The 144,179-nt window shown below is 42.5% G+C and overlaps 1 protein-coding gene across 1 annotated transcript; it reads right to left on the bottom strand.

Annotated features, from left to right (window-relative positions):
* Positions 1–79,291: 79,291 nt before the first annotated feature.
* Positions 79,292–128,932, bottom strand: KATNAL1 (katanin catalytic subunit A1 like 1). Its single transcript, XM_054974269.1, has 11 exons — positions 128,805–128,932; positions 122,071–122,246; positions 112,908–113,068; positions 111,248–111,413; positions 107,931–108,058; positions 107,191–107,296; positions 97,811–97,969; positions 95,699–95,825; positions 88,984–89,118; positions 82,244–82,370; positions 79,292–79,564 (listed from the first exon to the last, which is right to left on the bottom strand). The coding sequence occupies exons 2-11, from the start codon at positions 122,230–122,232 to the stop codon at positions 79,366–79,368; spliced, it is 1,470 nt and encodes a 489-aa protein (XP_054830244.1). The 5' UTR covers positions 122,233–122,246; positions 128,805–128,932; the 3' UTR covers positions 79,292–79,365.
* Positions 128,933–144,179: the final 15,247 nt, after the last annotated feature.

Below are 144,179 nucleotides of genomic sequence, written 5' to 3'. Positions count from 1 at the left end.
AACAATTCCAATTGTGAAAGATAAGAAACAATTTGAAAAATGGCAGAGGAAGATATCAGAATTTGTCTGGGCAGGAAAGAAACCAAGAGTCAAGAGGAAAGTTCTTTGTGATGCTAAGGAAAGAGGAGGAATGCAGTTACCTGATCTAAGACTTTATCATGAAGCGATATGTTTGGTGTGGCTAAAAGAATGGGTGTCTTTGACCAATCATAAATTATTAACATTGGAAGGACATAATAAACTATTCGGATGGCATGCATATATGTGGTACGGGAAGCATAATATGGATGCAATGTTTCAGCACCACTACCTGAGAAGAAATCTACTGTCAACCTGGCTCAAGTACAAGAAATTTATAGAGCTAAAGAAACCATTTTGGATTGTTCCAGCTGAAGTAATCAACCCAAATACGGAATATCAGGGAAAGGAATGGCTTACCCTCAAAGAATTAACAGTATTAGAAAATGATGGGTTGAAACTTAAGCGAAATGAGAAGTTGCCATTTAAATATGGTTGGTTACAATATAGACAAATTAAAGATTTATTTGATTCAGAACATAGAAAGAATGGTTTTAGAATTAAAAATTCGAGTGTTGTTGGAAGTCAATAGAGAAAAGGGGGAGGGGAGGGGTGGGGTTATATATTTAGAAAGGATTAATTTGGATAAGTTGTATGTATTAACCAACTATTTTATATCACCTCATCCAATAAAATCTATTTTTTAAAAAAAGAAAAAAAGGAGTGTATCTACTTCAGCTGATACCCTAGTATACAATCCCTGTCCCTTACCAAGGTATCTCTTTGAGCTCTTTCTTATGTCTTATTTCTTAAGCTCTGTAACCAGAGTAAATCCAAATGTAACAATGGAAGAGAATGAGGAGCAAGATATGGATGCTGAAGAAAGCAGGACTGGAGCAGGATCAGGACTACAAGAATGATAATGACTAGGTGCAGGCATGAGATCCAGAGAAGTGTAAGGTCAGGCATCAGCCTGAACCAAGGGGAAGGCAAATGATGCTTTCCGTACATATTTTATATCAATCAGAGATCAGTTTTGGAAGACTGCCTTCCTTGGAATATGCAGAATAATAGTCACAGTATTATAATGTCATCTAAGTGCACGGGCAGGTTGGAACAGTGAAATCTGTACCATCGCAAGAGGGGGCTACTAGTTCAGGACCCAGGATTCCTGATTTAAAGTCAGGGAAAGCCTTGGTGTATTTTTAAAAATCGCTGTATGCACACTGGCTGTGTACAATGTTTAGAGCGTTATATAGGGGGAACAGGCTAGAGGGAGATTAAGGATGGACATGAAGAAGGCTAAGGAAATTATCAGATAGACCCCAAAACACAAAAAAAATATGTTCATATTGGTCAGCATGATTACAGTGTATTCAGTTACAACATGATGTCATATAAATGTGTAGTGAAACCAACAATGCAGGGAAGTGTTCTTTGTACCTCACCTAGAGATACCATATGTGGTGGGAGCTATGCTTTCCAAAGATCTTATTGAAGCATCATGTCACAAGTTTAGTCTTGTCAGAGACTTGCTTTTAATTAAGTTGAAAAAGAGACTTGTGTGTGTGTGTGAGAGAGAGAGAGAGAGAGCTCAGCGAGCACAAACAGGCCACTGTACAGTTAAACTGTCATACCAGGAAAGCTGGAATGAGCAATTCCTTTTCTGCTAATGACAATCCCAGCCTCATTGGAATTTAGATTTAGCTTAATGGGTGGGACAGATAACATCTCCTGCAGCTAACGAGCCTGGGGCTTTTGCATTTCGTAGGCAGAGATGAAAGAGCTACCATTAAAGTCCCATGTCTTCTTGATACCGAATTAAATAACTAGAAATGACAAAAAGGCACCAAAAATGGCAACTGCGTCAGCTTCTACCTTCTCTCCCCATAATATGTAGTAACGGAAACATGTATGTTGTACATTTGTTATATAGTTCTAGGGAGAGGCTGAGAACTAAACTCTGGTTGCCATTTTCAGTGGCAGCTCTGTGTTTTATCACATCTACTTCGGCGCTAGTTATCCCAGTGAAAGGAAAAGAAAATATTCTTTAACATATAGATACCTGGCAACAATTGGGTATCACCTCTCAAAGCACCTTACAAATGCTACAGTCGAACAATACACAATAAAATCAACAGTATCCATTAATAAAGTAGAACAAAAAAGCTATTCCATACAATACCATTAACAAAATGACTGAAGAACCAACTATTCTAATAATCAGGAGTACATGGGCCAGGCATCCTGAGGAGAAGGGTCCAGAGGGACGGATTCTGCATGCTTGTGCACATGGAGATGGTCCCTCAGCAGCAACCTGTGCCCATGAAATGCAAGAGGTCAGGGGACCTTCTGGACAAAAAGCTACTTGGCAGGAGGGGCTGCAGTGAGGAGGGGGGATCATGCAAAATACCCTCACAACTGCTGCCAGCACAGAGCTTTCTCGACTAACCTCACCCAATTCAATTCCTCCTCTTCAATGCATCCTCCCAGCCATGTTCACAGGACATTGCCTTGTCAGGGATCACAGAGGGCTGCAGAGGGAAGCTGTGCTCAGGATTCAGGGGATCCAACCCAATGTTCATAAGGTTGAACTTAGTTATCACATTTGCACTACATCTATCCTTTAAGCAACCTACAATAGCATGATAAGATAATCCAGTTTTATCTTCACAGCTGTCATGTAGCCTAGGTTACTGTGAGAGTGAAGGGCTTTCCCCAAACTGTTGAATAATTGCTGAGCCAGGATTTGAATCCTGCAATATTTTTTGTTAAAAAGCCATTAATGACCTTTCTAGTGAGCACTCAGTAGGCTGGATAATTTCAAAATCATGAAGCATTACCAGTTTAACAAAATAGTACAAAATATAAAAGAAAGACAACTGTTTTGTAAGCAGTTTAAACCTGACACCATTTTTAAGAGGTTGGTGACTCGTAACCAACTGCCTAAAACTGTACAATGAGCCTGCTTTTCTTATAATGCTACTACTAAGGAGACCCTGCTCCTGAGAGGCAAAGATCAGACCTCAGTGTTAGGGGTGCAAACCCCTGCCTAAGCAATCCCGTTCCCTGCCAACACTCAATGGACCAGAGGGAGAAAATAGAGGGGAGGGGAATGGCAACCAATGACACCATGACATTATTTCTGGCTGTGTAACTGGAAGTGATGTCACTGTGTCACTGGAAATTCTAGCATTTCCCCAAAACTCTATGATCCCTGGTCTCTCTGGGATTCATTTACACACTCTTCAGGACTTTTTTTCTTTGTTTGTTTGTTTCCTCTGGTATTGAGTATCTTTTGCCCTTAGTTTCAAAAGAACTCTACAAGGTACATTAGGTGAGGAGATAGTGACTGGGGCATTGGTCACCCAGTGATCTTAATTTATGTTAGAGTGACGAACTGGGAATGTGAATGTGGTTCTTCTAATATGACAATCTAACCACTGTAAATCTCTGGCTCTTATTGCAAACTGGTTAAAAAGAGGCTTTCTTCCTTGTATTGTGATAGTATTCACTGAATAAGTGGCACTTCTTCCAGCAGCATTTTCCACAAGTTAAATGGCCGTATGCAAGATGTTTATAAAAATAGCAATTGCATCTCTCAGATCTCGGCTAGGGCAGATTGCCCCTGGGGTTCTTTTGTGTCTTGTCAGATGTAATGGTCAGAGCATGCAAAGTGGCCAAGGGATGCATCCCTTGAACAGTGCTTTAATTTTAAAATATAATTTATCATATTTATTCTCTGACCATGGATACCCAGACTGAAACTAAATACATCTTAGTTGCAATCAAAACCAGATAGTAGCAAGAAAGAGATGTTGCAGACACGTGAGCAATTTTGTACCAGTCTTCCAGGAAACATCCTTGGCAGAAAAGACAATGGAAATCTAAGAAAGCAAGTCCTCCCCCTTGAGACTTTAAGGAGATACTCTGTGGAAACAATGAAAGGATTAATTAGCAGAGCAAGTGTTCTTTTACGTAAGCACTGACACAACAGGGGATTCTCTTAGATTTGTGGAAGTATAATCTGCCCAGAGAGTTGAACACAAGTGCATTGCTGGTAGCAATTTTGTGCACATGACATGAGCAGGGTTATGGATCATTAGAGGGACCAGATGGTAGCAAGCTCATTGGCAACCTCTAGTGTAAGGAAAAGGTCTTGAACCATCTGTTTACTACAGAGATTTCAACATTAGGTAGGGCTTCTCAACATTTGTGCTGGTGAGTCAAGAAACAAACAGCTGGAATTTTTCAAAAGGATGAAACTGAGGGCTGCTTCTGTGTCTATGTTTTCCACTCATGCAAATATCATTTAACAACGGCTGAAATGAAAGAGAGGCTAAGAAATTAGTAGGCGAAACTTTCTGACCTGAAGATTCAGCGGTGGTGAAAAGTACAATCTACTTGTTTATGCTCCTGGACCTTAATCGTGCTCTTTTGCTATAGACCAACACAGCTACCCACTTGAAACTTGTTTATGCCTGACATATACCTGCTAAAGGCACAGGACCCTGGCCAGGAAAAAGATGGCAATCCAAATAATGTGAAAACGTAGCACTGTGTACCCCTATTGAAAGTGATCCCCTAGTAATGCTGGTTGCCGACCAGGGCTGCATCTTGAACGTCTTGGCAGTTTAATAGATGCCTGCAACATCTTTTTTCAACAAACTGAGGTAGTTCTTAAGGTGTACAAATAAATATAATGACAACAGAAATTACCCCTAAAGCAAAACTAAAAGCCAATTCAAGGGTATTTTGTGACTGTGGAATGAATGCATTGCATTCATGCACCTTTCAGCATATGTTGAAGCATTTAGCACACAGCCAATTAATTTTCTATCATGCTTTTGATGTTTCCTCCAATTCTCTTCCCCTTGTATACAAAACAAGAGAGGAACTGTTTTAAGGGCCAGCCATTGGCTATTAGATAGATACTGACATTGTACCAGATTTTGAGGTGCCCATGTGATATTTGAACATCTCTCAATTTATCAGTTTTCTGCACAACTTTTGACCAGCTGAGCCTAACGCAGACATATAGTGGTGCCTGCCAAAATGTTAATACATGCACACATCACACTCTGTTCTTTGCAGTCCCAACAGGGGGTTATCAAGCACCTACCAGACACCAACACATGGCTAGTGAGTTGCATTTCGCTTGGTGTAGCGATACAGGCCTTGTTTGCTAGCTTAGGATGCATCTCATCAAAACATCAGATCTCACATCAACAATACCTGTAATATATAATTTACATATTAAAACCTAAGCCAGCCTAACATTCTGTTTTGAATTTCAAAGTTACTTCCAAACTATGGTTTGGATTTTTTTTTAAGTAGCTTGTCATGTTTATATGAAAAACAAAGTGCTTTTACTTGTGTGATTCATGCATGTCTCTGATAAACAAGACAATTATACACTTTCCCAGACACCAGTTTTGGAAGAGGAGTTAGTTTATGCTCCTTTCTAATGATGTCATCTTTAAAAAGTTAGAATCTCAAAGTTTAGATTCATCCTTCTGGAAGGTGTTGTGCTGATCTCACATAACCCCCCAGCCAGCAAAATTTGTATCTACCATCTTCTTTTTCTTGGCACATTTCTGTTTAGGGTGTGTGCAGAATTACCATGACACACAGAAACAAACCTGTCAACAGTTTCTGACTTACATTCGACACCAGGAGATAAAGGAGAAGGCCTCTGTTCTTGTGGCGCAACATTTCCCCTCACTAAAGGACTAGGTAGCCAACATTTAGAACTACCAGATGAGATAACAGGTGGCTCAATAGATTACCAAGTGTAAATAAAGTATTTATATATTATTTATTTATCTAGGGTTGACTCCAACCCATGAGAGGACCCTTCCCACACCCTCTTATACCTCGTGACAGGATAGAGGGGATATTTAGAGAATTTAATACCTAAAGTTGCCAACACTGGGTTTGGAAATTCCTGGAGATTTAGGGGTGGAGCCTGGGGAAAGTAGGGCTTAGTCTGGAGATCAGTTGCAATACTGGGAGATCTCCAGGCCCCACCTGGAGTTTGGCAACCCTATTAACACCAAACTTTCTCACCAGAATGAAACAGTACTCTTCCCTGTGAGAAATAAGTCCCCGTTGACTTGAGAAACCACCTGGAGTATACATTAGGTGGATCCTACGCTTATCCCATCATGCCACAGAGCCAAGCCTTGAAGGCAGGTGGGGTCTACCTAACTATCTGGACTGTATTTTCCAATCCAAGGATGTTGCAGCCAATCCAAATACCTCCACAATCCAAATACTTGCCACCATGGCCATTACTCACTGCTATTCCATCTGCACCAAAAGATGAATGAGTTTTATCAGCCCACAGTAAGAACATAAGAAGAGCCTGATGGATCAGACCAGAGGTCTGCACTCCAGCATACCGTTTCACACTAAGCGCAACCAGTGCCGGAGGGCCAGCAAACAGGGAATGGAAGCCATGGCCTTCCTCTATTGTTGTCTCCCAGCACTTGTGTTCACAGGGTTGCTGCCTCCATAGATGAAGACTCCCTTCAGTTAGCCACAATAGTCCTGGGCTGATAGGTCTCTAGGCATGCACATTTCTGCAGCTTTCCCAGCTTAATTACAAGGTGCACAGAGCCCTGATTCAGATAAGGACCACAGCTCAAGGGGAGCAGAGGTTAATCATTCCCCCAATGCCATTTTCCTAACCTGAAACAAGGCCCACGGCACCACTATTTATCCACAGGGAAACTTACATGCACTCCGGTCCAACCATTTATTGTTGAAGCTGTGGAGGCCCTGACATAAGGAATCGAAACCAAATAAGCTTCAATAAAACCAGTCTTGCCTTTTGGAGCCAAACAATACCCAGCTGCCTGCCCTTTCATCATGCTCTCCAACATAGCAGGATGTTATAGCATGCCTGCTTTTGAGTCACAAGAGTCTTTCAAGCATCCCTGGCGTAGCTTTAGTACAGCTGGGTTTTTTTGATACCTTAGTGATGCTGGATGCTGCTCGCTCCTTCTTGGCACACAGCATAGTACAGTTGTCCATAGCAACTAAACTGCAGTGGAGTGGTTTGTTTTGTAACTATATATGCATCTTAAAATTAAGGTTATTAATTCCAACAGGAAGAACATAGTCTAATTTGCAGTGGGCATGAATCATCTCATGCAGAGAGTCATGCTATCCATAAATGCAAACACACGGCAACAAGGGGGACTAAGTGATGGACAAGGTACCTGGGTTTAATGAAAGACCATAACAGTTCAACACACTTGTATAAGTAGGGTGAAAGCCAGGAAAATGAAAGACTAGGCAGCAAGAGCGTGCATAACTGATCCTAGAAAGTTCATAAATTCATATAGCAGTACAGCCTGTAATTTGAGATTATCTTATCAGGAGGATCATAGCCAGCCACTTCGTTTTCTCAGGCTAAGACTTCCTCAAAATTTGTTCATAAGTCAACATGATAGCAATCAAACAGATCTCCAAATCACATTTAAAACAAATTTGCCCTCTAAATTCTCTGGAAAATCTACTACTTAGGGTTGCTAACTCTGGGTTGGGAAATTCCTGGAGATTTGGGAGATAGAGCTTGTGGAGGGCAGGAGCTGGGCAAGGAAGTGAGCTCATCACCGTATAATGCCATAAACGTCACCCTCCAAAGCAGCCATTTTCTCCAGGTAAAGTGATCTTTGTCATCTGGAGATCATTTGCAATTCCAGATCTCCAGGCCACACCTGGAGGTTGACAATCCTACTACTGCAACAGATTTTTATATCAGATGTCTTCCATTTTCCATATCAGTATTTGACACCTAATAACATTTTACATTTCACTTTAATATTTAGATTGTACCTGCCATAAATACATAATAATATCAATTATTATGACACTATTGGATTGGGGGAGAGCATTAAATAATTTTTCCACAGGCATTCATCACTTAAATGAGTAAAAATCAAACAAATATAACTCCTTCCCCGTTAACCTATAAAGTAATTGGTGATGGAGAGTACCCTCAAATAATAGCTGACTTATGGCAACCCATAGCGGGCTCTTTTTCCAAAAGAACTCCTTAATAGGAACCCAGATACAAGCTAAGGGTGAGGACGCATCGTGCCTTCTATATACATACACGTCATACTCAGTTAATTAAACAGACAAATGGAAATTTAAAGGCACAGTAAACTCAGATAGGAGAACAATGTTCCATTACTGAGATTCATAGAAAACAGGACAAGTCTAACGTTTGATTCAATCCCTTGGGAGAATATTGATTAATTGGAGTTGTGAGTAATACTGTTTGAATAATCATTTTAATTAGGATTATACATAGCAAAGGATCATGTTGCAGGGAAACAACTGCTGTTTTTGAACGCTCTTGAAAAAGCTATTCCGAAACAGGAGAATAACTAGCACCCTGTTGAGTGTTTACAAGCGGCTATGGATTTAATCCCAACAAGAGACTTGGTTGTCTCCCCTTAGAATCTCCTGCCCGGGAGTTGTCCGTCATGTCGGAGTCTCCCTGGTGTGTGGATTTGCATCTGAAAAAGAATAAGCAAGAGCACTAGATTGTCTTAAGGATTTTACACATAAGAAAGCCTAAAGAAAGACTTACCTGAGGACTCCAAGTCTCCTATGTGGTGTTGTAAACACTTATAATTGAGTTGGGAAGTAGAGGTGTACTTCCAGGTAACATGATCTGATAGTGGAGCTATATTATGTTATTGTGTGCATTATTCATCAATGGATGTGAACTTTGTATGATTAATTCTTTATCTATTTATTGGGTTTATTGAAAATTGGGCACCTTGCACTTTACAGATTATTGAAATATGAATTGTTGAGAACCACATTGTTTGTTGCATGGTGCACTTTAATGGTTTAAAGCTGGGTACTTGTTTGCTACTGTCGCATGAAGTCTTTTGATCTCTCCTCCGTTGTGCACCCCTCTTTTGTTTCAATAGAATCAATAGAAAAAGTGAATAGATAAAGCATGAGGTCTTTTGATCTCTCCTCCGTTGTGTGTATTCTGCGGTGCCTCACTTTTGTTTCAATAGAATCAACAGAAAAAGTGAATAGATAATAGATTCATATTAAGCATCAGAAGTGAGAACTAGTTCTTAGGAGAGATATTCTGAATAGTTGCATAAGAAAAACATTCTAAGGGGAATAATATTTGGTGGAAAATAAGAATGTATGAGGCTGCTTCTTACCAATTCACATCCGGAGCAGCTTGGAGAAAAGGCTTTCTTTTGTTTTTAGAAAGCAATAGATGGAACAAGCTTCTGGTGACTAGAGGGTAGGAATTCAGGGTTATATTAAAGGCCCTCCCATATCCCCCCACCTGATAATTTCAGCACGAGTTCATCAGCCCTATTTCTGACTTTTCTGCCTGGTGGTAGCTTTCCAGGATCTCAGGCTCCCAAGATCCTTTTAGGTGGTCAAGCCAGATCACCCAAGATTTTCTGAACGTTGAGTATATGCTCTACTAATGAACAATGCCATTGTGGCAGCGAAGTTCCAGATCTATGACCATTCTCTCTTCCTCGATAGTTCATTAGTGGCTCACTAAATGGGTTTTGCTATAACCAATGAAATCAGTCTATGTACTAGGTAAACATGCCAAAGACTTAAAGGAAGACATCGATATGAATGACACTGCTAATATTACGAGATATAAGATAAGTATAATACACACTCTTAATATATTCTTTGGTTTTGCAACTTACCCTTCAATGTGTCCAATAGTTTGTAATCATAGACTCTACCAGGTCGTTTTCCTCTCTAGTGAGATTTCTTTGCCCCATCTCTAATAAAATCTGAAATGGTACCCCAGACTACTTTACCATGTTGTGCATAAACACAACTTTCCCCCAAACAGGTAGAAGGCATATACCTAGGCCACAGCCACTATTTTCAGGACAGAAGTTCTAAGTCTAAATTGAGGTGACTCACGAGGGCCATTTTCACACGTCTTACTGGCTCCGGTATGTTGCGCAAAGCTCCCGCAAGGACAGTGTCTTCCTGGTGTGATTTCACGCAAGAACCGGGAAATCGCGCTAGGAAGACTCTGTCCTTGCAGGAGCTTTGCACAAGGTACCAGAGCCAGTAAGACGTGTGAAAATGGTCTAGATCTTTATGGCATCACCCAAGGGTGGCATACAAACAATGAAAGGGGTTCTTAACTTCTTAGAGAAATCAAATGTGAGATTGTTGATCTGCTAACCAGTATATGTAACTTGTCACTAAAATCAGCCATTGGAGAGTAGCAAATGTCGCACTGATTTTTAAAGAGACTCAAAGATGAAGCAGGAAATTATAGGCCAATAATCGTAATATCTGTCACAAGTTAATTAGGACAGCAAGATCCAAGTCCAGTAGTACCTCAAATACCAACAATCTTCCACCATTCTAACACTGCCTTACAGGTCCGGATCGATGGGGGGGCAGTGGGGGTAGTCTGCCCCCAGCACTGCCAAAGAGAGGGCACCGGGCGCAGTTGCCAGCCCCGGGAGCGCACCTGGGGAAAGGCGAACGGCACGGGCAGCCTCCCAACCACCTGCGCTGCCGTTCGCCTTTCCCCAGGACAAGGGGTGCGCGGGCAAGCCGGCTGCCCCTTGTCCTGGGAAAAGGCAAAAGGCAGCGCGGGGGGCTGGGGGGCTGCCCGCGCCATTCATCTTTCCCCAGGACAAGGGGTGCACGGGCAAGCTGGCAGCTCCTTGTCCTGCAGGGCAGGTGAATGGCGCGGGCAGCCTCCAAGCCACTCACGCTGCTGCCAGCTCTGCGGCGCGCCGGGACAGCCGGCTTGCCGGGGGGGCACCCCAGCGTGATGACATCACAGGAGTGACATCATCACGTAGCACCAGGAGCGCGCGCTATGCGCACATAGAGCCTAACTACAGTTGCCCTGGGCACTGGCAACCGTAGATCCGGCCCTGCTGCCTTATATTTTTCAGTCCTAACCATGGCCCTAAAATTATGCTTGAAATGAAGTAAAACCTCAAGGGCCTGTAGGTCGTAACATTCTCTAAACTTCCTATGTTGATACTTATTTTTTTCCAAATATCTGCATTCATTATCAAACCAATTAGTATAAAAATCTAAGCTCTTACTTGATGGAGATCTTCTAGAAAAAAGGGCGACAGGAAGCAGAGAGCAGGAACAAATGGACAGCTCTTTCAATGGAGGAAAGTAAGTAGTGGGGTCCACCAAGGATCAGTATTGGGGCAGATGCTATTTAATTTGTTCATAAATGATCTGGAACTGGGGATGAACAGTGTAGTAACCAAGTGCACAGATGACACAAAACTATTCAAAAAATTTTTTAAACAAATGTTTATTTGCCTATTACATTTATGCCACTTTTCCATTAATTTAGAAAGCCCTAAGAAGATTATGAACTAAAAAAAAATCACGTAAACATAATGTAAACAAAATTACAAGTACTGACATTATCAACCAACACATTGCTGAAGCTATTGTAAAGGAAATGGGGTTTTTTTGCAACATTTTTGAAATTAAATTCTCAATAAAACATAACACTAAAATGCAGTAAAACATATAACAATAAAGGAATTATAAAAAACATATTGTAATTTTAAACAGCCAGGGTTTTCAAAAACGTAGATCTTTGTAAATAGTTCTAGGAGGGATTATATTGTTTCCCGAGAGATGCTGCAGAATTGGGTACCAGGTGGTATGAAATTTAGTGCTGTAGTCAGCATTATTAAGTTGTGTAATGCTGTCTGCTAACTTAGCCATCACGAAGTGATCCCAAACTTTTTTATACCACTGCTCTATGCCAGGAGCTTTAAGGTTTTTCCAAAACGCAGCTACCGTTAACTGAGCAGTTGCAACGAGGATGTTAATGGTCTCCATTTTATCTTTCCACAGTTGTATTTTTGACCAATATGTCAATAAGAATGATTCTGGGAGAAAAGGTAGATCAATTCCTGTGATATGTAAAATCAGGGAATGAATCTGACACCAGAAAGAAATGAATCTGATGCCAGAAATTATTCAAGATGATGAAAACCAAAGCTGACTGTGAAGAGCTCCAGAAGGTTCTCCACAAATTTGGTGAGTAGACAACAACGTGGCAAACAAAGTGCACTGTTGGTAAGTATAAGTTGATAAATACCAGAACAAACCCCACCCCCATCTTTAAGCACATGCTAATATGGCAGAACTTGCTGAGACTGACCTTTTTGTCAAGGCTCCCATATCAGCAGGAGTGGTATCCATGGCGGCCCCTGAGAATGTCTTGGCCTTTCTATATTGGATCTGAGGGCCAAACTAGATGAGAGAGCATCTCCGTGTCTGCCCCGGGGATAGGACACCATTTTGTAGCAGTGAGTTCCCACTGGGAACTCCTTTTACCAGGACCACTAAGTGTTCTACACCTGGTCAGGTGGTCTCGTCAGGAGTTGGTCGCTTGGCCAGCTGGCCTGCAAAGAGGCCTGGAGCTGGAACACAAGGCTTGCACAAGGTGCGCTGATTGATCCAGCACTGAAGCTCTGCCAGACCCCAGCCTAAATAGGTGACGACTGATCTGGCTCAGCTACAGCTGACAGCAGGTGTTGAGGCTTGGGAGGCCCTGCTCTGCTCTGGCCAGGGGCCTGCAAGGAATGGTTGCTATCAGAGTCCCGGCCTGAGTCTGCAGGGAGATGGCGTGCTACCAGCCATGCCCTTCATCTTCTCCGTGCTACTTCTGCATGGATCTTCTGCTACTGTTGCTCCCTCAGGGTGGGAGATGATCTGGAGGGACTACGGCCCTGGCTTGTGTCCTGCTTGGTGGGGCCCCAGGGGTGGTTTCTGAGTCAGGTGGCTGGGATGCATGTGCAGGGTCTGGTGGGGAGGTTTGGGTGCTGCTGGGGCATAGTCAGCTGGGGCCTCGCTTGCAGGCTCTGGCAGAGTGGTCTTTGGTGCATGGCCAGGTGGTGCCTCTGCAGCACCAGGCCCATCCTGGCCCTGCCGGACCTCAGTCTCTTCCTCTGATCCCTCCAGGTCTTTATCACTGGCCTGGTCAGAGGGCTGGTCAGAGGGGGGTCATGACACGTAATAACATCCCGTATGGCCAATTTTTGCGCCTCAAACGAAATTCGACTGATAGCACGGATTTTATGAGGGAAGCTAACAGACTGAGTAGGGCATTTTCCTTGAGAGGATATCCTAAACAGGTTATTACACAGGCTTTTTAACGAGCCAAATCTACCTCGAGACAGACACTCTTAAAAGTTGAAAGACCAGAGAGAGAGAGAGGAGCCCTGGAATTACATGGGCTTTGGATTTCTCTGCTTACTCCAGTGAGATTGTGAGTATAATAAGGGCAAATTGGCACATCCTGAGTGACATACATGGGCTCCACTGAGAGTGGGATACAGGCATACTATGAGCCTTAGGGACCATCTAGTACACTCAGACTATAGGAGACCATCGATCAGACAGGATCACTTACCTGTAGGACACTTCACATGTGGGCACTGTAATGTGTGTGAATTGAGTATCCCTTTAGGGTCCTTTAGGAATCCTAGAACTGGGAAAATGTTGCATTCTACGTATTACACCACCTGTGGATCGGTGAACGTGGTATATATAATCCAATGTCCTTGTCCTTTATATTATGTTGGAAGCACAACACAGGCTATTAGGCCTAGGAACCAGGAACACCTATCAAGGATCCGCACTAGACGGATGACAGCTCCTTTGGTAGAACATTTTCTTGTGCACCACAGGAATGAGCGTGAATTAAGGTTCTCAGTATTGGAGTCTTTTCAAAGAAATCTAAGTAAAAATACAAACTACTTGCTAAAAGCGGAGGCGTGGTGGATATACCGCATGGATTGCTTAACACCCAAGGGTCTAAATAATGAAATTGACTATGCAGCCTTTCTGTAAGGAGTATAGCCCTTTGGGTGTAAGTAATCATCAGGATGAGATCCCTACATTCGAGTTGAATACTCAGATAGTATAAATCAACCCCTTTTATTATTGCTGGCACCTGTGTTTGAATCAACACTGAATAACTCAAACAGAGTCCATCGGTCTTGTATTGTTTGTGAGTATGAACACCTGTTAATGTATAATCAAATTGTATTTATAATTAGAGTTGTATATATGTAACAGAGCCTTTACACCTATGTTTTTGCAGAAATAACTTTATGGTAAAGTGGCATTTGTTGGCTGTGAAGGAGCTGGGGCGAAACGAGCGGAACTGATTGCTGGCAGGCTCGTTGCCAACTTTGGGAGCGCTCCGACAATTGGGGAGTGACTCCAGCCACCTGCAGCCATTTGGTTGCCAACAGTGGGAGAGTCCTGGAGCAGTGGGAGTATCCCAGGCATTCGACTTGTGAATGTGGCTATAAAGCTTAGAAAAATCTTCGGGTGTTGTGGGCTCATTAACACTGAGAGCGAAGAATTGCTTTCCAACGTACATTTTTCACATATGGACTGAGCTCTAACATCTTTGAATTAGTTTTCTTCCTTGGATCTTGCAAAACAGATTGAGGACTATGAGTATAATATAATTGAAAGGGATTATGAGTGTATATTGTATACAATTGGTGATTCACTGGTGTATAACTGCATATTACAAATATATTGCTATTTTGTATATTAGTTGTATTGTATATTGCTAATGCAACACACCTGGTAGTGTGATAAGTAGGTTCTTGAGGGCTTTTCGTAGTCCAGTGTTGTGCAATCTCGGAACCCCTCCCTTTGTGCTGTATTGGAACGTTCAGGTGGGGCCTGGAGATCTCCCAGAATTACAACTGATCTCCAGATGACAGAGATCAGTTCCCTTAGAGAAAATGGCTGCTTTGGAGGGTGGTCTCTGTGGCATTATAATACTGCTGAGGTCCCTCCCCTCCCCAAACCCCACCCTTCCCAGGCTGGACCCCCAAATCTCCAGTAATTTCCCACCCTGGAGTTGGCAACCCTGCTCCCCATTTGCTTTCCCTTGGCCTTTCATCTGAGTGGGAGGAAATTGAGGGCTGATGCTTGCATGCTGCTCTCTGCTTCCAACAATTGTTGGAGGCATAAGAGCAGTGTGTAGGCACAACTCTCAGGCACCACCAATCCTGGAGGATGGCCAGAATTACTTTTTTTTTTTACAGTCAAGATTATTCTGTGTGCTCTTTCTGTTTGCAGAGATACCCTCTAGCTTCTCCCTAATCCATATTTAAGCAAACATTTAAAATTGAAACTGAAATTGGTTGCCAGGGAAACCACTGATTTTAAAACAGCAGGAAGTTTTTATCTATTTTGAACCTGCACCTGTGAGTTCCCCTTAACCAAGCACTCACATGCCATCAGTGTTTGTACTTTGTGACTAAAATTCAAATTTCAAAATTTTGACACAAGAAATGTTTATCAATTTTTTATTTTAACTTTATTCCAAATGGGGTGTGTGTGTGTGCGCGTGCGTGCATGCTGTCAAGTCACAATCGACTCATGGGTGTGACCTCAGCACGGAACGTTCAAGGCAAGTGAGAAGTAGCAGAGGTGATTTTCTGGGAAACCCTGCAGAGCCATTCTTTGGGGGGGGGGGATGCTGAGCTTTCGAGATCTGACAAGATCGGTCTATATGCCATGCCACCTTCCCTCTCTTACTTTAAATTAGTGATGGGCAAAATTTGATTCAGAAAGCCTCCCATTTACCTGGCTGGTGCAGGGATTTGTGTGTCCCCAGCCCCAATTTCCAGCCTCCAAGGAACTGAGGAGCAGGAGAAGAATGGCCTCCACATAGCGATGCTCAAGGCATTTCCCCTCATTTCTGTGATAAGACCAGAATGTTTCACGATTTGCCAACACAGTATTGAGAACCCTAGCTTTACAAATGTGAGTTATTCTCCCCTCACAAGAAAAACAGTTTGCTTTTTCCAAGTCCATTCTATAATTCAAAAACTCTGGTGTGCTTCTGGTGACATTACTAGGAGCACAAAGAGTCCTGAAAACTTGAAATCTCCTTAAACTCCCCTACAAAAATTTCAAAACTCACTCCATAACAGCCCCTTAACCTTGCCACCACCCTATTTCCTTCACTCCAAACTTATCTAGCTGCTGCAATAGCAGCAAATGGGAGGCCACTCTGTGAAGAGGCCTCCATTCTTTCTTGTCACCCAAAGCCCTGAAATAATAGCTTCCTACATGTTAGAGACTCTGGGAAATGTAGTTTAATAGGAAGTCTGACTACCCAACAGGGATATCATGTGCCCTGGAGTCTGCATGACCCTGGAATCTACATGTTTTTCTTGCAGTGCTGCTGAGCGTGCTCACAACAGTGTTCCCTGCACATGGAGCCCTGAAGCCTTTACTGAGTACTCAAGAATGCTGTCAAAGTTCATGTCCCATGGCTTATTGCTGCTAAGGCACCATAGTCTGATTAACATTCTGTGACAGAAAAGAATTTCCCAAGGAAATAATACTTGATTCGTAATGCATTATGAGATGGAGAAATTTGTATTCTAATGTTCAGCAACATCACAAGTTGTTTCTACAAATCACAATATTGCCTGGACATTGTCAGGCTAGCTATGTGATGTCTTAACTAGGAATGCTGGTAGAGGTGGGCACGAATCACAATACAAAGCAAAAAAAGCACGAACCAGGCCGATTAGTGGTTCGTGAAAACGTGGCTCATGGGACTGCGTTTTCCACAAACTCCACGACTTTTTTTACCCAGTTTGTGAGAGTTGTCAGCGGTTTGTAAAGCCAGACAGGCTGGCATCACTGATTGTGTGTGAAACTGACAGCCCTGTTCTCCAGTCGCTTGGATGGCAGGAGAACAGGGCGGTCAGTTTCACTCACCCCACACTGGATTCAGCCCATGGGTGAAGCTGACCGCCCCATTCTGCTGCTGACGGGGCTGTCAGCTTCACACACTCTGCAGGAGACAGCGTTTGTCTGTTTCAAACGCTTGGCGCCGGCTGCTGAAGCTGGCGCCGGGCGTTTGAAATTCCACGAACCACGAACTGATTTGTGAACTGGGAAAAGTTCATGGAAGTTTGTGGTTCCTGGTTCGTGAAAATGTGACGAACCACAAATCACATGGTTCGAGTTTTTTCAGTTCATGCCCTTGTCTAGATGCTGGACCATTTTTCAGCCCTGAAGGCTTGACTTGAAAATCCCTGTTCCAGTTTGTTTCTACATTCCAGAAATTGAACCTGTGAATCTTTGCACCATTTTCAGTGTCACTGCGTCATTTTAAAACCATAAAATGTACATGTTTCCCATCAAAATTTGTATGTCTACACTTAAAAATTGTGTGTGTGCATACATATACCATGCATGCATATAAATACCAAAATAGGAAATAAAGGGATTGAAACCATTCACAATGATACCATACTGAAACACAAAAAGAAATGCAAAGGGTGTATTTATCCATCCTAAATCTTAAAGGCTCATTCACACATTAGACTATATGCCACCAAAGTATGCTACTGGTGTTTACGTGATATACGTGTTTGCAAACACAACACCATCCATACTTTTATTTTCAAGTATATTCTTAAAATATCTAAGCTGTACACATTAAAAACAAGCAAATAATACATACTAAATACATACCATCCAACATTTCACAGATGAAAATTTAATTTTAATTTAATTTAATTAATTAAATTTAATTTATTACATTTGTATTCCGCCCTCCCCACTTTTGCAGCCTCAGGGTGGATAACAGAAATAGGTATGCTCCTCTTTTCACAACAAAAGCCATTGCCTTTTTGCACATTGCTGATTACTCTTCTCTGAAAGGGAACAGGGTTGTATTTTTAACATCCCTGAAAATTTTAGGCAGTTGTTTATTGTATGTATTATATACAGTTTTATTGCATTGTTCTCTTATTTTGTAATGTAGCTTTATTGCATTGTTTGTTACATATATTACACTGTTTTGTTGCATTTTCAAAACAGTGCAATCTATCTTGAGACTGAGCAAGAAAGACAGATTCAATTAATAAATAAATCTATACATTGTCTGCCTTTTTTGCATTGGATTGATTTAGATGGTAACCTATTCTACACTGGTATGATGGTAAACTAACCATAACAATTTACTTTAAAAAAAAAACTTAATATGTAATAGTGCAATCCCAAACAGAATCCTAACTTTCTCAAGCCTCCTATGGACTTCAATGGGTTAGCAGAGTGTAACTGTTTCATAAAAAAGCTGAAACTGAAACACATTCAGTAATCTAGACAAACAATAAACAGGGGACGTGGCATAAAATGATGGAAAATATGCAGTAGCATGACAGTTTGAGCCTATGTGTGAATTTACACGCATGTAGATTTTTTTATTTGATTTATCTCATATTTTTTATCTGATATTTATTTGATTTATCTGATATCTGATCTTCCCTCCCATCATAGAACACAAGGTGACGAAGACAGGATTCCCAACAGATCAAGGCACTGACCATACCCAGACAGGATAAAAATCCTGTCAAAAATTCCTCATGATGGACTTTGAGCCGATGAAATATGCAAAACAAAAGCCTAATGTGGAACCGGGGAGAAGTGGATTCGTAGGACTTGATCATGCAGAATCCCCCAGTGGCAAGTTTAGCCTGAGAACAATGTTGTTCACCTCCTAGTTTGTTTAAAGGTTATTCCTGGTATAAGTCACCAACTTTGGTTTTTTTATGCTTGTCACTTCTCATCCCCCATATTTTTTCTATATATAAAAAAGTCTACTATGATTGAATTAATCATTGCAATCATTCTTGCAGTCCTGCTGTTACCACAACATTGCCAGCCACCCAATTAGCAGTACTGTGTGTGTTCATGTCACTCAAGATACTTTTGGATCTAGCTTATTTGTAGTGAGTGGGGAAGAAAAACAACCACCGCCCCCACACTTCAGCTTGGTTTTGTCTTTACAGAGACTCAAATGTCCTATAGGTTTCTCTTCTAAGGAACAAACACATCTCATCTACATCTAGAGTCCCTTGTGTCTTCTGAAAGTGACAGGCTGATTACAAGTCTTCGGACAAAGGACTACCTTCAGTGTTTTAAGGAAATGAGAACTGCTGTAGCTAAAGGCAGATAATACATTCAATGGGGCTGAACCTGAAGGTTGATAGGACAATAGTGCACATGCACTTTTCTTTCATTCTCCTGTGTTTTTTGGTCGAACAGGGCTTGCAGATTTTAAAGCACTGAAATTATTGTTTTGAATGACAGCACAACAGGGTGATGATGTCATGTATTCCTTTTAACACTCTTAAGAACTATATTGTCTACAGCCTGAATGCCAGAGTAAGGGTAAAGACTGCGCTGTACCATTTTCAGTCATTCTGCTTGTAAATCTGCAGACAGGATATCTTTTATTTTTAGATTTTGTCCAGTGCCCAGCAATTTTAAGTGCTTTACATTAATAAATGCCCAATTCACAAGACAGGGGAAATTCTATTGTATGTCTCTAGCTAGACGTGTCTCCTGTACTACCCTCTTCAACTTTTGTGGAAAAACAGACATCACTGAGATGAGAAGTGGTTGAGTCAAACCTACTAACAATAGCAGGAAAAAGCATTCCAAAGAGTGCACAGAACAGGCATTACATAGAAGAAGCAACAGCTGCATTGCAGAAGCCTCTGGCTGAAGAAACCTATATTTGAGGTTGGAGGCAGGGAGAAAACAGGGTTAACATACCTGTAACTTATGTTCATCGAGTTCTTCTGTGCCGACACACATGGGTACTGCGCACGCGCAGGCCAGCCGCCGGAAGATTTTTTATCGCTTTCCCAGCTCCGAAGGGGCCGTTTGCCGCGCGCCTCAGCGACCGTTTCCCGCCCAAACGGTCACATGCTCCTCAGCGGCCAACGGCCCCTTCCCTCAGTTCTCCCTTGCCGCCGCTCATCCAACACACAGAGCCATAGCCCCGATAAGACTAGAGCCATAGCCCAGCCATAGTACAGCGATCCGTGTTGGAGTTCACAGCGGGGTAGGAGGGAGGGTTGTGTGTCGGCACAGAAGAACTCGATGAACATAAGTTACAGGTATGTTAACCCTGTTTTCATCTTCGTTCTTCTGTGCCTCCACACATGGGAGAGTACCAAGCTTCACACAATAAGGAAGGCGGGGTGAAATCCAACTCAATTTTATTATACACATACCCATATATTACAACAGAAAACATACCAACCCCACAACATCCAGCAAGTATAAATACATATCTATATATATATATATATACACCATATACAGCGACTTCACCTCCCCATTGGAGCATATTAACCAGCATACTCCTAGGGAAACAAGGAATGGAGGACAGCCCTTGCAACAGCTACATCCTCATTGGCATTTACATCCACAGCGTAATGCCGTACAAAGGTATCGGCGGACGACCAAGTTGCAGCCCTGCAAATATTAGCTAAAGGTATACCCTTGAGCAGTGCCGAAGATGTCGACTGGGACCGTGTAGAGTGAGCCCTGACACCCAAAGGACAGTCCACCTTAGCCGTGGCATAGGCCTTCACAATGGCTGTCACAATCCAACGCGACACCGTCTGTGCAGACGCCCTGCGGCCCTTGTCCTTCGCCCCGAAACACACAAAAAGGTAAGGACTGTTCCTGAACACTCTTGTTCTGTCCAAGTAAAAAGCCAAAGCTCTCCGCAGATCTAAACTGTGGAGGGCCTTTTCCCCCTTAGTAGAAGCTTCAGGGAAAAAAACAGGCAGAGAAATCTCTTGTGAAAGGTGGAAGGTTGACACCACCTTGGGCAGGAACGACAGACACGGTCGCAAGACCACCTTATTCGCATGAAAGCGAAGGAACGGGGGGTCTGCCCTAAGAGCAGCCAGTTCGCTGACCCGTCTGGCAGAAGTGATCGCCACGAGGAATGCCACCTTGTAGGAGAGCAAGTCCAGAGGGCACGTAGCCAAAGGCTCAAAAGGGGGCAACATAAACCTGGCCAGGACCAGGGAGAGAGACCACTGGGGCACAGGGGGTGACACAGGCGGGTAAAGATTAAGCATCCCCTTCAAAAACTGGCGAGACTTATGGTGAGAGAAAACCGTGCAGCCATCCACCCGATCATGGAACGCAGAGATGGCTGCAAGGTGCACCTTCAGAGATGCTACACTAAGGCCCTGGTCTTTCAGCTCGCAAAGATAATCCAAGACCATCCCCAAGGGGCTATCCAGAGGCGCCACCTTCCTAGAGGCAGCCCAAGCCTCAAACCTACTCCACTTCGCCTTGTAGGCACGCCGTGTGGAGGGCTTCCTAGCGTTCAGTAGGACCTTCCTGACGGGCTCAGAGAAAACTAGGGACGGGGCCGAATCCGCCAAGCGGTCAGGTGTAGTTTCCTGGGCTCGTGGTGAAAGAGCTCCCCGTGTAGGAGGAGATCCCTCCGGGGCGGAAGGGCCATGTAAGTTCGGCTGGACATCTCCAGCAGCTTCGGGAACCAGAGCTGCCGTGGCCAGAACGGAGCCACTAAGATGCAGTCCGTGTTGTCCCTTTCCACCTTGCACAGCACTCTGGGTATGAGAGGGACGGGCGGAAACATGTAATGTAGTCCCCGGGCCCAAGTAAATTGGAAGGCATCCCCAATAGAGAGGGGATCGCTCCCTGCCCGAGAACAAAAGACCTCGGCCTTGGTGTTTGACGACGTCGCAAACACGTCTATGCTTGGGCGACCCCACTTCCGAAAGATCGGCCCAGCGTACTTTGCGTTGAGCCCCCATTCGTGATTCAGCATGTGCACCCTGCTGAGAGCGTCCGCCTGCACATTGTCCGACCCAGCTACATGAATGGCGCGAAGCGTCACCCCATTCCTGATTGCCCATTCCCAAATGAGCGTGGCCTCCCTGCAGAGGATCATGGACACCGTGCCGCCCTGTTGGTTCAGGTAATACATAGCGGTAGTGTTGTCCGTCTGCACCAGCACCTGATGGTTCTGCAAGATTGCTGTGAACGACATAAGTGCAAAACGAACAGCCCTCAGTTCAAGCACATTAATATGGAGACTCTTTTCTCTCTCAGACCACACATCCTGAACACATAGCTCCCCACAGAAAGCCCCCCACCCCTGCAGAGAGGCGTCCGTGGTTACGGAGAACTCGGGATGATGGAAACCAAATGGGGTCCCTTTAAACAAATTAACATCCGACAACCACCAGTTCAGAGAGGATATAACGGCTCTGGGAACAGAGAATTTAGCAGTCGGAGGATGCTGTAAAGCATTGTATCTCCTCACAAACCAATTCTGGAGCGGGCGCATCCGCAGCCTCGCAAAAGGGACCACCGGAGTCGCAGCAGCCATATGCCCTAACAAGCATTGAATCATGCGCACTGGCTGATAGCGATTCCGTTTAAACAGGGTTACCAGTCTCTTCAAAGAACGTGCCCGCTCTGGAGGCAATAAAGCCTTGGCCTCCACTGAGTCGAACACTGCCCCAATATAAGGCACAACACGGCTAGGTGTCAGCTTAGATTTTTCAAAGTTAACCAGGAGGCCCAAGCGTTCGCAAGTGTCTAGCACCAATGCCACATCTTGCAGAAGCTTAGCCTCCGAGCTCGCTGTTATGAGCCAATCGTCGAGATAGGGATAGATGGTACAGCCCTGCTCTCGAAGAAAGGAAACCACAGGAGCCACGCACTTAGTAAACACACGTGGGGCTGTGGAAAGGCCGAAGGGGAGAACCTTGTAACGGAATACCCGCTGCTTGTAAACGAAACACAGAAATCTCCTGTGCTCCTCCAAGATCCCCACGTGGAAATACGCGTCCTTTAAATCCAGGACAGCGAACCAATCCCCCTTCCTCAAAAGGGCAATTACAGCAGGCAGTGTGATCATTCTAAACTTGGTGACCCTTAGAAAGGCATTTAGGCCCCTAAGATCCAAAATCGGACGTAGACCCCCATCCTTCTTAGGGACTAGGAAGAACCGGGAAAAGAAACCCCTCACAGACTCCACAAAGGGCACCTCTTCCACAGCACCCTTAGCCAAGAGGGACCGAATTTCATCCTCCAGCTCAACCAAGGTATTATTCACCGCACTCAGCGGTGAAGTACACATCGGCAGTTCAGTGAATTCCAGCCCGTACCCCTTATCAACAATCGTTAAGACCCATGAGTCAGATGTTATTGACTCCCATTCAGACAAAAAAGGACTGAGTCTGTCCGAAAAGTTCAGGGCTGCCGTAGGGCCGGGTCTTCAGAACTGCCTTCCAGCCCCTTGCGGATCTTTCTGCTGGGGTGGAGGTTGAGACGAGCGGGGCTTGAACGGCCTACGCCTCCTGCCCTGGTGTTGCGCTGGGGTATACTGGCGCTGCGAAGTAGGGTACTGCGGATAGTACGGACGGGGTTGGTATCTGCTGCGGTACTGGTAGGGATTATACCTCGACGAGTACCGAGACTTGAACGTGGACCTGTCCGCCGGAGTGACCCCCAGGGAGCGAGCTGTCTGCCGGTCCTCCTTCTTCTTCTTAAGCGCCTCGTCGGTGGTGGTAGAGAAAAGGGAGTCACCCTCGAAGGGCAGACGCTCAATCTTGGCCCTCACCTCCTGCGGGAGGGCAGTTGACCGCAACCACGAGTGTCTCCTCAGAAGCACCGCTGACGCCATACCCCGAGCCGCCGTGTCAGCTGCATGACTTCCAGCATTCATCTGTTGTTTTGATAATCGTACTGCCTCCGTCTGCAGCAACGACACCACCGCCTTCTTGTCAGCAGGGAGGTCAGTGACATAGTTGGCTAGCTTCTCCCATAGGTAGAGCTGATAGCCCGCCATAATTGTTTGATAGTTGGCTATCCGGAGGGCTAAAGCAGCGACTGAGTACTGACGCCTACCCAGTGCGTCCATTTTCTTCCCCTCCTTATCCGGTGGTACGGAGGAGGACCCCGACCTCTTGTGCTGAATCTCCTCGGCTATCAAGGATGATGGTGGAGGGTGCTTGATGAGAGACTGCCACGTCCCTTGTTTGATCTTATACATCTGTTCGATGCGTTTGGACGTGGCAGGCAGGTCAGATGGTGACTTCCAGACCTTGTCGATGATCTCCTCCAAGCCCTCCAACATAGGAAAACCTACTGTAGCCGGGTTCTCTCCATAGATTCTGCACAGCAGCTTGTCTTTCGTCTTCGGGACTACGGAAGACACGTCAATCTCCAAGGCCTTGGACATGCGGGCCATTTGGTCTGCATAAATCCGCAGGTCCTCGAAGGGAGAGCTGGTGGATGGGCCAACATTGTCGTCTGGGGATGGTTCAGAGAACGACTCAGAGCGGTAGCCGGACCCCACATCCTCGTCATCCTCATCAGACGGAAGAGCTGATACTTCATCTCCTGGGAAGGGTGGGGGCAACCACTCACGACGGCTAGACGACGACGGCCCCGGATCCGATGATCTGAAGCCAGGCGGAGCCCCTTTCCACTGGCACCGATAGGCCTCAGGTAGATCTGTAGCCTGTTGATGACGCGCAGCCACAGATCGTTCGGATCCGACTCGCTCGGATCCGACACTCCCCTCCGACCAGTACCGCTGGCTACGGGCAGACTGTGCAGGCGAAGGATCCTTGGTCGCCTCTCGGATCCGACGACGCGGAGCCGGGCTCGATTCCGGTGTTGGCGAACGCCGCCCACTCGACAGGACCACATAGGCCCCGGGATCCGGCACCTCTTCCTCAAGGAGGGGACGGTCAGGGGAGTCTAGGTGAGGTGATGGCGTAGGTGGAGACACCAGGACCACCTCCTCTGCAGGCCGGCGCCGAGGGGACCGAGAGCGATGTTTGGTCTTCTTAGCCTTCTTCTTCGGCACCGATTCGGAGGAAGCTTTTGGAACCGATGCCCTCTTGGTCGACGCCTTCCGTGCCGCCTCCGGTCCCGGGACTGCCACAGGCCTTTCGATCGACGCCGGGGCTGACCGTATCGGATCCGACTCGCCCGGTTCCGGCCTCGGAGTCGACCTCCCCGGTTCCGACCTCACCGACGCCGACTTGTGCGGGGACTTCGCAGACTTCGCCACCGAGCTTGCCCTCGATGCAGGCTTGTCCGCCGGGCGGGATGTAGCCACCGATTTTGAAGAGGCTACAGAGCCCGCTCGAGACCGGCTCCCGGCATGGGTGGAGGTTCGGCCAGCCTTCTCCGCGGCCCCAGGTTTCTCTGCCTCGGAGGGCCCAGGGGCGTCCAAGACCCGCTGCCACAGTGAAGCCTTGAGGCGGGCGGACCGCTCCTGCCTGGCTTTATGCGTAAAGCCCTGGCAGATCTTGCAAGTGGGGACTACATGTTCCTCCCCCAGACAAAGCAGGCAAAGGCTATGTCCATCCGTTTGGGCCATTTTTGCACGGCACTGGGCACAGTGCTTGAACAGGGCTGTAGAAGCCATTCCAGGGGGCAAACCAAAAGCGAAGTCACACAGTCCGGGTCAAATACCTCACCGAGATCAGTCCGTCCAAATCAGTAAGCAGAAGAGAAGTCAAATCCAGTCCAAGTCAGTCACGAGAAAGCAATCCAAAGCAATCCAAAGCACAAGAAAAAAGCACGGAGCTACAAGCGAACGTTCTCCTCAAGCGGCGGCAAGTAGAGAACTGAGGGAAGGGGCCGTTGGCCGCTGAGGAGCATGTGACCGTTTGGGCGGGAAACGGTCGCTGAGGCGCGCGGCAAACGGCCCCTTCGGAGCTGGGAAAGCGATAAAAAATCTTCCGGCGGCTGGCCTGCGCGTGCGCAGTACCCATGTGTGGAGGCACAGAAGAACGAAGATGAACATTTGGAACCACGTTTGCAGCAGTTTTCACAGCCCTCAGATATATGAAAGATCTGTAAGTTACTCTATAAAGGTAACCCAGTTCAGCTCACCCACAGCAAGCCACTACAGTACTGTTGCACAGCTGAAGCTTCCTCCTGTACTTACAGTGATGCTGTGTGTCAACGCCAATGTGACAGCTACTCACTCAGTCTGTTGAGAAAGTCATTATGCAACAAAAATGACAAATTATAAAAAAACCCTATTGCTCATCATAAACATATTAACCTTGAAGCTAGGGTTGCCAGATACTGGGGTCTTCCAAGTGGAAGGCAGGGGACATGACACCTACATTATGTGCTTTTTCTCACATGCATGCACGCTCCCAAGCCCATGTGATGATGTCACTGGTAGGAAGTGACATCATTGTGCACGCTGCAGCCACCCCGGGAATGCTACCGTGCTCCATGGGGGGCCACATCGGGCCCAATTCAGGCCAGTTTGGCCCAGGTTGGGCTGCTGCAGAGTGTGGGAGTACTCCCGCGCTCCACAGTGGCCCTATTCGAGCCGATTCGGGCCCAAATCAGGCTGGATTCAGGCAGATTCGGCTTGGGTTGGGCCACTGCAAAGCATGGAAGTCTTCCGTGCTCTGCAGTGGCCCAATCCAGGCCAATTCGGTGGCGCATGGGAGTGGTCCCACACTCCACAGCAGCCTGTTCCAGGCCAATTCAGGCCCAATCCAAGCTGTTTCGGGCCCAATCCAGATCAGATCAGGCCCATCGGAATGTGCTGCACCACCCGGGAGCACACCCCGGTAGGCCCATGCCTCCCCCACTGGCCAGGTAAGCAGGGTCAGGGATGAAGAATGGGAGTCGGGGTTCCCCCACCCCCACGGGTGACTGGCAACTCTACTTGTAGCACAAGTTAAACTTACTGGACTGTAAGGAAAATATCATGACACTGGCTGACATCTTGGTTTCATTTCTGAATGGATCAGACATCCAAAAATATCTTACATACTATAAGGGGCAGGGTGCCATCAAGTCCTTAGCTGCAAACAACCAATCCCTTGTGAATGGCTGAGCAGATTGGAAGGCTAGATCTACATCTTATTATGGGTGACACATGAATTCAGGACTCAGGCCTGCAGACATGAACCAGACTGTGACCACTTTCATTTTCTCCCCTGTATTATCAATGAGGAATAGCTTGAGAAAAGAGATGATTGGAATGTAGGATGTGGTGTGCTTGTCTGAGGACACAGCTGCCTGAGAGAATTATGACCAGGAACCTTAGCATAGTTTTATAGCTCTCAGGCCCCAGTGAGTTTGCAAGAAGACCTGAGATAAAAGGAAGAATGACGAGGCCTTGATTTCCTTATCAAGAAGTGTCAAAAGTAACACTATACAGGGACCTTGCAAGAGCCCTCCCAAGAGACAGAGGCAGATCCTAGCCCCAGGTAACGTAAGCCAATCCTAGGAGCAGAAAGGCTAAATCGAGAAAGAAAGGAGTATGAGATGCAGAACATCCCTTTGTTCAGGGTTGCCCTTATCGTTGGGACACTTGGCTCAAGATGGCTCAGTGCTTGCTCTACCATGGCAAGTGGGCTAGCCCTGAGAATCTTCTGTGCATGTGGGAGTAAAATCTAAGTCTGAGTAAAATCTAAGTCACTCTCTCTCTCTCTCTCTCTCTCTCTCTCTCTCTCTCTCTCTGTTTTTATTTCCCACCACTGTCCTCTGCAACTGTAGTTCAATAAGCTCCTTTCACTTTTATGACTGGATGTGTGTGGTGCTTTCGAGGTGTTGTCCCAGGCCAGCATTCCGCTGCCTCTCCTGACCTGATCAGCCCTGGTCTAGGAGGACCACTCAGGCTAGCCAAGTGCTCCCTTTGGTCGATAATAACCCAATCAACTTTCAGAGAGCTGATGGGACATTGGGGAATGTGTAGGCAGCTAACAGGGGAAATTTGACTCTGGGAGTGAGTAGAAAATTATTTTTTAAAAGTCTGCCTCAAGAGTAGAGTTGACTAGGTATATTAGAACTCCTGCATATGAGTGGATCTAATCTGGTTCAAGACAATCCTTCAGAATGTGGGAGACTGACTGGAATTTTTTTGTCAAGAGTGTGGGAGTATGACAGAAATTAATTGACTCAAGGGAATGTCCTTGAATGATTCCTGACTGAAAAGTTATCATTCAGTGGTTTCTGTGAACTATTGAGTTAAATTGTATGTAAAGCTTTCGGAGAGTGTAACCTGTGAGGAAGAAAATACCTCATCCCAGGCTGTACCATTACTTTGTTTTGTAATTTGTTCACCATGGGACAAGTTAAGCATTTGAACCATTCTAAAAAGAGAAACACCACTCTTGCTCTTTTTAAAAAAATTCTGCCTCAAGAGTCTCAGTGTTCTGAGAGAAAATTTAACTTACCTCACAACAGAGAACGCTTTATTGAATAAAGTTTATTCTATAGCCATAAAAATAAAGTAGAAAATGGCTGTTTTGTAAGATAGACTCTATGGCATTATACTCTGCTGAGGTCCCAGCTCCCCCACCCCCAAATTTCTAGCCATTTTCAAAGCAGCAGGAGGCAACCCTATTTCCACTTGCCCCCATTAACCCTCCCAACAGACCCGGTACTTCCTTTCACCAACCCAGTTCGGGAGATTTTCCAAACCTGAGAAGGGTCCAGGTCACACACACCCTTCCCATCTAATCCTCTTAGCAATGCAATCCTAGATGTGCAGCCAAGTTGAGATGTAAAAACCAGGCAGAGTTTTTTAAAAATTGTATTTAACAGAAAAGTGCAAATAGTTGTCAATAAATGGTTGTTGTGGATTTTGTCAATGAACTCCACTTTTTAAACAGTGAACAGTTGGCCTACATTTTGGACATTAAAAAAATCCCCTTGACCGAATGGAGTAAAGGCAAGTCAGATAAGATAAATCATACATTCTTAAGAAGTCAGTTACCTTGAACTGGTCCCTAGTTCATCTATTTTTCTGATGGTCCAGACAGACCTTGGATCAAGCCAACAAACCAACAATCCCTGCAAGACAGTGTACTTTTACCATGCACAACACCAATATAAGTGACAATCCTTGATAAGCAAATCCAGGGAATGCATACAGAGCTCAGGTGGTTCCCACCATCTCACTTGAAATTGGTTTCCATTTTCTCTCCACAATGCAAAAGGGCCATTCCAAGCCTTGAATCTCCCATGGGAACTTTAGCCATGAAAAGGACTAATTCTTCCTCCTCCTCTTCATAGAGAGAAATTCTCCATGAAGCACATGACCCCTATTAGATGCCAAAAGAGGTCACCACCACAAACACTGAGGAAGGCTGCCTAACAGAAGAAAGGCTACAGAGGGCCAGAAAAGCTGGCAAAACAAAAACTTTTTAGGAACCCATGCTTAATGAGTCCATCATAATTACAGATGTCCCTTATACTTCCTTATTCTACTTCCAGACTGCTTTATGTGCCTGGTGCACACCCAGACTGAACAGCCTTATATTGAACTTTACTTACCGAGCAATCCCAAAGCACAGTTACTGAAAAGTAAATCCCATAGAGCTCAGTGGAGCTTACTCTGCAGTAAGCATGTTTAGGATTGCAATCTCTCTCATTCTTAAGTGAATGAGGAATTCCATCCAGAGCAGTGAAGCCAATATACTGTGTTTATCCAACATATCCATTACTTTTCTTTTCCTATTATACCTTTCTGCCTCAGACTTTGTAAGCAGCAAGCAAGTTAGTGCAAAAGTGATGGCAGTTTGTGATAAGTTCAGTATTAACCAGTTCAACACCACATGACATCACTGGAAAATGGGACTGTAAAGTTATCCATAGAGACCCAGATTTGCATTAACCTAAGGTTACAAGCACCAGCTTGGGCTGTTCCTGGGGATTGGTGTCTGGGGAGACAATGGGGAGATTGCTGCCACTGACGGGCAACTGGGAAGCCTACAGTCCACCCTCCAAAGCAGCCATTTTCTCCAGGAGAACTGTTCTCTGTAGTCTGGAGATCAGTTGTAAATCCTGGAGACCTCTAGATCTCCAGACCCCAAAGCCCATTAATGTTCTTGGAATATTTTGGAGATGGGATGCCTTTGTTCTGTTCTGCTTAATTCTCCTATGCTGAATTCCCAAAAGGAGGAAAAGTCATGACAGCTTTTGCTCTCCTCCCACTCTATTGCTCTGGCCCTTTCAAACTTATATACAGTTTGTACTTGGTACAGGGGTATCAATGCAATCCTAAATCAGAGTTACTTCAGTTTAAGCTCATTGCCTTCAGGGTTGTGTGATCAATGTTAGAAAAGAACCTCCTGAACCTAAGCAAGTATGCTTTCTGACCTTAATAAGATTTGCTTCCAGTTAAATATTAAGATCCTAGCCCAAGCAATATTTAAAATGTGTATTCCAGATAAGCTTGATATTTTCTTTATAAATGTTACCTAATGCTTGCTGTTGTGGCAAAATTGTATCTGCCAGAAAGCTGTTGTTATGGGGGGGGGGGGGATGAGGGCACTATACTGCTGTAATGAAAACTCTAGATATCCAAACAGCTGTTAGGCACCCAACAAAACTTCCTTTTGTAACGCCATCTGGTTGTTTGCAACTGAACTCCATCAATAAATGTTTTCTTCTGACCATTGCAGGAAGAAGGACATTTTATGTCCCTATTTGTGGGTTCAATTAAATAAAATAGAAATTTAACTGAAATAATTAGACACTTGTGTTTTGAAATGTAGTTAATTAAAGCAAAAAGATTTAGAAACGGGGAAAGATGGTGGAGAAATCCACATCTGGCTTTCTGACTAGAGATGTCAAAAGATCTTGCAGATCTACCTGCTCTTCCTGTCAGGTATTTGGCTTCTTTATGTCACCACCATGGTGGCCATTTCATCAGTCATTCCCTAATGCATCATCTCACATTAGCACTCTCATGGTGCCAGTTGTATGAATACATGAAGCTACCCAAGAGTCAGATGAATAATCTATCAAGGTTAGTATGGTCTAATCCAACTGCAGCAGTTCTTCAGGGTCTCTAGTAAAGGTCTTACATGCCACCTATTACCTTTTCACTGGAGATAACGGAGGCTGAGCTTACGGCCTTCTGCATGCCAAGCAGATTCTCTACCATTGAGCCACATCTCCTGTTTCCTTTCTGCCTTTACCTATTGTGTCACAGCATGGAACAAATCAAGTCCTTGTTTTAAGGCACATAAATCAGAACGTCACCGTTCACATACCATTATCACTTTACTCTTGTGGCCCTCTCAGCACAAGACATGGGACAAGGACTGCTTGTAGTTCTTAAAATGAGAATGCCCCATAAAATATAGAATGGCTGGAAACAGCTGCCACAGGGAAAGCACCTATGCAGGATCTCAAAAGCAGGATGAGTCCGAATAGGAAAAAAAATCACACAACATTAGCAAATCCTACTAAGGATATGAAATAAACATATGCTTGAATTAAGTGTAAACAAGCTCTTTAAATGTTTGGATATTTGTACTTCAGATTAATAGGGATGCATCAATGGCTGATTGGCTGTAAAATGATGAGTACTTTAGTTTATAATGTGCACTTGGGGATTTTATATATGCTTTCTTTGCCAGAAAGATCATTTCATTTCACGAGCAATATGCACTACTTTGATTTTAGGTGGTTGTGGTTACTCTTTCTCCAATGGTTTACCAATTTTTAAAAAATCTCGTAAAGGAGGAATTGGATATAATCTTACGGGGAAATGAAAATAATCAAAAAAAGAAGCAAAAACTATTTTTTTCTATAAAAATCCAATTTTACACTATTCTTAGAACACAAAAAAGTTTTAAATAGAATTGTCATGGTGCCCTTTTAATGCTAGAGTAGCTTTAAGAACCATGTAATACGTGAGCAATGAAACAATTTGACAGAGAAAGGTTTATTAAAAGCTGACTACCTTTTATTTTGTACTAAAAGAGAATAAAATCAGATGAGAATGCAAGAGAAGAAACCATAGTTCATGAATATACATTAGCCTTGAAATATTCATGGATGACTATATAATGTAATGGCTGTATGAATGAGATTATTATAATTCTCTTGTACATATGAATTAAAAAATTTAAATTAAGTAAAACAACCATCTAATAGTTCAAAGATTTTCTCTTGTTCAAACAAGTACCAAAGTTTTTTATTATCAGAAAAATTCAGATGGTCAAGAGTGCCATTGAAAGGACACCATCCATTACCTGTGAATTTCAACTTATCATTTAATTAAAGGTCTGTGCAATAAATCAGAGGTTGAAATGAGCTGAAAAACAGGCAAAGAGCTCTTGAATATATGATGCTGCCTTCTATTGAATCAAACCGTTTGCTCTTTTAGCCCAATGCTGTCTATTGACTAGAGATGGGCACAATCCAAAAAAAATTAACGATCAAGGTGATCGTGGATTGGCACCGGCGATGATCTCGATTTAACGACCCGCACTGAGCATCTCCCATTCCCGATCCGTGGATTGTGGAGGCAAAAGCGGAGGGGCGCCCCGCTGTTCCCAGCAATACAGGAACGGTGGGTGATGCTGGCGTCATCTGTGTTTGTGTTTGGCCATCTGTGTTTGGCCGTCAGAGCTGCCTATCAGGGTTTGCAGGATGAGATTGGAGTGTCCATGGCTACAGAACACCCCCTTCCCCCTCCCTCCCCTGGGTGTCTTCTCCCAACTGGTGACTGCTTTGCTGCTCCATTGTTGGAAGGAAGCCCTGCTGATCAAGGAAAGCTGGGCTTCCATTCGGGTTTCCAGGGCGACAGAAGGAGGGCAAACAGAGCTCAGGCCTTCCCCTGGCTCTGTTGCCAGGGGAATAGATTGCTGGCGCCTGAGTGTCTGGATCCCTGATCTGAGCCCGATCGCCCCGATCCAGGCCCCTCCTGATCGCTGGTCGTGGACGATAACCATCCGCCGGGTCATGATCGCGCGATCGCCATTATCGTGGGGGGGTTTTCTATCGTAATGCGGATTGTGCCCATCTCTACTATTGACAGCCAATATGTTATTCACAGCCAGTGTGGTATAGTGATCACAGCAGACTAGGGTGTGGAAAACCCAGGTTCAAATCCCAACTCTGCCATAGAAGCTTGCTGGGGGAACTTGAACTAGTCACATACTCATAGCTCACCTGATCTCACAGGATTGTTGTGAGAATAAAACAGTAGAAGAGGATGATATACACCACTTTGGATCCCCATTGGGAAGAAAGGTGTGGTTTAATGAACTAACTAACTAAATATTCTTACCAACAGTGGCTATCCTAGCCTGCTTGCAGATATCTAAGTAGAGACATGGGTCTAACATGGAGTCTTACTCAGCCAAAGTATGGTTTCTAACCTTGATCTATTTGTTCTTTAACAGACTTGCCTTGCTTTTATCCAGACACTCTTTTTAACAGTGTGTTGTTATCAATATATCTAATTTCATCGTGGCCAAATCTGTGGCTACTTAAATCCAGAGACTGGAGCCATGAACAGACAAGACAAATCTTTCTACAGACCTGGAAAACACCCCAGGTTTGCAGAAAATCTGAAATCTTAAAAAAAAAATACATGGAGGGACCCCAAAATAAGAGAACTACTTGAAGCTTTAAGAAATAAATGACATAAGTGGCTATTTCATGACATCCATAAGTTTTGCCAGCCTTCCAGGTAAAGTTTCTGTCAGTAAAAGGCAGGGGAAGGGGGCTGGACACTTTCTAGGGCTGCTTTGGCCTTTGAGGGAAGACAGGTTGAAACCAGGCCCATCAGCAACCACAGGGAAACTTGTTACCACTTAGTTTGCATGACTCACCTGGGTCCAGCTGCTTGCTATTGTTCAATAATAGCCACCTGATGAAAATCAGCATGGTGTAGGGATTATTTTGGACTAGGATCTGAGATACCCAGGTTCAAATCTCTACTCTGCTCTGGAAGTTTACTGGGTAACTTTGAGTTAATCACACACTCTCAGCCTAACCTACCTCACAAGATCTTTTTGAGGATAAAATGGAGGAGAAGAGAATGATATAAGTTGCTTTCCCCACTGTGGAGAAAGGTGGGATATAAAATAAATAAATAATAATTATAGCTGAAGCTGGGAGGGCAGATAAAAAGTAGGCAGGTAGTTGTGTAGAGAGATAGACACAGGGAAACATAAGAATATGGGGGTTCACAGAAGACTGAAAAGAGGAAACACTGTGTGAAGGGAATTGCCAACCTCCAGGTTACATCTGGAGATCTCTCCAAATTCAACTGATCTCCAGACTACAGATATCAGTTTCCCTAGAGAAAATGACTACTTTGGAGAGTGGACTCTATGGCATTATACCCACTGAGGACCTTCCAACTCCCACCCTCCCCAAGCTCCACCCCCAACCTGAAGTAGGCAATTCTCAGTACTTCCCACAAGTCCTTGCAGGTTTCCCCCCAGAAATATTGTGCAACTCTCCCAGGGAGGCTGCCAGGGAGAGAGCAGGAGAGAAAGCTGAAGATAGGGGAGCAAATAAAGGTAGAGGGGCTCGTGGGTGAGGAGAACAAAGGAGGGAAATAGAGGGGCTATGGGAGTTTCCAGGGGAGGAAAAGCTGAAATAGTGGGGGAGAGGAAATTAGATGCCCCCTGCAAGTCATTGGAGCCCTTATTTTGTGTGTATGTATATACGTATATATATTATTTTTAAAAGTTGATTTTTAATTTCTTTTATTTGTTTGCTGCTGTGAGAGTCCTACCTGAGAAGAAACTTAGCATACAAATGTTTTAAATAAAATAAACAAATAAAGGATTGTGAAAACAATGGTAAATAGTTTTTCTTACTAGATAAAATTCACAGTTCTGTGGAGAAACTCAGGGACCTAACTCATAGATGGAAGTTCACTTATTTGTATCAACAAGATTATTATAACAGGGGATAACATCACTGGAACACCTGCTCACAATTTCTTTGTCTTGATGAGTGTGATTTTCATAAACCAGATCTAAGAGAAACTCTGCATTTCACATCTGCTTTGAAATCCACCAAATGATACCCAACCTCTGCCTTTCAGCCACTTATTTTCACCTTTTTATCAGCTGCAATACCAAGTTGTTACACACGTGGTTTCAGACTTCCTCCTTAACTACTTGTCACTCAATTCGTTGTGCAGACAGGAAAGCTTTTAAGGACTGAATAAATCTCTCTTCGCCTACTCTAAGCAGGATGACTAATGATAGTCCCACTGGATTGGTATGTCACTGACAATAATCTGCCAGTAGCCCAGGCATGCAGGAGCAGCCAGTAGGAACTGAATCCTCACTGCCAGGCTGTCATCAAGCTGGCGATTATACAGGAGACCTAGCTATTCTTTGCTGGCTTCTCTGAGCTGTTTTATAACAGCAGGAAGGGCTATTTATAAATTTATGAGCGATAACCACCAGAGTTGGCCTCTCCCCCCCCCTCTCCAAATCTAATCTAAAATAAATCACAGCTCCTTTCTTTCATAGAGGGTAAGCCCTTGGTAGCCAATGATGCTTAAAGAGAGAGCTGATATTGAACTTCCAGTGGTGCTGACAAACAAAAAACCAAGAGGAGGAAACAGGATCTCTGCAATAAGCCCTTCATCAGATCCGTTCTCTGTTTTGAAGCGAATGTTCATCTTCAACCCCTTCCTACGCTGTACTTTGCTGAACTTCCAGCACTGCAGACAGCTGCATATCTGACAGAACTGCTGGCTCATTCAGTCAAACAGCTCCCTAAAGCAAAAAGGATTTCTACGCAGGAGGCTTTCATCTTGCTAAATTTTAAATAAGGTGGTTATTTGGTGAAAGAAGGAGGGGAGACTCTGCTCAGCTGTCCAAATGAAAGAAAAGCACGGGGAGTATGAGGTTTCTTTTCACCCATTAGAGCTCTATAATACAATTGGAGACACCCAAATTTTGTTTTCTTTATTGGGGAAGATCACTCTGACACAGTTTAAGGAATGTTGCCATAGGCATGAGTCTTCAGAACAAAACTATATATTCCAACCTTCTTTGCTTTATTTTTGTGATATCACCATTACAAGCAAATTGTTAGATCAAGATAGGTAGCCATGTTAGTCTGTCTGTAGCAGTAGAAAAGAGCAAGAGTCCAGTAACATCTATAAGACTAACAAAATTTGTGGTAGGGTATGAGCTTTCACGAGCCACAGCTCCCTTCTTCTGAAGAAGGAAGCTGTGGCTCATGGAAGCTCATACCCTACCACAAGTTTTGTTAGTCTTATAGATGTTACTGAGAATATTGTTAGTGTACAAAGATGCCTTCTTACTGGAACATGAAGTATGATTACAAAGGATATAATTTTCTAGCTTAATTGACTGTTTACTAAAATGTATGATGTCATCACAGCTATCAAAGAGATAGACACAAGGACTGAAAGCAGATACTCTCTTCACCACGTTATTGATATCATAAACCTCAATCCCATCTCATAAGTAATCCACCTTGACTGTCTTTACTACAATACTAATTTTCTGTCCCTCCCTCAAAGAGTCAGCCTTAGTATCGATTAAACAGAAGTGTTAGGTTCCCAAATGAAAGAGTACTCTCATGTTAATGTAAGACTGGATTGAGATGACGCTGTAAACATAATACCCACATCAGGGAAAAAATTCATGCACTACGTTGTGATGATTTTAAGTGTGTGTGTGTGTCTTTAAATGCTTGATGTGGTACAGATGAAGAGTGTGGGTGAAAGAGAGGGATGAGTGAGTGAGATGATTGGCTGATGACTGAGAGTGTGGGTGGAGTGAACTGCAGTTTTAGTTACTGAACAGAGAACGAACATTCCGTCTGGGCAGAGCAGGCAATCTGTGTGGAAGCTTGAAGGGAATGTTTTTTGTAAAATTAAAAGGGTTTTTTTAAATCCCAGAGTATCTGTCATTCCTATATATCCCATTCCTATCCTCAGGGCCACATAGTTCCATGAAGGAGCCTGACGCTTGGGCACATTATTAAAGGGGAAATTTAAATGAACTAATTTGGAATATAATTCCTGGTGGCAGCAATCTACCCTGAGGGTGTAAGAAGAGGGTTAAAGAAAAAATCTAACTGAAGAAGAAAGGGGATGTAACATACATGGTGTTCAGTTTTATCTTCATTTAATTAACATACTTATCACCCTACCTTTCTCACTATTAACCGTGGTCTGAAAGTCATGATTTTGATACTAACACATTTTCAAAGCCCCTTTCCAATGTTCATCCTCACATTCCCATGTAGAGGAGACTAGGATCATGTATGCTGGTCTCTAGCATCCATCATCCACACATTCGGCCAGCTAAATTGCAGGAAACACTATTGTGTGTACAAGTATATAGGCATAGGAACCTTGATTTAATTGGGTTCAAAAGAGGGTCCAATTCAGTGGAGTCACTTACCATTACACGTATAATAGTATGTGCAAAGGTGATTGCTGCTGATATTCAGATGAATAGCAGATATGTATGTCTGGTCCGCCCACTCCCTTGATGTGCATTCAGTAAGCTTATGCCAATTTATTTATTTACTTGATTTCTACCTTTCTCCACAGCAGGGAACCAAGGGACTTACATTGTTCTCTCCTCTTCCATTTTATCCTCACAACAACCCTGTGAGGTATGTTAGGCTGAAAATGTGTGACTGTCTCAAAGTCACCTAGTAATGGGGTTGCCAACCTCCAGATGGTCACTGGAGATCTCCCAGAATTATAACTGATCTCCAGGCTATAAAGATTAGGTTTCCCACTGTTTTGGAAGGTGGATTGTACACCATTAAACACCAATGAGGTCTCTCCCTTTCCCAAATTCCACCCTCCCCAGGCTCCTCACTCAAAACCTCCAGGAATTTCCCAGCCCACAGCTGGCAACCCTACCTAGCAAGCTTCCATAGCAGAATGGAAATTCAAACCCGGGTTGACCATATCCTAGTCTGATACTCTAGCCACTATACCACACTGGCCCTCATTTTCAGGGAAATCAACTTACTGTACACCTCATATCATTTCATTTATTAGAACTATACCTTGAGTCTGGTGAGAAAAGCAGGCTGTAAATTGCTGTAAAATAAAATAAATTTTGTACATAGCTCATAAGACAAAGAGTTACCTAGTTATAATATTTTTATCCTGAATGCTCAGCCAAAAGCTTACAAGGCAAATTATATCATGTAAAAGGAATCCAATAAAATAAAGACAAATGGAAAGTGAAAAGGCATAGCAAAAACAAAAAAAAACCCTCAAAATTTTGTGGAGTAGGGGGTGTTATTTGGTTTTCGATTGCTTTTTGTATGTTTTAAATTGGGGTTTGGAAGCCACATTGAGCCATGGGGAAAGGCATGGTATAAATAGATCAAGATAAAGCTAACAACAGGAAGCAATAAATACCAGAACAGGCATAAAAACCAAGTGGGGCAGATAATACTAAGTCAGCCACTCACCAACCATCCACAATAACCCTCGAAAATAAGTGTTTCACTTGGCACTTAAAATTCAGCTGGCTATTATGCCAGGTTAACAGATGTGGGAGGGAATTCCAGAGACATGTATGCACAACAGAAAATCCCAGTGTCTTGTCATCACCCCCCTCCCAGAATGAGGGCACTCAGAGTCAAATCACACATTAGAAAGTCTATGTGGTGGAGATGTGGCTAATAAGGACTTCAGATTAGATCTGCACCCAGATTTCCTTGCTGGGAATTTAATTCACAGGCATGCATGGTCCAATCTGAATCAGGGACACAGCATGTGGGGAGAGGGGAATTAAGGCTTCCCCATACACACTATGATCCCAACCTGAAACAGCCACTGTGAATACTTAAAGTGCAGAGTATATGTAGATTTTCACAACAGTCAAATAGTGACTTCCTATGGCCATTTCAGGTTGGGAAAATGGCATACCTTCAGTTAACTTCTGGCATTCTGAAAGGACTTTCTATTCTGAACTCTGGCTAGTTTTACCTGGTTCCTCAACCAGACATTTTGCTAAAAGATTCTCTGTGTGGTTTTCTAGTGTGTTTTTTTATCAGAATTACTTGCACATTTATGATTGGTCATGCAGGCCACCTCTCCCTCACCCCAGTAAGCATCCCATCTCTCTGATTATTTCCCTGCAAACCAGATTATACTTAGATGTTAGCCCCTTTGGCTAACTATGACACTGAGGCCACGGAACTAAGAGATCCTGATTAGCCTGAATGAAGCAACTCCTGCCCTCAACAACTGTATGCGTGCTCAGCTATAGCCATGAAGGGCACCCTGGGCAGGAGCCATGTTTTCTGGTCATCTCCATGCCTTCTCAGGCCATATGCTGCCTGAGATTGCGGGAGAGAGAAAGAGAGAGAGAGACCAAGCTTGGTATCAAATTGAGACATTAAGATCAGGCAGTGGGAACGGAAAAACTGACTCAGACAGGAAGGTAACCAAGCTCCCCTGGGGCCTGGATGCTCCCTTGACAATAGTTCCATTCTTTCACTTCCTGACAATCATCATAATTCAGGCCATGTTTAAAGATCAAAGTTTGCTGGGCAATCATTTTCCAGAACCATCAAAGAATCCGTTTTACAATGCAGAGTCCTGAGCTAATTAATCCTAAAGAAAGCTAGGACATCCGCCATCTCCTGGCCCTTATTACGTCAATCAAGTCTCTATCCAACTGGCTTGAGTTGGCCACCTGTCAGGTAAACTAGTCATGTCCATTCCCTCCCCCTTCCACTCCCCTAAAATTTAAGCCTTCCAATCAGATTCAAAGTTTCTAGCCTGGAACCAATCTCATCACAGCAGAGAAACTGTCTTCTTCTCAATGCCACTAGAGGTGCATAAAAGCCTCCTCTCAAGCCCCCAAACTTTTGCAGCTGGTTCCTGGATTCTACCTGCTATTCCAACCTCTCAGTTGGCTTGCCCTTGCTGAAATCACTTGGTCTCCTTCGGGCTTTCCAAGGACTGTAAGAGACTTCCAGCGCACTAGATCCTTCCTTCTTCCTCCTGATTTCAGTACAGACTAGGACAGATATATCTGTCCCCATCTTTCACCCATCGCCCCTTATTTTCCACTTCACAATGCACCACACAGAGAGCTGGCATTCTGCTTCTCTCTGCTAGTTAGAAAGTCCAGACACTCACTTCTCTTCTCTTCCCCATTTCCCCCCACATTTTCATGGTAACTGAAATTTGTTGATGTTTTCTGGGTATTGTTTGGAAATGTGCTAGTTGCTTGTGCTTTGTTTTGATACTTGCTAGTAGGATAAGCCCTCCAACAAACTCCATATTCCTTTTTAAACCTTTAAAATGTCTCTGTTGTCCATCTCCTGCTGAATCATGCTCCTCGCAACTACTCACAGCCACCTCAATAGGTAGCGATCCCTGTTCTCACTCCCTGCAAAACAAGTAAGCTAACTCCCCATGTAGGTCTGAATATGCAAGGTCACATTTGCAGGGTTGTGGTAACATACTCAAGGAGTAAAGCAAGTTAATGAAGTCTCTGTTTTAATAACGTTGATACTTCATTCTGAAGACAGAGGCAATGTTGGTTGAGAAGACTACAGTTCTGAATGATGTGGTGCTCCCCATTTTTGATAGGGTCCAAGTTGAGAGCCTAGGGGTGATCCAGTTTTAATAGTGGAGAAGCAAGCTAATGCAAAAGAGACATTCTACCAACTCCAGTTAGTTAGGTAGAAGGCCCCTATCGTGGTACAACTGGTCTGGCCATGTAGATTCATGCTATGGTTACTTTTATTGGGTTTTAGTTAAGGCATGTTAACTAAAACTGCACGCTGAAAGCATCTCATCCCAGTTAGAGAACCAATAACTGTTTATTTATCTAAAGAAATATATTTACATAAGTTTAGTGGAGAGAAAGTACTAATAACTGATCTAACTAGCTAGGATGGCTTTAGATTGAAAGTACGCCATCTCTCTCAGGAGGAGACACCATGCTGCCTCTCCTGGTGCATGCAGGGAAGAAGAGAGAGAGGAGGAGGAGAGAAAGGAAGGAAGTTCCCCTGGCAGGAAGGAGACTGATAACTGTCTATCTATCTAACTGACTCTATGGTTGTTGCCTTCCTTCTCTGTTGGCAGTCCTAAAGGCCTAAACAAGAGATATCACCGGTCCCTTCTTCTAACAACTTTGAGGCTAGGCTACTGTAAGGCTCTCTCTGTGGCTGTGCCCTTAAAGACAATTCAGAAGCTTCAGTTAAGTATAGAATACCACAGCCCAACTACTATTGGGCTGTAAGTGGAATCTACGTATCACACCCTTCTGCAGACTCTCCATGGGTTACCCATCAGTTACTGGGTTCAATTCAAGGAAGGTCCTAGCTATCACTCTTAAAGGAATTCATCCCATGTATTGTCGAAGGCTTTCACGGCCGGAGAACGATGGTTGTTGTGGGTTTTCCGGGCTGTATTGCCGTGGTCTTGGCATTGTAGTTCCTGACGTTTCACTGTGACACTGAGAGATCTCTGTCTTTTGGTGCTACACCTCTGAAGATGCCAGCCACAGCTGCTGGCGAAACGTCAGGAACTACAATGCCAAGACCACGGCAATACAGCCCGGAAAACCCACAACAACCATCGAATTCATCCCACCTTCCTGCAGGAACTCCTGCTATGTTCTGCTGCAACAGCTCCACTTATCTGAACAAAACCTTCTAAAGGTGCCACTTTGCAAACAGGTAAGGATGGCCACTGCTTACTCATATGCGTTCTCTCTGTAGTGGCTCCTATAGTATGGAATGGTTTGCTTGAAGCTGTTAGGAAGGCCTCCATGCTTCTGTTGTTTCACAAAATGCACAAAACAGAATTGTTTGGCAAAACGTTCTTGTAGAGGGAGCAAAGCTGTCATGTAGTAGATCAGCTCAGGAGGTGACTATTATTAAGGATAAAGGTTTCCCTAAATTGATGGTCTCACTGCCTTAAACTGATATGTTTGTTTGCTCTGTCCTTTCTCTCTCTCCCCTCCCCCCAGTTCTACAATGCCAGCCCAACCGCATTGCCAGCCGATCCTCATTGTTTTGTTCTACTAGGAACCTTTGCTGTTAGATTCAAATATTGTCATTATATCTTGTAATTCACTTACTGATTGACTGATGTTATCATATTGTTATAATTCACTTACTGACTGAAAAGTTTTTATCATACTTGTAATCCAACTTGAGTTCTAGTGGGAAAAGTAGATTATAAATGATAATGATGATAACAATCCTGTACAGAGTTACACCATTCTAAGCTCATTGAATTCAGTCAACTAAGAATAGTGTATCTCTGTTTAGGACTGTGCTGCCAGTCACCAAAGAAACATATTGTTCACCTTCTAATTCTCACATTAATTTTTAATACTTTGAAACTGAATCTTCTCGCCACTCTCACAAATATCTCTTCTGTGCAAAGTGGATCTCTTTATAAGTGCTCATATAGGGCTAATATCTAAGGATGTTAATTAATTTGGGGAACCATCGAGTTTCCAGCAATTCCTAGAGCTATGTGATGCAACTTCTGGGATTGCCATGGAAGTGATGTCACACGACACATGACTTAGATATTTTTATTTTTCTCTCACAGCTGCTTAATATGGCAGCAGGCAACAGGGATTGCCAGCAGAGGGTCTGCTCAGGAAATCTGGCAACCCTAGCACACATTGGTCTTATAAGTTGGAAGAGAGAGAGAGGAAGGAAGAGAAGGAAGCAGCCAGAAGTGTTACCCAAATGGAAGGTCTCTTTACAGGGTGGAAGAATTAGCATACAAGGAGAGGCAGCAAAAGGTAAGTAACTAAGTGAGATCTCCATTTATGTATACAAGGTCTGTCCCTTCTAGAGAACTAATAACAAAGCAGATGTTAACTCAAAAGGGGTTTTATTGAAAACAGTAGAGATGAATTGCACACAAAACACACAAAGAGCTAACTGGAAAGCAGTGAGGAAAACCGGATAGAGTTTGAGGGATTGGGTGATAGTTACCAGTCCTGACGAGGGCATCCATGAGAGAGAGAGAGAGAGAGAGAGAGAGAGAGAGAGAGAGAGAGCATTGAGCAACCAACGCATCAATGCAGGAAGAGCTCAGATGGGAGTCTGAGGGTAGATGCTGGATCCGAAGGCATGCACACAACTATGGCGGAGAGGTAGTCCAATTATACCGTGGAATGTACCTTGGGGCAAGATTACGTCTTCTGCCCCCCAAACAGTAACTTAATGGTCATCTCCTGGGTGAGACAAAGAACTGGAAGGCTGTCTCTGGGGAGAAAACAACAACCAAGGACTGCAGTCCTAGGAGACCTATAAAATACAAGTTAACTATAATATAATTTTGTTTTAATTTTGTTTTAATTTGTAAAGTGCAAGGTGCAAGTGCAATTAACATCTATTAACAATTCAATACATATACATTCATACAATTAGTACCCCAAAACACATTTTCTCAATCAACCAATGCGTCCAAATCATAGTTCATATCACCAAACAAAGTCCTTTTTCTTTTCTATTAATCTCTTTCTTTATTCCTTTTTGTAGGCAGAAGACCATCGGTGGAGAACAAAGGCTGCATCCGACAGGGAGCAATGGTCCGGGAGAGTTGGCAATGGGTGCACTAGCAACTAAAACATCCTGTTTCACACTGCTTCTTCACAAGCCACGTTCAGAGAGCGCACCTGTTGCCAACTCTCCTGGACCGTTGCTCCCCGTCGGATGCAGCCTTTGTTCTCCACCAACGGTCATCTGCCTACAAAAAGGAATAAAGAAAGAGATTAATAGAAAAGAAAAAGGACTTTGGTGATATGAACTGTGATTTGGACTCATTGGTCGATTGAAAAAACGTGTTTGGGGGTACTAATTGTATGAATGTATATGTATTGAATTGTTAATAGATGTTAACTGCACTTGCACTTTATAATTTTTTTAAAAAATTATTAAAACAAAATTGTATTATAGTTAACTTGTATTTTATAGGTCTCCTAGGACTGCGGTCCTTGGTTGTTGTTTTCTGCCAGGGACCTCCCCTCTTTGTGGCTTGTATCTCTGAGGAGAGACAATAAAACTGGGAAGGTCTGATTAAGCCTTCCTGGATGAAACTAAAGTTATCAATGATGACTGATGACCCATGATGGATGGGTGGGTAAAGTTATCAGAGCCCTGAATTGTCTGAAATGGGAGAATGGTTAATGGAAGATCAGCAGGGTGTGTTAAGGTGATTAATTCAGGAACTCAGGGATGATCCTATTGTCTTAGGATCTTTGAACATCTCTGGGGCATGGGGTCTGAAAGCTGGTCTTACCTGGCATCTCACATGCTAGTAATTTTCCATCTCCCAGCCAGAATCTGGCTTCCATTTTCTGCCTGGCTAGGCAGTGTTTCCATGTTTAAAACACATACAGAGAGGGGCTTCTGATATTGCCCTATCCATAAGCCTTCTTAATATCGTGAGGGCAAGTCTGACTGCTAACAGAAGGAAGAACGTTCCTCAAAACACCATTCTAAGTAAACAACAAAGAGACAGCAGAAGAACAGAAGAGAGGAAGGATACAGAGGAATCTGACCTGTTCATTTTAGCAGTTCTACTGCCCACTTTGATTGTTGTTGTTCTTGGTGCAAACATACGTTGTATAGTCCACTTCCAAAACACACAAAAGAGACTTTCCAATCCCAGCTTCCTGACAAGTATATCTGTGTAAAACCCATGTTTGTCACAATCATCTACATTTTTAGATGTATACTAGTAACATCATAGTCTGCACCTAAAAATATGTTTTATGTAAAGTGACTCTTGGTACCAGGTGTCCCTGGATTCCAAAGAGGATGAAAAACTTAAGTAGACATTTTGTTTTCACGTTATTCTAATAAATTCTACCACTATTCATTTCAAGGTAAAATAATTCATTATACCATATTCTTTCCTCACCATCCACGTTTTCTAGTCTTCTTATTTTTAGGCATCTGCTGATTAGTATGGTATTTTTTTCTCTTAAATTAGTATGGTATGTTTTCTCTTAATTTAAGAGAAAATTCCCAAGAGCACGTTCATGTGCTCTTGGGAATTGATTAACTATTACAAAACATAACTGAGTACTGGAAAGCAACTATTCACCAAGAAAAGGCAATGCTTCTGAGAGAAATTTCATTGGCTGTTCTGTGTCTCTAGTGTTCACAGGGCATGAAAAGCCCCTGGGCCAGCCTCAGGTAAAATGCCAGCAAAGATACTGATGTATATGGAGTTAATTGCTCTGGTTCAACAACACTAAAAATAAAACCTGGGGGAAATACCTCAGCAAACGCTACAGCTCAAGAGAATGCCAAGTCAGCAAAAAAGGGACAAAATCGAATAAATGAGAAAGCAAAGCCAATTTGCTTAGCTGTTCTAAACAGCCATCTTTAATTCATAGCCTCTAGTGTTTAAATAGAGATGATTAAAATTAAATTGACACAAATATAGATGGAGTATTGGGGGAAAGTTCCTGACAGCCCAATCTTCTCAAGACCCTCCCACAGAAAGAATAAGAGCAACATTGGGTGAGACAATTATTTTAAAATAACATTTATTTATTAGATTTTATCTTGGCTTTTCTCCAGGACATTCAGACCTCATTTTAGCTCACAATAGCCCAATTAACTATAGTAAGCTGAGAGACAATTACTTGCTGAAGGCTACCCAGAAAACTTCCAAGTGATTTGAATGCACGTATCCCACTTATTTGTCCATTGGCTCTTATTATGGGAATATGTCATAATATAGGGTTGCCAAACCAGCAGAAGACTGGGAAGCAGAGACACAATAGGGGGAAGGTGGTAGCCATTGGGCAACAGTGTGACATCTAGGGCTGGAAGCAGTGGTGGGAGAAAAAGAAAAGAAAAATAAGGTCTCATCTACTTACTGGAAGTTCTTGCCATAGAGACCTGCCAATTCCTAGAGCTACCTGGAGGTAACAAAGGGTAGCTCTAGAAAACATTCTTTGGTAAAGCTGGATGTTCTTAGCATAGTTTTTGTATAGTTCTAGGAATAACCAGAACTCTGTGATAAGAACTTTCTGTAAGTAGATGAGGCTTTATTTTTCTTTTTAATTTTTCTCCTGGGACTCTTCCCCCACCACGACCCTGCAAGATACTGCCTGGCAACCCTAGCAACATCACTTTGGGGAAAACTGGAATGGATATCATGCATCTTTAGAAACTGGTGGAAAACTCTGTGGTTTTGCAGTAGAGTTTTGGCCAATTCCTAGGGAAGTGTGACATTTCCAGATTTTCCAGGAAGTGATGTCACTCAGTTGTCTGATGGCCTTTTTTTTTCCCTCAGTGCTACTCAGATCCTAATGCCAATCTCTGTATTAGAAGAATTACAAGTTCTTTAACATCCTGTTAAAAAAAAAGATGGGTAAATATAAAGCTGAGAAAAGAACAAACCTACCGTGTTCTTGAGTATAGGTTACTTGTAGGGGGGCAGGTGATCCTGTGCTCCCACCCTCCACCCCCACCCCTGCTTACCTGGCCAGCGAGGGAGGTACGGGCCTCACTGGGCCTGAAATGGCCAGGATCAGACTGCTGCTGAGCGGGGGAGCATTCCCCCACATGGCAGCGGCCCAATCTGGGCCATTTCAGGCCTGATTTGGCCCAATTCGGGCCCCAAAAGGCCAGGATTGGGCCACTGCTGGGCAGGGGAGTAGTCTCTCACATGGCAGCAGCCCATTCCATACCAATCCGGGCCATTTCAGGCCTGATCCAGGCTGTTTATGGCCTGATTCAGGCCCAAATCTGCCCCCTTGTGGAGCACAGGAGCGCTCCCAGGGTTCCATGGCCTGCTTGATGACGTCAGTTCCTGGAAGTGACATCATTGTGCAGGCCCGGGGGTGCGCACGCTCAAAGTGCACACACAAAGCAGACACCGACAAGGTAGGTGCCAGTCCCCCACCTCCCGCTGGGAGTGCAAGGAGACCTGGCAACCCTAGTTACTTGCTAGGACAGATATGAACATCAGTGCTTTCTTAGCTGTCTCTGCTTTCCAAACTCATCCAGCAAACTCTTTTAGTGGTAAGATTCAAGCCAACAGTCCGAAGGTTGTCAGCTTTTAGCTAGGCCTCTGATGGGAGCTGTGTAATGACCAATATTTGTAATAAGTTTATTTATGACAAATCTAGGACCACCACAGTTAGCACATAAAATATATGGTTCCCAACACTGCCTTAGGAAATGCCAGATATGGGGGATGGTATATAGGAAGGATGGCACTTCTAGGTGATGTTACTTCTAGGTTTTAGAATAGATAGTTATCCTAATGTAGGGTGCTGCAACAAAGACTGCATCTGGTCAATAAGGTACTGGAAATGCAGCTTCTCATCAGAAGTCGGAGAGCTAAGGAAGGAGTTATAGTTGCAGCCAGAGTTGCTTACAGTAAAGCCTAAGTCAGTGAAGCTAATCCTCCATTTTCTTTTAATGAACCCTCAAAACATTAGGCTATTTCCCATAGTCTCTATGGTTTTTACCACAGAGGATATGGAAAATTACTAGCGCACCACTATTTTTTTTCTCTCACTTCTCAATTCCTTGGGGGCAGGAAACTGGGCCCTATGGAGCTGGTATATGGAAATATGGAATTCCACCTCTTGTGTGTTACATGAAAAATATTCTAACTCTGTAATCACAGTAAATAAAAGTTTGTAGTGAACTGTACTGGCATAGCTGCCATTCTAAGTCACCCTTCCATCAATTATAGCAACTCATCTAAAATGAACAACAAATGGGCTTTAAATGAGTCTAGGGTAAATATGTATATTTAGAAGGTCTTTAAAAAGATTTTAGAAGATAATTAGCAATAAGATTAAAAGACATTAGTGGATATGAGTTGGTACTAGACCCTATGTGGGCATAATTTGGTTTCTTTAAGAAGGTGGTAAAAATAAATGAACTTCAGGTGTATACTGGGAATCAATTAACAGCAGCTCATGTATTAGCTGCTAAAGTTTGGAAAAAACATGAACTTGCTTCAGCTATAGAACATTTCCTCTTCTTACACTGAAACTTTAATTGATACACTACACTAGCGATGTTTCTGAAAGAACTTACAAGAAAAATATCACCTATTATAGAAAGGTCAGAAATATTAACTAGGCCTCTGCCTCTCTCTCTGGATGTATAGCATCCTTTTGTCATTTATTGCAATGCAACTAATATTCAAAAAGCTTAAGGCAACCTTTTTGATTATTATAGAAATTTCAGAGGTTTTTTTACAGTAAGCTTTAAAATAGAAAGTAAATAAATATATTCTCATCATGCTGGGCAAATCCCAGGACTTTAATCACAGAAATAAGCAATCGTTTTGATTTTGGGCCTTTTAATATATTATGCTTCTTAAAACATAATAAATAAAACACATGAGACAAATTACATGAGGACACTGCAGTGAAGGGAGACACAATGTTAGCTGGAAAGCCAAGTTCTAAAAGACAGATCAGAAGGCTTTGTCAATTTCCCCAATTGCTCCTCAGAGGTTTTGTTAATTTCCTCTTTGCCTCCTCAAGGCTCTGTCAGTTGCACCTCCCCTTCTGGGAGGCAAGGATGAAATTAACAAACTCTATGAGGAGCAATCTCTCTGGTTCTATACAGAGGGGAAGCTGACAAAGCCTTTCAATCTGTCTTTTAGAACTCAGCTTCCCAGCTAATATTGCGTCTCCCTTCACTTGAGCATCCTCATGTAATCTGTCTTGTGTGTTTTAGCTCTTAGATGTATACATAGGGTTGCCAGCCTCCCTCTAGCTCCCATTGCCCACCACCGCTGCTGTGGCCAGCAAGAGGAAATTTTTTAAATTGCTGTTGGTAATGGCCTAATGTAAGTTCTGGGTTTTTCCTGGAAATGAACTCATACCATCACTAATAATGCCCCCTTTTGTCCGCACTCCTTGTTCCCTGGTGTATATACCTAATATATTTTAAGTGTTGACTTAAAAATGTGAATCTGTATATGTGAGTATCATACATGTATGCCTGTTGGGGAGCAAGAATTAACTGAGGGTCCCAGCTGAGTTTATACTTGGTGACCAGGCCAACCTGGATTTGCTGCCATGTAATGTGTCAAATGGCCTTTTGCCACCTCATTTTCATGAAGCAGCAATCAGTTTGAAAAAAACTCTCCTATAAAAAACTCCAAAGTTATCAAACATCATGTAGACCCTTTAAAGCTAGCATTTTGTCTAACTGGATACATTTGAAGATTTTCACATGGAGGACTCTTTCCTGTACAATCTTACTGTGAGGCCCCGCCCTGCCCCCGACCGCGCCCTCCTCGCGCTCTGCCATCCCTTCCTTCGCCTCCAGGGGGAGGGGTGAGTTCCCTCTGCCTCAGACTGGGCTGGGACCGTGGCTGCTCCAGCGGCCTCTGTCTCCAGCCAGCTGTCTCCGAGAACTTCTCCTTCCCTCTCTCTGTGCCACCTCTCAGTCAGCTACTCCTCCTCGGCGTCATCGGGACCTCCCCCTTTATAGCAGCTCTCCTCCCCGCCCCTGGACCCGTCACCAATCCCTGTGCGTGCCACCTCCACCCTCTGCTCTCCCTCGGTTTCCCCCCCCCGTTCCCTTTGGTCACCGTGCCCGTCCATCATCCTCCCTCCTCCCTTCTTCCTTGTCTCGCCAGCTGTCTCCCCTTCCCCGCTGATAGCCCACCGGCGCTGACCGTGTGCCAACCCCTGCCCGTGGCTCACACCGGCGAGCCCTCCCAGGAGCCGTCCAGCCAGTCAGGGGATGGCGTAGCTGGCTCTCCGTCCCGCCCCCTCGCCCCGCTGCCGGCCAGGCCCGCCCCTGCGCCCCCGCCCTGGGCGGCGCAGACGGCCGCGTCGGCGTTTCCCGGGCCGCGGCCCTTCCCCTCGTCGGAGCGGCTTCCCTTGGCGCGGCGGCCATCTGCGCCAGCCCGTGCGGCTCCGTTGGCGGGTGGCGGCGGCACGGGTGAGGGCCGGCGTGCGCGCCCAGTCCGGGGCAGGAGGAGCCTGCTCCGGACACTTACTATCAAGAAAATGAGATAGTAGAGTCATTATGTTCAGATTTTAGCACCTCCAAAAATGCATATGCAAAAATACAGCCCTGAGGGAATCGGTGGGATTCTGATTTGGCTAATCTCATAAGACACAATACACAAGTTTACTGCCTTATTAATAACACATTTTAACAACTAATAACTGTTTATCAAAGTAACAGGTTGGGAGAATTTTAATCACATATATGATAACTATGATTAATTATATCTATCACTCACAGTTGGGTGCATATAAAATTTATCCAATTAAGTATTTATTTCAGTTTTAAACATTCCACAAAACCTAAGCAGTAGCTGCCCTCAACCATTTAATAGGGAATTAGACCTTGGATTATTTGTTTGTTTACACTTTTCAGTAACTGTGAGCAATTCAGTAGACCAGGGCAATAAAAAACCCTGCATTTCCCTGAAAATTACAACTAGCTGTTTCAACAAATTGCAGTTGTCCCATACAATCATCATCTATTAGAAAGAAATTAAAAGGAAATAAATAAGGAAAACATACCATTCCGATGATGAAATAATCTCTGTTTTAAATTATTTCTTTTTGAGCTGTACTATGAAGGAAGGGCCTTAATCTTTTCATTCTGGTTCACCCAGATGGTGTCAAGACCTCCTTTGAAGCTTCAAAATACTGAGTTCTTCCTTTGTCAAATGCAGGGTTGTGATAATGACCTACAAGATGATAGAGGTGCAGAGGGCTTTTCGTAAGAATTACTCTAATGTAGTTTGCAGACTACAAACATAATCCTGTAATTGAATCTGGGCATGTAATTTGCACAGACGGCCAGTAGGGTTTTTTTTTAAAAAAAAGCAAGGCAACAAGGGCCTTTTGGACACCAATCTCACATCAATAAGCACTCATTGTTGTTGACCCAGACATAAAGGGGCTGCAATAAAAAAAGAAAGCATTGCTTTCCCCAGCTTTACCGGCAAACCTCAAGAGTCAAGTGCTACAGAACTTAAATGAGGAGGTAGATCAGAAACCAGTTTATAAGAAGAGCCTGTCAGATCAACTAGTAGTCCATCTACTGTTTCATACAGTGGCCAACTAGTTCCCCTGAAAAGCCAAACAAATAGGGCATAGCGCTATGCTAAGGCCCTTCCCTGCTGCTGCTTCCTACCCCACACTGGTATTCAGAGGTCTGCAGTGTGTATGGAGGATCCCTTCACTCACTCACCATGTCTAGTAGCTATTAATGGACATCTCTCCTCCATGAGTCTGTCTAGCCTCCTTTTAAAGCTATCTGTCCAGGCCTTTTTTTCAGCTGGAACGCGGGGGAACGGAGTTCCAGCACCTCTTGAAAATGGTAACATGGCTGGTGGCCCTGCCCCCTGATCTCCAGACACAGGGGAGTTTAGAGCGGAGGGCAATCTAAACTCCCCTCTGTCTGAAGATCAGAGGGTGGGGCCACCGGCCATTTGACCATTTTCACCAAGCGTGATTTAAACTTTAAAAAACTCCCTCCTTGTTCCAGCTGACCCAAAGTGATGTCATTGTGCAGTCCTGTGTTCCACCACTGAGTTCCACCACCTCTTTTCCCAGAAAAAAAGCCTTGTATCTATCTATGCTTGTGGCCATCTCTATCTAGCCTGGCAGTGAACTCCACAGTTCAATTACTCAATGAGTGAAGAAATATTTCCTTTTGTCTGTCCTGAACCTATTTGCTAACAATTTCATTGGGAGCCCCCGAGTTCTAATATTATGGGAGAAGGAGAAAAAGCTCCCTCTAGTCATGTTCTCCACTCCATCATGTATCCACTTCGCTGTCTTTTTCCTGAACTGAAAAGTTCCAGACTCTTCAGCCTTTCCTCATAAGAAAGGTGCTCAAACCACCTAAGTATCTTGGTTACCCTCCTTTGTACATTTTCCAGCTCTGCAATGTCCAACAAGCTGGAAGGCAGAGGAGGCTACTGGCATGGTAGCTGGGAGTTTGCCAAAGCAGTCCATGATGCTACTTGCCTGAAATGTCAGGTGATGCTAGGCCAATCTGGCACAACTAAGTGGTATAAAGACTCACTAACTGCTGGCTTCCCTTAGTCTGAGCAACTGTTTGGTGAAGTGGTCATATGGGGCTCTTCTTGCACATTCAGCTACTGAGGTTGTAGCCTCATAAGTGTTGAAACTGTTAAATTTGATGAGCAAGAGTTGTCTTAAGCATGAACTTACTGGCACCTTTTCTTTAAAAAAACTACTGGGAATTTACACCTTCTCCTCCAGTGATCAAGAAGATTTGTTCTTCAACAGCACAGTTACAAAAGATCTGAGCTACAACATAACTAATGTGCTGTAGCTTATTTCTCACCATAACATCTAATTCTGCCATTAAAGGAACCATTAATTTTGAGTAAAGATTAGGGTAAATGCAAGATGCTGCTTGCTTCCTAATATCTTGGGTACTGAACTGAAATCTCTTTCAGACGTTGGTCTACTCTTGTCTCAAATATTTAAGTACTGTTCTTTAGACTTGTAAGAATACACGAAGCCAATGCCACTATCTCCCATTCAGCAAGAGGTCAGTCATCTTGACTCAAAAGTAAGACCCACTGATTCAATGAGACTTACTCATCTAATAAATTTCAGATTTAGAGTTTGCTTGGCTTAAGAAGATGGACAGGTCTGGTGGGCCTCACACTTTTACTACAGCAGCAGGCAGGGCAGGGCTTGCCTCTGTGTTTTTTTGTCATGATCTTATGACTCTGACACAAAAGCAGAAAGTAAAAGAACAGCAGCAGAAATAAAAGGTATTGTAGCAACATCAGTATCAACCCACGGACTCCTTGCCAACTCCACTGCCACCCATCCCGTTTATAAACCCAGGCACTGATTTATTTATGGATACAATTCATCTCACTTTTCAGGCAACAGTTTCTTCCCCAATAATTCCCATAAATTAAAATCTAGTGCACATTGCTGTTGGTGTGAACTGTACATAAATGAAAGCAGTCACAGGCACTGCCCTAAGGCTTACAAACCAAAAGCTGGGAGAACGATACTTCAAGATGATGAAAGAAGGTGAGGGGATAGAAACTCTCAGGTAGGCCCTGACCTGAATGAGAAACAGACATCTATTAGTTAGATACCTTGAGCAAAAAGTCATGTTGGGCAATCAGGTACCATGGGAAGGCATCCAGTTGATGAAACAAATAAAGCAGAAAAGTATATTCTCCTTGGGCAATAAAACTTTGTACAAAAACAGGTCAGAGATATTCTCCCCACAGATTTTCCATATACCACATTAACATTACATTGACTGAGATACCATCTTGTCTCTGTCTTGCAGAATAAGAGATACTACAGAAGATTCTTGACTGGGGAATGCTATCCAAAGTTTTACAACAGTTTTATTCCCCTACTTCACACTCATAGAGAGAAAAACACCATAAAAACATCATATAAAAAAGGAGTTATAGCTGAATAACAACACAAATATTTAATTTACAAAGCAGTGCTTGTTTGATCCTGGGCATAGCATACAGAAGGCTCTAGTCTTGACCTCTCTCGCCTCCAGACTTTATCACTGCCATCCACTTGATCCCTGATTAAAGGATCACACCAGAAATCTCTGGGTGTAATTCTGCAGTGTTGAAACAATTCGAGGCTGATAATACTATAATAGATGGGTAATTCGGCTGAATCCCTCTAAGGTGACCGTGGCAGCTTTTAAAAGGGATATATGCTGTTTCCTAAACAACAAACAATTGGACAGTCTTACATAACCAGAACAGTAGAGGGCAGCTTCACCATGTTTAAACCCAGAGAATAATTGTTTATAGAATATCAGCTGTTTGCACACTATTTCACACGGATCCAGAAACCTCTTAAAGCGGACTAGCTTTTGTTAAGGCTCCTTAGTCCTATGAGGGTCGGTGGGAATAAACAGATCCAATACTACCAATATGAAATACTCCATTAATGTACATACTGAGTGAATAAAATATAATATGGCTGTCACACAGGAATCACTTTTTTAAAATTAAATTTTCAAATTCCCTTTTATAATTAGTCAACTTAGCCAAAAGGTGCACAGATCAAATCTTCTTTATACCAGTCCATAATTAATATTGGGAGGGCTGGGGTGGGGGTGTTGTTGTTTGTGACCTGTATTTGAGCCACAGTACTCAAAATTGTAATTAATTCTGTATTATCAGCACCAGCGCAATTTTCCAAAAAAAACCGTAAGAATGCTTTAGGTTCCAAAGGTAAAAGTTAGATTTAAAGAGATTTTAGAGAAACTGCATTTTATTTATCAATCAGTATTTTTTGATTCTATACATTATATATTTTTTACTTATTTTAATTTTTTATAGTTAAAATTCCCATCCCTATTCATTTTTTATTTTACTTCATTTATACCCTGCCTTTTCCCCCCAATGGAGACCCAAAGCAGCTTACATCATTCTCCTCTCCCCCATTTTTTCCTCACAACAACCCTGTGAGGTAGAGATTAGGCAGAGAGTATATGACTGGCCCAAGGTCACCCAGCAAGCTTCCATGGCAGACCAGCGTAATTTCAGAAGAGTGTAACCATATTAAGCCTGTTGCAGCAAAAATAAACAGGCGTTTGAATGCACCTTAAAGGCTAAGATTTTATTCCAGCATAAGCTTCCATGCCCTGAAGATGCACTGGTGAAGTGGGCTTTAGTCCTCAAAATCTTATACTGGAATAAAATCTTTCACAGCATATTTCCCTGTTACATTTCAAAGCATATTTTACAGAGATAGGCAATCCCCACCATATTGCCAGAGGCTGACAGCCATTAATGAAACGTTTTTTTGATCAATACCATGAAGGGTTTCCTGCTCTGCAGTTATGTGCTACCTGCTGTGGTAGTTAGCACCTAATTGGCTTATTCAGACATCAAACTCTGCCAACCAACCCTCTCAAAAACAAAACCAGGAGCAAACACAGCATCTCACCTCTCTCAAGAAATCCCTCGTTTTCTTCAACAGCAGAGGCAGAGCAGCATGGCTGAAATTTAGGAAAAAAATTCTACAAGTTAAACTATTAAGCAAATTTATTCTGTAGACGGTTTAACAAATTATAGTTCAACGCCACTTTATTTGATATGACATTCAAATTGAATTTTAAAAAGGTCTTTTTAATCAATAAGGTTTTAATAAACATGGCTTTAAATTTTTAAAGTGCTTTTTGTTTTTAAACCCTTCTGTTTTATCACCTTCATTTTAAATAACAACAAGAAACCTCCTTGTGAGTTACAATTTAATTAAAGCCGCTTGGGGGAAGGACTGTTAATCCTTCATGAAACTCTAGACAGCATCACTGCAATCCGGAAAAAAAATAGCTGCTTATTGAAGCAGGTATCTCAGTAGGTATCACTTGCTGGATTACTAACCGCAGGTATAAATTAATTGCATTTCCAAATATAGATCCTGACTCTCCACAACGCTTTCAATGGGATGTGCACTTCTTTCTATGTTCTGGTGCAGCCTTCAGGTGCAAACATCTGCAGATGCTCAAGGAAGTATCACCCCTTTAAGACAGCAGCCTCTTTGTTCATTTTTGTTTCTGTATAGAGCAACAAAGTAATGCACACTTTTCAGGGAAGCTGCTGCATTGTGTGGAGCAAATTGTGAGTCAGCCCAGCCATCTGCAGAAGAAGTCGGGGAAGCAGTTTGTGAAGCCTGATTGCAACAGTTACAGCTAACTGATTTGCTAATATGTACTAGACCAAAAAAGGAAAAATCTATCTAGTAACTTCTTGTTACTGGGTAGCCTAGGCAAGCCTGATTTTATCAGCTCAAGGAAACTAAGCAGAGTTCAGCCTTGGTTAGTAATTGGATGGAAGTCCTGTAAAGGAGACCAGAGTTGCAGAACCAGGCAATGGCAAACCACTTCTGTTAGTCTTGTATCATGAAAGCCCCATCAGGGGTTGGTGTAAGTCAGTTATGACTTGATGGTACTTACCCCTACTACCACCACTCCCTGTTAGAAAGTGCTACTGTTTTAAGGTAGGGGAAAACACATTTTCACATGTTGAGCCATTCAAATAATCCCTGCAAATTGTTATCTTTTAGTTAAAATGCAATCATGCATTTAAAGAAGTGAACCTTGACATTATGCTATTTTTATTATTTTCTCATTTTATATATTTTTTTAAAAAACTCAGACAGTGCTAGGGAAAGAGTTTGAAAACTGCATTTGAGCAGAATTCTGCATGTCTTTCTGACAAGAGGTAGATATAGGGACTGGATAATGCCTGTATCAGCAATGTAGCCCTGGTTTAAGGTTGCCAGCCTCCAAGGGGAGCCTGGCCTTCTCCTGAAATTACAGCTGATCTGCATATTACATAAATCAATTCTTATGGGAGAAATGGAGGAGAGCGGATTCTATGGCATTGTGTCTTTGCCCATCCCAGGCACTGTCTCCAAATCTCCAGAAATTTCTAAAGCTAGAGTTGGCAAACCTACCTTGACTACCTGTTTGCATCTGAGCATCTGAGCCCAGTTCCAGACTCTCTGCAACAGGTTATGAAACCTTATACACAGTTTAGGTTTGGCATACCTGAGATAGCACCTTCTCCCATGTGTTTATTCCTGAAAAGCTGTTCTGTACCTTAAGCAGATAAGCTTGCAGAAGTCTGATTTGGGCATATTATGGACAAGCATTAAAAATAACAACCAAGTTCCTGCATGTAATGAACAAATACATCAGGGGGAAAGGTTTAGCAAAGCCTAGGGAGTATAAATTTGTCACATGAAGGAAACTTTTTACATGGGAAATGATTCAAAAAGATGTCCCCACCTGCTGTGCCTGCGATCTGAAGTAGCACAATCCATTTCCTTCTCAATCCACCTATAGAACAACTTCCAGATCTGAAGAGAACACCCCATTCCCCATTTCAATTTTGGCCAGATCAAATCTGCTAGGGTGGTGAGCAAAATCTTCAGTGCCATTGCAGTCATACTACATATGGCTATATAGTTATCTTGCCCTTCTTCTACAGAGCTCAAGAGGGAGGAGGAGATCCCCTTCTCCTTCATTTTAGACTCACAACAACTTGTGTAGGCTAGGCTAAGAGAGAGGGATTGGCCCAAGGTCATCCAGTCAGTTTCCTAGCTGGAGTGAGGATTTGCACCCTGTTCTCTCCAGCCCTAGTCCAACGCTATGTTAAACTGACTTTTTCCCTTTTTTCCCAAGGAAAGTTCGCTTGGGCTGGGAATTACTGAATAGAATGGGATTTACTTCTGAGTAACCTTCCTTAAGATTGCTCCCATGGATGCCTCCCTGATACGTTTTCACTAGGATTACCAACTTTCTGTTAAAAAAAAAAAAGCATCTCCTTTAACAAAGGCTTTATAGGATGTTATTTGTCAGGTGATGTTATTCACCTCCGTGCCATGAAAAGCTGTAGCTGCCCATTTCCATACACTAAGCCTCTGTGAAAGGAGAAGAACACTTTATAATCCAGGTGGTTGGCAATTCTACTTGCCAGTAGAATGCTCTCTTATTCAAAGGGCTTGATGTTTAATTTTACGGCTGGTTTTATTTGATTGTCTGCTATCTGTTCTAGTTTTGTATCAGGCCTTTCATTTTAATTGCTTCTTATGATTGACTGGTGCTAGGATGGCCAACTTCAGGTTGGAAAATTCTTGGGAGATTTGGGGATGGAGCCTGGGGACAGTGGGGCTCGGGGTAGGAAGGAAGGAACCTCAGAGAGCCCATCCTCCAAAACAGCCATTTTCTCCAAGGGAACTGATCGCTGTCATCTGGAGATGTTGGAGTCTGGGAGATCTTCTGTCTCCACCTGGAGGTTGGCAACTCTAAGTGATGTGATTCTGTTTGATGATTCTGTTAGGAAGCCTGAAAAGATCGTGGTAGTGTGAGGAAAAGAAATGCTCCCACCAATATCTAATATCCCACTCCTCCAAGAACACCGTTAAGTTTCTAAGGGCTTGAGCAGTTGTTTCTCCCCTCTGTTTTCCTACCCCCATTTAACTGACTTAGAGGGCAATGAGCATGCTCAATACTAATCAGGCCATTTCTTCTTCCTTTTTCACATTGACAGGCTAGTATTTGTCTGCATAGCTGGGAAGTTCCCAGAGTATGCAGAAACCCCTATTTTGTCTGTGGGTGGCACCATTACACTGCCTTACTGATAGGCCTATTTATCAATATTGGTATCAGTAGGAAAGATGTGGATTATAATATTGTAATGTAGAATTAATTGTTTGAGGATACAACTTTAATGTCACCTTAAATGTCTTTGGGCATAGAAGCTATTCATAAATCTTCTTTTTAAACCAAAAGGGAGAGGGAAGTATGTCTGGACTCATGGGCATCCTGACCCACTTCTGTGTCAATATGGCCCAGTACAGAGTGGCCATGTTAAATTAGTGTTTCATGTCAACCTTGAATCTCCAATGCATATACTTGATTCCTACACCTTCGTCCTGCTAAGCTCTAATACAAGAAATTCAAAATTGGCTGAACCAAAAGATGACAACTCTATTCTAAAATTAAGATTTAAGAGAGGAAACAATACCACTGAGGGACAGCTGTGGGGGAGTTTTTGAAATGTTTCAGGTTTTGAACCACTCTTGCGTAAATAACTCAAAACAATTCAGGTGGTCTGAGAAGCCTATCTAGGAAAATCATCAGTTTACACGAAAGGGCTACTTGACAGATGTGCTGATGAGAAACTCTGCATTGTCAACTCATGCAACTCATGCCCTGTTTTTGCCAGTTGCTGTCTCCTTTCCACAGTAAAATATCTTGAATTGTCATGACAACCCAAGAGGAAAAGCAAATGCCAGAAACTAGGATAGAGAAGAAAATGTACAGGGTGGGGAGAGGAAAATGAGAGGAAAATGTATGGGGGAAGGAAGAATTTCCAGTTGTGAGTTTTTCAAGAGGTTCAGTTTTACCCAGTAATGGAGGAAAGTGGGGTGGTGCAGGGCTCGGTACTTTTCAATATTTTTATCAATGATCTGGATGAAGGAGTGGAAGGGCTGCTCATTAAATTTGCTGATGATACCAAATTGGGAGGAGTAGCAAACACCCAAGAAGATAGAATTAAAATTCAACAAGACCTGAATACTCTGGAAAAATGGGCAGCTGTGAATAGGATGCAATACAACAGAGACAAGTGCACAGTATTACATCTGGGCCACAAAAATGGGAAGCACAAATACTGGATGGGGGACACACTTCTGGGCAGTAGTATATGTGAAAGAGATCTTGGGGTAAGAGTGGACTGTAAACTAAATATGAGCAGTCAGTGTGATGCAGTGGCAAAAAAAGGCCAATTCAATCCTGGATTGTATCAGAGGGACCATAGCGTTGAAATCGCAGGAGGTCATAGCCCCTCTCTATACTGCCTTGGTCAGGCCGCACCTGGAGTATTGTGTGCAGTTCTGGATGCCTCACTACAAAAAGGACGTGGCCAAAATCGAGAGGGTGCAGAGGAGAGCGACGAGGATGATCAGGGGTCAGGAGACTGAGCCCTACGAGGAAAGGCTGAGGGCCTTGGGAATGTTTAGTTTGGAGAAGAGGAGATTGAGGGGGGACATGATTGCTCTCTTTAAGTATTTGAAAGGCTGTCATTTGGAGGAGGGCAGGGAGCTGTTCCAGTTGGCAGCAGAGGGTCGGACCCGAAACAATGGGCTTAAATTACATGCACAAAGGTACCAGCTGGATATTAGGAAGAACTTTTTCATGGTCAGAGTCATTCAAAAGTGGAATCAGCTGCCTAGGGAGGTGGTGAGCTCCCCTTCACTGACAGTTTTCAGGAAGACGCTGGATGAATATTTGTCAGAGATGCTTTAGGCTGATCCTGCACTGGGCAGGGGGTTGGACTACATGGTCTGTATGGCCCCTTCCAATTCTATGATTCTATGAAAGTACTCTGGTTGAATTTCTGTTGACCGTGCAGTTGTTACAGGAACCTAGCAGCCTTCGTGATTATTTAGGGATACTATCCATATTATATAAGGTGCACACCAAGACGTTTGCAATAACCCTATAGCCTAGATCAGCAACTAATTCTAACATGAGCCCATCTTTTGCATTCTGTGAGGGCTGAAGAACTAGCAGTATCGGCTTTGCCTGCTGCCTCCCTTCAGTCCCCCTAGCTCCACCCGCAAAATGACATAAGAACATTAGGCACCGGGTAAGTATCTGTGGTGAAGAAATTCCCCAGTCAGCATACTACCACACAGAAGGCAGTATCTTTGAGTAGCCCCCCAGCTTATTTATCAAAGCAAGGGTATCTGAAACTGACCCTCCACAGAAGACTACTTCATAGACTGATTGATATTGGAGCAAGCAGATTTTTAATGTACCTTGAACTCATGCTATTGGCAACCAATATTATTTTGATATTGGTAAGATGTCAGCATACTATCATTACAGTGACTGATACCCATTAGTAATTGCGTTATTGCATTTTACAACTACACTTTTCAAACCATTTTCAATGGCAGACCCATGTAAAGTGCATTGAAGTAGTTTAATCTAGATGTTATCAGAGCACCTCTGTAAGACTCCTTACAACTGAGAGAAGAAGACATAAAGGCATTAACTTTTATCTCCACTGATGGAGACCACTGAACTGGAATCATCACACTATTTTGAGTAAGCAGAATGTCATGCTCTAAAACTAAGGATGGAACAAGGCTCCTCTTTAAGGTAAGGGCAAAGGTCACTGCCATAAAATGCTTCTACTCACCCCAGGAACCAAGTTTGAGGAAACAAGAAAATACACACAGAAAAATACTAAATACCAGAGGTCACTAAGAAATTGTGTCATCTATTTTTATGTCATCTATTTTTGAATTTTTCACATTTTGAGTCACTCCCTGTGACACAGCTAATCTGGCCACCTGGATCCATACGACTGAGACTTGATGACAATTGTAATGCAATCTACATAGGTCTCCTCTCTAAATTAACTTGGGAGACTCCAGTTGGTACAGAACACTGCAGCTCAGCTATTCTTAGGAGGACCATGAATATTACTCCCATTCTGCAGTCACTCCATAGGCGACCTATCATTTAACAGGCTCAGTTCAAGGTATTGGCTATCACATACACAGCTGTGCAGGGCCTTGGTCCAGCATATCTGACTACCTTTCTCCCTATGTTCCACAACAGCAGCTTTGCTTATTGAACAAGGCCTTCTGCCAGTGCCATCTTGCACATGGGCAAACTCAACAGCTGCCTGTACATGTGCTTCTCTCTGGTGGCCCTCACTTCATGGAACAGCCTACCTGAAGAGGTCAGAAAAGCTCCCACTCTCCTGGCTTTCCGCAGACTATGCAAAACTGAATTATTCAAGAGGGCTTTTTTACTCAGATAGGAGGGCTGTAATATGTGGAAGCTGTCTCAAAGAATTGCCTCAGTTAAAAGATAGGGAGTGGCTATAGACTTTACTACTGCTGCTGTAAGTATGATAGACAGTATACGTTACTGTATACTGTATAAATATGATCCTGCTAGCTAGATCCTGTGTTGTTTAATATGTCAATCTTAGAATCACTTGCGCTCTGTTTCAGCATTTCTTCTAATCTGTACTGGATTTTTAGTTTTAAATCTTTACAAATTTGCAGTTACATATCCTATTATATGTATATTGAAATGTCTTTGAAATTGACTGTACTGACCAACACTGTGAGATCCACCTTGACTCAGTGAGAAAGGTGGACTATAACGTAAATAAATAATGTTTATATGTAATTCATGACTATTTTTTTCTTCTTTTTCTTTGTGGCTTCTAGGTATTAAGTACTCTTCTGTGGGTGGGTGTTTTCAGAGGTGTTTTTCCACCTTTTTTTTCTCTTTTCCTTTGGCTTGGAATTCTTGGACCAAAAAAATAGTCGATTAAACTGGCTCCTCTTAAAGAAATACATGTAAATTGATGTGATCCAAGCATGAATAACCATGGCTAGATCCTGTCTCAAGGAAAGGCTACAGCTCAAATTGTCCAGATAATGCTGGGCAAAGGTGCTGCCTGCCACAGTGGAGAGCTGAGCCTTTGTCTCAGCATATCATCATCATCAATATATCTAATTCTTAACATGGCAAAATCTGTGGATTCTTAAATTTGCCACAAACCATGAACAGTAAAAACTGATGTTTTCTATAAACCTGACAAAAGCCCAAGTTCTGCAGAAAAATGAGAAATCTACAAAAATAAAAATTAAGTCCCCCAAATGTAATAGAAGCAGTGCCTGTAGCTTTAGGAAACAAATGCCCTCAATGGCCATTGCCAGGCAACCACACATTATTGTCAGCCTTCAAGCTGTGATTTCTTTCCGTTTCGGGGAGGGGGAGAGGGAAGGAGCAGGGTCCTTTCCAGAACTGTTTTGGCCTTTGACGGACAACTTGTCAAGGCCAGATGGACTAGCAACCGCCAGATGCTACTCTTCCATACCAGCTACCCCACAAAAGCTAGTGTGGTGTACTGGTTAGAGTTGGCTGTACAAGACCTAGGTCTGAATCTCTACTCTGTCGTAGAAGCTCACTGGGTGATCTTAGGCCAGTTACACATTCTCAGCCTAATTTAGCTCATGGAGTTGTTATGAAGATACAGTGGAGAAGAGGAGAATTATGTAAACTGCTTTGAGTCCCCTTTGTGAAGAGAGCTTGGTATAAATTAAATATAGCTGAAGATGGGAGCAGATAAAAGCAAGGTGGATGGGTAGGAAGGAGTGAAGGAAGCAGGGAAAGGTGACGATGGGGGGGGGGGTTGTCAGGAGGAAGGAAAGAGGAAATATATGGTTTGGGACCAACTACCTAAAGGACCACCTAATAATAGGAGTGCTAGCTCAAGGCTGGGAAATTCCAGGAGATTTGGTGGTGTGTGTGTGTGTGGAGGGGGGGGGTGTTGAGACTGAAGAGCTGTAATTCCAGATCTCCAGTGACCTTGTGGAGGCTGGCAACTCGACTTGTGAACATGCCCAACCACTGTGGTCGTTTTCATAGATCCTGCTTTGGGTACCCCTGTCTTCCAAGATTAAAGTGGCAACCTGACAGAGGGCCTTCTCAGTAGTGGCACCAAAACTCTGGCACTCTCTCCCCAAGAAGATTTGTTTGTGCTCTTATGTTTTTGTTTTCTGCCAGCACTCAGTTCATTTGGCATTCCTCAGTGATCCCTCCCTCATGAATGTTTTAACTATTGTATCTATCTTTTGTATATATTTTTAAGTTCTGGTTTTGAATTGTTTAAATGATGTATTTATGTGTTGTTTTTAATGGGTATTAATGGTATTTTAATTTCTGTTTTTAAAAATTATAGCCACTTTGGTGGTCCTGTAGGAGCAGAAAAGTGGAGTTTAAAATTCTGTAAAATAAAAGTGTGGGGAAGGATAAAGGGGGAAATGAAGTGACCCACAAGTCTTTGCAGTTTCCATACTGTACAACTGGGCCTGGCCTGGTGGCCAGTACTGTGCAACTGAGCCACAGTTTTCCTGGGCTGAGGCTGCCAGGGGACAGAAGGAGGGAAAACTGAAGATGGAGGGCAGATAAAGGTAGGCTGGCTGATGGGTGGGAAGGAGAGAAGGCGGCAGGAATAGAGACTATGGAGGCTTTCAGGGAATGGAAAGAAGAAAAACTGGGGGAGCGGAAAATGAGATGCCTCTGCAAGTCCTTGTGGGTCCTCCACTTACACTGAATAATTTCCCTAAATTATAAATATAATGATGACGACTCCCATATTGCACAGTAGGGTGGCCAGTTTCCAGGTGGTGCCTGGAGATCTTCTGGAATTACAACTGACAGAGATCAGTTCCTCTGAAGAAAATGACTACTTTAGAGGGTGGATTCTATGGCATTATAACCTGCTGAGATCCCTCACCTACTCAAACTCCTGCTCTTCCTAGGCTCCACTCCCAAAATCTCCAGGAATTTCCCAAGCAGTTGGCAACTGTATTGCACAAAGTGGGATACAACCTAAAGATTGTGGCTACCTTGTGATTTTATAGCAGATACAAGATTCAAACCAAGGACTTTAGCTTCATGCTTCCCAAATTTTGTACATGCAATTGAGAACCTTTTGTAACACCCTATTACTCATACCAAGGATCACTGGCAGAGCCAATCACCTGGCAGCTTCCATTTACGCAGATTGCTAGAGACTGAGCTTCCCCTTTTGTATTTTGTATCCATTCTGCAATCGCTTGCTTTCCATAAATGTAAAAGGCAGGATTGTGTCCATTCTTTAAAATCAGTCTTTAAAAACTCCAAATATAATACAGTAGGTTATCAATTGTTCAAAATACAGCTGATCAGCTACAGTGCATGAAATTACAGGCTGTGCACTGCATTAGTGTCTTCCCACATACACAGTGACACTAGGTGAACGACTCTGCTCCCCACTCTGATTTAATAATCCCTAGAGGCTCAGGAGAGAGCCAGTTCCTGAAGACAGACAACTCTAGAAACAGCACTCTAAAGATGTTAACAGGATCCCAAACAGCAAAGATATTTTTTAATTTTAAAAAATCCAGTAAAGTCATTATTAAATTCACCAAAGGCATAGTTTTCTGTATTTAAATTAACAAGGGAATCAAATCACCCAATTGCCAGTACATAAAAGTCTGTGGGTGGGACAAGATGATGGCATATGGTGCTTTCCCTCAAACTCTCCAGCTCCTTCCTTCATTGTATGATTAGCAATCATATCAACAGACTCTGATACAATCCTCATATTAAAAGCACACAGGTTGAAAGAGGGAAAGAATCCGCAAAAATATGCACAAAAACTGCCGGATCCCTTTCATTATTAACAACGAGGAAGATACTATGTATTCAAGTTCAAATACTTCTCCTGTGATGTATTATTAGAGGAGATACTTGGTTTCTCAGTTCCTGGTTGCTTTCCTATTACCATTTCTAAACATCTCCATCTGAAAGAGATGTTTTTGCTGTTTAGCTTTCTCTGAAGGTATGTCTAAGTCCTGGCAGGGCCACCCCGTAATCCAGGTACTATAGTGTTCCCACATGTATGATGACATTAGCAAAAACTGAGCCACCCAGAGACAAGATGGGCCTCTACCCTGGTATGCAGAAAATATGACTTTGTAGAGTAACCAAAAGAATAAAAAAGAACTTTTGAAATCCATGCTGTTGAGGACTGAAAACACTTCTCTGGGGATGCAATGTTGAGGATGGTTGCCAGTTGGACGGGGAAAAGGAAAACCAGCTTCTCAAAACCCTGAGAGCGGAGAGAATTCTGAATGGGCATGTTTTGGGCAGGAATGGTGTAGGATTTCCAGACTGTCCTGTGTGTCTCCTGTGATTCCTTCTGTGCTCCCCAATGCGGTGGCCTGTGCCAATGAGTAGGACAGTGATGAAAGATCATCCACAGATGATGTGGGGATTTCGGCAGACTCACAAAACGTTCTAAGTATGCAGAAAAGTGTGTTTTAAAATATTCAAAAAGTCCCTCCAAACCCTTCCAAATGACTCAAGCTTCAGAAACCGTTCAAAACACTGGGGAAGGGGGTGCAGAATGGCAATTGGAAGACAGGTGAAAGTGACTGTTGGGACAAAAACAGGGGGAGGGGGCAGAAAAAAACAGGTAACTGAAAGGTTAAAAAGAAGAAACCTTGTGTGTAGAAATATCAAGTTTGAAATCTAAAAAAGCAAAAAAAAAATCCAAAATCTTTAATTAATTTTTAACATTAAAATCCATGTGCTAAAACCCATCAGTTTTGGATACATATATAGGTATCTGGTATAATTTTTTAAAAAAATAATTACATCTATACATGTGGGGATGTCACATGTTCAGGAGTCTTTCCTATGACCAGGTACAATTGTTTGTGGCATAAAATACATATATGCCAAACTAAATGCATTTCAGCCATAAGGCCTTCCTCAGTGGTTATTTTTTTTGTATACTACACACCAATGTATTTCTTAAAATTACAGCATGCCTGACAGGAACACTAAACAACACCAACAAGATACAAGAAAGATTTATTTTCGGAATGGGTAAATTCCCATTTTTATCAGTCTAATCAATTAGGACTATTAGAAATTGATTTTCAAATAGTAGTTATTAATGGTCCACATTTCTTTAAAGTCAGGTAATGAAAAATATTAGCCAAATGGTGTACAGAGCCACCCACAGGAATCCAAATATTTGCCAAAGGTATGCTTTTAGATTCCAGTAGGTGGCTCTAAACACCATTGGGCTAATATTTTTCATGACTTGACTTGAAAGAAATGTGGACCATTAATAAGTAAGCTGCCCTAAGGCTTTTCACCTTAAGCACCTCACAGACCGGTGATATTAAAGTGGAAGAAGGCAAAATTATGTATGTTGCCATTAGCTTCTTGGAGAAGGACAGATTAAAAAATCAAATCATTGCACATAACTGCAGAAATAGAAATTCTGTGAGGGGGGAAATTGCTAACAGTTTTGCCTGAATTGAAGAAAAAGTTGTAACAATAGCAGGTTTGTAGGATAAATGGAATGAAATGAGAAAGAATAATATTTTTAAAGCATATTCTCGTATCACCCCAAAGTGTTGCAACAAATAAAGCCAATTCACTGACAGAGAGGAGAAACAATAATTCACTTTAGTTGATTTGATCAAGCAAATTTTCATATGCTGAAAGTTACATAATACACTGGTACAATAGAAAGGTTCACTGTGGAAAATGTTTGCAAAATCTTTTAGAGTTAAGTAGAGAATATTCACCGACATAAGAAATGTATTTTTTGGTATCTGTGGCAATCAGTTTAAAAATTCCACCTGGATATGACTATATACTGTTCTCAGATATAGAGAACAGTGTCATAACATGCCAGATCTATAACCTGAGGAAAGTTGGTGTTACCATAATCAATATTTAACATTAAGAATGTTGTATTTAATTAATAGTTTTAAAGGAGGAGAAGGTAACAACAAAAAAGGTGCACAATAGGTAAACCTTGAGGTTGTTCATGGATACCCACTGCTAAAGTAGGTGGCTCATGCCAATCATTAAATTAATAAAACCAAGCCCCCCACTGACAATATGGGGTTTTCTACATACCCACTGGGCTCTAGAGATATGCAAAAAATGAGACTTAAAAGAAAAAGAAAAAAAACGCTCTAAACATCCCAGGGAGGAATGAACGTTCTCTTAAAGGCATGGGCTATTGAGAACAGCAGTGCCAAAGGAATCAGCCTGCCCAAGCCCCTGAGAATTTAGAGATCCTGGAGAAGAGAAGTCTTTTTGTTCATCATTTGTAAAAACAAGGAAACAAGCACAAATCATTAGGTGATTTGTTTCCTTTCACTATATTTCTGTTTCAGGAAATGCTTCACCTGCTGAATTCCTACACGTCATACAACTGTGCCATGCAGAAGATGACGAAGACTGGCAATTCTAGATAGCTTGAACATCTAGATGCACAGAGGTAGTACTGAGCATTAAAAAAAAACCCTGCTGTTAAACTGTATCCAAGGATATGATGTCAACATTAGTTGGCATCTCTGTTAAATTACAAGACCGGGTTTACCACTGTGTCCTTCATTTTGCTACCACTGTTTGTTCAGGTTGCTATGGTAGAGACTGCTTCTGCTGACTGCCTAAGCAAGCTAGAGACTTGCTTAGACAGTTCATAGCTTCTCCTGACATATCAGAAACACAGCTGATGTTGTCTAATTATCTAGCCAACAAACCACAAATTATCTGCCTACTCCTACCTGTCTATTATGTTTTCATCCCACTCTTCCTCCAAGGAGCTCAGGGTGGCTAACCTCGCTCTCCCATCCTTAGTTTTATTGTTATTTAATATGTCTCGCAGTTATATATTTTTAAAAGGTTAATTTATAAGGATGACTGCATTGCCAGTAAAAAGCACTTCCTGGTTCTGGCACTGTGCTCTAACATTTCATTGTTTCCTTGGAGATCGAGGAAAAGTTAGAAGTTGGGATCTGGGACACTTGCTGTCACACATAACTCATATGAGGTGAGTTTACTTACCTTCAAATCACTCCATTGTGAGGATGGGTTTCTGGATTCCCTTCTGTGTCTTTTTTACCTGTGGAAATGGCTGGGGGGGGGGGTTGACCCTTTGGCAAAGAGGCTTCCTCAGAAGCCATTTATGCTGGTGAAAACATTGCAGGGGGGAAGTCAGAAGCTCCTCCACACACAGCTTTGGAGTCCAACAGAGCATTTTTAAAGTGAGTAAGCCCATTTCATACAGGTTGTTATGAAATAAGTAAGGGGCCCATGAAATATCACTGTCTCAGTGAATACCAGACATCTGGCAACCCTATTTACGACAATAAAACAACCAAGCAACCAGACAATAAAAACAAATCATACAAACATAAAACATATCAATTATAAAATCCGTGTCAATAACATAATTAAATCAAACAATGAATAAAAAATGCCAATAAAAACAGCCACTAAAAGCAAGCAGTTCATAAAAGTTTGTTTAGTGTGGTTTTTATGGTATGTTGCCTTGACTACCTTGGTGGAGAAAGTCAAGTTAAAAAACAAATAAACAAAACAAACAAACAAACAAGCCATGGGACAAAAGCACATTAAATGAAGCAGTCTCAAATGATATTAATAAAACAGTTCTCAGGCTGGGAGCAGTCCATAAAACAGCTTAATACCCCTGGCACTGTCTTTGGAGGTTTTTAGGAAGTGCGGTAATGCTGTTTTATTTGTAACGGCTTTTTATAGAATTTTCATAGCAAAGCGGGATTGATGGAGTTTTATTGCATTCTGTCTATTTTTAATCTTGGGATAGCAAGGCACGTGGAACAACAGAAAGTCAGGGTATAAATATTCAAAAAGTAAACTGAACTCCTTCAGGGGCCAAAAATCGCATCATTTCAGTATTAAGTTTCAGTATAAGAGTTCTAAGAGGTTGTGCCAAGGCTACATTTGTATGGCCTTTCTTAGTCTGTGAATGGTGGCAGAGGAGACAGCCTTACCCATCAGTCAAAACCAGTGGGACTGTAAACTATGGCTTAGCCTATTGCCCCTAGATCTTTTATGTCATCGCCACATGCTTCCATCTTGGAATGTATTCATCTAAGCTATGCAGATACAACAACAGAATCTTTGTGCACTTAAAAGACAATTTAAATGGATTGTGATGTCAGCTATCGTGAGCCTCCTTCCCCAGATGTCAGCTATTGTGAACATCTTTCCCCAGATCCATTTTGCATCATGGGGAAAGAGATGGGGGTGTACATGTGTGTGAAAGAAAGGCGTACATGTTGCTATAACTTAGTTTGCTATTCTTACTTACGTAGTTCCTACTGCTTAAGGGACAAGCCACACTTCCCCAAAATGGGTTCTGACACTGTGTCGTAAACACCAACTTAAGCTCCGGTTGTGTATGTAGTTCGGCAGAGTGTGTATAGCATATTCTAATCATGACATTAGCTGAAAATGAATTATAATGTCAAGTATGAGCACATGACCTATATTTGTGGCTAGCAATTCTGAATCAATAAGGGACCTTATGGATCACAGCTGTGGGTCTTTTCTTTAAGCTCTCTATAGCTGATGCCCCATGTCGTAACCCAGTATTCATCGACGGACTTCCTGTGCAGTCCCACATTTCTGTGTTACTCAGGGCAGAAGAAGGGTAAAAGGGCGACCCCTCAAAACTTAGCTAGGTGGGTGGTTCAGGCCACTGTAGAATGTTATGAGACTACTAACCTACCTTGTCTGTTGGGAGTTCATGCTCATTCCACCAGGTCCCAGGCATCGTCAGCCACTCTTCTGAAAGGTGTGTTGCTCCAAGACATCTGCAGGGCAGCGACAGGGGCTTCAGCTGACATGTTTGTCAAGCATTATGTGTTGGATATCCTGGATAGAAGGGAGACGGCAGTTGGGACAGCAGTTCTGCAGTCGATCTTCCTATAACTACTCTTCATTGCTTCCACCCAGGTATTTAAGCTTTGTAATCTCCCATGTGGGACTGCACAGGAAGACGGTCGATGAAAAACAGTGTTTTACTTACCTCTAACTGTTGATCATCGAGGTCTTCCGTGCAAGCACACATGCCCTCCCTTCTTCCCCACTAACACTCTTGGTACTTGCCTTATAGCACGGCGGCGAAAGAGGACTGAGGGTATGTCGGGGGTACCCTGCCTCTTAGACACTGTTTTTTGGCGGGAAGAACAGCCGCGCATGCGCACAGAGAGTCAGGGACACCCCCTAGTGGTATTGAGCTAAAAATCTCCAAAATCAGCAGGCCTGTGCATGCGCAGTCCCATGTGTGCCTGTACAGAAGACCTAGATGAACAGTTACAGGTAAGTAAAACACTGTTTTTTTCTGGCTAGCACCCATGTAAGCACTGCATTATTGTTTTTTATATGGATCACATGCAAAGTGTTGTCAGCCAAGTCCTTTGGTTCATTCACTCAGCTTTTGTTATATTTATAAACCTTTCATGGAGTTGCTATGGTTTCTATTACATGCATCCCATTTGGTGTTCTGCTTATTTCCTCTCACCTTCACCGTTGCAATGACTTCCCCTTCACTAAGATCTTACACGCAATAATCTCTTCAATTATAAACTGTGTCACAGACAATACAGCACACCTTCAGCTAAACAAAGTGATACATCCCCTTCGAGCCAATACGTATAAGAAACATCTGTGATGAGATATATAAAGCCCAGTAATTTCAAACAAGTTGATATCATGAATGAACACATTGACCTATTGACTTAGATGAGCAAAAAGCGAAAGAAATAGCAGCTATGACATCCTCTGATGCAAAGACATTTTACTGGTCTTTAGTCATGCTTGAATACTTTTGTTTGTTTTTTTTACGTTGTCAGGGAAACATTGTGAATTCTGTTTTGTGACATGCACAAAAATTTCAGCTCAATACTGTGCTTAACACTTCACTCACTATAGCCTTGGGGAAGTCATTAGGATGGAGCCTACCAGCTTTTCTACTGATGGAAGCAGGAGGGGTTCCTTTTAACCATTGAAAAGATTACACCAGGGATTATGAGTCCCACATGGACAAAACACATGCAAACAGGGCTATGGTGAGGAGGGAATTTTATAAGATTGCCATCACTTGTACCTGAAATTTTCTGCCAGGGCACCTACTTGATGCCATCCTCTCTAACTCCCTTCAAGTTCACTTTGGGCACACCACCACCTCACAGGTGGTTTTGTTGTGGGGATAATAATAACATGCTTTGTAAACCGCTCTGAGTGGATGTTAAGTCATCCTGAAGGACGGTATATAAATCGAATGTTATTGTTGTTATTATAACTCATTTCCTAGCTCTCCTGAATGCCGATGCACATATAACTGAAAGGAAAGCTTATTTCCCTCCCTGTTTAAACTTTACTTCCAGCTCCTTCCATTCAAGTCTCCCATAATAAATTTAGATTGCAGATTCCTTGGGGCAGGAAGCTATCCTCTTCTGTACTGTAAAAGACAATCTACACATTGGTAATACAACAAGAACAAAAATTGTTGAAAATGAGAACGTTAAGATCTTGTGGGATTTCAAAATCCAAACAGATAAGACGTTGGAACATAACACCCTGGATATTACTGTGGCTGAAAGTAAGAATGGCAAACTGATCAGTGTGGCAATCCCAGGTGACAGTCAAATTGAGGGGGGAAGATTGAAAGGATAACAAAATATCAAGATCTAAGACTGGAGGTTCAGTGTGTCTTGGAGAAACATACAAAAAGACTAAACATCAAAGTGATATCGGCATAGACAGGATAACAACTGAGCAGTTGCAAACAGCTGCACTGCTTGGAACATGCCACATGTTCAGTGACTTCTAGATTCTTGGATAAAATCTGAATAAGTGAGGGACCAAAAATTCTAGCCCAAACATCTGATGGATTGTAATAGCATATGATGATGATACAACCACCTTAACTGGAAGAACTTGAATACCCTATAAAGCATCCTAATTCCTGATAAAATTTATTCTGAGAAGTCTAATTTTTCCTCTCTTAGTATAGGAACTATTTTAATATCCTTTCAGATGCAGCTGAAGTATCCAATATTACATCTGTGGGCATATGGCTGAAGTTCAAACAAAAATTATCAATAAGCTTAAAAATATTATTTGGGTGCCTGTAAAGTACAGAAACTGCTGCTGCCATGAATCATACAAGTCTGTCCAAAGCAGCAGTGGTTCTCAAAGGCAGTTCTTTGTCCCGTGGGAGCCCTTACATTCCTTGATGGCTGCAAAGCTAGAGCCCACTAGCCTCACAAAGCGAAACAGCAAGACGCATTCTCTCTCTCTCTCTCTCTCTCTCTCTCTCTCTCTCTCTCTCTCAAAACTGAAACTGTTGTGCTCCTCATATGTTTCCAGAGCATCACATCCAACTCAGCCACAGCAGGAGTTCAACAGAATCCCAAAATCTCTATGCAGAACAAAGAGTACCACATAAAAGAAACATGAGTCATCATTAGGACATTTATTATTTCTTCCATTCAAAGAAGAGCTGCCATTTGTTGAAAACACAATGTACTATTCAGAACCTTGACCCAAGATGGCTTATATGTAAAAATAAAATAAAATAGCAACAAGAAAAGAATCCAAGACAAAACTATTGTAAACACCACCTGTGCAGCTGGCCACATATCATGGGATTCTGTCATCCATGCAGATTACTAGTCCTTGGTCTACTTCTTGGACTAGTAAAAATCCTATGTGGCTTGTAGATGTCAAGAATGCAGAAGCAGCTGCTTGATACTTCAAAAAATCCAGCCTGGAAGTACTCTACATGAGAGCTTTACTGAGAGATAAAATATTTTAAGTGGTAGGCTCCCAGAACAAAAGGAAACAACTACTGGTCAAACAATTCACTGACGAGATAGATATATTTAATTTAAACATAACAACTGGTACTCCTGGGATTAATTCACTAATTCAAGTGGAAATATTAACTTGGATTTGGCAATCCACACAATTTTTCTGGAACTGAATCTAAAAACAGGTAACTCTAATCATGGATTTTTCACTAGAAAAATAATTTGGACAACCTGTTCCACACCCTCCATGCGCACTCACATAATCACTTCAAAAAATGAATTGTGCACCAGGACTGTGAGCGCCCAACCACTATTGGGACAACCCTTTCATGTACACTGGATATTAGAGTCTGTTGAAATTACCATATTAGAAAATTGCTGAAATGTGTAGAAACACACAAAATGTCAGCAAGCTCTAGATATATGAAATGGTGAGGGAAAGAGGGTTAAGTTACCTGTAACTGTTGTCTATAGAGTGGTCTTCTATGCAGGCACACATGGGAACTGCTTACATACAGGCCAACCGCGGGTGTTCCAAAATTCCTAGAGGCACGAGATGCTTGCCTACCCTTTTCACGTGCTTTTCTCCCAGGCACGGCTGTAGAAGGCAGAGCAAGCAGTTCCTTCTCTCAGTTCTCTAAGCTTCCAGTGTAGAAGGAAGGTAACAAAAAAAAGCACACAACAGGGAAGGAGTGAGGGATGTGTGCCTGCACAGAAGACCACTCGATGAACAACAATCACAGGTTAAATGCAACCTAGTTCTCATCATTGAGTCTTCTATGCAGTTCTACATGGGAGATTAGCGAGCTAACTTACTTAGGTGGGCAAGAAGCTCTTTAAAGGAAGAGACTCTTCAGGACAGCCTTGCCCATAGTTGTGCCCCTTTTGGAGTCTAAGTCAATGGCATAATGCTTGACAAATGTGGATGGCACAGACCAGATAGCTGCCTTATACAGTTCCACTAAAGGGTTGCCCAAGTTGAAAGCTGACTAGACGGACTGAGCCCTTGTAGAATGTGCTCTTACGTGCAGTGGCCTCAGTTGTTTAGACTGATTATAGCAATCCTTAATGAGTTAAATTATCCAATTTGCAATGTTCTGTGCGGTGACTTCCTGACCCTTTTTGGGCCCTTTAAATGAGACAAAGAGATTAGGGTCCTTTCAGAAAGGAATTGTCCTGTCCAAATAGAAGCACAAAACACATTTACCATCAAGGGTGGGAAAAAATCTCTTTGTGACAGTCATCAGTGTAGGAAAAAATACCAGTAAAATAATGTCCTGATTTAAATGAAAAGCGGAGACAACCTTTGGCAGAAAGGGGAGGCTCGGACGAAGGATTCCCTTATTTGCAAACATGTTAATGAAAGGAGGGTCGGGGGGGGGGGGTCATGTCTCAGGGCTATATCCTCGGCCTAGCCAAGATTATAGCCACCAGAAAGGCTGTTTTAGCTTTTAGAACCTTAAGAGCTTTTAGAACCTTAAGGAAGCAGGTAGCTAGGGGCTCGAAAGTTTATGCATGAGTGAAGTGAGAACCACTGGTGAATCGGCCTAGATGCTGGAGGACACGTTTGCTAAACCTCTGAGGAAGGACTGGCTGGGCAAAGAGAGATTTCCCGTTTTTTTTCATCATGGAAGGCCGAAATGGCCACTAGGTGCACCTTAACAAAGAAATTAGCCAAACCTTGATCTTTTAGCTGGACTGAACAGTGCAAAACAGATGGTAATGAAGCCAAGACCGGGTTCAAGTTCTTGCCTGTGGCCCAAAGAGAAAACCTTTTCCATTTGGCTAGAGAGGATTTCCTGGTGGATGGTTTTCTAGCTTCCAACAGGAACTTCTGGACTGGGGAGAAGTTCAGTCCAGGGGGGAATATGAAACAGGCTGTCAGTTTCAGAGAGCCCAGGTCGTGGTGGAGAACCACATCATCCTGTAGCAGGTGTGGTTTTAGGAGAAAATGGTAGATTTTGCCTTGCACCATTTGGAATACAGCAGCAAACCAGGATTTCCTTGGTCAGCAAGGGGCTATTATGATCGCCGAGAAACCTTTGCTCATCATCTTGCTGAGTGTCAATGTCATAAGAGGAAGAGCAGGGGATGCATACAGAAGGTGCCCAACAAAGGGATCCATCTCCGAGACAGGCCTTCCCCTTCCCTGCCCATGAACAATACTGAGCACATCTGTTGTGGTCTGTGGCAAACAGATCTATGGTAGGATACCCCCACGTTGCAAAAACAGGATGGAAGAAGACCATACCGATGGACCATTCATAATTCTGGGATTTGGACCGACTTAGTGCATCTGCCAGAACATTGTCCTTGCCGCTAGCTGTATGGCAAAGAGAGTGACTCGATGCGGGATCCCATTCCCGTATCAGCGAGGATTCCTGGGAGAGAGCCAGGGAAGCTGTACCCCTTGTCAATTCAAGTAATGCATGGCAGTAGTATTGTCTGTGCATATCTGAACATTCTTGCTTTCCACTAGGCAAACCAGAGCCTTCATAGCATACCTGTCCCCACAAATATCACCTTTTGCTGGAGGACCACAGATGACTTCTCCACATGAACTCTCAGGCACAGCTGGCGTAGCACTACAAGAACCAGCTTCACTCTTCTGAACAAGGTCATCTGCAGGTGCCACCCGGCACACTGGCAAAATCAACAGCAGCCTATACACAGGCTTTCTCTGTGGTAGCCCCTACCCTGTGGAATGGCCTGCCTGAGGAGGTCAGGAGAGCCCCCACTCTCCTGGCTTTCTGCAAACTGAATTATTCAAAAAGGCTTTTTACTTAGAGATAGGAGGGCTGTATTATAGGGAGGGGATCTCAGATGATCCGCTAATGAGTTAGAAACCATAGACTTCACCACTATGTTGTATTGGATTCTTGCTAATGCTATGTCTTTGTGAACTTGTATCTATTTACCCTATGGCATTATTTATGGAAATGTTCTTAATACTGACTGTACTAATCTCACACTGCGTAATCCTCCTTGAGTCTCAGTGAGAAAGATAGACTATAAATAACATAATAAAAACAGAACCAGAACCATGTGACAAGGACTCTTTGGTCTGGCCCACTAGAAACCAATCATCGAGATAGGGAAAAATAATATACCCTTTCTCCCTGATGTGGCTAACTACTATTGCCATAACTTTCATAAAAATACAGGAGGCAGAGGAGAGGCTGAAAAAATGAACCTTGTACTGGTAGTTCTTGGAGCCACATTGAAAGCGAAGGAACTTTCGGTAATGAACATGTATTGGAACATGAAAATGTGCCTTTTAAATCGACAGTAACAAACCAAATTTGAGTTCTTAACAGGGATAAAACATCTTTTAACAACAAAAATCTGAACTTTTTGAAAACTATACACTTGTTTAAGGAATGGAGGTCTAAAATTGGGCATGAACCTCCTGACTTACTGGGGAAATACCCCTTTGGTGCAACCAGATGGAACAGATTCTATGGCCTATTTTTGCAGCGAACACTGCATTTCCTCTAAAAGTAAGGTGGGAGGAGGTGGAGGGTTGTATAGAAGGGGATTGTTGGGCGGAGTTGTCTTGAACTCCAGGCAGTAGCCTTGGCCGACTATGGACAATACCCAATCCTCCTGAGTGATCGACTCCCAAGCCTGTAGAGGAAGTGAGTGGTTGACTGACATGGCCCCAGAAGGCATGGTGACAAAAACCTTGTTTATTGGATCCAGACTCAGGAAACCAGAAACTTCCTTTGATTTGGTTCAGAAGTATTTCCTCCAGGGTTGAACAGAGGCAGAGGAAGAAGGCTGTTGAGAACCTCTGGGCAATGTGTGCATTGGTTGGGGATGGAACTGATTGTATTTACAATTGTAAAGAGCATATGACCTTGGGGGAAATCTCTGCCTAAAAGGATTTGGGTAGAGAGATGTGATACCCAATGTCCTTGCTGTCATGTTACCATCTTTAATCTTTTTGAGTGCCTTGTCCGTGGTGAATGACAGTTGGTCTGTACCTTCAGAAGGAAGGCCTTCTACCCTCATCATGTAATGAGGGGTTCTGAGCCACACATGCCTATGTATCACAGTTGCAGAAATTATACCTCTCAAAGAACAATCTCCAGAGCAAAAGCAATGTCTGGCGGTATTAATTTTTGCTTCTCATCTGGGATTAGGCTCGTACCTAAACCTATCTTTTCCCATAAGAAAAGCTGGTAGCAGGTCATAATGGCCTCATAATTACCAATTATAAAGGTTAAGGCTGCAGAAGCATAAACCTTTTCTACCCAGCATATTTAGTTTCCTGCCATCTTTATTGATCAAAGCCAAATAGCCCATGCTTTTTTAAAATCCCTTGCCTTGGAGGGTCTTGGTAACAATAGAATTGGCAGGAGGGTGAGTAAACAAGAAACCTGGCCCTTCTTGTTTCGTTTTATACATATTGTGCAGCTTCTTTGACATTGCTGGAGTCAAGGCCGGTCTGGACCACAAGTCTTTGGTTTCATCAAGCATGCCTTGCATTATCAGAAACGCCACCAGTGCAGCTGCTTCTGAATGTAGGACTTAAAGACCAGATCCGATAAGGTAAGAGCAGAACAGGTCATCGCAATGTCCAGAGATCTCACCATCTGGACTGTTCAGTGTAGAAATGGAGAGCCACAGAAGAATTCTCAGTAAGGAATTCTGGTAGAAATGTTTCTGATGCAAAATCTGATCCGACATTAGAGTCGTCATCAGACTGAGTACCACGGTTCAACGTTGATTCTGGAACCATGTTGTCCTCTGGAACCAGGGCCAGAACCAATGAAGATTTAGTTTTGCCTGTTGGTTCTGTGTGAACTGAAACATAAGGGCCCTCATCATGGAAGGAATGAGGGGGCAAGTACATGCCCGGCGAATCTTCAAACCCATAAGCATAGTAATGGTACAGGGAGCCACATGTAGAATAATGGAACTGATGGTGAGGAGCCAGTTCCATGTGATTGTCATTCTCTGATGGAACCGAGGAACCCTTCTGTCTTTCTCCTGGCCGTATTGGTGACAGCAGCAATGAAGAAATAGCTGTAGGTGGTTCTATTATTTCCAGACTCTCACCCTCTGAAAGGGATGGAACCGAAGTGGAATGCCTTCTGAGGGTTGGAGATGGAGTTCTTGGAACCCTAGGCAGACTCGATGCAATTGAAGTATTTAGAGCTGAAGAAGAGTCCCCCCCCCCCTCTTTTGCAACTTAGAAGTCAATGTTTTATCAATATGCTTTGCTTCAAATTGGGCTTAGCCTTTTTGTGGACAGCTCTGACTGTCACCAAGGTTGAACCAACGAAGGTACAGCTGGAACTGACTGGTCCTTCTGGGCGGTGCTACAGCCCAAACATGCTGGAAGAACCAAGGAGGCCCGTTCTGGGTGCTGTGGTCCTTTATCTGTGGTGTTAGTATCAGAGTCAGTAGCAGCCTTCAGGGCTGACTCCCAAAGAGCCGCTTTAAGTCATAATGCATTTTCATGGCACACTTTGGGTGTAAACTGATTACAAATTGCACACTGCAAGTTGTCATGGCCCTCGCCCAGACAAAGAAGGCATTTGTCATGTCTGCTGGGCCATCTTTGTCCCACTTCTTGAATTGGGACTTCGAAGCCATAGAATCAAAGGACTGAAGTCGCATCTGCCATAATTGGAACCAAGGAACAGCGAGAAGACACATCCTTCTTAAGCAGCAACTCACCCTGCCTTTTATAGCTCCACCTGGGAGAAAATCATGCAGAAAGGCTAAACGAGCATCTTGCAACTCTAGATTTGGAACATCTGCAGCTGGCCTGTGCATGCATAGTTCCCATGTGGGACTGCACAGAAGACACGGCGATGAGCTGAGTATTCTAGGATGCCCAAAATGATAGTGCTAAATTTTCAAGGTTAGATTTCATTGTGTTATACTTCAGTATCTCATACTGTTACAAAGGTGCAAAAGGAAAAGGTAATCTAAAAGCAAAAGATTGTTGGACACTCAGTGCAAGATCTGCACCAGTTTAATTTAGCACAGGCAGGTTAAGCCACGGTAATCTCAATTGTGAACCAGACTCAAACTACCCAAAAGCTTATATGCTCATCTTCCCTCTTGCTTTAATAGTGTAACAAGGGAGAAATCAAAGGGTGGCACTATGTTTAGTAAAGGCAATGTATTTAACATCAGTATAAAATGGACATGAGAGTAAAGTCAGCCCTGAGATTTTTGCATCATTACCTGCTTTCACATTCTACACAGAAATAATGATGGTTACAGTTAAACCTGAGCTGGCTGCAGTAAACATATAAAATTTAAGAGGGAAAGAAAAATCTCTAAACACTTGGGAACAGAATGCATCAAAGAGGTGCAATCAGTCACAGCAACGTACATGAGTATATTGCACATGACACTCCCTTTTACAGTATGTGTTTAATTGTGTTCCAGCAAATACCAGTGTAGCCATGGCAACATGACTGGAGAGTAAAGCGAACTTCAGTATTTTTATCTTGTATCACACCAAAGACCTCTCTAATGGAGTATGAAATGCAGAATAAAAACTTATGTTCCACATACAAGCAGAATGAAATCCAGCTATACATACAATATGTCCAAGCATCACAGGCATATAGCACAAGGAGGCTGATAGCTTTTACTTGCATAATCTCATATCTGGTTGGCAGATAACAGCCATGAAAGATTAGCATGTGAAAATCAGGACACTGGTATTTAGTGCAGGCAGCTACAAATGCAGAGGGTTTTCATTGTTACGTTTACAGTATTTAGTATACATCCATAAAATACCATGATCTCAATGTATAACCATTTTATTTTGTTCCCTTTAAAGTGCAAAAAAAAGTTTAAAGGGGGGATCTTGTCCATAGGTAAAACTCAAGATTTCTATGACTTTTTATCATTCTAAAATGGGAAAGCTACAATCCACTGGGAAGAGATATCCTAAATATTAAGCAGATCCAAATTCTGACATCCACTTATCATATTTCTCCAAGTCAGCAGCCGAAACAGACTTAGAGATTTTCTTCAGAGCCAGGTCAAAGTCCCCCTTGGTAACAGGCATCTGAAGTTCTTCTTTAGATAGTGCACGAATCTCTTCAGGGCTTAAACCGTTAATACGTCGCCTCATAGCCATCAAAGAGGCATCCCTGGAAACAAAGGAAAATGCACAGGAACTAATTACAACAGTGTAGGCTGGGAACCATTAAGATTTTGATTACACTGTACGTTGCAGCCCCCTAGCAGGAGACCATGAAGCATTTCCTCTTAGCTGCCTTCCTGTCCCCCTTGGAAACTCTGACTTCTAATATCCCCAACATTAATATAACGTAAAGGATACAATGCAGTTGAATCACACTAAAGCATCTAGTAAATGTGCAGAGATAATTAAACCTATAAAACCAATCTCTCCCTCCCTACATACAACCCTTTTACAATAATTTAAGGAGATGCTTTGTCGTTCAACTCATACAAAAGAATGCTGCTCAGCCGCTACAGCTCCTTCAGACCCTCTAAATCGCTCTTCCTCTAGGCTAAGAAAGGAGGTCCCAGGTGGCCTTAAAATCCAATGCAATAGGCAGCAACGGATATGAAGTTAAGAAGGTGCAGAAGCTTGCTTCTCTCAGCTTACTGTATCCTTTTCTGCAGAGCTGCTATAGCTGTGTTATGAATTGTGTCAAAGAGGTTATACTGAAAAGCCCCTACTGGACATACAAATCAGAACAAAGAAACTTCAATATCAAATTTGCCTGTATCCTGTTTCTAGAGAACATTCATATGGCTTGGGGATATTTCCTCCACCTTGAGTCTACTGCCCCCAACAACCTCCTAACCTGGTCCTCAAACACACACAAACCTGGTCCCCCGAGTTATGCCTGCAAAATGGCAGGTTTGGTTGCTCAGATCATTTTGAAGGACCTGCTCCATGTATCTATGAAACAGGAGCTTAAAAGCACGAGTACTCAGAAGATGAAATTTCTTCTCTGGGAAGATTTTACCAAGTCCTATCAAGTTTTATGAGGCAGGACAAGACTATTCTCTTCTGTGTGAATTTTGATAAGATAGAGGGCAGCTGGTTTTGCCACTTTGAGCTTAAGCCTTCTGGTCAAGATTTAATAGTTCTGGAAAGAAATGTACAGGATGATTTTTACCACACTAAGGGAAAAAAGAGTGCTGTTTTTCACTTGATCTTTACCAAGGCACAGTTCGTATGTCAAACAAACAAATCAGATTAAGATGAGTAGCTGTCTGTCTGTAGCAGTAGAAAAGAACAAGAGTCCAGTAACACCTATAAGACTAACAACATTTGTAGCAGGGTTTGAGCTTTTGTGAATCACAGCTCACTTCTTCAGATACCAGATCTAAACACATCAGAGATTGATTGTAATGGGTACTAACCTGGTTAACTGTTGGGCTCCCACATGTCCTCCCTCCCATGATTGATACTGAAGACAGAAGGAACCCTAGTTAGTGGGAAAGAAACCATATGTGTGCGTGTGCCAGTCGCAGCTGACTCATGGTGACACCAGAGGGTTTTTCAAAGCAAGAGACTTCAGAAGTGATTTGTCATTGCCTGCCTCTGTGTAGCAACCCTGACCTTTCTTGGTGGTCTCCCATCCAAATACTGAACAGGGCTGATACTACTTCCCTTCCAAGATCATTATCTGCAGGTTATTAAAGTGCCCACATTTGAACATCACAAGTAATTGTAGTTAGTTACTTCCATTTTAATCTCTACATGCCCATGTGAGGAGGCAGAAGGGCACGTGCAAGCCCAACAGTTAACTAGGTTATGCATAACACAAACTCTGGTTTGTTTATGACATTTAAACTGAACCCGAGAAGGTGAGAAGCAAACTAATTTATTAATATCTTCTCAATTATATTCCTAGTATTACAACTGATCCATTATTTGGGGGGTTTTAGGCTGTCAGTTTCAGAAGTTCTATGTGAGTTACAATAAGTTGCAATGCATGCATACTTCATTACTTATTTGTTTCATAAATCATTTTCCAGACTGTTGCAGAGTAGGGATGTGCACTTTGGGTTTCTGATTCGAGTTTTTAACTCGAATCGGGCCTGATTTGGATTCGGGATTCCCAAATCAGCCCCAGCACTGCTGAATCGATTCAGGAATCCCCAAGTAAAGCTTTCTGAAGCTAGAAAAGTGCTGCTTGCTTTCAAGCAACACTTCTCTTGCCATACAAGAAAAGTATTGCTTTCAAATGCCCCGCCACTTTTAAATGCCCTGCAGATGGGACAGGGAGGAGGGAACCCCCTCCTCCTCCTCCCATCTGGTGAAAAAAGCAGCAGGGCATTTGAAAGCAACACTTGAAAGCAACACTTTTCTTGCCACACAAGAATAGCGGGGGGGGGGGAGATCGTGTGTGTGTTCCAGCAATAATCCAGAGCAGAATTGTCTAATTCCCTTCATTTTTAGCACTGCAGCACCCATGACTATCCTCATGTTGGTGGCCACTTTTGAGACTCCTAGCTTCATTTTCTGATGAATTATGCCTGCTAAAGATGAACAGGTGGGTGGAAAGACAAATGCTTTTGTTGTTATAGGTGCCTCCCCTTTTCCTAGGCTCAGATGGCCTCAACAGCTCTCCATAATATCTTTTTTGCAACTTCATCAGAAAGCAAGTAGGTAGAAGTGCCCCTAACCCTTTCTGGACTGCTACTGAAAGTAAGCATGGAGTTCCCTGAAAACAGACCATCTGAAAGCCACTGACCTAAGGCAGAAAATTCATTAATTTTCTCTAATAAGTTTAATTTACCTAGTAGTTCAACTATTTTTATGGCAGGAAATATAGCAGATAGGATACCTGCAAACATTCGTGATGTCAGCACCAGAATAGCCTTCAATCTTCTCGGCGATTTCTTCCAGGTTAATGTCAGGGTCCAGTTCTACTTCCCGAAGATTAATCTTAAGCAACTCTGCTCTGCCTTTTGCTGCAATAAGTAAGATTTGGTTAAAGCAAATCTTATGCAATCTTTGCAAATGTAAAATACTTTTGCAAATATAAAATCTTTGCAAATGTAAAATATTTATACAATGTTTAACATTCTAATTGGGTTTTATAGGGAAAAATACTAAACAAAAGCCTTCAAGCAATTTTGTTGAAAACAACTGTTAAATTCCAGAAACCAGTACCATCTTAAACATCAAAAAAACCATGTTTACGTTAAAAAAATGCAAGCCTATCCTTAAAAAAAAATCCTGTGTTACACTGTATTTGCCTACCTTCTCCCCTAAGCAGAGAGGTTCCATTGGCAGATTCTGGTTTCCTTTGGATTAAACAGTCCCAGAAATCAGCAGAGGCATCCTAAACAAGGTTAACCCTTGTAAGTCAATAGTCTGAGGGCCAAACTACACGAGACACTCAACACATGTCGGGTTCTTGCAAGTTTACCTGAGTAGTGTAATCAGCAGCAGGACAGGAGGGAAAGAGTCAGTGACGGGAGCCTGAAGCTGCCAGGTGGTTAGCAGTGGCGGAAGGCTCTCTTTGGGCTCTCCTAGCTGAATTTTTCCCTCCGAACCTTATGGCTTTGCTGCTGCTGCTGCTCTGCAAAAATCCACTCTGCTCCGGTTTTCCTCCGGGAGTTCAGGGGCAGGGGCATGTCAGAACAGCAGCAGGACTAGAAGGATGGAAAGCAAAGAGTCAACGAGGGGAGCCCAAAGCTGCCAGTCGGCTAACAGTGGTGGAAGGAGCTGCTGAGGCTCTTGCCACTGCCACCATCACTAGACTCAAGCATCCTTCTCACAGCTCCTTCTGCCATTGCCAGCTGCCTGGCATCTCTGGACTCCCCTCGCGGACTCTCCCTCCCGTCCTGCTGCCAACTATACTACCCAGGTAAACTTGCAAGAACCCGACATATGCTAGGCATCTTGTGTAGTTTAGCCCTCAGAAAGGTTAAAGTTCCTAAATAACATTTGCTTTATTTACAAGTAAAATTCAAATACAGACAAAGATGTACTCCTATGAAGTGTGACATCTGCTTACTTCTTGACTGATCCTTAAGGAAGGATTTCCCCTCCTCCACCCTCCAACCAAGGTGCGTCATTTTCAGCCAAGTGAACAGATGAAGCTACCTTCTTTTGAGTCATGCCCATCTAGTTCAGTAGTTTGTAATTTGACTGGCAGTGCGTCTTCCCTAGGATCTGACAGACATCTTCCCTAGTTCTGGTGACTGAAACACTTTTGCAGAGCCAAATTAAATGTGATGGTGAACCATTACCATTTTAAAGTGTTCATAAAATTCAGTGAGGGGTCAATCCTGATTGGATCCATAGTGCAAAGCTTTTCCCCACCGTTTAAAGTACCAAAACAGCTGCAGTGTGTGGGCATGCCCCCTGCAGCTGTTTCAGAAAAAGGTGGGAGGAGAACTCCATGTTGCAGGTCTGATCAGGATCGGGTCCTTGTGGCATTTTAAAAACACTTTAAAATGGTGATTGTGTGGCAACCATACTTTTGCCATCATGTTTAGTTTGGCTTACAGACTCCGCTTTCTGCATGCAAAGTTTCTGTTCTTAAATTTTTTTAAAAAGAGATTATTCCTCCTGCAGCAAAGGTGTATCTTGTTTCAAGGGTGGTTCTGCCCTATTTCCATTCCCTAGAGACAAGATAGGTTTCTAAGCCTAAATGAATGACTGAGGAATCTCTTAAAACTGCTAAAGACAGATGAGAAGCAAAAGTGACTGAAATAGAGTCAAAATTCTAAATGCAGCAGAGACAAAGAAATCTATTATAATAACCAGTACAAAGAAACAGAAGACAACAACAGAAAAGGAAGAACAAGAGATCTGTTCCACAAGATCCAGGAAATCAAAGGGAAATTAAAGCCATGGCTTGGGATGCTGAAAGATCAACACAGAAATACAGTATCTGCTTAGGACAGACTAAACGAAAGATGGAAACAATGCACTGAAGAACTATACAAAAGAGATGGAAGGATGACAGATGTATTTGAAGAAGAATCTTTTGACAAACAACCAAAAATCTTAGAAAGTGAAGTAAAAGCTGTACTCAAAGCAATTGGGAGAAACAAAGCACCTGGAGTAGATGGAATACCAATAGAGCTATTTCAAGCTACAGAAACTAAGTCCATCAAAAACTTAACAAGAATCAGTCAACAAATACAGAAAACAAAACAATGGCCCACACACTGGAAATGCTCAGTCTACATTCCAATTCCAAAAAAAGTGGATGCCAAAGAGTACAGCAACTATCAGACTATTGCGTTAATTTCCCATGCAAGCAAAGTGATGCTCAAAATTCTACAGCAAAGAATCTTACCATATATGGAATGAGAAATGCCAGATGTTCAAGCTGGATTCAGAAACGAAAGAGGCACCAGAGATCACATTGCAAATTTACAATGGCTAATGGAATATACCCAGGAATTTCAGAAGAAAATCACCCTATGTTTTACAGATTACAGCAAAGCTTTTGTCTATGTGGCTCATGAAAAGCTACAGAGAGTATTAAAAGAAATGGGGGGGTGCCACAACATCTGATTGTTTTGATGCACAATCTTTGGGCAAGAGGCTACTGTTAGGACAGAATATGGGGAAACAGAATGGTTTCCAATTGGCAAAGGTGTCAGACAAGGAAGCTTATTATCGCCCTACCTGTTCAACCTCTATGCAGAGCGTATTGTAAAGGAAAGCTGGATTAGATCTAGAAGAAGGTGGAATGAAAATTGGTAGAAAGAACATTAATGATTTGAGAGATGCAGATGACACTATATTACTGGAAGAAAATAGAGAAGATTTGAAACAAGTACTGATGAAGGTAAAAGAAGTAAGTGCCAAAGCAGGATTACAGCTGAACATCGAGAAGACAAAAAGTAATGACTACTGAGGAATTACACAATTTTAAAGTTGACAATGAGGAAATTGAAATGGTTCAATTGGACTGTACGTTATATGAGGATGCAGTTTTTATTGGGTTTTATTGTTTTAAATGTATTATACACATTGATTTATGCTTCTTGTAATCAGCCCTGAGACCGCTTGCAGGGAGGGTGGGCTAAAAGTTGAATCAAATAAAATAATAATAAATAAATTCTATTCCTTGGCTCAATCATCAACCAAAAGGGAGACTGCGACCAAGAAATCAGAAGAAGACTGAGACTTGGAAGAGCAGCTGTGAGGGAATTAGAAAAGATCCTTAAAGATAAAGATGTCTCTCTGGGAACCAAGATCAAGAAAATCCAAACTATGGTATTCCCCATTACTATGTATGGATATGAAAGTTGGACAATGAAGAAAGCTGATAGGAAGAAAATTAATTCATTTACAATGTGGTGCTCAAGGAGAGTTTTTTGGATACCATGGATGGCCAAAAAGACAAATGTGGGTTCTAGATCAAATCAAGCCTGAATTCTCCCTAGAAGCTAAAATGACAAAACTGAGGCTATCATATTTTAGTCACATCATGAGAAGACAACATTCTCTGTAAAGTCAATAATGTTAGGAAAAGCAGAAGGCAGTAGGAAAGAAGGAAGACCTAAAATGAGATGGCTTGACTCAGTAAAAAAAGCCACGTCCTCCAGTTTGCAGTATCTGAGCAAGTCTGTTAATGATAGGACATTCTGGAGGTCTTTCATGTAATTAATTTGAAATTTCACAGATGTAACTTAAAAAAAAAAAAAGAGTGTGGCTCCAAAGTGAGCTCACTGCTTGAGGTACGTAATCTGTGCAGAGGTTTCGCTGCTTTACCTTCTGTTCAGGGAAGAGTTCTGCATAATTTGGAAACTTTTCTGCCATTAGAAACAGAGCTCATTAATAGTTCCATCTTGCCTGTATTGTATCTCTGCTAGATCAACAGAGCAGATGCCTTCCTCTAAATACTAATTTAAGTAGAAATCAGCAGAAAGTGACATAACATCAGAGAGCGTTTTCACATGAGAATTAAAGCAGTTCTCACATTGATTGATTTGTAACACAAATACTCAACCTACATTAACCAGAATGCTCATTTGCACCACATCTGCCATCTTCCACCTTCTCTTTCATGTTAAATAAGCAGACACTCCCTACACATCCTGGCTACGAAAATCTTGTAAAGACCACATAAATGAGCCCTTGATGTCGATCATAAATCAGTCAAAAGGTACTTTCCCTCAGCCTCTCAAAGAGGTGGTCATCCACTCACTACTTTAAATATCATCAGATAAAAAAGAGGTAGTCAAGTATCACCAGTTTCTAATCTGCCCTGTCTCGGCAAAGTGGTTGAGAGAGCAGTAGGTGACCAACTCCAGGCCTTTTTGAACAACTCTTGTGCTCTGGGCTCTTTTCAGTCTGATTTTAGGCCAGGCTATGGGATAGAGGCAGCTGTGGTGGCTCTAGTTAATGACCTCTGCCTGAATGTAGACAAAGGCCAAGCTTCATTGTTGCTCCTCCTGGATCACCCCAGGCCCACTGGCTACCTATCAGTCACCGGCCTCAATTCAAAGTAATTGCTATTACAATCAAAGCCCTTCATGGCCTAGGCCCCTCATACCTGGGCAACCACCTCTCTCCCTATGTTCCACCATAGCAGCTTCGCTCGTCTGAACATGGCCTTCCACAGATACCATCCTGCAGTTGGACTAAATAAAAAGTCGCCTGTACATGCACTTTCTCAGTGGTATCCCCACCTTATGGAACAGCCTCCCTGAAGAGCTCCTGGCTTTCTGCAAACTATGCAAAACTGAATTACTCCGGAGGGCTTTCTGCCCAGATTATAGGGCTGTGTCACAAGAAATAGCTCAAAGAGATACCTTAGTAAGGGACAAGGACTATAGACTAGGCTACTGGGTACTGTTTGCTGATGTAGATACACTCCTGTTGGGTAGTTGCACATTGCTAAAGATGCCATGTTAATTAATTACACTTTAATTCAGAAATGTTTCATGCTAGTTTTCAAATGTTCTGCTACCATATTCTACTGTATCTGTTTTCACTGAATGTCTTAACTGTTAATCATATTGTAATCTGCTCAGTTAATGGCTGTTTCCACACTACTCACCTTCATCCGCAACGGGGTGCAACGTCGCGAAAAAAACACAAAAGATAGTGTCTTCTCACACAAGTTTTGCACGACATCTTCTGCGCAAGTTTTGCGCTATCTTCTGCGTTTTTTTCACAACATTGCAGCCCGTTCCAGATGAAGGTGAGTAGTGTGGAAACGGCCCAAGTCCTAGCTATTGATTATATTGTATTCATTTGCAGTGTGTAATCCTCCTTGGATCTCTGTAAGAAAGGTGGACTATAGATGGATGGATGGATTTTAAAACCAGTATGACAGAGATGTAAAGGCAATTTTAACCTCACCTGAGAAAACGCTCTACATCAGCCATAAACTCAAGCTTTCCCATATAAGAGACTAAAATGATACATAGTTTAAAACAGGGCTGCCACTGAAAATGGGATGCCTATGATTACACCCCCTGAAAATATCACACAAGCCTCCCCATCCTCCCCACTCAGCAATCACAAAATAACAACAACAACAGCACTTATATACTGCTCTTCTAGACAGATTAGTGCCCCACCCAGAGCAGTGAACAAGTTAGTGTTATTATTATCCCTACAATACAGCTGGGGAGCTGGGGCTGAGAGGAGTGGCTTACCCAAGGCCACCTACTTGGCTCATGGCAGTAGTGGGATCCGAACCAGTAGAGTGCTGATTCACAGCCAAACCACTTAACCACTGTGCAGAACGGGGTTAGAGAACCTCTGACTGTAATGTAATCATGACAACAAGTGATACTAAACATAAAAGGGAGACTTGATTTGGGGATGTCATTAACAGCAGCAGCCCCACATTGCACAAAATATGCCATTCTGACCCCTCAATTCACAAGTTGCCAAAGACAGGCTATACAAAACTTTGAAAGGCCCTTTCCTCCATAAAGCTTAACCACAGCTACTATCACTTTGCATATGTATTTTGTTATCAAGAAATTTCATGCAGGAAAATAAGCCCCACCCATTCCCCATTTTAAGAGGGCTGCTGCTATGCAACCCTAAAATTATAAAGAATCATTAAAAACACATACAACCAGCGGCTGAGGAAAGCCATGTATGCTGAGGTGCCATAAGGCAGAGCAATAATCAGCAGGCTATGATCCGAACGGCTGGAATTCTAGCCATAAAGGCTAGATTTACAACTTGACAAGCCTGAAAACGAAAATTCGTGGATCCGCTTTTCTGCACTGGTCAGCAAGGGCACAGAAATGGATTGGCAATATTTCTTGAAGACATCCAGAGGCTGCCTCTGATGCTGCCTCTGACTCAAGCATATTGCCTGTTAAACATTCAAATAATTTCAAGCGTATTATAACAAACTCAGGTTCTATACTGAAGATCCTCTTTATTGGGCCTGCTGTGAAATAATTGCAGCTAGTTCGTTCTGCAACCCCAAGCATTTTTTTAGAACAGACAAGTTATTAACCTCTGAACATGCAGTATTTGTTACAGAAATGTCAGTGCATTCTTTAACAATCCCCTAGGGAAGCTTTAAATAACAAATGTAAGAAAAACACATTCAGAAGAAAGCAGTTACAGCAGTCCCACCTGTGGGCAATGGTATATAAATCCTTTTCTCCAGCCTCCTTCTCAAAGCTTCGTCAATGTCCCAGGGAAAATTGGTGGCAGCCAACACCATCACCATTCTGGAAGGGTCATCGTTCTCAAGAGCTCCACCTACTCCTATATAAACAAAGACTACAGGTGTATAGCAAGGCACTTCTGTTTTGTTTGCTTTTAAGTATATACTTTACATATGATTAAAAGGGTATTTAAACCATGTTGCCTTGTCTTGTTGTGTGAAGGAGAAGCATAATCTTCACTAGATAGAGTATCAAAGCTTTGCAGCGGGGAGAGGAAGCAGACAAGACAAACACAAGGGCCATCACCAAGTACGTGCTTGCAAAATGACTAGCTATTTATCAAAGGGGGGGTGGGTAGAACCAAACAGAGCATTTATTTTACGCAGAAGAGACCAGAAGTTCCCATGTCCATGCCTCCAGGCATTCCCCTTTTGTAGCTATCAGGGAAGATTTAAGGATCAAATTACACATGATGCTTAATATCATCATGGCTCCTCTCAGCTTGTAAAGTAATCTTAAAAAGCAGCTCTCTCTGGTGTGTGTTTGGATGTGCGTATAGGTGTAAAGAATGTATTGGAGCTGTCACAATGAGAAAAATGTTGTTTAACCCTTCCCATATACTGTTTCTCTAATACTTTTTAGGCCTAAAAGAGAAGGAAAAGATACAATAAAGGTTAATCTAACTTTTTACCTTTCTGGAATTAAAGGCAGCCTAGGAAATGAGGACACTTTCAACTGGAGAAAAGGAGTGTGTGTGGAATAGGGAGGTATTTAAAAGTGCCCTTCCTCAGCAATGAACACCTGCAATTAAGCTCTCTCTCCACTGTGTAAGGATTGGCTGCTGCGCCTCTAATGAACTGGCACTAAATCAACATCAAATAATTTTAGTGTCAGAAAGGGCAGTGACAGCACAGAGTCAATTCAGGAGGCCAGAAACTTGTGTACATCAGACTTGTGTAACGGTGTTGCACTTACCTGTAACTGTTGTTCGTTGAGTGTTCTCTGTGCAGACACACATTGGGACTGCGCCTGCGCAGGCCTGCTCCGGAAAGAGATTTTTCTAGCTCTAGAGCTCCTGAGGGGGCGGATCCGCTAGTCTGCGCATGCGTGGCGTTTCCCGCCCAATTGCATCAAGATGCGGATCGCCCCCTTGTACCTCAGTTCTCCTAAGCCGCCCGAGGACTACCCAATTAAATTACTACGAGACTGGTCTTTTACCTCCTCATCTCTCTCATCATCCTCATATATCCTTTTGTTTTCTTTCACTTCCCTTTTTTTTTTTTGTCCTCACAGCGGGGAAGGAGGGAGGGAATGTGTGTCTGCACAGAGAGAACACTCGACAAACAACAGTTACAGGTAAGTGCAACTCTGTTTTCGTCTTTGTTTTTCTGCGCAGTACCACATTGGGAGTATAGCAAGCTACTCACCAATGGGGGCGGATGTGAGGAGAATCACGAGAATAATGATTGTAGTACTGCTGTCCCCACAGATGCCTCTGCTCTGCAGTTCGTATCAACCGCATAATGCTTGATGAAGGTGTCATATGATGACCACGTGGCTGCCTGGCAGATGTCACAGAGGGATGTGCTATGGAGGACGGCTGCAGAGGAGGATTGAGCTCTTGTAGAATGTGCTTGTACCGATTTCGGACATGGAGTTCCTGTCTGGAAATAACAGCGTTTAATAGCTGCCACTATCCATCTAGAAATGGATTGATTGGAAGCTGGACAACCCTTACGTGCACCCACGTCACAAACAAACAGTGATCTGGAACGCCTGAATGCCCTTGTCCTGTTTAGGTAATATAATAAAGCCCGTTTTACATCTAGAGTGTGTAGGGTCCTTTCTGATTCAGTGGTTGGATCTGGGAAGAAAACCGGTAGGGACAAACGTTGGCCTAGGTGGAATTTTGAGACCACCTTTAGGAGAAAAAGGAGACTTGGATGGAGAACAACCTTTTGTGCAAAAAATTCTAGGAAAGGCGGATCAAACCGTAGGGCACCCAATTCCCCTGCTCTCCTGAGAGAGGTGATGGCCACCAAAAATGCAACTTTCCAGGACAACAAGGCTAACGTGCACTGGGATAAAGGTTCAAATGGAGGCAGCATGAGTTGGGCTAGCACCAAGGACAGGCTCCATTGGGGAACTGGGGTGGGCCGTGGTGGGAAAGTGCGGAGGACCCACTTCAGGAACTGCTTAGCTGCCCAATGTGAAAAAAGGGTTTTACCATCTACAGACTCGTGGAAGGCAGAGATTGCTGCAAGGTGCACCTTGATAGATGCCGCTGACAGCCCCTTATGTAATAAGGAGAGAAGGTAATCAAAGACCAAAGAAATGAGGCAGGCAAATGGGGACTGATCCTTCCCTGCTGCCCAGTTAGAAAATTTATTCCACTTGATCTCATATGACTCTCTGGTGGAAGGTTGCCTAGTATTGAGGAGGATCTGTGCCACCTTACTCAAAAAAGAGAATGTTAGGGGTTCAGAAGCCAAGCCAACAGGTTGAGAGCGGCTGGGTTGTGATGCAGCACATTGCCCCCTGGAGAGTAAAACTGGGACATGCAGGAGTAGGCGGGAGTGACCCCTGACCATCTCCATAGGAGTGGGAACCAGTCCCTGCATGGCCAACAGGGTGCAATGAGGATGCAGTGTGTGTGCTAATACCTGCGGTAAAAAGGGGGATTGGTGGGAAGGCATAAAAAAAGCCCCTTGTCCCATGGGATTTAGAATGCATCTCCAATCGACCTGGGGTCTGTGCCCGCCTGGGAGCAAAAATGTCTGGCCTTGGCGTTGTCCACAGTGGCGAAGAGGTTGATGTCTGGGTGACCCCCTTCTGCAAAAATTGGTCTGAGGTAAATGGCCCATATTGACCACTCGTGGTGTGGACTGTAGATTCTGCTTAGAGTATCTGCCCTCACGTTCGATGACCCTGCTGTGTATTGCCTGGGGAAACGTGTTGTTTTCAATGGCCCATAGCCAAAGTTGTGTAGCCTCTGCGCAGAGGGTCAGAGAGGCAGTTCCCCCTTGTTTGTTTACATAGTAGAGCGGTGGTGTTGTCCGTCTGAATCAGGATTCTCTTGTTTCGCACGATTCCTGCAAAACAAGTGAGTACCTTATGGCCCTTAACTCCAAAATGTTAATGTGTAAACCAGTTTCAAATTGTGACCATGTTCCCTGGGCGGAAGATTCACCTAAATGACCGCCCCCCCCCCAGCCTGTAAGGGAGGCGTCTGTAGTGATTGTGAGTTCAGGAGAGTGGATCCTGATGGGGGTACCCAAACTCAGGTTGGTCTCATCACACCACCAACTTAGACACCTCAGAACAGCCTGTGGAATTGAAAAACACTTAGACTGGGAGTTCCTAACAGGGTTGAACCTTCTGATAAACCAATTTTGAAGGGGCCCCATAAAGAGATGCGCAAAGGGAACAACAGCTGTAGTAGCAGCCATAAGTCCCAACAGCTTCTGGATTGACCTGGCAGATTGGAACTGCTTGCTTAGGAAGTGGCTCACCATGGAACGAAGGGCTATTATTCTGGCCCTGGGAAGGAAGGTTCTACCCGCCCCGGCATCCAGGATAGCCCCGATAAATTGAACCGTCTGTGAAGGTTGTAATGAAGACTTCTTCCAATTGATCAACAACCCCATCCTCGATAGGGTAAGCACTGTGGTCTGAATGTCCTCCAAGAGTTGTTCTCTGGAGTGTGCCATGAGTAACCAATCATCCAGGTATGGATACATGTTACAATTCCTGGACCTGAGAAAAGCTACCACCACAGCCATACACTTAGTAAAAACACGTGGAACTGAGGAGAGCCCAAAGGGTAAGGCAGTGTATTGGAAAGTCTCCCCAGCGTAGGTGAAACGCAGGTATCATCTGTGGCTCTGCTGTATGTCTATGTGAAAGTAGGTATCTTTCAGGTCCAGGACAGTGAACTAGGAACCAACCGTGAGATATTGAATGACACCAGCTGTTAACATACGAAACTTTTCAACTTTAATAAAGGTATTAAGCCTACATAAATCAAGGATCGGTCTTGCACCACCATCCTTCTTATCAACTGTAAGATAACTAGAATAAAACCCCAAGCTGGAGTGGTCAGAAGGCACTCGCTGAATGGCCCCTTTACCTAGCAGCTCAGAAATGGCTGCATGCATCAGTTGAGATGGGGCTGTAGTACATCTCCCAATGGGGGAAAAGAAGGGTTTTTTGAACAAAGTGTAAACAGTATCCATATTTAACAATGTCTAACACCCAAGAATCGTTCATAATCCTCTCCCATTCAGAAGTGAATAGAGTTAGCTGATCCAGAAAGAAACTCTGCTGGGTTAAGGAACAGCCGGTCAGTCAGAAAACAGATTTTTGGTTTTGAGTCTGCTTCGGAGACTGAGACTGGTTCTGCTTGGATCTCGGCATGCTGGATCTCTGCCCAGAACCACGTTGATAAGAGGTGAAGCCCTTATGGCCTGAATAGGGGTGATAATGTTGGTAGGAATACCTTGAGCCTCTCTGGTAGTATGGTTACCTTCCCTGGCTCCGATATTTGTGTTGTTGTTGGTTATACTGTTGAGGGGTAATGACCCCCAACAATCTTGCGGTTTGGCGGTTGGCTTTCATTTGGTTGAGGGGCTCATCCATCTTTACCGAGAAAAGGGATGAACCCTTGAAGGGGAAGTCCTCTACCTTACTGTGCTTGTCCGGGGTCAAGGCGGTAGAGCGCAGCCAAGAATATCTGCGCAGCATGATGGCAGATGCCATAGCCCTAGCCACAGTGTCTGCTTCATGCTCTGCAGCCGTCATCTGTTGCTTTGCCAAGCGGATGGCCTCACTCTGCATCACCCTGACAAGGGCCTTCTTATCCTCAAGGAGGGATGCCTCAAAGGTGGCCAGTCTTTCCCAGAGAAAGAGGTTATATGATCCCATAATCGCCTGGTAGTTTGAGATCCTGAAATTTAAGGCTGCCGAGGAATAGACTTTTCTTCCTAGGGAATCTAGCTTTCTTCCTTCCCTATCAGCCGGTGACGAATGGGAATCATATCTATTCTTTGGTTGTACTTCCTCTGTAATCAAGGAGGATGGCTTGGGATGGTCAAAAAGGAACTCACAGTCCTGTAGTCGTGGCTTGTAGTGGTTCACCCACAGCGAAGGATCCAATGCCAATTCCGACACCCTGTCGGAGTATGCGATGGAACCAATCTCCTCCTCAGAGTCTAGGTGTGACTCAGGGTGTGGAGAAAGGTGGTGGGATGAGGTGGAAGGTGCCACAGAAGGAGGTCTATTACTCAGAGCAGTTAAAGCACCTGGATGCATAAACAGTGCTGATTGATGCCATGCCAACATTTCGTGCCAATTCTGTGTCGGGGCTGCATACGGCCACATCGGAACTGACAGGTTCAGAGTGTGAGGCACTGCGGTAGTCCAGGAAACTGGTGTGAAAAGCTGGGCCGCCAGAGGCACCTGTGGAACTGTCTGCACCGGCATGGGTAGAATAGCCAAGGAGCCCGGAACCGATTGCAAGAGGTTCAGTTCCATGAGCGTGGCGAGGTGTCGGCCCTCCCCCTCATCCCTGAAGAGCCCCTCTTGGTCTTGATGGGGTTCAGGTGTGTGTACCGGAGAAGAGGTAGGCGGCGGACACAGAATCTCCTCCTCAATAACGAGAGAGATAGCAGAAGAGGCAGCAGAACAACACTTCTCTTTATCAGAAGAGGTGGAAGAAGATCTCTTAAGATGCTTCGTCTTCATCTTAGCCTTCTTAGGGGCCAGTTCTGAAGCTGCACGCTCCAATCCTGCCAGAATCAGGGAAGGTTGCTTTGCTGAACCCAAATGTCTTATTGGTTCCGACTTGGTTCCATGAGGCCTCAGAGTCGAAAACGGCAATGGAACCGACGAATCCCGCAGTGTGTCTTGGGGTTCCGTACTTGGCTTAGGGACATTGGAACCAGCTAGTGGATCAGGCTCAGCGGATGACTCTGCTGCTGGTCTGTTGGATCCCAATAACACCATCTTCCACAAGGCCGCCTTTAGACGATAAGCACGGTCGTTGCACGCCTTGGGAGTAAAACGCTGGCAGTGTCGACAAGCCAGGATGTTGTGGGTCTCACCCAAACAAAGCAAACATAGGTCATTTTCATCAGTGTGTGGCATCCACGTCCTGCACTGAGCACACTTCTTAAATAGGGCCTTTTGAGACACTGCCACCATAATAGCGTATGGGAAAAAACTCACCGAATGTCAAAAATACTGAACAAACTATATAAACAACAACAACTGCTAACTAATTAACAACTATGAACTAACTACTAACTACTCTAAGGAGAAAAAAAAACGCCAAAGGTGAGGTGGTCGGGAGCTGGCTAGTGAACAACCTCTCTCTCAGGCGGCAAAAAAGGAACTGAGGGATGAGGGGGTGATGCGCATCTCGACGCAATTGGGCGGGAAACGCTACGCATGCACAGACTAGCGGATCCGCCCCCTCAGGAGCTCTAGAGCTAGAAAAATCTCTCTCCGGAGCAGGCCTGCACAGGCGCAGTCCCAATGTGGGGCTGCACAAAAACACGAAGACGAACTGATCATTATAACCTGAGAAAGGTTCAGACACAAATTATTCAGTGGGAAATCTAACATCAATTTACAAAACTGAAAGCAATGCTAATTTGCAGGTATTGAACAATACTACTTACCATCCATCTGAACAAGCAGCTCAGACTTAACTCTGCGGCTTGCTTCATGTTCATCAGAGGTGCCTCTGCGGCTGCAGATAGAGTCTATTTCATCAATGAAAATGGTTGTGGGTGCATAAAATCTGGCCTTGAACAAGGACAAAAATTATTTTCATGAAAGGTGAATTCATGAGTTACAATCACATGCAGGATCCTTGGCCAAACATGATGTGCTGCCTTGCGACAACCTTTTATCAGCACTAGCTACATATCTATTTTCTAGACCAAACTAGTTGTGACAATAATTTGGGGAATTTACCATTTTTAACTGAGTCAAAAATGACATATCAAATTAAAGCACAAAACAGAGAGACATACAAGAAAATATGTCTATAATTCAGCTCACACATCAGTGCCATTGTTCAAAAGAAAAACAGACAAGAAACAAAACACTGCATTATCCATCCAGAGCAAGATAACATTTTGGCCCCACAAATCACTGTCTTAATTTCAGTCTTACCTGTAAAATGGGTAGAAGTAATCTACTTTATGGGACTGATGTGAAGATTAGCAAAGTAAGATGTATCAACCATACTACAAATATAAAACTGTTTCTACAGAAGAGGAATAGAGAATTAAGCTCTTTTCATCAGTCTTCCTAGCCAACTATCCCACCCCTACACTATGCCAATTGTCAGCCAGTCTGCAGAAGAGACGGAGAAAGATATTTATATTTTGCATTTGTGTTTATTAACTGCCTTGAGTTTTTCTTTTGAAAAAGAAAGGGGAAATATAAAGACAATCAAGTAACCACAAAGAGAGGAAAACCAGCAGAGGTAAAGCTTGGGGAGAGAACCCAGTAGAAATGAACAAAAATCAGAAGACACTATGATCAATGCATTTCAAAGCCTTGACTCTAAGGCTGCGTCCATACAGCAAGGACTCTCTGTTTTCTGGCCACTGCTGCCATAAATAAAAAGGCATTCACATTGACAGCACAGCATCCACAAACAAGTTTTATGTGCATTTTTTCACTATCATCTGCTGTTTTCCCTGCATTTTCTATACTGTGCCACTATAGGACATTATTATGCCCCCTGCTCCATTGTTAATTGCTAGACAGATCACCACAATTGACTAGTTCCTCTGAATGCCCACTGTTGAAGGGAGGACAATAGCACGGATGTGGGTGAAACCTTCAAAAGCACATACCTTCCTATCCACACAACAAACATGCTTTGACTGCAATCTTTCTGAAAAGATTATATCAAACCACATTTGGGAAAGTTCAGAGCAAAGCAGAGAAAAACCCAGGAATGTGAATGCTCAAAAAAAAAAAAACCTCGCTCACGTTTGAATGCCAAACTGGTACAAAACCTCTGCATGGAAACAACATGAGAAATGCAGACATCCAATAAAACAGAGAAAGCTTCCTAGAGTTCCCCCAAAGACAAACTGGTTATACTCAGAAACCTGCCATGTTGAACACAACTACAGTTCTTTCTATAACCTGAAGGAATCACAGGTACTGTATAGGAAAATATAGTTGATTGGAATGGCACAACATGACCAACTAGAAATGCTGAAAAGCTTCAGCCCAGAAAAGGGGAAAGGAAACAACAACAGCCTGTATCCAGCCATGCCATTCTGAATACTTAAGAGCACTTAAGAGGGGCAAAATCAAAAAGAGTCCAGTAGCACCTTTAAGACTAACCAATTTTATTGTAGCATAAGCTTTCGAGAATCACAGTTCTCTTTGTCAGACTAACATGGCTAACTCCTCTGGATCTATGACCATTAAGAGGGGCAGTATCTGCCAATTTCTCCTTCTAGTGCACACCCCCACCTTACCCTCTATGCTGTCCCTGAGGATCCAATGACCCCAGAAACAAAATTCCCTTGGAAAAGGCATCGTTGGTGGCAATGCAGAAATTGGTGGAAATCATTGCCCACCCTTCCGTAAACTCAAAACTTAAATTTTCAAAACTGTGTGGTTAGATACAGGCCAATTGTTCCAGACATCTACACTACCCCCAGAGATTGTTCAAACTAATTTACTTCCAAGACAATGACCTGCAAGAGTTCTGGTGCCTTTTTATGAGCCTGTGATACTGAAGCATAAGGGAGACTTACCATTTCAAATAACAAGCGGACTAGCTTTTCAGATTCGCCTCGGTACTTAGAAGTCAGAGTCGAGGAGGAGATGTTGAAGAAAGTTGTTCCACATTCTGTAGCAACAGCTTTGGCTAGCATGGTTTTACCAGTTCCTGGAGGACCAACCATCAGCACTCCCTAAAATTAAATGTAGGCAATTGAATAAACAAAAGCAGGCCTCATATAAGCAGTCTAGTCAAACTAAAGGGATCAAGCAAAAGAGAAGCCTAGGTTGTGGATTTTACTGTTCAAAGCCATTGCGCTATATGCAAGGGGCCAAGAGCACTTTTGTTCCATAATGAAGGCCCTCATTCATTCCATTAGGACACAGCTAACTGCTGCTGGAAGAGAAAGGAATTGGTGAAACCCCTAGTTCTACACTCTTGGACTTACTTCTGAAGGAATATTTAATCTGCCTATCATCACAGCAATGTCTGCCTCCTGATCTCCATGTTTCAGTTGCTACTTGACAAAATTTCTTGCATTAAAATAAATGAAAGATTGTGTTCCCTAACTAACCTGCCACAAAACAGTTCCAATTTAGATGCTCTTTCTACAATACAAATTACAGCCTTTTCCAATGACTGTGCAGTGTGAACTGGTTGCCTGAAAACCACTCAGATTCTGCCTTCCAGAACATGGCTCATGTGCACTGCCCACTATGCACTGGGGAAAACAGTATTTGCCCCATTATGGCAAAACCTAAATTCTATGGACCGAAGCAAAAGCTCACATAACATTTTCCTACATACATAAATTTCATGCAGATCACCTCTTAGTATGTACTGAATGTGCAAAAATTAAGATCTCGCAAAGTACAAATGGAATAAAAAATGCTTCAAATGAGATATTTCTTAAAATGGACCTTCTGTTCTAAAAGAACAGCAAGCTTCCGAGTTCTACAAAAACTCTTCTTTAGAAAAGAAGCTCCTTGGAAGTCAGTTGGTTGAATAACAAAAGCAGCAACTGAAATCCTTTCAGTCTCTCTTTAGAAGCAATAGAGCTTTGTCCCTTTCACTATCTGATAGGAACCTCTGAGATTTCAGGGATCCATTTAAAGGCAGGTCCTAAGCTGCTTCACCTTCCTGAAGAAAATATTTACACAGAGACAACATGGAAGCAAATATCCTGACTTTTTATTGGGGGAGGAGGAGGAGGATCTGATTTAGATTGGAGCAGCAAAACTTCATGAGGGTGTGTTTAACGTTTTCTCCACCCACACTGTTTTCCTGAAACTGATATTAGGCCTATACAGTAAGGAAGGAGAAATGCACACACAAACACACAGAGGGGCTAACATATCTTCAAGAAATTTACACTAGGAAATGGCAAACAATGGCGGCTATTAAATTTTAAAAAGAAAGTTGAGACAGCTCTTGGTGTTAAGAACCTGAAGAGTGAACACAAGAAGCTGTCATATATTGAATCAGACCATTAGTCTACCAAGGCCAATATTGTTTATGATGACTGGCAGTGGCTCTCCAGGTTGTCTCAGGTAGAGTCATGCCAATTACTACCTGATCCTTTTAACGGGAAAAGCTGGGCACTGAACTTATAGCCTTTTGTATGCCAAGCAGATGCTCTACCATTAAGTCATGGCCCCCAAGAGGCTAGATCCTAAAAGCTGCATATAAAGAAACTTCATATTTTACAGAGCCACATTTGAAAATAGTCTCCCTTACTACCCCATTGTCCCACCATCACTGCTTTCCCTCTTCCAAACCCCCAGTCAGCCTGGAACAAGAATTCTACCTCTAAAGTCTTCTCAGAATATCCATACTCTAGCTATCTACAGATAATGGCCGTCATCACACGGGCCCTTATTTCGTCAGTTTTGCACTAGAAATCGTTTCTTTTGTTATCGTTATTAGAACGGATTCGCCCATCTTTTGACGACTGCTTGCGCTTCCAGTCAGTCACATTAAAAGGGAAACGCGCAATTTGACGGTCAGTCAAAGTGCTTCCGGAAACAGAGCCATAAAAATCCCACCCCCTTTTTAAAAAAAATTTTTTCGCATATTTGCGTTATATCACTCTTCTATTATAATGTTGTGCTGGGCCAACCCAAAAGCCAACCGTGATAGGTAGCAGAGGTTTCCCACCCATGGCAGAATAGCGCTATAGCGTTATAGCGCTATAAGGCTGACTTTTTTTTAAAAAATTACTTTGAGGCTTAATTGCGGATCACACTGGGGCTTGTGGGAGTGTAGGGCAGGAGAATCAGAGTTAGGTGAGACAGATGATCAGGGAGAGTGAGCGTTTTGGTGTTGCAAAGCGTTCATAGTCGATCCAGGGCGTTCACATGGAAGTGGATAAAGACGACATAAAGAGTCACAAAGCATGAATTGGGGAGAATGGCGAAATCGCAAGAGAGCCGGAATAAGGTGAGAATTCAGAGGGAGATGGCGCTAGTTTGGCGCTAAATTTATGGCCGTGTGACGACGGCCAATGTTTCCATCTTCTGGCCACTTGCCCTCTTCTCTCTTTCCCAGTATCTGCCTGGGATACTGGGAAGGAGGAATTATAAGGAGTTGGAAAAAGGACAGCTCAGTTCACAAGTTTCATGTAGTTCTCCTCATTCTCAGAATGTTGAAATGCCGACCAGTTCAAGAACCACACAAAGCTCATGAATCACATCTGGTCATCCACCCTCTGAAACTGCAAGACTCATATACTGTTTGCAAAGGACAGAACTAAATTTAAAATCTCTCTTCCAGGAGCACATTTGCCATCTTATTCTCTCATCAAGGATTCTGCTGTTACTGCGTTTCTTTCATTCTACTGCAAACACAAGATCAGATTACATGCTAACAAGAGCTTTCTGAAGACACACTGTATTTTCAGGGTAATCAAATTAGCTGAAATTAGAACTGCTCATCACAATGGACTTTATGCAATTAATATCTTACATAAAGTGCCACTGCAATAAAATAACCAGTTAAAAGCTATCTACACTGCAAATTAAGTTTTGCCTATTCCTTGGGGGGGAAATTACTTTACAAGAATGACACAGGAAAGACTTATAAAACCAAATCAACCGAAAATGCAATTATTCAAAAATTGTGTTCTCCCTCAATTCTTTGTGCATAATGGACTCACTGTGCCTACATTTTCCATTAACTCTTACTACCTCAATAGCTATTTAAGGACTTTTTGGAATGCAGGACCCAAAGTATATATATGGGTAATTAAATCACATTTGTTCATATCCTTACCCCACAGCTAGTATTTAAACGGCACTTTTAATGCTACTAAGGTTCTCTGAAAAATCAAAGGTAGAAGCTACAGAAGAAAAATGGATTCATCTTCTGCAAGAAAATTACAGTTATAGTGATGAAGTCTATCTGATAGTGGGCTCTGACCTGCAAGAGTTTGTTTTAAAAAAAAAACCCTGTTCAAGAGTCACAAGACACCTTGCTGGTTTCACTGGAAAGTCTGACAGGGCTACCTTTCAAGAATTTGCCCACAACCACAGTAAGGCACTGCAAGAATTTACATGGCGGCTAAAATATCAGATGTGATAAAGCATTTTACTTTCTAAGTGAAAACTGTACAAGAACACAGATGCTATGTTAAGCCAGCACTCCTACAGACGTCTAGGGTCTCATGCCACCCCAGATAATAGAAAAAGGGGCAGCTAAAAGCCCACCACCACCACCTCACTTTCATACCCAGAGAAGAGATGGTAAAAGGCCAAGAAGAAGCAGCAGCTTAATCAGATTCAGAGGAAATAATTGCCAAAATTTGTTAAAATGCAAAATGAGGTTTCCAGGTACCCATTGCAAGAAAGCTCATCCTAAAAGCAAACAATCCTAACTTGTTAAGATCACTTCAGAGTCCAGCCACAAGAAATGGTCAGTGTTTGTGACTGCAAAAAGGATAAATATTACAGAAGACATAAAGGGATTTTCTTAAGCCAAATGTTTAACACATCCAAGAGAGCAACCTATCTCCTTCCTGATTAATTTTAAGGGCAAAAACTCATCTCCTGAGCCATAACACGCTGGTAGGCAAATATTCAATCATTGTTTTTGAGTTGATCAGAGTATCAGCATAAACTTTTCCCCAAACAAATACAGGCAAAGGAAATAAGTTTCTTGGATCCTGAAATTAGCAAATAAAACAATTTAATTTCGCTCCATTATCACAGGACAACTCCCCACCCCAGATAGAAAATTAAATACATAAGACATGTGATTCAGCCATACATTTCAGGTTAGGTTTTTCCATGTAACCTACCTCCACCAGTAAGAAGACAGGACTTGCTCTTCAGAACTGATAACCATGATCTAACTCAGGGGGTTCCCAACATGGTGCCCGCTAGCATGTTTCTTGGTGCCTGCTAAGTGTTTTTAGAAAGTAGCCATAGCCAAGTGGGGCTTTTTGAGTTTCTGATGTTTATGGTATAATGCTGAGAGTGGCTTTATGTAAGGTACTTTACCTGTGCAAATAGCAGAGAGATATTCTAAAACACACTGGGATTTCCTTCAAACTAAACACAATAGTTCAGCACAGCTAAAATGCTTAATGTACCTGACTGGAGCTTCTACTGAAGTCATCAATTCTTTCCAATTTGAATTTATTTTTATAATTCGGGCAGAAGCTGATAATAACAAACTTCGGTAACTTTTCAAAAATCTTTTATGTTCTCATCAAAATCTGGCCAGAATCTCTTTCTTACTGTACACATCACATATGCAATGAGCTCACACCAGTCTAGCAGCACCAACTATCATTGTTAGAAGAAATATTGCAGGCTGAAAACATCTGGGCTAGAGATGGGCACGAAACGGAAAAAAAACAAACTGTACAGTTCATGGTTTGTCGCATTTCACAAACCACGACCCATGGACTTTCACAAACCTGCTGCGGTTTGCGAACCGGTTCGTTTGGTTCATGAAAACGTCACATCAAGGTCAGCAAATTGTCACTTCCAGGTCAGCAGAAGGTCTGCAGGAAGTCCATCCCCTGTTGCCTAGGAAACTGATTGGTGCCAAGCTGTCAGCAATGACGAACCAAAAAACAAACCAAATGAACCAGCCTAAAGTTCATGGCAGTTCGTCAGAAATTGGCTCTGATGAATCGCCAGTTCACGAACCACGAACCAGCCTGGTTCGTCACAAACTTTGGTTTGTATTTCGGTTCGTGCCCATCTTTAGTCTGGGCTCATAAGAGAAGAGTTTACCTAAAGTGGAGAAGTCAGGAGAAAGAGTTTTCCCCCTTTCCTTTTGCATAAGTATGTAAGATGCCTACAAAATGAAGACAGATTCTGCCTGATGAGGGTTTCATGACTAGCTCAATATGTATGCTTCTTTTGTGTGTAAACAAGAAAATATTTTTAAACAATGTGCTAATTTTAAAAGGCATCACATTAAACAGAGCTTCTGTCTGAAATGCTGAAGAGCTACTATAAGGTTATGCATAACCTCATTCCTTGACATTTTGTGGTTGACTCCACCTCCCATAGCACCCATTTTCTAGCTGTGACCATTATCTTTCTTTAGAATTCCAAATGTGCCTGCAGGCTCAAAAATGTCAGGGAGCCCTGATTTAACTTCTCCCTCTTTCCCTCACTATGGTCTATAATCTCCATATGCTTTCTCCCTATTGCTCTGGCACTGCACCTAGTTCCTGCCATGGAGCCTTCCAGACACCCCTCTCCAGATCCCCTGGTTCTCTGGCTCATGTCAACCCCACCTTTTCGTCCAGTTCTCCAGCACTACACTTGCTCTGTTCCCCAGGCTTTCTCCTTGCATTCTCTCTCTCTCTCTCTCTCTCTCTCTGCCTTCCCTATCTCATGCTCTTCAAGTCATGTTCTCATCCACACAACTCTCTAGGGAGCAACCACGACAGAGACAGAATTGTCTCAAAATCATTAAAGATTTTAGTAATGATGTATTGTCGAAGGCTTTCACGGCCGGAGAACGATGGTTGTTGGGGGTTTTCCGGGCTGTCTTGCCGTGGTCTTGGCATTGTAGTTCCTGACGTTTCGCCAGCAGCTGTGGCTGGCATCTTCAGAGGTGTAGCACCAAAAGACAGAGATCTCTCAGTGATTGTCAGGAACTACAATGCCAAGACCACGGCAAGACAGCCCGGAAAACCCCCAACAACCATCGATTTTAGTAATGGTTGAATTAGCACTTACCCAAATAGTTATTTGTATTTTATTTTGACTTGCCAAGAGCTTTGATTGCCAACTGACTTCTAAATTTTCCTTTCTGTCTTGCATTAAATATATCCTTTTGTGGTTAATAAAAGTCAACACTTTTAAAACAATGATCTCGTTACAGTATGGGAAAATATCGTATTAATGTATAGGCTGTGTATACATCCCAGCAAGCTCAGAGTCAGGAGTGCATGTGTGCTTCCCCAGGGTCTCAGGGTACCACTAACCTGTACCCTACTCCATTCCACACCACTGCAACTGGCCTAATTTTTCAGAGATAAGCAGCTTCAGAAAATGAATTTGTGAGACATCTCATCACCACAAGAACTATTAATTCCAAAGTAGATGGCTGGTTAACATGCTTTGCACCAAAGGTGTCCTTTCTCCTTGGCTGTCAAATCTACAGTCGTCCATTCACAGCCTCAATTGCACTACAGGGGGCAGACATTTTGATGGAATCACAGCAGGATTATTTCTTGCTGTTGTTAAGAATCACTAGTTGAACAGTGGGAAGCACAACTACAGCATGGCCCTTCTTGGCTCAAAGAATACTTCAAAGGGAACCAAACAGGCAACTCTCTGATGTCCTGGAAGTGATAGCTCCAAACTCAAGCCTGTGCTTGCCTGTAGCAGAACGTTTCTTTTTTTATACACAGCACCTACTTTGGAAATAAAAGCAGCTATCTTGAGAATTGTTCTTAGGAGAGACTGAACATACCATCATGCAACTGGCTGGTTTCTATTGTTATCTTCAATAGCCAGGACCAAACGCTGCCTTATTTCTTCTGTTCCAAGAACAATGAAATATAACTCTGTCATCCCTGCAGCACAATCAGGAGTCAAGAGTAGTATCAACTCATAATATTGTTGTCTTCTCCACTTTAAGGCTTATGAGAATGCATTCCATTTTACAGCTCCATGAGATCCTATCTGGTCCTATGATCACGTCACCAACATCTCAAGATCAATACAATAAAAAGACAGCAAAGGTACTGTAACAACAGAGTGCAATTTCCACATTTTTCTCTATGTCTTGATCTATCAGAGGCACAAGAACAGCCTAAATTCCACACCAGTGCTAAAAATTAGACTGGCAGAGGCCTCAAAAAGTGTGCTTTCTGGACACACTTTAAATCTACACCCAAGGCTGGTTATGTACACATGCTGGATCCAATCAATGGCCCATTGAGTCCAGCATCCTCTTTCCAACACTCGCCAGTTAGATGCCCCTGGGAAGTCCATAAGCAGGGCCTGCAGATACAGTCCTCAACTGCTGACTATTCTCCAGACACATCATGCCTCTGAACTAAGAGTGCCAACCTCCAGATGGAGCCTAGAGACTCCTGGAATTACAACTGATCTTCAGGCTACACAGATTAGTTGTCCTGGAGAAAATGGCTGCTTTGAAGGGTGGACTCTATAGAATTATACCCTGCTGAGTTCCCTCCCTAAACCCTGCTCTCCCCAGGCTCCATCCCCAAATCTTCAGAAATTTCTCATGTCAGAGTTGGCAACCCTACCCTAAATCCAGAGGCCATTATTTGGCTACTATGGTTAATAGGCAACAAATTCATCTGAGCCAATGACCATAACCAAATTTTGCGGCAGTGAGTTTCTACAAGTAACTTGCGTGTTGTGTGAAGTAACAGTACTTTCATTTTGTCTTAAACCTCCTATCAATCAGTTTCAAGCCTCCGTTTTAGAATTACTGAAGGGAAGTTTTTCTCTATCCACTTTCTCTCTATCATGTATCATTTTGTAGATCTGTCAATGTTACCCCTCAGGGAGGATCATCCCTTCCTTGAATGAGGAATTAATGCTAATCAGCAAATGGCCCAGTGTTTTCTGATTGGCTTCTACCAGCCAGGAAGTGCACAAGTCAATTTACAAGCAGCCATTTTCATACTCCCAAACATCTCATTCATTTCAGCAATAAACAGTGTGGGCTAGAGCCAAACAAACAGGACCAAGCCCCAAATACCCTAAATTGGCTTGGATCCAACCAACTGTAAGAAGAAGGCACCTATATTTTCTCCATGGTTCCCTCTGCTGTAGAGGCCCCTCTAGGACCATGAGAGTTGAGGAATCTGCATGGGTCAAGAGCCATGTGAGTCAGTGGGGAGGGGGGCAGGGGAACTGTAGTACAGAGTGGCAAAGGGGCAAATTGACCCCCTTCCTTTTCCAACAAGTACAGCTGTGCGGTCAAAAGGGGGAGAATGGGGACGATTTTATCTACTTCCCCCTCTTCACTACAGCCCATCCACCCCTGTTCCAGTGACTCCATGAATCATCTTTCAGAGAGTCCACAGGGACTACTGCAGGGAGCTGAATACAAGGAGGACCCAAATCCACCTGTCTTCTGCTGATGATTTGCTGGATCTAAGCCTCTTGTGACCAAAATTGCTGCTCCCAACTAAAACCAAATGCATGCAATGTTGTCGGCAAAAAGAACTGCAAATTTACAATGAACAACCTGGTACAGAACTCTTCTTTTGAGTGGCAACATAAAAGACTGACTAGGCCATTCACTGCCTGGGCCACTGCGTAAGTCTTCACTAAAACTATAGTAATAAGCAATTGATTTCTTTGCCACTTCCATTGCCATGGTGTAAGGCCCATTCCAATTTTACCTTAGCAGCTGGAGCAATACTGGCATAAAAACAGACCTGGACATAGAAATAATCACACTGGCAGACCTTCAAAAGTGACTTGAGGCTTCTACACTGACAGAATGATGTGAGAAGATATACTGCAATGTCTCTGGTGCTACACATGTAACATAGCAACAGACCCACAGACTTTTAACTATTGTCCATTACCTGAAAGCCCCTGGTCTTCTCTGCTTTGGGTCCTTTGTGATACAGAGAGAGACCATGGAAGACAAAACAGCCATGCAGATAGCCAAACTTAACCTGCAACTCCACAAGTTAATCAGGCCAATAGACATCAGTATTTGGACAGTAACACAGCACCTAGAGATCGCCTTAATAAAGCTGATTTCATGAGTCAATGGTAGCAAGCCATCCTAAGCACATAATGCTATCCTGACAGAGAACAGCAGCAAGTACTAAATAAGCTGGCTAGTTATAAGTGGAAATGTGTAAATACACACTACAATTTAAGACACAGGTACATCACTGTAGTTATAACTGTATACACACACACACACACACACACAGCCATCAATTCTCACCTTCCAAGGTCGCCTGATCCCTTTGAAAAAATCTGGCATCCACATGGGAAGAACAACTGCTTCTCTTAATAATTTCTTGGCTTCTTCCAAATCTGCTATGTCATCCCTGTGCAAGATAAACACTGATTTAGAAGAAACGTAAAAAAACCCTTTTGTTTTTTATATAAAAGGTACATTTATTTCCTATTGTTTTGTAACTGAGACAGCTACCGGTATAAGCCAGTGAGTGGCCCTGAAATATAAAAGGCATGGGGGAGGGGTGAGAAGTTTCAGCTAAACCTACCAGACTGTTCAATTAAAAAACAGCTTTCCTGAAAATCTGACTATCAAAGCAACACTTTAAAGATGCTTCTGAGTGTTGCCGCACATTTTAATGTGTCTGTAATAAACCTTTTGCTCATGATTCAGTTTAAGAGTTAAAATCTTGCTTATCTGACCAGTACACAGTTAAATCCAGAAGAATGGGGATGAGCCTGCAGGTACGTATGACAGCCTCTAGGTTCTCGAGATCAGCTGTGTGTCTGCTTACCTTTGGGGCTCTGGCAGCCCTGATCTGGCAACATTCATTACTTAAAAGTGCTGCCTATGACATAGAAAATGTCATGACAAATACAGAGCTGGACCATCCATTGTGCTCCTTATTTTGGCCAAGAACAAGGGGAGAGGGAAGCATTCTCTCTGGATTCAGCACGCTTGGTTCTCAAGTAGACATGAGCTCCAGTCCAAACTCTGCTACCTACCAATGAATACTTAGATTCCTTGACACAATGTCTCTTTCCAGAGCTTCAACCAGATCTTTGTCATATCCTCCACCATCAAATTTCTGAATATCGTTATCACCAGCACCATCCTGTGAAATCTTCTTTCCCTATATTAAACACGTTGAAAGCAAGCAAAATGTATCATCGCACCCTAATTTAAGATACTGAGCCAGAGCTGGGAAGATTCAAAACAATATTGAAGAAATATGAGAGAGAGTCATAGGCATTTAACATCAGTTCAAAATACACAGCAGAGAAACACCCTGGGAACCATATCACAAAGTGGGGGGAGGAGCACTAGGGGCGGGCGGGACTGCTGAGAATTCATAGCAACCTCAACAAATTACAGTTCTTACAATTCGTGGCTTTCCCCCCTTGAACAATACATTTATATGGGGATGTTGCTAGATCCTGCATTGCTTATGCATACACAAGTGGTATCTGTAGATCAAAACACCTTGACCAACTTTTGGTAGGTCAGCTGCACTCCCTCCCAGTAAGAATGATCTTACCACAAGTATTCATACATTGATAATATCCAGGCTAGACTACTATAGTGTACCATACACAGGGTTACTTTTGAAAAGTCTTCAGAAACTTCAGGTGGTCCAGAACACAGCAGACAGAGTGACTCGCTGCAGAGAGCATCTCTCTCTGCAATGCTCAAAGACCTTCTGGTTTATTTCCAAGCACAGTTCAAAATCCCAAATGGGACTTTACTGAAACCAGTGTGCTTAAATGACTGCCTTCTTCCATTTAAGATGGCCACTGGAGCTGTTCTTCAGGTGCCCTAACCACTGGAAGTGAGGTGGGTAGTAGAGAGGCGTCTTTTCAATGGATTATCCCCAAACTCCCTGCCAAGGGATGCTTGGCTGGCCATGCTTGGCCAGAGAGCAAAACCTGTCCTATTTATTTCCAACTTTTTTTTAAGGTAGAAAGGTTGCTAATAAATGTTTTAAATAAATAAAAGTATTTCATTTTATTGCATCAAGGTCTTTAAATTAGTTTTGACTGTGGTTCTTGAAAGCATATGCCTCAATAAAGTTGGTTAGTCTTAAAGGTGCTATTGGACTTTTTACTTTTTTGCAACTGCAGACTAACACAGCTAACTCCTCTGGATCTATGACCATTTTCTAGGAACACTCCTACATTCACATGTTAAGGTTATGTGTGAAGCTGATGGCCTAAACTGAGTTTAAACCATCATCTTGCCAGTAGCCTTTTCGTTTTATTTTTAAGTCAAGATTGTTCATGTCCCTATTCACCTTGTGGGCATACCAACGCTGGTCAGTGATGCTGAAAAGCAGCTCTGGTTCTTTTCAGACAAACTATGCAGAATTAGGAAGCAGTTTGTTCTCTATATGCTTCTTTCAAATTAGCAAGGGAAGAAGCAGTGAATGAGGAAGGGAGATCTGAAGGAGATGTGCAGGAGAGGACAATAGGAAGGTGACTGAGTAGTAATTTTCACGGTTCTCCTCTTGCAGACTTTTGTTCCTGGGGCCCTTGGAAAACAGCCCTTGCCTTTCTAGTTTCTTTTCAACTCTACTTTGAACAGAAATCGCTGTTCAGAGATCTTGGATGTATCTTTTCTTTTGCATAGAAAACCTATACCGAAAATCTTAATTAGACCAGAAAATGGTTTCTAAAAGGTTGTTAAAATTTCACAAAGCAAGAAAATAGGGAGAGACTTCTCAGCTTGTGCAGGGCAGCATGCAGTCTTCTCACCTGGTCTCCAATTCGCAAAATCTATTGTCTGTGCCCTGCAGGAACTCAATCGGCTGGAAACTATGTGCCAGACGCCACTCTCCAAGGTGCCCATGCACAATCGGTCAGGAGGTGGATTCTCAGAGAGGTTTCAAAACAGAATTCTTATTCTGTTTTGCAATAGTAAGCATAAGCTATTTTCTTTCTGCCACCTAGTGACCAATTTCTTTGAACAGCAGCTCTGATTGAAGGTAAGCAAAAATCCTTCTTCAAGTGACCCTTCCTGAGGATTACTATCAACAGTATTCCCAGAGATAAGACCTATTCTGAGAAATTTCAGCACAGGCTTAACCCAGTTCTATAATGTGTGTTGCCAAAAGGCAGAGAATACATAATTTAAAACTCATTAAAAATAAGGGTTTGAGGGTCATCTATATCCTTCTAGTGGATGAAACCTCATCCCAATGCGAGAACCCAACCTGCAACTTCCCCAATGGCCCCCATACTTTTCCTGGGGTCCCTGGATCAGATGGAAACCCTATGATGCCACAGACACTCTTCTTCCTTGGGTGAGTTCACCTAAAAACTTGATGACAAGAAAAGTGGGTCCAAAGTATGGCTTAAAAGTTTACCCTTTCTGGGCCCAATAAGGCAGTTATAACTCCAGCTGTCAGTAAAGAGCTGGGAACAGATACCAGGGAATGACACTCACCATGATTGGAATCCAGCTGAGAAGAAAGCTGGGTGGGCTATGTCAAGGTGAAGAGAGGGCTTAGTACCTCCCAGCCATGTATCACTTTTGTTCTTAAAACTATTCCTCTAGTCCCTGCTTTAAAAATGGTGCAGACCTGAGTTCAAGCAAATACACCTGCTGCTGTCACATATCACTTGGCTCTTAGTAAGCATCGTTGTCTGCATGCACACCACCACTGCTACTGAACAGAGATGTGCAGGGAAGGAGAGACTCCCAAAGGGCGGGGGGGGGGGAAGTGTCATTAACATCCCCTGAATCCACCCAGAACTGCAAAACCAAAGATCCGTGCATATTATTCCTTTGTGCCATTAAGAATATCCTTGACAGTGAAGGTCAGCAAATATGCTACTACATCATACTAGAAAAAAACATTTACTAGTATCATACTAGAAAAAGCCACTTTGCAGCCTGCAGCATCTCCTGAAACCATGCCTCCAGGCGATCAGTGAACCCTCGGGAACAATATGGGAGGCAAAGATACATCTGCAGCAGTGTGGGGGGGAAAGGGCATCACAAAAAAAGTCCTTTCACAAGCAGAAGAGAAAGGAGGTTAAGATCCGCATTTACTCTTTAACAATTGGCCTCAGCAGCCAATCTAGTGATAATTTCTGGAAGATTTTTACCTGTATGCAGCACACAACAATGAAAACAGACTGCATGAGTGCTTTATTCTATGAAAAAATATATCCATGTAGGAAAAACAGTCTTATGTAAAGCAGCCCACAAACAAAAACTACTTCATGTGCTACCGGGTACCAACATTGAAGTTCAATGTACCACTCTATCCTGCCAAAGGTCAAAACGCCTTCCTGCTTCCAACCATCTCCTTGATGCTTACCTTCTCATCCTTTCCCTTAGCTTTAGCTTCCCTCTCTCGGCTGCTGGCAGGTTTCTCATTCTTTGAGATTGGCTGAGCTCTGCCCACTGGGCCCCGCTGCAAGCCTGGAGACTCTCTTCTTAAGGGTTTCACTTCTCGGTTAGGTCGTTTTATTTGAGGTGGGGCTCTGTTAAATAAAGGAATCGTGCAAGTAGGTGAGAGACAAAATGCTTTACTAATGTGTTTTTCCACCAAACCTATTTGGGGGAGGAACCCTGATAACTCAATTATATAGGCTGATGATGGGGGACCTAATGGGTGGATGCCCAGGGAGAGACTAGATATCCTTTCAGCCTTTTCTAGAGCTATGTGAATATTCGTTGAATTATTTTTTGAAATGTCCTAAGACATTTTTTTAAAGACCCAAGAAAATCACCATAGATTTATGCAGACTAGAAATATTAGACATGGCTTATCAGACATAAGTCCACAAAAAGTCCTTATATAATCTCCAGCCAGCTGATACAATGAAAAGTCAGACATCATGTCAAGCAACAGTTAAGGAATTAACAAATGTGGGGAACTAGGATTCCCAGCCCTGCCCCTTTGCTCGTGGTTCTGACTTCTACGGAACGATGCTCTCACTTTCTGTTCCTCCGGCCTTCTTCTGGGATGGGGGGTTTGTGGACACACACACACACACACACACACCTTGCAACTTCCATCCTACGCTGACTGCTCAAGGGGTGAACACAATACTGCCTTACAGTGAATAAGACCATCAGTTCATCAAAGTCAGTACTGTCTACTTAGTCTGGCAGTGGCACTCCATGGTCTCAGGCAGAGCTCTTTCATGTCACCTGCTACCCAATTCTTTTACCAGGTGATGCTGGGGACTGAAGCAAGTGCCTTCTACATGTCAAAAAAAACACTCTGCCACTGAACCATGGCCCCTCCCCTCCCTGGAGGCAGCTGTTCAAGTCCTCCTCAGCTGTCAGCCAGCCTGTTTTAAAGCAGGCAGGGCAAACCATGCATACTTTCTGCCCACTTCTGGTTTCTTACTAGACATCAGACACTTTCCCTATCCTAGCAGCACTCAACATGCGCACTATGCCTGCCTCCCATCCAATGCCACCCAACTGATGTAATGGCACTTCCAAGGTGGTTACTACTGGGCTTTTTCTCCCCTCCCCCTTCAGCTATCAGAAGGCAGGAAAAACACCCACTCACAGGCAACAAATTATGGTTTACAATCAGCCAGCAAATCAGGTACAGAAACTGGTCTGAAATGGATTCATAAACCATGGTTTGTGCTAACGATACTTTGGTTCAATGCCTGAATTGACAAGCCATAATTACAGCTGTTGCTCCACTCCTGGAGACAGCCACACCAGAGAAACAGGGTGCTAAGCAGGTGGGACAAAATCAAAGCAGAGGGAGGACTTGTAAACTACAGTGTGCTAGCAAATTTGGAAGCGCCAGCCATGATTCAGGTTTTCAGTTACGGTTAGCATAATGCATCTGAATTTTGTGAGAGTCAAGTTAAGCTGACCACACATCTTAACAGAGATTTGAACCTAGGTCTCCTCGGTCCCAAGTTAACAACTTCAACCACCACCTCACACCAGCTCTCACTCAAGCTTTAGTCATAAATTTGTAGCCACACTTTAAACCCAATTACCTGTGCTCAGCTGGAACAGGAGGTGGCCAAACAGATGGATCCCTAAATGGTTCATCCTGATAAGATACTGGAATATCTGTAGGTTTGTCTACTTTAAAACTCTCTAAAGTACTGACAATGCTTTTTACTTGCTCAAATTCTTCCAATAATTCTTGTCGAACCTTGAAAATAAACAGATCATTTTATTGTAAAGAATTCAACCATATTTATTTATTTAATTTACCGAAGTAGTAAGACAAATAAAGGACTCACTACAAATGACGCATGGAAAGGCACTGTTATTCAATCCTATTTGTTTATTAATGTTATAAAATAATGCGGCATCAGACTTCCGGTTTGGGATTCATGGAGGTCTAACGCAGCTCCATTTGTGGAGCTGACCGGATTGCCGTTTTAACCGGCCGGAGGGGTGAAAATAACCCGCGGCCGACTGCTCTCAGGCGGGGAGCAGGCAAAGAACGCTCAAGACCCTAGGGTGAGTTAGATCTCGGACGAGGGGGGGCTCTACACAAGGAGTCTCCCCCCCGATCCTTGAGGTCCCACCTTGCGACGGGTCGGCTATAATCTCTGCGGCAATTTTGGGGCCAATTCGGCTGGCATAAGACCTACATACCCAAGCTTCGATCGGGGAGGGAAGTCGAGAGGAGAATTTAAGATCGAAACAGGGATTACAACCCGAGAAAGCTGGAGAGAAGGTAAAGATCGCTATCTCTTGAAACGGGACAGATTGACAAAAACAGAGAGGAAAGAAAGTAGACTTTTAAACTGCAACAGACTAGCGAAAAGGAGGTGAAGACTCGGCAGGAGTTGTATTTTAAAAGAGACTAAGTTTAAAGAAGTTATTACAAAAATCGGACTATTGTTTTGAATACCTGTGGTTTTGGAGCTGTGGGAAAAAGACACCATCGCGAGACCTGCTGTGGGAAGACGGGAGACAGGAAGTGCGTAATAACAATAGAGTGGCTGGAGGGAAGCGGCCCTTGCCAAAGGACAGGAAGTGGGGAATCGCCATCTTTGAAAGTGGAAGGGTCGTGGCTTCAGCGGAAGAGGAAGTAGGCCATCTTGGATTATAATAACATAGAGAAACCATAGAGAAAAGACGCCCGACATTTTGGATATAAAAAATTAATTTTGGCAAAGATTGGGACATTAAAAAAAAAAGGAAAACGTTTAATTATACGCCACGGAGCTGAGGAAGAGAGCAGATTCGTGGGAGCGAGCTAAAGCAAGCCCCACGATGTCGAAAAAAGAGTGGCAATCGGCAATAGAAAACTTGGACAAAAAACTTATAGACATGATGAAAGAACTTAAGGACACGAAATTGGAGCTTATTAAAGAGGTCAAGGAAGTTACACAGACAGTAAAGTCGGAGCTGTCAGAAGTGAAAAAAGGTGTGGAAACGATTAGCAGTGAATTACAAGGAACGCAGCAGAGAGTTAAAACAGTAGAAGACGCGATGGAGAATTTAATAGACACGCAACAAACAGAGATGAGGCTGGTGAAGGGGAGGATGTCAGTTGCAGAAACTAAACACATGGAGAAGCAGCTTCGTTTTCGTGGTCTGCCAGAAGTGGAAGGGAAGTCAGCGCAAGAACAGATGACTGAGGTGTTGGCTGATTACCTGGGGAAGGAGGAGGAGGAAATTGTGGCTATCCTAGATGTGGCGTATCGTGTGAACTCGAGAATTGCAACCCAGAGGAAACTACCAAGGGATGTGATTGTGCAGTTTACAACTAGAAATATGAAAGAGAGGATTGTGACCAAACAATTTCAAGATCCATTGGAGATTGATGGCAAGACGATTATTATAATGAAGGAACTGCCCAGATCAGTGTTATTGGACAGGAAAAAATATAGAGTGCTAATTCAGACTTTGAAGGACATGAATATCAGATACAGATGGGAGTTACCGGAAGGAGTGTCCTTTGAGTTTGGAGGGGCAAAAAAACGTATCAGATCTGAGCGGGAGATGGAGAGATTTATCAAGGACAATGAAAAAGACTTACCAACAAAACCATGAATATGGAGTGTAAAGTATTATCTTGGAATGTAAATGGACTAAACTCACCGAATAAGAGAAAAAATATTTTTCATTGGCTACTAAAACAAAAATGTGATATTGTTTGTTTGCAGGAGACCCACATTAGAAAACAGGATGTAAAATATTTAAAATCTGGAAAATTGGGCAAAGAATTTGTAGCGGCTTCCAACAAGAAAAAAAGAGGAGTGGTGCTGTATATAAAAGAGGAGCTGCAGCCAAAATTTGTTATGAGAGATGTGGAAGCTAGATTTGTAGCAGTGGAATGTAATTGGAACTTAAAGAGAGTGTTGGTAGTCGGACTTTATGCACCTAACGGTGCAAAGGAAAGCTTCTTTGAGGACTTAAGGAAGCACCTAGACGATCTTGTATATGACCAGATAATTCTTGCTGGAGATTTCAATGGAGTGACAGATTTGGAATTAGACAAAAAGACTACAAAAGCACAAAAGAAAAGAGGACTATTGCCAAAGCTTTTTTTTGAGTTGATTCAACAAGAGACTCTCGAAGACGTATGGAGGAGAGAATATCCTAAAACCAAACAGTTTACTTTTTATTCTGCAAGGCATCTTACATTATCAAGAATTGATATGATCTGGGCCTCAAAGGACTTAGCGCTATGGACTAAGGAGGTAGAAATAATGCCGATGGTAGGCTCAGATCACAACCCAATTATGTGGAAATTTGGAAAAAGGAGAAAAAGGAAAGCCTGGAGAATAAATGAGGACCTGTTACAGGAAAGTGAGAATATGGAAACACTGAGAAGAGAGACTAAGTTTTTTATACAATACAACGTGAATAAAGAAGTACCAACCAGTAAAGTTTGGGACGCGTACAAGGCGGTTGTAAGGGGCATACTAATGGACTTAAATGGTAGAGCAAGGAAAAAGAAAGAGGAGAAAAGACAAGAGATTGAGGAGAAAATAAAGGCCAAAGAAGTACAGTTAAAAAAGAGACCAGGGAAAAAGAAAATACATCAGGAAATCAAAATTCTTCAAGAACAGTTAACAGCAATGAGTAACAAAGAATTGGAGTGGAACCTTAAAAGACTGAATCAAAAAGCTTTTGAGGGTGCTAATAAACCTGGGAAATATTTGGCATGGCAATTAAAGAAGAAAAGGGAAAAGAAAATAATAAATAAAATTTGTGAAGAAAACAAAACGTATTTGGAGCAGACTACCATTAGCAGAGCCTTTTATAAATTTTACGCTAAGCTGTATAATAAAAAAGAAGTAAACAAAGAATCAATAGCATCATATTTGGAGAAAACCAAACTTCCAGAGATCTCGGAAGCTTGGAGAAATAAGTTGAACAGTGAAGTAACTGATGAGGAAATAAATATGGCAATACAATCCGCAAATCTAGGAAAGGCGCCAGGGCCAGATGGACTTACGGCTAAATTTTATAAGATAATGGCCAATGAACTGGCACCATTCCTAAAAGAGGTGATGAACGGAGTTTTTAGGGATCAAAGAATTCCAGACACTTGGAGCGAAGCGAATATATCATTGATCCCAAAAGAGGGCCAAGATCTGACTAGCGTGAAAAATTATAGGCCTATATCACTACTCAATAATGACTATAAAATTTTTGCGAAGATATTGGCGGAGAGATTGAAGGGGTGGCTCTCGGAAGTCATAGAGGAGGAACAAGCAGGCTTTTTGCCGGACAGACAAATAAGAGACAACTTAAGGACAGTGATCAATGCTATTGAATACTACGACAAGCGTTGTGACAAAGAGGTTGGTTTCTTCTTTGTAGACGCTGAAAAAGCGTTTGACAATTTAAACTGGGACTTTATGTTTGCCACTATGGAAAAGCTACAACTGGGAGAAAGATTCGTCAGAGCAATCAAGGAAATCTATAGAGACCAGACTGCAGCAATTGTAGTGAATGATGAATTGACCAAAAAATTGACGATTAGTAAAGGAACAAGACAAGGTTGCCCGTTATCTCCATTGTTGTTCATTTTAGTATTGGAGATTCTGATGATACAAATTCGACAAGATGAGGAAATACGAGGAATAAAAATAAAGGACTATTCATATAAGGTCAGAGCATTTGCAGACGACATAATGTTAATTGTAGAAGACCCACTGGAGAACATGCCAAAAGTGATAGACAAGATTAAGGAGTTTGGAGATTTGGCAGGTTTCTTCATTAACAAAAAGAAGTCAAAGATATTATGCAAAAACATGACTAAGCAGAAACAACAATTGTTAATGGAAACAACGGATTGTGAAGTAACTAGTAAGGTGAAATACTTGGGAGTTGAGCTGACTGCAAAAAATATAGATTTGTTCAAGAATAATTATGAAAAATTATGGACTCAGATAGAGAGAGACTTGATCAAATGGAATAGATTGAACCTGTCATGGTTGGGCAGGATTGCAGCAGTTAAGATGAATGTGTTACCAAGAGTAATGTTTTTGTTACAGACAATACCAATCATCAGAGACTCTAAACAATTTGAAAAATGGCAGAGGAAAATATCAGATTTTGTTTGGGCAGGCAAGAAACCTCGAGTGAAAGTAAAAGTTTTACAAGATGCAAAGGAGAGAGGCGGAATGCAACTGCCCAATCTGAGACTTTACCATGATGCAATCTGCCTAGTTTGGCTAAAAGAGTGGATGACATTAAAGAATAAGAAACTATTAGCCCTAGAGGGATATAAAAAAATTTTTGGATGGCACGCATACCTATGGCATGACAAAGTAAAGGTCAACTCGATGTTCCTGCATCATTTTGTAAGGAGAAGTCTATTTACAATCTGGAAGAAGTATAGAACTTACCTACAAGAAGGAACCCCCTTGTGGGTGGTTCCATATGAGGTGATAGATCCGAGAGCTGTGGATAATGAACAACAATGTTTAACGTACAAAGAAATAACTAAGATTGAAGTATCTAAACTTAGAATAAAGACGCAAGAGGAACTATCACCTAACTATGATTGGTTTCAGTATAGACAGATTAGAGACTTATACAACTCAGACTTTGCAAAAGGGGGCATACGAACAGAGAACTCGGAACTAGAGCAGACCCTTCTTAAAGAAGACAAGAAAAGAATATCCAAGGTATACCAAGTATTGCTGAAATGGTATACTGAGGATGAGATAGTTAAAACACAGATGGTGAAATGGGCTATAAATTTCAATAAAGAAATAACAATGGAGGCATGGGAATACTTGTGGAAAACTACAATGAAGACAACGACATGTATCAATATTAAAGAGAACATTTTCAAAATGATCTATCGTTGGTACATGACACCAAAGAAGATTGCGCTAGGGAATTTGAATACTTCTAATAAATGCTGGAAATGTAAGAAACACGAGGGCTCCCTCTATCATATGTGGTGGTCGTGTGAGGTAGCTAGGCAGTTCTGGGGGGAAATAATAAGAGAAATGAGTGAAATTTTACAGTTTCAAATAAATAAGAACCCAGAACTCCTGCTGCTAAACTTGGGAATGGAGGGAATTCCAGCCCAACATAGGACGTTGATTTTTTATATGACTGCAGCAGCTAGACTTTTGTATGCGCAGAAATGGAAAGTACAAGAAGTACCAACTATTGAAGATTGGATCTACAAATTGCTGTATATGGCTGAAATGGACAAGATGACAAGAAAACTGAGAGATCTGGACTCAGGGCAGTTCAACACAGACTGGGAGAAGCTGAAACAATACCTGGAGAAGAAATGGGAGGTGGGAGGAAAACTGTGGCAGTTTGAGAACTACTGAAATATAATAAAAGTATAAAAGAGAGGGGTGACTTTACCGGGGGAGGAAGAGAAATGTGAATTTATAAGCAGTTAGATTAATTGATTGAGATATATATAGATATGTATAGGCCAACTGATAGAGAATAATTAATGATAAGGTTTAAACATGAGGATTGACTAACTAACAATATTTTCTTTCTTTGACAAGATTTATATGCACCAAACTGAATGTATAGAAGAGTTAAATTGATTGAGTATCTGAGGAGTTATATAGAATTACCATAAAAAGTTGAAATGAGTAATATATAGAGAACAAATCAAATTGTTTGATTTAAATGTGGGAAATTTTTATGGTTTATGATATATAGGTTTATATAGAATTATTCAAAACTGGAAAATGGGATAAATCGTTTATCTAAAGACGTATAGTTTGGGTGTATAATAATTAAAGGAGTTAATGATGTACTGCTTAATATAATGGAGAATGTATATCTGTTTTAGACAGAGGAATTTAATAGAAGTAAGGGAAAAGGGACAGAGGGTGGGAAAGCTGTTGGAAGTCAACAAAAGGGGGGGAAAGGGAGGGGGTTAGAAACGAAAAATTAGGGGAAAATTGATTGTAATGTAAAAATAAAAATGTTCTAACCCAATAAAAAATTTTTCAAAAAAAAAAAATAATGCGGCATCAGCTCAATGATATGATTTTTTTAAATCTTGCAGTTTGCCCAAATCAGATCACTGTCATGTATGCCTGCCTGCAGTACATGCCATGTGTATGGTATATGCAACCTATTGGTCCTCTGACACTGTGCTGAGTTCTGAGTACCATTCAGTGCCTGCTATTTGGAAGTTCAGTGTATTATCTCTGCTTTGAAGTTAAACACTTTTACTTCTGCAGCCAACAGCCTCGAGACCAGATGCAGCCAGTCTGAAATGTGTCTTCCCTGAGAACAAAGATGATTTCATTTCCAATTTGCTATTGTTGCTTATCGTAGTCTAAATTCTGATACTTTTTGTCTCTGGCGTTCGTGCCAGAATTCCAACGGGCTGCTAATGAGGGGGTGGGACCTTAACCTATAACTAACCATGCGTTCCCTCAATAAGTCACTTCTGCCAATTCCACTGTCTGAGCACCTTCAACCTGATAGCTCTCTAATAAAAGTTACTTCAACCAATTCACCTGTGTGATTGCTGTGGGAACGTGGGGATTTACTTGCTACGGACTGACAATCACCATCTCACTTTTACTTCAAGGATTGTTCTTCAATCCCAGAACATCTCAACTCCGTGGTTCCTCAGAAAACATTAGACAGGGCCCTGCCTTTTTGTTGCTTTCTATGCACTGATGGCATCATGGGCACTGATGGCAATTTATAAATACAATTTTAAAAAGTTAAATTGCTGTTCTATTTTGGTCCGTCCTTGAAAATTGACCAAATAGTATGGAAAAGATGTAGTTTGCTAGCCCTGATCTGCTGTCTATCATATAACACAAATTACATTATGCCTTATGTAATTAGGTTGTAATTTTCACCAATTTTACAGACTATTTTTTACTCATTAAAGAATATAACTGGACCATTAAAAGCAGTTAAGGACTGTAGGAATGTATCATTTGGTCACCTACCATTGTTTCTATTATTTTACTCTCTCTGCTGGAATATTATACTGTGAGTTTGCACATTAATAATAATAATTAATAATATTATGTTTTTATTATGTTTATTGCATTTTAATGCTGTAAGACAAGAGACCATGCTCCCTCTTTTAACTCACTAAGAAACATCAAAGCAGCTGCGTCACAGACATCAAAGACTCATTGGCATGTATTCAAAATGCAGTTCCTCCAACAGTATGGCACTTCCGCTCCCGGAAGAAGGGACAGCAGTTTCCGCTGAACCCCCCACCTTCACTAGTCATCTCCAGGTGGTCCCCTATAATGTTCCTGAAGTTCCACTGAACTCAGTTGTCTGGAGCAGAAAGGGCAAAAACAGGAAAGTCTTGCTCTGCTAACTCCACGGATGAATGCATAATATAACGCACATACTTGAAGACAATACCTTTGGTGAATCAGGCTCATCTTTTTAGATCACAGCTTCCTGAACATCAGCTGAGAACAAGATGAGACGCAAAAGAGAATCACAGGCAAAACAGCACTTCTAAAATAAGCAGCCTCACACAGTTAAGCCTCTGATTAGCACAGGCAATAACTATGTTGGCAAAGGAGGGATCAAAGCAATACACAGGAAGCAAGACTGAGGGAGGAAGGACAGAGAATAAGGAATACAGAGGAGGGAGGTTAAAAGAGTCAACTGTGCTTTCTGGTTAATGCAAATGGTCTCCTTGAAATGAATGTCATATGAAGCATTATCAGATGATGAATTGTCACCCAGAAAAAACAAAGATTGAATTTAAAAACCATTTAAAAAAAACCATTAGAAGTAAAACATCCCTCTTTTTAAAAGAAAAAAACCCACTAACCTGCAAACCACAACTCAATATGTCAATTTAGCAAGATCTGTATATGGGCTACAGGTTTTGAAAAGTTTCCATTTGAAGACTTGCTTTCTAATCTGTGTTTGGGGTTTAGGATTCCTTAAGGGGGTAGGAATGTTCTCCCACACTCCTTCCCCCTTCTACACTCCACCCATTTTTAGATGATCTTGACTCCAGAAGCTACCACTGCCAGAAAGAACTAGGAGTAAAGCTGGTCTTGTAGCTGAGGGCGGGGGGGGGGGGGCAGCCATCCTAGACTTGATCTTAGCCAAAAGGCCAAGAAGCAATGCTGGGGGGAGCCTTCCTTAAGAACTCTGACCAGGCAAACTTAATCTGGCTGGGATGCTAAGCAATTTCTAGGAATACAAAAAACTCATAGAAGAAAAGTTGTATTAATCTGACAGATGGCTGAGGGCATTTTGTGGACACTGTGCTGTGGTCTTTGCTGTCTATTGCTGACTAGTTCATAGCATACATCACTGAGAATAAATAAAATCATTTTGGTTGTTGTGGATTTTCTGGGTTGTATCACCATGGTCTTGGCATTGTAGTTCCTGATGTTTCGCCAGCAGCTGTGACTGGCATCTTCAGAGGTGTAGCACCGAAAGACAGAGATCTCTCAGTGTCAAACTGTGGAGAAGATGTTAGCAGGTAATAAATTACCTGCTAACATAAATTACCTGCTAATATCTTCTCCACAGTTTAACACTGAGAGATCTGTGTCTTTCGGTGCTACACCTCTGAAGATGCCAGCCACAGCTGCTGGCGAAACGTCAGGAACTACAATACCAAGACCACGGCAATACAGCCCGGAAAATCCACAACAACCATCGTTCTCCGGCCGTGAAAGCCTTCAACAAAAAATCACTTTGCCGTGCAAGATTCCATCAAGTAACACTTTATCATACCTGTTGCCATTTTCCCTTCAGTGTAGGGTCTCTGATTGACTGACAATGTCTTTGAATTTGCTGGATGACACCCTGGTAATAAACCATAGAAGAGTCGTAGTTCCCAAGAAGTGCATATTCCCTTCCTTTTTTAGCATTATCGCAAATCTCGGCCAAATTCATCTTCTTTAAGAAACCTACAGTATATCATAAGACAATAATTTTACATGCTGTAACACAACTCACAGAATAGTAGCTTGATAACTGAGATTTATGGACTCTTCATACTCCTGCCATTCTACAGTGATACTCTCACTGCCCAAGATGTATGAAACATGTTTCTAGTAGCTAACATTTTTTAATTCTTTTTGCTGCCATTCTTGGGTTCCCAGTCTACCCATAAAGATATGTTTTAAAAGAAATCCAGTTTGCCACTTGAACTACAGTGAACACTGCAAATTCAAAGTGCATAGCAAATTCAAAGAGCTATCAGTAGCTATTAGCCATAATAAGTAAAATAAACCTTCTTTTATAGAGGCTGTGTGCCTTTGAAATATTTAAATACAAAATTGTAATGTATTTACTCATCTTTTCCCCTGTGGGCTGGGCTATGTGTTCTTTGTTAAAATTAAAACTGCATCCCTGCAATCTAAATTCTATAGTAAGAAAAGCTGGATTCTGTATAAATTAAACGTACTTCACAAATCATTTATTTACTTTGCAAGTTAAACACTTTGCATAATTCATTCTTGTATTGCTAGACATGAAACCCACAGTGGAAGTTTTATCTCATTATCTCTCTGAGCACATTCAAATATCACATCAAACCACAGTTTATAAACTCTGATGTGATTAACTCCAGTTTAATGCAATATCTGGATGCAAGCTATTCAACAAACTGTTGAAGGGTATTGAAATTGGGATTCTAAACTATGATTCATACTTCACTTCTTAGGTGTACGTTTATAGATAGTTGTGACCTGTGGAGAAATCCCACTTTGTTCAGTAGCACTGTCCCCTTAGCACCCAGGACACAGAGAGGGAACCACAACTTAACAGAAAACCTGGCTGTTGCTGCTGCATTTAGCTATCCATAGTGTTTTCTAAGGATACTCCTACCATCCCTGCACAGTGTGCTTTGAAGACTTCAGCCTCTGGCATGTAAGAGGAAATCCTACAACAGGAGAGAAAGAAAGGAGAGAAAGGAGTGGAAAAGATCTATTTTGCTTAAGAATTCAGTGAAATAGCTAGTAAGAAAAAGAGAAGGGAAAGAAGACTAACAATCCTTAGCTAAGAGCAAGGGGAAAGATTAAGCTTGACTTGCCCTAGAGCTGCTTCTCCTTTGTCCCCTCTCCTGGTCCTCTCCTATTTATTGCAGACCACCTAAACAAGCAAGCTGTATATGTAACCCAGACTTTCCATCAGCCTGGTAATGCAAGGGATTCTGTAGGAACACCTAGAGATACTGTTAAGAGGTGGGACAGAAGGCAGACTGCAAATAAACAGATTTACAAACAGAGTTCTGCTAAGACCATCTGATAGCCTAACCAGGCTTTGTACAAGAAATTGTGATTTATACAAACTACCATGTACTGTAACACCTGAAGGCAGCCTCCAAATTCTGAAATTATTTATTTAGAAAAATGTTATGCTGCAACCTGCCCAAAACAGCCATTTCCTATACAGTTTCAAGCATATATCTATAGCCATAAGGGCTAAAACTTGTTTTTTTAAAAAAATGAAATGTGAGGTTTTTAGGAAGCAGAGAGCCATGCCATTAAGGGGCCGCACAGCGGTTTTTGAGACTGAGCATACACTTGACAAGCACTCTGATGAGTGCACCCCATGACATCAGAAGTATGGTTTTCTCATTCACACATTTTACTGTTTAGGTAAAATCAGTGTGTGAAAAAGCCTTGAGAATGGGAGAGCAACTTTTTACAACACCAGAGGACCTCACTGAAGCATCCACATATTGGAAGACACCAGTAGATTGATAAAGTACCACAGTTTACCTGGTCAGTAAAACGGTTTCAGGTCCCGGCTTATCCAGCAATTCAATGCATACAACTACAGGCCAACCACCTTGCTGTACTTGTTTCTATGCATTCCAAGCCTTATGAAAGGTACCTTGCAGAAATGACTTACAGCAACCAAATTACAAACTCTATAGTACTGCAAGCTTGGCCTGGCAATGCACTTTTGCTCAGCTATAAAGAACTGTTAATTACTTGGACCTGGCTTCCTTCCAGGATGATCATCCAAACAAATCAATGCACTTGAGATATAGTGAAGCCTCCCAGAACGCTTCAGAGAACACAGCAGGAGAAAGGGTGATGTCACAGAGATATTTTTGGTACACGGAAGACACAATTTGCCATTACCTCACATACAACATCCGAGTAATAACAATCATCACAGGAAATCTGTTCTTATAAGATAGGCATAGGCTGTTCAAAGCCTAAAGCATCCACAAATCAGAAGCACTGGCTTGCTAGGTAGGAAATGGTTCTTTTGGCTCCTTATCTTCTCTCTCAGTGGTCACTGGAGCTACTTTTGCTAATGCTATTCCCATTCTTGTTCTGCATGCATGTCATGCCTCTGGGACAATACAGTTCAGGAGGACCCAACGTCATGCTGTTGCAGCTATGTTGTAACTCCCCATATGGGTAACTGCAGTGACCAGGGGCAGCGGCTAGCACAGGCACGAGACTTGACAATGCATAGAGCAGTCTGCAAGGGTAAGGTGCAAACCAGAAATGGTCTGAAAAACCAACTGATGCAAATGCATTATCAGAATGATAGTGGAAGTAACATTTTGCATCACATCTGTGTGCCCTTTGATAACTCAGCTGGTACAGGACTATAGCAAATTTTAAAGGTGTCCTTAGGCTGCTTGTTCAACACTAACTCAAAGTTCGCCAGAAAGGGTAGGCAGACATTGCATTGCTCATTTGAACAGTGTATTCCTTGCATATGGAACAGACTAGATCCAGCCCCTCATGTCTCCACTTGAAGCACCTTAGATAGCAAGTTAGGATTGTTCCTTGCAGGAGACTCTACAAATGAGCTCCCAGACAAACTGGACATACTGAACTAAATGGACTCAGGTCTCGCTTGGTCTGACGGGCAGCTTCACATGATCATTTCCAGCCCATTTAGCAGTTAAATATTCAGTATAAATTGTCTTTAGCACCTCCTATCTCATTGTTTTGATCTTGCCAAGGACTTTGGGACTTGAACATCAGGTTCTAAAGCAGGGAACTACTGAATGACTGCAGACTGTATGACTTCACATTTCAGAGCCTTCTTCACATGCAAAAGTCAATAGCAGCGTGCAACAGCAGCCTCAATGATTGGCAGGCAGTATGAAGCCTCTGGATTAGTCATGCCCTGCAAAAATTCTGGAAACTCGGTCTTCTGATCTTTTCCTGGATGAGCAGTCTTTTGCTTGCCACAGTTCAAGTTCCAGCTCCTGACTCACAACACAGATCTCAGGAAACCCAAATCAAGAAGTGCACTCTCTAGGTCTAGACTTTGATCTAGCCAGCCAGTACTGCTCTTAACTTACCAAGTATAACTAGAAAAATAGCTAGAAACCATTGTTCTAGGAGACAGGATGATGTCAGCATGGCCCCATCTTCTACACCCCACAGAACCCATTCCCAGAGCTTCACAGATTGTGGATGTGACTACAACTGCAAACAGAACCTCCTACTCTTGTCAAGAAGCTTCACCAATGTGATAGGGCAATAAAGCATCCTTAAACTTCCCTACAACATTCCACAGTTCTCATACATAAACATTACCCACAAAATGTATTCTGCTTGAAGAATATGGAAGATCTCTGGGTTATAGAATTTTGGCTATGGACTCACAATTTGCTAATATCTCTGGGGGGAAATCTTATTCTTTTAACTATTTCCACATTATTTGCAATATTATATCAACATCTGAAGCTTTCTTGAAACAATCTATGATAGCTCTTCAGATAGGTTTATTCGTAGATCATTACATAAAAAGAAGGTTTACAAATATGCACATCAAAGAGCTGCTGTTCCAACCTATGGTTTAAAAAATCTTGCACTCAATGAGCTAAGGAGGTCACAAAAGATATTCATTCCTCGTTTTTCACAGTATAAACTGAGCTGATCCTGGAGGTGAGAAAGGAAGTTTTTTTTCCATTGGGATAGAAACACTGTTGATCTAATACAATCTGAAAGGGCTTTCCTTCTCAAAACCAGCTTGTTTCTTACAAATATATTATTTTAACATTTTGTTTTCATTACTTTTATTTCGTAAGTAGTCTCGGGCAGGTTCCTGGAGAGGTAGCATAAAAATTTTCTAAATAAAATAAATAAATACTGGGTCAGATTCCTATATTTGAAGGAAAAGGAACAGAACTTTTGTTCAGATGTATAGTCTATACCGTTCGCAGTCCCAGCAAACAATATGCTCCAGGTTTGCCTGTTTTTCAGCCGTCCATTACCTCTATCACATACTAACAGGGATATTGGGCAGCATGACTTCCATGAGATATTTTTAGCTTTTTATCCATATCCACCTTCTTTTATTTTTGAAAAGATATGTTTTTTGAAATTATAGTCCCCCTGGCTATCTGAAAGCATTGGTACATTCATATCTTGATCTTGTATACAAGATCAATGAATTGGAATTCATTTATTGCTCTACATCCTGGTTGCTTCTGATGTGGTCTTCTGATATCAACTTCAGCTTATGCACCAGCTGTCGTGAAGCACCAAGGCTCTTGGGGACATCCATACATATGGCACTCATTAAGGGATAAGATTCCAGGTGGGTAGCCATCTTAATCTAATGCAGCAAAACCAAAACAAGAGTCTTGTGGCATCTTAAAGCCCAACACATTTTTTCCAATACAGGCTGAAGCCCAATTCCTCTAATACCTTATTATTTTAATATATAGTCAGCCTTTCTTACTTATTCTCAAAATAAGAAAAATAAAGAACTCTAGTAGTAAATGGGAAAGAACTCTATAACAAAGCTATGCAGTGTGGCTAGGATTACAAAATTGAAAACAATAAAAGCAAAAAAGGCCTGTCTAAGGTTTGACTTCAGGTAGTGTTACATCTCAATCTAGTGTACAAAAGCTTACGTTGGAATAAAAATTGGCTAAGTCTTTAAAGGTGCCGCAAGACTCCTGATTAAGGGGCATGGCAGTCAAGGAAGGAAGGAAAAGCAAAGCAATGACAAAGAAAAGACTAAAAATTGACAGAAATATGGCAAAGTATTGGGAGGAGGCTTAAGACAACTAACATATTTCATGGATCTCCCATTCTGAAAATCCTTGTTGAAACAAAATGTTTTTGTTTCTTGTATCGTAGGGTATCCTCTTGTCACAGATCACCTATGAAGTACTATCTGACAGCACATATTAATCCATTCTCACAACCACTGCAACTTCCTAAGACTGCAAAGTGATAACTGTACATATTAGAGCCAATTCTACCACTTTTTGTTTTATTCTGCACAGGCACACAGGACTACACACATAAGAATGCAAACCTAAGCAGCACCTTAGTGAGCATCATATACGTGAACGTAAAGTGTTTACCAAATTTAAGATACATAGGCACCCACATCCAAATGCTGCCATGTCATCATGGTCCTCCATGGAAATTGAGACATCCAGAAGCCAACATCATCTTCTTGGGTTGCATGTTGGTTTATTAACACCATTGTGTTTTTCATCACAGTGACTTAACAGCTGAACATGCCAAATGCTTCCGATGAGAAGTACTGTGCTTGATGTAATATATAAGCTATTTAGGATGTTTGACTAGTGGTAGATGTTTCGTGCATACATGATCTCTAGACACAGCAACCATGTTTTTTAAAAAATTACCCCTATTTACACAAAAAAGAGTACCAAGGAACTCTAAAGGGGTGCAGTCCTATTAAGGAGCAGGAGTGCAGCTTCCTCATTCCACCCATTTAATGCAACAACGCCTGAAATCGCAAGGACATCTGAAAAGGGTTGTCTTTGAGATACTATCAACTCCAAAATTCTGCAAATGGTATTACTTAATACAAAATAAACTTATTCAAACAATTGAATAGTAAAAATACCAAATTCTAAAGAATAACAGCATGAGAATTTTTATTTTTATAATATAAAATAATATGCTGGAGGAAGCTAGGAAAATATTCTTCATTGGAAAAGCAACAGATCCAAGGTTTTATTGTTCCTTATGCTGTAACATATCCCGCCCCAAACTCCATGGAACAAGCTTAACATCTTCTGAGTACTTCCTCCCTTTCCCCCCTCTTATTTTGATTCTACATAGCCATGACCATTCCCTGGGCTCTTTCTTATCTCTTACACCAATAAGATCATTATCCAACGTCTCTTTGTAGGTGAGGTAGATCCAACCTTACACAAACCCCTGTGATAAGGCCTCGGGGCAGCTAGGCAGAGAACCAGAGGAGGGATCTGGCTGTACCGTTATCTGGGCGCCTCCACCGTCAACCGCCGTGTCCCCCCCCCCATCCCATCCCTTTATCCTACAGTTACTCCCTCTTGCTCCCCACCCCCGGGACCAGCGACAAAGGGGTAAAACCAATGATACCACACAAGAGCTCTCTGGGATTTGTAGTTCATTCAGGCCCACGCCTCCTCTGCCCGCTAAAAGAAGCGATCGCCGGCCAAACTACAGTTCCCATCATGCTTCGCGAGACGGAGGAGCAAATCCTTTCTCCCTGGTCCCTTTCCTTACCTTAATAGGAACGTCTCTTAAGCGATGCAACTGCTCGCGATTCCTACGTGAACAGGTTTGCTTCACATCCTCACCCTCAAACAATCGAACAGAGAGCAATAGAGTGGAGAATGAGCAGGCGGGGCGGCGTCCCTCGGCTGCGTGCGCGCGCGAGAGGAAAGGGAGGGGAGGGGGCGAAACCCTCCGGCTCCCTCAGCCCGTTGGCGTGCGCGTGGGGCTGCGGCGGCGATTGGTTGCCATGGAGGCGAGGAGGGAGGGGGAAGGGTGCGTTGAGAGAGCCTGTGGCTCCTCCCCCTGCTGGTGGGAGACCCGAGTCCTATCAGGCGGTCCAAGAATCTCTAATGCCCTCGTTAAACATGACAAGATCCGTCCTTCCCGTCTCTCCTTTAGTAGAGTTCTAAACTGAGGTGGATCTGAGACAAGCTTTAGGGTCATGTCAAGCCACCATCACTACGCCAACCTCAGACTCTCCTTCAAATGAGAGTAAGAGACCTCAAGATGTAAACACAATACGCAGAACACTCGTTTTTACTTTAGGGCAGCCTACTGTCGTCTCTTCAGAACTCATAACCCACCATCATTACAGCACACAATAAACAAGAGTCTTGTGGCACTTTTAAAAAAACTAACCAGATTCTTTTGTGAACTTTTGTCAGGTACAGTAAAGTTCTGCTTCTAGCCTTATGTATATCATTTTGGGCTGCTGCGTGTTGTTTTAGGCTGTTTTTCTGCTCTTGGCTTGTGTTTTTATGGCTTGTTTGATTATTGAAAATAATTTCATTTTATTTTTATAGTTTTACTTATTTTATACTTTGAACTTCCTCGAGCATGTTTTTTCAAGCCTATGAATTTTCTTAATAAATAAATGTAATTCTGTTATACATAAAAGTTTGTATTAATAAATATAATGGTATTAAAATTAAAAAAATGGCACTAACTCCCCACCCATCCCTGATTAACAGACAGAATCAGCCAGTTGAGACTTGGTGTGCGGGATACCCCAAGAATCCATTTTATCCCCAATGGTTTTTAACATATGTTAAACTTTTGCCTGTGATCATCAGAAGCTTTTGACTGGGTTGTCACCAATACAGATGACACTCAGCTTAATACATTTCATTATCTAAACCTCCAGAAACAGACATGGGTTAGGTACCCTGAGGCTGCAGACAAGTGATTTTACCACAGGATGTCAGAGGAATCCTACAGTATTGCCCTGATGTGATGATGTTACTTCCAGTGTTGCTCCAGAAGTGACATCACACCATCACTCTGACAGCAATTTTTTCTGCATTTTTCCATCACCGAGACAGTGGGGGATCGGGGTCTGTTGGTGGGATGTTTAGTCCTACTTTGAACTGGGTGTGTCATCACATCCTGCTGAACATCCTATCTTTCCCAAACATCACACTCCCCAGGCACTGCCCAAAATCTCCAGGAATTTCTTGAACATGGCAGCATGTAAGACTTCTATTCCAGAGGGCAATTGCTGGAGGATAAACTGTTTTGACAGATTTGGCTGCATTTTGGTCCATTTTTAATTTTGTGTTTTTACCTGTGTGCTGTTTTTATCTTGTTACTAAACACTTATGATGTTTTTGTGCCCATGCAGTTCTTGCTGCTTTGTAATCCACTTTCAGTCTGAGAAGCTGAAAGAGGATATAAATAAACAAAATACTTTAAATGCCATTGCCTGATATGAAGGACAGAATAAGTTTAAAAATCTACATAAAAAAACAGGGGCAATCCAACTAAAATTAGTCATGCTTAAATGCCACTGAGGGGGAAAGGAACAGGCTCATCATTTTCAAACTAATTTTAATTTTAAACCATACTAATTTTGATGGGTCCTGATGGGCCACATTTCAGTACACATCTTGGTCTGATCTAGCATGACTAGACTGATGAAACATTCACACTGTTCCTTTAAAAACAAAATGAATTTAGCACTTCTTTCATCATTTATGGTATTGCTTGCTTGCAAATATTTATGTCTACGCAGTCTTGTACTGTGAGGGGAATTGTCCTCCATACAAGATGTTTTTAGGTTACTTGCTAGAGAACTAATTTTACACAGCTCCGATTTCAATAATAAAAAGGCTTATCGGAAGCCTGAGAAGAGTTTATTGTCCACTGTGATGGTCTAAAGACAAATACTACCCGTGGGACTCTACAAAGGCAGCAATTAGGCAGCATTTTATTGGACTCTGGAATGCTTGGAAGATGCAGTTAAACTAATCTTGAGTTTAGAAGCAAAACTGGCTTCTGAGAGAGAATACAAGAAATCAGACAACCTAAAAATATTTAAAGAGCTTAAGGCTCTCTGGAGAGAAGTTCAAGTTATTGAGTTGGACAGGACTGAACATTCACAAAGCATGAAAACATGGATTTCAATGAACAACAACAAAGTGCACTTTAATTTTGGTGTGCTATCTTTAAAAATGAGCAACAAAAACCTCAAAATCAATTTGTAACAATAAATTTATGGTTGAAGATTCAATTAAGGACTTGGGCCCTAAAATGTTTATTTCCCAGCTCAATATAGAATGACTACAAGCTGGGGACCTGCAAGAACTTGCAAGGGTCATCTCATTCACATCCCCCTCCCCACTATTCCATCTTTTCCTTCTTTGAAAGCCCCATAGCCTCTCCCCTTTTCCTGCTTCTTTCTCTACTTTCCATCCACCATCCAACCAACTTTTCTCTGCACTCCCCTTCCTTCAACATTCCCTCCTTCCCTCTCACAGGTAGCCTCTATTGGGAAAACTATGGCCCACTTGTGTGCTTTTGGCAACCAGGCTGGGCCCACTTGCACTTGTGCAGTGGGGAAACCTCAAGGACTTACAGGAAGCATCTCAGTTTGTCCTATATCCCCTCCTCACAGTATTTCCTTTTTCCTGCCTCCTGACTGCCCCCATATCTCAGCTTTCCTTCCCACCCACCAATCAACCTACCTTTCTTCTGTACCCATCTTCATCTATATTTATTATTTACCTCATTTATACCCCACATTTCTTCATAATGGGGACCCAAAACAGTTTGTATCATTCTCCTTTCCTCCATGTTATCCTCATAACAATCTTGTAACAAAGGTTAGGCTAAGAATGTGTGACTGGCCTAAGTTCTCCCAATGAATTTCTACAGCAGAGTTGAATTTCAAACCTGGATCTTTCAGAACTGACCTGAAACTCTAACCACTACATAGGGTTGCTAGCTCCAAGTTGGGAAATTCCTGGAGATCTGGGGGGTGAAATCTGGAGACACCTGGAGAAAGTGGGGTTTAGAGAGGGAAAGGACCTTGGCATGGCATAATTCCATAGAGTCCACTCCCCAAAGTAGCCATTTTCTCCAGGTGAACTGATCTCTGTGGCCTGGAGACCAGTTGTAATTCCAGGAGATCTCCAGCCACTACCTGGAGGCTGGCAATCCTACCGCTACACCACACAGATTTTCATGGGGTGGCAAGCAGCTGGGTGAGTCACTGAATTTGTGTGGTATTAAGCTGGTAGCTGCTACCATGGCTAGCTCCAATGAGTCCTCCTTCAAAGGCCAAAATAATCCTGGCAAGGGCCCTGCCTCCTCTTCCTACCTTTACTGACAGAAACCAAGGCTTCAGCCAGGAATACTATTGTGGTTGCCTAGCAACAATCACTCAAGCCATTCATTTCTTAAAGCTATGAGTTCCACTTCTATAATTTTGTGCTATTTTACTCCCCAGTTGTTGTTGTTTTTAAGATTTCAAATTTTTCTGTAAACCTGCAGCATTTTTTAAGTCTGTAGAAAGATCTGTCTTGTCTGCTTGTGGCTCCAGTCTCTGGATTTAAGTATCCACAGATGTTGCTATGTGGGAAAGTGGATATAATCAGGGCTTTTTTTCAGCGGGAACACAGTGGAACGGAGTTCCGGAACCTATTGAAAATGGTCACATGGCTGGTGGCTCCGCCCCCTGATCTCCAGACAGAGGGGAGTTTAGATTGCCCTCCGCGCCGCTCGGCAGTGCGGAGGGCAATCTGAACTCCCCTCTGTCAGGAGATCAGGGGGCAGGGCCACCAGCCATGTGACCATTTTCTCCAAGGGCAACCCACTGAGTTCCACCACCTCTTTTCCCAGAAAAAAAACCCTGGATATAATGATTATCATTATACAAGCCTGGTAATAGTTAAATAATAATGGAACACTATTCACTCTGGAGTCCTTACCTAGTGGTCTCACCTTCCAAGGAAAAGCTGTAATTTGTACCAATTTGCCTGTAGTGCTATTTTGCATGGGGATATTGCTTAAATCCAAATTAGATGGAAGCAGCAAAATCCACATATATTTATTCATATATTAACAATTCACATGTAGAGTGAAATGGACTACTTCTTACAGCAAATAGCATTCAGGTGAGAGGAGCTAAAACCTGGCACACACGCAGACCCAGCTTATGTTGTTACAGGTACGGCTGGCAGGTCCCTATACCCTCCCACCAGGAGGGAAGGGACATGGCACATACCTCATGCCAGCAGTGAGGTCTTTTTGTGCAGGTGTGCACTCCAGTGCCTGCAGGCATCCCAGGAACATGCACAGCGCGCACAATCCCAGCAGATGTGACAACAGCACTTCCGTAAGTGACACCATTGTGCTGGCTGCAAGACTGCACCCGCGCTTTGTTTGGGGCTGATTCTCAAAGAATCCCCCCTGCACAGAGCCCAAGAGAACTCCCGCGACCAGCATGACAACATCACTTCTGGAAGTGATGTCATCATACAAGCACCAGGAGTGTGTGCATGACAAAAAAGACACAGAGAAGGCCCAAGCTCCCGTCCCCCATGCCGGGAGAGTATAGGCACCTGGCAACCCTAGTTCTACAGTGTGTGTGTTTCTGTAGTGCCCTCAAGTCAGAGCTGACTTATGGAGACCCCTGGCAGGGTTTTCATGTATGCCTTTTCAAATGGCACTAAGCAACTTCAGATCTTGAGCCAAAATAGGCCCTGTGCAAAGCATAGGAGCACTCCCGCAGGCAGTACAATGACATCACTTCCAGAAGATACATGGCCGTGCCTGGCGGGGATCATGCGCGCCATGCATTTGTCCAGGTTGCCTACTAGTGGCAGATATCACCATGTGGCTTGCCACCTCCCGCTGATTGCCAGATCCTGGAAACCCTAATTTAGCCTGAAGCACTTATCATAGAACCCATATAAATACATAACAATAGCAGCACTAATTATTTTCTAAGGACTAGTAGAATTTTCAAAGGAACAGTAGAATAAATTAGATTTTACCAATTTTCTAAAACCCAATAAGGATGCTTCATGGCAAGTCTCTCATGGGAAGTTATTCCACATCTGCAGTAGTTCCGAGAAATCAGTAGTCAGCTACCAAACTGAACAAAATTGTCTATGATATAGTTCATGCACTCAGCAGTTGAAGGTATAAAATTGTTCCTAGACTGTACTACATCAGATTGCAAATGGTCAACATAACTTGGGCACCATGGGAAAAGATCCTAACATGCAGCAACCATGAGTAGTGGAGAATATGTTTGGAACGGCTGTGCTGTTGCCATTGCTCCCAACCAAGACTACAGAATTGTGGTGGTGGTGGTGGTGATGATGATGATGATGATGATGATGATGATGATACATAGGCAATTCCAGTGATCAGATAGCCAGCTGGAATAATAGATTGGACACAAAGCAATTTAGAAAAATTGGATCGAAAAACGCGAAAACTAATAACATGCATCACTCTTTACACCCAAAAAGTGATATTGACAGGCTATATCTACCACAAAAAAATGGTGGAAGAGGACTGTTACAAGTACATCATGTAGTGGAAGAAGAAAAGAGAGGCCTGAATGATTACATCAGTAAAAGTACAGAAAAATTACTTCAGGCTGTGAAAACAGAGAACATATTAAAAACAACCAAAGCAAAGGCTGAATACAAGAAGAAACGGTTTGAGAATAGATTAAATGGCCGGAAGAACAAACCCTTACATGGGCAACATCTAAAAAATATTGAAGGAAAAAGTGACAACAGCCTAACTTGGGCATGGTTGAAGATGGATACAATCAAGAAAGAAACTGAAGGTCTGATCTTCGCAGCACAAGAACAAGCATTGCAAACGGATGTTATAAAAGCCAAAATTCAGAAAATCAGTGAAAATCCAAAACGTCGACTTTGCCAGGAAAAAGATGAGACTGTGTCCCACCTTATCTCTGAATGCAGCAAAATTGCACAGACAGATTACAAAGCTAGACATGACAGGGTCGCAAAGCTGATTCATTGGTCATTGTGTAAAAAGTATAACTTGCCAGTATCAAACAATTCATGGGAACATCAGGTGGAAAAGGTGCTAGAAAATGAACAAGTCAAGATCTTGTGGGATTTCAGGATTCAAACTGATCAGCACCTTGAACATAATACTCCAGACAGAACAGCTGTGGAAAATCGAAAAGTCTGGATAATCGACATTGCAATTCCTGGGGATGCCAGAATTGAAGAAAAAGAACAAGAAAAAATGATTAAATATAAAGATCTGGCAATAGAAACCACTCGACTATGGAAGAAGAATGCAACAGTAGCCCCATTGTCATTGGGGCACTTGGAACCATCTCGAAAACTTTGCAATTCGTATCGAAAAACTGCAGCTTTCTGACATAACACCTACAGAACTGCAAAAGAAGGCTCTTCTTGGAATAGCGTACATATTACGGCGATATCTGGTTGATACTTAGATCTCCGGTGGAAACCTGTATTAGCTTAGCAAGGCCAATCAATAATAACATGTGACCTCTGCTTATTGTTGATTGTGTTTTGGATCATTCAAATAACAACAACAACAACAACAAATGTGCTTATTATACCACTCTTCTAGACAGAACAGTGCCTCACCCAGAATGGTGAATAAGTTAGTGTTGTTATCTCCACAATACAGCTGGGAAGCTGGGGCTGACAAGAATGGTTTCCCCAAGGCCACCTGCTGAGCTCTTGGCAGTAGTGGGATTTGAACCAGTACAGTTCTGAATTGTATCTGAACCACTTAACCACTGCGCTACAGCAGCTCCCTCTCCCTCACTGTGACAAAGAACACTAATGGAAGACTTTTGTCTTTGATCATTCCTGAACATCCATAAAACATTTCTTTTAGTATTCCAAGTCAGCATATTGTTGACAAATGCAAGAACGATAGAAAGAAAGAAAGAAAAAGGAATGGAGTTAAGCCATCTTAGTATATTCTACTGAAACTAAGTCTAACTTGAACTCATGCCACTTTCCCCCTATATCCCACCACCTAGGGTTGCCAGACTCTGGGTGGGGGCTGTACTATAGATCTCCCAGAATTACAATTGACCTCCAAATCACAGAGATCAGTTCCCCTGGAGAAAATATCAGCTTTGGAGGATGGACTATATGGCATTTATATTCCACTGAGGCACCTCCCCTCCCCAAACCCCACCCTCCCCAGGATCCACCCCCATATCTTCAGGGATTTTCCAACACAGAATCAGCAACCTTTATCCCTAAACCTAAACCTATTTACTTGGAAATAAGTTTGAAATGGGACCAACTTCCCATGAAAGGGTAGGTTTGAGTTTAAAAAGTCATACAGCTATATCCTTCTACAGAAAATCAAAAACCAAGAACAAAATCTGTGCAATGTAATACCTTTCATTAGGACCATCCAAATTGATAGAAAACACCAAGCAAGTTTTGGATTGTGCAGTCAAATGCCACCTAGTGACCTTAACAAGAAACACAGTTTGTAAATAATATTTATATTACATAAAGAAAGTGGTAGGCTCAAGTTTTACATCATATGCGTATTTGTAAGTTTTATTGCGGTCAAAGACCAGATTCAAGATTATTAGACAAACATTATCTAAAATATAGTGTACAAGTTAAAAGAAACTTCATTTAAAAATATACAAATATCAGGGTCTCTAGTAGAGAATGCATCGTAAGATTAAAGTAGAGTATTAAGAATATAAAATAGCATTCTAAACAGCCATTTAAAAGTTTGAATCTGGAAACCACCACTGATCTTTTATTACATCAGGAGCCAGTAGAACCGGACAACTCTGTGATAGAGGGAGGACAATAGCAACAAAAAATAATAATTAAATAACGTTTTCAGCCAGAAGCAATCTGCATTTCTTAACAGCTAGAGAGCAAAATTTAGCCACAGCATGAGTTGCTGAACTCTTGAGTATCTTCTAAAAGGAAATTACGCAGAATTTCTGGTCTGCAATCAAAATAGGATTGCAAAGGGTTGAATCTAGATAAGAGAGGTAATATAAGGCAAGCCTGTTCCTCTTGGTAAAATTCAGAGAATAAAAGAACATGGGTAACTGATTCCACTGTGTTGGTCATGCAGGGGCACAAAGTTTGTGCATAGGCACTTGAACAAATTTGCCCTGCAATACAGCCAAAGGTAGAGCCTCAAAGCGGGCGCTAGAGAATGCCCATCTGTACAGGGGTACAGGGGTAATGTTAAATAGATAAGAAGCAGCAGTAAAATTAGGGCTAGATTTTAGACATTTAAAGTTCTTGGGTAGCAGAGCTTCTTCATTTTGTAGTTTAATATCAAGCAGTCTCTGTATAACAGTTGTTCTTGCCTTTTGTAAGATTCCACAGAAGAGATCTTCTGGGACTAAGATAATCTGTTTAATCTTACTACGAATTTGTGTAGACCAGATAGGATAGGGGGCTGAGGCCAGGAGGTAAGTTATTAGGCCCTTCGGATTATAGTGAATTTTTAGCCAAAAGAGTATTGCATGTTCCCATACTTTTGTTTCGACTCAGGGTAGACCGGCCTCTTGCCTAAGTATTACATTAGAAGTGCATCTAGGGACACCAAATAAGGATCTAAAAAATTTAGATTGAACTGTATTGTCGAAGGCTTTCACGGCCGGAGAACGATGGTTGTTGTGGATTTTTCTAGGCTGTATAGCCGTGGTCTTGGCACTGTAGTTCCTGACGTTTCACCAGCAGCTGTGACTGGCATCTTCAGAGGTGTAGCACCAAAAGACAGAGATCAGTGTCTGCTCTTTCAGTGTCTGCCCTCACAGCTGCTGGTGAAACATCAGGAACTACAATGCCAAGACCACGGGTATACAGCCCGGAAAATCCACAACAACCATCCTTAGATTGAACTATTTCAAGAATCTTTAAATTGGCAAGGGAACTGATCTGCGAGCCATATAAGAGCTGAGCCAATGGTTTTTCTTGATAGACTTTTAAGGCCATAGGGAGAAAGCCTGCGTCCTTCCTTCTAACCAAGCGAAGGATAGCATTTGCACTTCTGTCTGCTAGATTGGCTGATGAGGACAGATGTGTTGAAAATTTGGAATTATAAGAAAAGGTAATGCCTAGGTATTGAAAGTTCTTGACTTGTTCTAGGGCATTTCCTTTAATATTCCATTCATACTTCCTGAATGAATTACTAAAATGAACAATTTCAGTTTTAGCGAAATTGATGGTTAAAAGTTCGGTGTCACATTGCTCGCTAAATTTGACTAAAGCTCACTTTAAAAGATATATAGGAAAATAAATTTGCTAAAATTGGAGTCCACCAATTTATGTGCGATTTCAGGAGCTCAGCAGCTATAAAATCACCTCCAGGAGCTTTTCCAGATTTCAGTTGTGAGATTAACAAAGCAGTTTCTGTCGTATTGTCGAAGGCTTTCACGGCCGGAGAACGATGGCAGTTGTGGGTTTTCCGGGCTGTATTGCCGTGGTCTTGGCATTGTAGTTCCTGACGTTTCGCCAGCAGCTGTGGCTGGCATCTTCAGAGGTGTAGCACCAAAAGACAGAGATCTCTCAGTGACATTGAGAGATCTCTGTCTTTTGGTGCTACACCTCTGAAGATGCCAGCCACAGCTGCTGGCGAAACGTCAGGAACTACAATGCCAAGACCACGGCAATACAGCCCGGAAAACCCACAACAGCCAAAGCAATTTCTGATTCAGAAACTGGAGGCTTTTGTGTTAAGTTATCTAAAGGAATAGCAGGAGGTACAACATACCGCTGGTCCCTAAATAAGGTGTTATAATGCTTTCCCCATACTTCTGCAGGAATAGGGTTACGGGTGTTGGAGTTCTTAGTTTGCAGATTAGAGACAATCTTCCAGAAGTTAACATTATCTTTTTCTCTGGTGGCCTTAATAAAGGATTGCCATAATAGAGAAACAGGGGTTCTTTTTTAGTTTTTAATAGCTCCTTGTATTTCTTCTTTTTAAATTGTAAATCAAAATTAGTAGTTGAATTTTGGTTTTGTCAGAAGGTCCTGAAACACTCCCTGAGAGTCAGGTTTGCTTGGATAAACTCATGGTCAAACCATGTTTGAAGCCTCCAGGTCTTGATAACAGGGACTGGAGTTTAATACTTAACAGAGAATAATAATAATAATAGAGAATAATAATAAATTAGGGAGGTCTCCCCGTCAATATTAGCTGTTAAGACATGCGAGAAGAACTGACCATCAGCTGACGGTGTCCAACGAGAAAATTTCTCTTTAATATGAGAGGACCATTTGAGTCAGGTCCTCCCAGTGTGTTTAAGGGGCTCGGACTCAAGTACATCAGGATGGGGTCGGACCCTAGAAAATTCTAAGCGTCTAAGATTTTTAAGAACTAAAATTAGGTGGTCACATTCTGTTCTAGCATCAATCAAAGAGTCAATATGATCATCATAGAGATCTTGTAAAATAAGAATGTAATCAATAGTCGAGTGCTTTAGGCCTGACCAATATGTAAATTGGCCAGGGAAGTCACCCAATAATAAACCATTTAGGACAACGAGGTTTAGCCTGAAAGCCATTTGAAAAAGGCATGCACCAGCAAGATTGACAGTTGGATCTAAAGAGAAACACCTAAAAAGTGGCCAGAGTTCATCATCGGAGTTGAGGTCTCCCAGACCACACTCAGCAATCAATTGTTCATTGGTGTGTCCTAATCTTGCATTAAAATCATCACCAATGATTATAGAGGCTGAAGGGAACTTATCTAATACATGACTGATATAACCTTCCAGCTCTTCCCAGACATTTTTGATGTCAGACTGTTTCGTAAGGGGATGAATATACACATTCATACAAATTATCTTATAGTTTGAAAATGATAAACTAACTGCCAAAGTCCAATTCTTATCACTTTCCAATTTCCTTGGGGATCCATTTAACAATGTAGATATTAGAATACTCAGTCCTCCAGAAGATCTTCCCCCATTAGGGCTAACAGAGGAATATGAATGAAAGGCGAGGTAATTACAAAAATCAAATGGAGCTTGCATCCAGGTTTCTTGTAAGAAAATAATCTTAAACTGTGAAATAAAAGAGATAAAATCCGGCAATATTCCAGCAGAGGAGGAGAGGTGACAGTCAATCCGCCTTATAAGTGGTGTCCAGTATCTTCTTAGCATCAGTAAGGGCACAACCATTGAATGATGAATTCTGTAATACTGAAGGGAAGAGTCAGCATTATTTACAGGGAGTACTTCTTTCGGACAAGACAGATTAGATTCGGAGGCCATCAGTGAGGTTTCATGCTGCATTTCCAGTGGAGAGACACTGGTTCTCCTTGTCCATATCCCTATGTCCATCCGGATTACGTAAATGGAGTGTCAATTCTTCTGATCTGGCCATGGTGTTTGTGCGATCAGATTTTAGTAAATAGTGGAGAGATGAAGATATGTTCTGCTCTACTGAATATTCCAAAGAGGCAGCCTTCATCAGAAGGGGGAAGGAGATGTCAGTCCCTGTAATTAAATCAGAGCCAGTTTGGTGTAGTGGTTAAGAGCGCGGGACTCTAATCTGGAGAGCCGGGTTTGATTCCCCACTCCTCCATTTGAAGTCAGCTGGGTGACCTTGGGCTAGTCACAGTTCTCCGAAGCTCTCTCAGCCCCACCCACCTCACAGGGTGTTTTGTTGTGGGGATAATAATGGCATACTTTGTAAACCGCACTGAGTGGGCATTAAGTTGTCCTGAAGGGTGGTATATAAATAGAATGTTGTTGTTGTTGTTGTTGTTAAAGGAGTTGAGGTTACATCGACTAGAGAGGCTGGAATTCCAGTCTCAGGCTTAATTTCCTCGCAATTATGTATGTAGCTTGAAGGAGGACTAACAAGAGTGGGTTGATTCAGCCCTGCTGTTCTGGGGGGTTTGATCAGTGGCCTCAGAACCTTATGTTGTGATTCTGATTGAGATGATGAAGGAGCGCAACTGGGGAGCGGAGTTAAGTCAGTGTCCACCTCCATATGCATAGGCATGCTGGCTTCCTAGCGAGGAGTAATTTTTGCATCTGTCTAGAGGGGTCTTAGAATTGGGTCAGAGAAGACTCTAATTGGCTGAATTCGAAAAAATTCAAGCAATCTTCTCATTCCGAGAAGCATATGAGGGACAAGCAGGTTCTCAAATGTTGGGAGTAATTTAATCTCCTTGTTAAAGGCTGGGAGGGGTTCAGCCTGCGTTCGGTCGATGCTGCCCCAATCATCTCATTAAAGAGGTGAGAGATCATTTAATGGTACCCCAGCTCTCCCATTTGCAAAATTAACTGGTATGTTAGCTATTTTCAGGACTACCTTATTCTTCATTAATACTCTCCTGCATCCCAGGGAACTTCTAGAATGATTGTTAACAGGTTGGTCACACAACGGCTGACAGACAGCAGGGGCGCCCTTGAAAAACACATTGCAGTGTTGGTTTTTATGTGTTGTTTTGACCAGATCTTCCACTTTCTGAAGTTTGGTAAGTATTTTATTTAAGTACTACTGGATCTTTAATACAGTTTCTTCTGTTAATAGACATTGATCCCCTATTATCACATGCTCTATTTTCATTTCAGAAGAAGGTATTTGCACCAGATGGCTTTTGTTCAGTTCATTTCATTTTGGTTTGCTTCTTTGAATTGCTTCTTTCCCCTTCTTTATTCCATGATTCTTTGGACATTTCCATTACACACACAGGCTTGCAAAGGAATGGTGAAGAACAAGAGCCAGAATGAGGTACAAACTAACTTCTTTAACCAGCTAACTGGAGGCCACATTACACATTATAACAGCTACAGGTCCAACCTGTGTCTGCTAATGTCATTTTAGAACAGAAGTTAAATGTCAAAAAATTGCTGAGAGGGCCAGAGATTGGGCCTGTGGAGGGTTGACACCAAGCAATCCTGTTCCCCTCCTAAGGTTGCCAGCTCAGGATTAGGAAATTCCTGGAGATTTAGGGGGGTAGCCTGAGGGGAGCAGGATTTGGGGAGGGGAGGGATCTCGGCAGAGTATAATACCATACAGTCCACCCTCCAGAGCGCTAGAAATCAGTTGAAATCCTGGGAGATTTCCGGATACTACATAGAGCTTGATATTAAAGAGTCCAATAGCACCTTTAAGACTAACCAACTTTATTGTAGCATAAGCTTTCGAGAACCAAATTTCTCTTTTTCAGTTGCATCTGATGAAGAGAACTGTGGTTCTCAAAAGCTTATGCTACAATAAAGTTAGTTAGTCTTAAAGGTGCTGTTGGACTCTTTACTATTTTGCTGGTGATAGGTGATCTCTGGGTGACACAAAACCTCCTGCTGGTTGCCAGCAACGGGTAGGCAAGCAAGAAAACCACCAGGATATTTCCCACCACTGGTGGGCAGCTGGGAACCCTAGGTCAAGCAGGCATAAAGTTTATCATACAAACAGTCCTGGTTCTTCACAATTGAGAGGCCTGCAAAACAACCAAATTTCCCAAAAAATATAATAATGTAATGATTATGATTATATCATGGTTGGAGTAAAAACTGGAGGGAATTAGACAGTGAATAAGTGAAATCACAAGTCACAAACTCATGAATGGCTAAGGTCTACTGTATCACTGAGTCTATCTACACAAGACATCTTACACAGAGACGCTCAAGTGATTTACTTTCAGTGTGGTTGTATATTCAAATGTACTCTGTCTTCCTAGCAGTGCTTGTATATCCACAACAGGAGATGTATGTTAAAGGCAGATCAGCTTTGGCTTTGATAACCTGTGGATATCTCAGAAAGCAGGGTGGTTTTTTTTTGTGGCGGTACTCACCGGCACTGAGTATCAGCACTTTTTGGAGGGCTCTCCAAGTTCTGAGGGGGGAACTGGTGGAAATCAGTACAACCATATATATGAGCATTACTACCTTTTTTAAAAAAAAAGTGCTGTCGGAAAGTAGTGGTATTTTTCATCATACAACATGGTCACCTATTTCACTGTTAGTTTCAGAACTGGATATTGGGCCCTCACTTTGCATAAGCTATATAAGGCCTCAGAACAAAACCCCCAATCATCCTCAGTAACGATAACTTAAAGGAAACTGTATTTCAGCAGCCAAATTTATCCCTTGCACCTGTTATTTCGTAAAATTTGCAAAGGTCTTCTCCCATTCAGTGCTATGTATTACCAGTTTTGCGCCTGCATATGCATTAGCCAAAGCCTTCCTATTATGCAGTGAAAGAACAGCTGCATTAAACAGTTAATGGTCTAACAGGAAGCAGTCCTCACCCTTTGTAACCCTCTTGTACAAATATGACAGTGCAAAGTCTGAATGTGCAGAATGAAATGACAGCCCGAGTGCAGCTCTTCTATGGGAAATTGGAAGTATGTAGAACAGTTTTCTTTTCGAAGGGAAGGGAAGGGAGAGGCAGGCTTTCTGCTCTCATGCACTAAGGCCAGAGCTACCGCTAAAACAGATGTCTGCTTTAAAAGCCTTTGCACCTGCCAAGCCACCAGCCTCAAGCTTCCTTCCTTATTTTTTTTTCTTTTTAAGGCCTCAAAGGAAAGGGAGGGGAAAACAGAGCATTTGAGCAACGTGCAAAGCACTCTGCGGTTGTCGTTTTATTTCCCTCAAGACAGGCTATCTCAGCTCCTCAGAGCAAGAAATCAGACAGCAAGCCTTCTGAGACAGAAAAGAGATGAACTATGAAGCAATGGGCACTGCGCTCAGAGGCTTTTAAAATTTTTGTAATGGAAAAGAAAAAGATATATGCCTTACAAGGCAGGAGCTTCTTGTACAATGCAAACAGGGCTGTTCCCTCAGCATTTTTCAGATGGATCGTTTCAATACCTGTTGCTGGACCAAAGCTTTTATTTATACAATCTTTAGAATTATGCAAAGCTCTTTCTTTGGCAAGGTAGAAAGAGTGTTAATTCTCAGTTGTTCACATTAACTTTAAGCAGATGATAATGTAATTATGAAATATATTTCATATTGTATGTATCATATGCAATGCATTAAGCTGCTGGTGGTCAGAAGAAGCTGTTTTAATTGCTCAAAAGAGCAAGAGTCCAGTAGCACCTATAAATTTTGTTAGTCTTATAGGTGCTACTGGACTCTTGTTCTTTTCTACTGCTACAGACAGACTAATACAG

The sequence above is a fragment of the Eublepharis macularius genome, chromosome 3 (genome assembly GCF_028583425.1).
Source record: "Eublepharis macularius isolate TG4126 chromosome 3, MPM_Emac_v1.0, whole genome shotgun sequence".
NCBI lineage: Eukaryota > Metazoa > Chordata > Lepidosauria > Squamata > Eublepharidae > Eublepharis > Eublepharis macularius.
Note: the sequence above shows the minus strand (reverse complement) of the source record. Positions and strands in the feature narration are given on the sequence as shown.

Bases quoted from the DNA above. Each gene is read 5' to 3' on its own strand.
- KATNAL1 (XM_054974269.1), bottom strand. From the start codon at position 122,232: ATGAATTTGGCCGAGATTTGCGATAATGCTAAAAAAGGAAGGGAATAT. The intron at 95,826-97,810 runs GTAAGTCTCCCT...TCCTTGTTCAAG, and splicing joins TCCGCTTGTTATTTGAAATG to GCCAGATTTTATGCACCCAC. The intron at 79,565-82,243 runs GTATCCTATCTG...CTTTGTTTCCAG, and splicing joins GACATCACGAATGTTTGCAG to GGATGCCTCTTTGATGGCTA.